Genomic DNA, 144179 nt, shown 5'->3' with positions numbered 1-144179 from the left:
CACTTGTTCCCCATGTGACCTTGGACAAGTCACTTAATTTCCCTGGGCCTCAATTTCATCATGTGTAAAATCAGAGTGTTGGACTTTGTTATGATTCAGTTGTGTCTGACTCTTTGTGAACCTATTTGGCATTTTCATGGCAGAGATACTGGATTACTTTGCCGTTACCTTCTCCAGCTCATTTTATAGATGAGGAAACTGAGGCTAAGTGACTTGCCCAGGGTCATATAGTTAGTAAGTGTCTGAGGCCAGATTTGAACTCAGGAAGATGAGTCTTCCTGACTCTAGGCCTGGCACTGAATCCACTGTGCCACCTAGCTCCTGGGATTAGACTAGATGGCTTCTATTATCCCTTCTAACCAGGGACAGACTAGCAAATGTTTAATAATTAGCTCTCCGAAAAAAAAGCATTTGACAAACTTTTAGGTTTAATTTGTATTATTGACATTTTTCTCCATCACTTTCTTAAGTCTACAAAATCAACAAAATGATGACCAAAACCCCGATTTGTAGCATTTGCCAATTTCTAAAGTGTAGGTGCTAATACTGAAAATTTAGCAACCAGCTCTTATAAGCAGATTGGAGCTGGCTCTAACTAGCACACTCCCTGCTTCCAGCTCCCGAGTTACTGATTCTGTGATGTTTGAACTAGAATGTCCCAACCAGAAGCATCCATAGAAGACAAGAAGGGATAGAGGGGATGTTAAGAGTTTCTCTTGTGTTATAGACAAATATATCACAGAAGGAATGGTGGATTTGGTTTCTGAAGACCTGGGTCTGAATCCTGTTTTCACCACTTGCTACCTGAGTGAACTGAGACAAGTCAGGTAGGTTCTCTGAGCCTTATTCTCTTCTGTAAAATGATAGGGATGAACTAATTGGTCATTAAGGTACCATCTACCTCTTAAATCTTGTGATCCTATTTAAGTCCCTTTAAGTGGAGGGTAGCATGCCTTGTATTGACAGAGATGAGGCTAGAACTCTATCTCCTGACTGTTAGGGTAGAGTTCTTTCCACTGTCTCTGATTATTATGAGTGGAAATCATTGGTGTTATTGTTGTATGGGTGGAGAACTGGAAAAGATTATCGCATTCCACCACTTTGTAAACTTTATGACTACATGATGGGAACATTGCCCCATGAGGAAAGGGGTTAGGATCAGCCACAAGACCTGGAGGATCATGACATATGAATTGGATACAGTAAAAGCCAGCTTTGCTCTCAGCAAGGCACCTGAAGCCAGGGCTTGGTCCAGAGTAGGCAATGGCTTTCAGTCCAGACAACACTAGCCATCTGTTGTTGTGAAAAGGGCAGCTGGATGATTTGTAAACGTTGCTGAACCTCTTTGGGTCTCAGTTTCCTCTTCTGTAAAATGGAGCTGGACTAGCTTTTAACTCTAAAGGTCCTTTCTAGCTTTAAATCTGATGACCAGGAGGGAGAGAATATGGCTCCCATTTATTTATATATCAAGAACTACAAACTTCTCTGATCCTGGCTTATAGGAATTCACCCCTCCACCTGTCCTCTAAATTTTTTAAATGTTTGGTGGAGAAGTTTGAACAGCTAGATCAAATTGGCATAGGGTGACCGTGTGGAGAGAGAGCAGTGGGTTCCCTTGGTTCCCTAGGGGAGGAAGTATGGTATAAGTGGAAAATAGGCTGATTTTGGAGTCAGAAGACCTGAGTTCTAGCAATAACAATAGTAATGGCTAGCATTTATACAGTGCTTATATAGGCTTGCAAAGCACTTTACAAATATAATTTCATTTAATCCTCAAAACAACTGGGAGGTAGGTGCTATTATTATCCTTATTCTACAGATGAGGAAACTGAGGCAGACAACAATTAAGTGACTTGCCCAGGGTCATACAGCTAGTAAGTGTCTGAGACCAGATTTGAACTCAGGAAGAGGAGTCTTCCTGACTTCAGGCCTGGCACTATGTCATCACCTAGCTACTGGTGTAGGATTAGATGGCATCTATCGTCCTTTCCATCCAGAGATGTACTGGTAAATGTTTAAGAGCTAGCTCTCTGAAAAAAAAGTGTGACAGACTTCTAGGTTTAATCTACATTATTATTAACATTTTCTCCATCGCTTTCTTAAGTCTAGGCAATCAAAATCTTAGCCGAAGCCCTGATTTGTAGTACTTGCCAATTTCTGAATGTAGATGCTTGCACTTAAAAATATTTAACGATCAGCTTTCACAAATCAGGGTGGAGTTGGTTCTAGCTAGCACAGCGCCTGCTTCTGGCTTCAGAGCTATGGTTCTGTGATGATCTGAGGATGGATTTGAAACTCAGGTCTTCCAGATTTCGGTCTCAGTGCTCTACCCACTGAGCCACCTAGCTTGCTTAAATCTCAGATCTGTCTTTTACTACTCCTGTGACCTTGGACAAGACACTACATCTCTTTAGGCCTCAATTTTCTCATCTGAAAAATGGATTATTGAGACTAAATTATCTCAATGTTTCTTTCCAGCCCTAAATCTATGTGTGTATGATTCTTGGATCCAGCAGGAAGTGTTAATGCAAGCAGGATACACATTGTTCAGGTGGTTGGGAGAAAGAAGTGGTAAATGGTTATGAGTCACCATGCGTCTACTTTGAGTTAGAGAAAGATGAGCTTATGAAGTACGAGGAAGGAGAGTCCCCACATCCCCTAAGAGCACCCATGTGCATGATATGTGGAGACTATAGGGGCTCTGGGCTAAAGAATAATGCAGGTATTTTTTAGGTCAGTTGTAGAGTTGTTCCCTGGAAAAGTTAATGAGTATGATCTGCTGGAGGCCAAATTGTGGAGGACATTAAAGAGGACTGTTAGGAGCTTGGGAGAGCTACAGGAAGCAGATGCTGTGGATGACTGTGTCAAAATGGCTATCCCCTATGGAGAGTTTCAGTAGAAAGGTGGAGAACAGAGATGATGGCAGGGAATGGAAGATGCCTGAGGGCAATGAGAGGCTAGAGGCGTAAGAGGCAATCAGTGCCACAGACAGAAGGGCTGTAAAAGGGAGCACAGAGGTAGAGGAGGAAACTCTAACCATTCTTAGCTGAGGTGCCACCCAGGGAAGTCCTGTAAGTCACTGAGAACGTCCAGGTCTCAAGGGGAAAGTTGCTAATTTGGGAATACCGTTACTATTTTAGAGATTCAGATGTGAATTTTACCTGTTTACATTTACTTGTAAATATTTTGAGCCTTGTGAACCTGTGTCCTGAGAAGATCTAGTACTTAAAATGATCAGATCATCTGGAGAGGGACAACAAGTGAGAAATCCCCCATAGTGTACCTAATCTCTTGGTGTTGGGTGGGAACCTAACAACCTGAGGATTTGCATCAATAAGCTTGAAGTTTATAAAATGCTTTCCCATAACAACTGTGTGAGTTAGCACGCACACTACCCCCACTTAATACATGAGGAAGCTCCTAGAAGTGACTTGTCCATGGTTTCACCCATCTCTTGATTGCCATCAATGCTGGGAGCAACTGTGATGCACTGGCCAAGGTGCTGAACTTATAGTCCAGGGACCTGAATTCAAATCCCGGTGTTAACAGCTTACTTTCTGAGTGGCTATGGGTAAGTTGTTTAATCTCTTTGAGCCTATGTGTCGTCATCTGTAAAATAAGAGGGTTGGACTAGATTAGATGAGCTCTAAGGATCGTTCTAGCTCAATGATCCTATGGTCTTCTGGCCTTTTATGTTATAGTACAGTGTTTTCAGAGGAAACTCTCTAGCAGAATGACTTTGGGATTCAGTGGCTGTTCTTGGCTTCTGAGGGGTGTTTTTCCCCCGAGATTCCAAGAGTCTTCAAGCATTAAGGCCATTGTACTCTCTTTCTTTGATGCTCTGGCATGTCTGTCCATATCATCAAAGCTGAGAGACTGTTTCAAGCCTCTGCTCTCCTCCCCTTGCAATTTGCATTCTAAAATCCCATTTAATTTCCCACTAGTCATGTCTTGATGTTTCTCCTAGCCTCTTGAAGTATTGAACTTGACTGCCAGGCCGCAGTTAAATATGCTCGCATGACACATCAGGATAATGGCCTGATGTGGGTAGGAAGTCATGCAGTTAATGCTTTGAAAAGTATCAAGTGCTGCACAGCCACTGAGGCAAAAGATCTTCCTAGTATCCTGGTGAGGGAAATGTTATTCTTATTTTGCCACTGAGGAAACTAAGGCCAATTTGTGGAAAGCTGCATTAGATCTCAAAGGTCCTTTCTAACTCTAAAACATGACACCTCCCCCCATCAACGTAAATGACAGAATTAGAAAGAAGCATTAGCTTGGGGGGAAGGGGACAGAATCATAGAATGACAGACCTGGGGGGGACCTTAGAACATGCAGTGGTAGAGCTGAAAAAGCACCTTAAAATATTAAATATAGAATACTGGAACCCTGATAGAGACCTTGAAACCTAGGACAGAAAATATGAGGTGCAGGTACTCTAGATAGAGGTTGACAAACTATGATCCAAAGGCCAAATGTGGCTGCCTGTTTTGTGTGGCCTGAAAACCAAGAATGATTTTATATTTTAAAATGCATTTTTGTATGGCCCATGGGTCATAGTTTGCTGATCTCAACTCTAGAACATAATCTCTGATCTGGAAGAGATTTTGAAATGTAGATTTTCAGAACTGAAAGGGACAGCAGAGTCCATGTAATCTAATCTTATTTTTTTTTTTTTTGGTCAGGGCAATTGGGGTTAAGTGACTTGCCCAAGATTGCACAGCTGGTACATGTGTCAAGTGTCTGAGGCCGGATTTGAACTCAGGTCCTCCTGACTTCCGGGTCGGTGCTCTACTCACTAGGCCACCTAGCTGCCCCGAATCTAACCTTATTTTACAGATGAGGAAACTGAGATCTAGGGAAGTTAAGTGACTTGCCTAAGATAGGAAAGGTAGTAAAGATCAGAGGTGGGATTTCAACTTAGGACATTGGACTCCAAAGCCACGGCTTTGTGGCCAGTATTAACACTTTACCATGCTGTTTCCTGTGAACATAGAGTGTTGGAGTTGAAAGTAGAGTCAAAATTAAGAGGGACAGCTAGGGCTTTGCCAGGTACTGACATCTGGAGGAAGGAAGTGTCTACTTTGTCTGCCTTGAAGAGCTTTCTGATGATCCACTCTCTCCCTCCACCCTTGGGTTGCCATTCCTCAAGTTTCTGTGGCCTTTTCAATCTTCTCTTATGATGCTCCTTCTCACTGATATGCACTGCTCTTGAAACGCCTGGCTTTAGAAACTTTGTTATATGGGCTGGCCAGGAATAGTATAGAATCAGTGAGAAGAGCAGTAGGCTAATTAATAGTGATGGCATTGTCAGCCTGCTGCCATCCTCCTGCTACCCCCATAGGAAACTCAGTCAGATTCCCTCCTCAGTCTTTATCATCCTCTGTGCCTTCTGAAACAAACAGACCAACACACCTCCCTTTTTATTCTCAATTTCTTCCTCTCACACTCTTCTCTATCATCTGGTGTTTGCTGAAACCTAGTTTTTTCCTCTTGAAGACTCCATATTTCTTGGTTCCCTTATCCAAGACTATATGCATGTTTTATTTACCCCCCACCCCTTGCCACGTACTTGGTCATAAAACTCTTTGTTTCCCACTTTTACATTCTCCCTCTCTTTAAAGTTTATTTTGTCCTATCTAGATACTTGTACAAAGCTTTTGGTCACTCTTCCCTCCTACACGATAAAGTTAGAATCTTGTTCATCGTCTTCATCACAATTTTTATCTCCTTCTTATATTGTAATTTTTAAGTTCCTCAACCTTCTCAACTCCTGTCATATCTATCTTTAGTCTACTGCAATGAAGCACAGAAGTAGTCATACCTTTGACACTTCCTAAAATGAAGGTCTGACCATATCTAACCCCCCTATTCAATAAACTCTAGTAGCTCCCAATTGCCTTCAGAATCTGACATTCGAAGCTCTTTATAACCTAGTCTCATCCTGCTTCTCTAGTCTTCTTACACTTTCCTTCTGTCCATATGCTCTGTAATCCACTGACACTGACCTCCTTCGCTGTTCCTCCCAAAGACACTCCATCTCCCAACTAAGCCATTTTCACTGGCTGTCCTTCATGCCTGGAATGCTCTCCTTTTTCATCTCTGCTTCCTGGCTTCCCTGGCTTCCTTCAAGTCTCAACTAAAGTGTAATCCTCTGTAAAAAGTCTTTCATAATCCCTTTTACTTGTAGTACCTTCTCTCTGAGGCTATACTTAATTTGTCCTGTATGTCGTGTTTGTACAAAGTTATTTGCATGTTCTCTCCTCCATTAGACTGAGTTCCCTAGAGAGCAGGGACCTTTTGCCCCCTTGGCTTTCTTTGTGTCTTAATGTAAAAGTAGGCACTTAATAAATTTGAGTTGAGTGACTGAATGACTCATCCCACTGCTCAAATGAATTTTTACCAGGTGAGGTGCTGGAATTCTTAGTTACAGTTCTTTCTGGAAGGGACCTTAGAACACAGAATGTTGTAAATTGTGGTTGGTACAATGTTTCTTTCCTTCCTTCCTTTTTCTGAAAGCATCCTGCTTGTCATTTCTGATAACACAATAGTATTCTACCACAATCATGTACCACAACTTATTTGGCCATTTCCCAATTGATAAGCATCCCCTTAATTTCCAATTCTTCGCTACAACAAAAAGAGCTGCTCTAAGTATTTTTGGAATGGTATTTCTTAAGGCCTTGTAGCCATGTAACTGGGCTAGTCTTTCATAAGGCTCTCCTCCACCAAATGTTAGGCTAGCTTTTTTTAAAAGTATTGAAATTGTCCTTGAAATTCAATTAGCCCTAAAAAACCCCACAAAAATCGCATGATTGTCTCAATAGATGCAGAAAAAGCTTCTGACAAAATACAACACCCATTCCTATTAAAAACACTGAAGAACATAAGAGCAAATGAAATGTTCCTTAAAATGATAAGTAATATTTTTCTAAAATCATCAGCAAGCTTTATTTGTAATGAGGATAACCTAGAAGCTTTCCCAATAAGATCAGGGGTGAAGCAAGGATGCCTCTTATCACCACTATTATTCGATACTGTACTAGAAATGTTAGCTGTAGTAATAAGAAAAGAAAAAGAAATGGAAGGAGATTTAGTTAGCCCGGAGGACTAAGGCTTTAACAATTGAAGTAGTTTCTTGGTAGCCTAAGGACGAAAATCCATTGCTTAAACAGTTAGATGTACCCCATCAAGTTTCTGACCAGTGGACCAGCATGGCCAACACAGAGCCAGACAGGGAAACTCTACCCAATTGAAGCAATTCTGGATTCTTGTTGAAAAAAATTTTCCCTGCTATAGCTAAGAAAACTTCCTTTTGTCACTTGTTAGATAGTCTATGTGTATCCCCTTTTATCTGTATCTGAAGCACCAGATAAGCCTGAATCAGGCCCAGCTTACCACAGAGTCAGAAGAGACTTTAGATTATAGGATATTTAGAACATAGAATGGTAGCCCTGGAAGGGCCTATAGTACATAGAATGCCAGAGCCGGAAGGGGCCTTAGAACAAAATGTGTGAGATGGAAGAGAGCCTAGACATAGACTGTTAGAACTGGAAGGGAGCTTACATCAGAGAATGTTAGAAATATCTCTTCAAATGCTTCTTTTTGGAGATAAGGGAAATGAAGTGGTCCTCATTAAAAAACTTAAAATAATGTGTGAAATGACTTTTCTCAGAGTCACAAAATTGGAGAAGGACTGAACTCCAACACAGCTTTCTGACTTCAAGTCCAGTATTCTTTCCTCAAAACCATATTGCCTCTCTCATTATAAGAATTCACTTCACTACAGATACATTTGTTAAGTGCTTACTGTGTGCCATATCCTAAGTGCTAAGTGTTGAGATCTCCAACATTATAATTAAATATGAATGCAAATCCTTGAAAAAAATGTCAACCTGACAGCTGAAATTGTTTTGATCACTGAAATCTATTTTCATCTGGAAAGATTTCTTGGTACTTGTGACTAGGAAAACACCAAGCAAGCAGAACAGCTAAAAGCCATTTATTTTGTGTGTGTTTGTGTGTGTGTGTGTGTGCGCGCGCGCACGCGTGTGTGTGTGCTTGAAACAATTGGGGTTAAGTGACTTGCCCAGGGTCACACAGCTAATAAGTGTCTGAGGCTAGATTTGAACTCAGATGCTCCTGGCCCTAGGGCTGGTACTTTATCCATTGCACCACCTAGCTGCCCCCCCAAACCATCTTAACACACGATTTTTAACTCTTCTGTGTCATAAAAATAAGCTTACCCTGCATGGTGTGGTCCTGACTTATTTATCCTTGAAGTGTCTTCATGTCATCATCTGAAGAAAGTCATTATAACCCTGCTGCTCACTCCCTGTGGGACCTTGGGAAGGAAGCAGAGATTGGGCCAATGGTTTTAAAGCCAGGCAATCCTCACAGACTATGTCAGTGGCAAAGTACCGCACAGAGAAGTGCTACATATTTTGCATAGAAATCCATAGAAGAGAATAGAAGGAAGGCCAGAAGGAATAAGACGTTCAGGGAAGCTTTGAAAGTAACATTGCATTTACTGCATATTTTAAAAGAAAAGCAAGTTGTCTGTAAGAGCAATTAGAGGTTTCACAGACAATTCTTGTCCTTTTTCTGTTTAAGTGTGTATATGAAAATAATCATTTTGGTTGATTCTTGTTAAGTTCTGAACTATAAAAAATGGGAAAAGAAGACCCACCTCCCCTTTTCCTGTAAATCATAAGTATAATCTAAGAGCAGAGCCCCTAAACTCCCTAGTCTTAGTAGTTGGACTAGGTTAAATCTTACGGAACTTTTCTCTAATAATATCAGTGTTGCTCACATATATTTAGACTACCCAGTAGTCTCTCTCTCTCTCTCTCTCTCTCTCTCTCTCTCTGTCTCTCTCTCTCTCTGTCTCTCTCTCTCTCTCTCTCTCTCTCTCTCTGTCTCTGTCTCTCTGTCTGTTTCTCTCTCTCTCTCTCCCCTCTCCCTCCCTCTTCTCTCTCCCCACCTTCTCTCTCTCAACATCTGAATCTGACTCATTTCTAACTTTCTACTAAATAATATATATTCAGTTCACTTGCAAAGAATCAATTATAAATAATTGAACATAAAGCATATTTATTGCAGAGTATGTGTAAGAGATTCTCTCTATAAGGCTCTTTTCATATGTAACAACGTAGTGCTGAAGAGGAAGAAAAAGTACTTTCATCTGTAGCAGGTGAATGACTGCTGAGTCCAGTCCTTATTTACGAGCACAATGAGAGGCTGATGCAGTTTCCCTGGGGGAGAGGCTGGGCCGCCTGCTTCTGGTAAAGTTGTGATGCCGTGTAATAGGAGTGCTTCAGACAGACTTTGGGACATGGCTGGTCCTGGTCTGTTAACCACAGGGCAAGAAGGAATCTTTTTGATGACTGGGAGCACATTCAAAAGGCAATAAATCTCTATAGTGTGAGTGTCAACCTCATCATCCAACTGAACCCGCTCTCTCCAAAGTTACCAGTGATCTCTTAGTTGACAAATCTAATGGCCTTTTCTCTGTCTTCATCCTTCTTGACTTCTCTGCAGCCTTTGACACAGTCAACAACCCTCTTCTTTCCATTCCCTCTTCCCTCTTGTCTAGAGACAATTGTTTGTCCTTTGTTCTCAAAGAGGATCATGACATCAGCAAGGTGATGCAGTGACTTGCAAGTGAATTGGCTTTAAGTGAGGGAGGGCTGTGCAAAGTCCCCAGCCTCGCTTTCTCCTCCAGAGCCATCTGGGTCCAGTGGTCCAGGACAGAGACAGTTAAGTGGTGCAGTTGGATAGAGCCTTGGGCTTGCAATCAGTAAGAAGACTTGAAATCCCATCTTAGAGACTTAAACTAGAAAGTAATTTAGCTTCTAGCTAACTCAGTTTACTCCACTGTAAAATGAGGATAATAATAGTATCTACCTCCCAGGGTTGTTGTGAAGATCAAATGAAATAATATTTGTAAAGCACTAAGCATAGTTCCTGGCACACAGTAGAAATTTAATAAATGCTTCTGTCCCCTTCTTCTCTAGGTGTCTGTAACACTACCTGTATCTCCTCCTACTTGTCTTCCCTAGTGGATTTTCATCCTGGTCATACCTGCTCCATCTTGGGCCCTCTCCCCTCCCCTCCCCTCCCTTCTCCTCTCCTCTCCTCTCTTCTCCTCTCCTCTTTTCTCTTCTCTTCTCTTCTCTTCTCTTCTCTTCTCTTCTCTTCTCTTCTCTTCTCTTCTCTTCTCTTCTCTCTTCTCTTCTCTTCTCCTATTTCATCTGTTGACTTCATCAGTTCTTGTGGATTAAATTACCATCTCTATGCTGATGATTCCCAGATCTACTTATGCAACCCTAACCTCTCTGCTGACCTCCAGTCTTGCATCTCCAACTACCTGTTGAATATCTTGAATTGAATGTCCTATAGATATCTTTAACTCAACGTGTCCAAAATGGAACTCATTATCTCTCCTTCCTCCCCCCAAACCCTCTCTTATTCTTAACTTTCTTATTACTGTTGATGTGATGCAGGTTTATAACCTAAGTGTCATCCTTAACTCCTTACTTTCTGTTCCCCCCCATACACAATTTGTTGCCAAGTTCTGCTGGTTTTATCTTCCTACTGTCTCTTGTACAATCTGTCTTCTCTCTCTTGACCACTCTGCCACCACCCTGGTGCATGCATTTATCATCTTATGCCTAGGCTGTAGCAATAACTTTTCGATTGTTTTCCCTGCCTCAAGCCTATCCTCGCTCTATTCCATCCTTCACTCGTTTGTCAAATTAATCTTCTTAAAGCATAAATCTGACCCCTATTCAATAAATTCTGGTCCTTTCTTATCACCTCCACTATCAAATATAAAATAATCTGTTGGGTATTCAAAACCCATTGTAACCTAACCTCTTTCTACCTTTCCAGCCTTCTTACTTCCCTCCACACATTCTGTAATCCAGTGACACTGGCCTCTTTGATATTCCTTGCATAATACGCTTCATTTCCCTTCTCCAGGAATTTTCACTGACTGCCTCCATTGCTGGAGCAATCTCCCTCCTCATCTCTGCTTCCTGGTTTCCTCTAAGCCACAGATAAAATTCCATCTTCTGTGAGAAGCTTTCCCAATCTCTCCTAATACTAATATCTTCCCTCTCTTGTTAATACTATCTATCTATCTATCTATCTATCTATCTATATCTATCTATCCATCCATCTATCCCTCCATCCACCTATCTATCCCTCTATCTATCCATCCATCTATGTATATATGTATGTATCTATCCATATATCTCTTTGTGTCTCTGTCTCTCTCTCTTGTTTATAGATAGTTCTTTACATGTTCTTTTCCCCTGAGACTGTGAGCTCCTTGAGAACAGGGCCTATCTTTCAGTTTTCTTTGTATCCCCAGTGCTTAGCACAGTGCCTGGCCGACAATAATAATTTAATAAATGTTTATTGACTGAGTCCTCATTCAGCTGCTGAGCCTGCATCCCCAGGGTCATTCCTTGATGGCTTTGATGTTGGACTGGCTGGTCACAACACCTGACATGGACTCTGCTTCTGGACCTCCTAGTGGTTTGCCCTCCCTTCAAAGCTCCTAAGATCATAATGACCCCCAATTTCCTTCGCCTAAAACAGGAAAGAACAAATGCATTAGCAAGGAATGGAGGCTTATATACATGGGCAACTTATGAGTCTTCAGAGGGGTATAGAGCAAGCCTGAGGCATTTCTTCTTACATCATACTTGCTCACCTGAACAACAGCTAGACTGGCAAGCCTTACCAAAGCCAGGCCCTGGCTCATTAGCGCTTTTTTGAATGCATCCCCATCCTGGTCATGTGCCAATCAGTAGGCCACTTCTTCATTACATGATTAGATTCAGTTATATAATATCTTTCCATACTCCATCTGTGGGAACAGGGTACTTTCATTACTTAGAATCATGACTTTCTGGAAGCAGGCTTCCCAGCATGCATCCAGCATGTTAATACCTGCTCACCAACCCTCTGTTACACTATAATAACCTAGTTTTTTCATCAGTGACAGAGGAATCATTACATCTGCACACTAACCCCTCAGTTATTTATAAAAGTCAAAACTATATTAACAAAAAAGTCACTCAAGTGAACATCATTTATTGCTTACCAATAGATAGTCATATTTATAAAATCTTCATGAGAATTCTCTAAATTCATATGAAAGGGATCCTTGATGAAAGCGTAAGGAGAGACTTTTTACAAATAAGCCTTTACACATAAAGAATCCTTTACATATTTATTTTCACACCATTGATGGAAAGGTGTTGAGAATAAATGACTGTGCTGTGTTTATTGCGTATTACTATTATTATGTATTGTGTATTGTTTTTACAGCTATATGACGGTGGACAAGTCACCTAACCTCTGTCTGCCTCAGTTTCTTCAACTGTAAAATTGGGATCATAATAACACTTACGTTACAGGGTTGTTGTGAAGATCAAATGAGATATTTAAAAAAAAAAAGTGTTCAGTATATTTCCTGGTACATAGTAGGTGCTACATAAAGACGTACTCCTTTCCTTTCCCCTTCTGTATTGATTAAAAAAAAAGAATTTGACTTGATAGAGCAAAACATACCCTTAAAATATATCATTAAAATGTCTCCTCCAACATAGAGCCCCTCGTGTACATGCTAAGAAAATTCCTCGATAAATTATTTCACAGAGATAACTTCATTTCATTATTATAGTCAGTCGAGGTATAGGATTGGGAGATGCATGTTTGACAAAGCCTGCCACTGTCATGGAAGTTATCTTTTACAAGATCCAAATGGAAGAATGAATGATTCCCTGAAGATAGCAAGACTCTTCAGATCCTATCTGTGGGTTTCATTGTGCTGGCCAATAATATTAAGTCCTAGAATCTTAAGGATATTCTCATTTATGATTATGAAAATAAACTCCCCTAATGATCCATATAGGAAAAATTAAATCGATGAAAAAGGACCATTATCCTGTCCACAATATGCAATTGGATGGCCAATCCATTGAGTAAGTATATTCTTACATAGATTTGGGGCAGGCACAGCAGATGGTCAATGAGTTGGGCCTAGAACTGAATAGAAGGGAGAGAGCAGGCTGTATCTGGGAAATCACAAATTTTATTTTTAAAAAATTCCAAGATCTTCCATTTTTTCAATACAAACATTTTCTTGGCAACGTTGTATTGTGAATCTTGAGAAGCCACGGACTCTGAGGAGTCAAAATTGTGTTTGATCCATAGTTCACATAAGCAGGCTGCAAGTCAAGACAACAAGTCAACAAGCATTTATTAAGCTCCTGCTGTGTATGCCAGACACTTTGCCAAGTGCTGGCAATACAAAGAAAGACAAAAAACCAGCCCTGGTCTCTAGGAGCTCATGGTCTAATGGAGGAGACAACATGAGAACAATTAGGTACAGAGAGAATACATACTGAATGAATTAGAGATAATCAACAGAGGGAAGGCCCTAGAATTAAGAGGAATCAGGAAAAGCTTCACTAATTCAGTATCCTGGCTGTGCTTTAGTTGAAGTAGACAGAAGTCTAGCTACCAGTAAAGCAGGGGTACAAGAGCATTATTTTTAAAAATAAATGTTATTGATGTATTTTATTTATATATTACTGTCATTTCTAGACATATTCTGCACATGGCTCCCCCATCCATTATTGTTTGCCCATCGTTTTCAAAGAAGACCATGACCAAGACATGATTTGCATGACTTGATTTTTATTTGAGTGAGGGAGGGCTGTGCAAGGTCACCAGCCTCACTTTCCCCTCCAGAGCCATCTGGATCCAGTGACCAGATATTCATCAGGATGACTGGAGATGACCTAGGATGCAATGGGAGACTGTGGCCCTTTTGGGCTAAGTCCTTTCCATGTACTCAGAGTGAGGTAACGCCCATTCAGTGAATAGGCCTCTTTAAGAAGGGGGCAGCTAGGTGGCGCAGTGAGTAGAGCACTGGCCCTGGAGTCAGGAGGACCTCAGTTCAAATCTGACCTCAGACACTTGACACACTTACTAGCTGTGTGACCTTGGGCAACTTAACCCCAATTGCCCTGCCCGGAAAAAAAAAAAAAGTGAGTCAAGGGATGGCCCCTTTAATTAGAAAAAAGAAAAAAAATCAAGCTGGGAGGGAAAGACCCTCAGAGTTGCTGTCCCGAAGAGAAAGTTACCACTGACATTAAATATAGCCATTAAGTGGAGCTTGGGCAGGGACCTACTGTGTTCCAATCTAGGAGCTTCAGAGTGAACTGGATTTAAGGTTTGAATGTAACATTCAGCTCTCCCAGACTCTTGCCTCTTTGCTAATGGGAAGAAAGTATGTTTTATTAGTCATTCTCTGGACCATGGATGACTTTCCAATTACTCTGAATTTGACTTGCTTTTATTGTTCTTATGATGCTGTTTATTTCCATTTCTATCATCTCGTACAAATTTCCTCATGTTTTTCTAAACTTCTCATATTCATTTTCTAACCATACCATAGTATTCTTTTTCATTCAGATCTCGCAGTTTGCTTAGTCATTCTCATAACCACCTCTTGAGGTTATTATGAGGGGAGAATGAGATAATATACATAAAACTTTGTAAACCTCAAGGTTTACAATAATATTCTTATAACCATAATATTATCTATAACAGTAACATTATTTCCTTATATTTTCTTCCTGCATTCCCCTTGCTGTACTCAAAGAGGATGGCCGGAGAAAGATAGCGTCATAGAGAAATAACTGACTGTTCTTGACCTGATGTCTTCACTTTCTACCCTATTCAGTTTCGCTAATTAAATGTATGGTCAATTATGCAATTTACTGTGCACATTGACCTCTGAATGACTTGTCTGTGGAGGCAGAGTACTCTTTTTCTTCCTTTTTGGAAAAATTTCCTTCCCTCTCTCCATGTCTCTCTTTCCTCCTACCTTCTCCCTTCCCTTCTTTCTTCCTATTTTTCTTTGGTAGCAGAATGCAGCCAAGGAGCTATGGAAATTCTCAATACAGGAATGACACCATAATCTCATGTGACCAAGTGTGCCCAGGGAGTGTTCTCTATCCTGAAGCTTGAGTCAGCTTCTGGGAGGATAGAGTGCTGGGCTTGGGGGCAAGAAAACTCATCTTCCTGAGTTCAAATCTAGCCTCAGACATTTAGTAGCTGTGTGAACCTGGGCAAGTCACTTAATCCTGTTTGTCTCAGTTTCCTTATCTGTCAAATGGACCGGAGAAGGGAATGGCAAACCTCTCCAACAAATTTACCAAGAAAACTCCAAATGAGATCACAGAGAGTTGTATAAGACTGAAACAACTGAATAACAACAATTCTTAGGATGTTTCTCTTCAGTAAAGCTTAAATATTCCTCCCTGCAATGTCTGCTTATTGTTTCTTGTTCTGCCCTCCAGACCCAAACAGAACAAGTCCAATCTATTTCCCACATGATAGTCTTTCAAATACTTGAAGATAACTCACAAATCTCTATACCCACCCACTCCTCTTCCTCCCTAAGCTTTCTCTTTTCCAAGCTAAATAACACAGTTCCTCCAATTAGGCACAGTATGGTGCAGTTGTATTTCTGTAACAATAGTGGTCACCTTCCTCTGTACGTTTTTGGTGCCTAGAACTGAACTCATTTCCCAGATATGCTATCCCTATTAATTTCATCTAATTAGAATTGACTTAATAATTTATTTAGTATTTCATTGATCTTTTGGATCCTGACTCTGTTATTCAATGTCTCAGTCATCCCTACCATCTTAATGTTATCTAGAATTTATTCTAGATATTTAATGAGCTCATCATTTAAGCCTTTATCCAAAGTTCTGTCTTAAAGAATATAAAGCCATGCAGAGATCCCTAAAATGCTGCCATAAAGACCTTTCTCCAAGTTCACATCAACTCATTAAGTACTATTTTTAGGGTGGCTATACCATCCCACCATCTATACATCATGCCATCTCCATTTATCTCCACTGGGGCCATTTATCCCTACTGGAAAATTGTACTCTGCTCCTAGAACCATGCAGGGTCTTAATAGGCAAGCTTTAGCCTTGTCTTGTTGGGATCCATGTCACAGCCTAAGGGAGTACTCCTTCCTTTCACCTTTCTAGCTCCTCCTTATGGGTTGTCTTCCTCTGTTAGAGTATAAGCTTCTTGAAGGTAAGGACTGTCTTGCTTGCTTTTATTTATATCCCCAGTGTCAAGCAGAGTTCCAGGAACATAGAATGCATCCAATAAATGCTCTCTCTCCAGTCTTTGAAACAGTTGTTAATCCACCTAATTTTATTATCGTCTAGCTCACACCTGTCCATCTTGTTTACAAGGAGAACCTGAGAGACTTTTTCAAATGTTTTGCTAAAACCTGTGATAAGGAACACAGGGGCAGCTAGGTGGGGCAATAGAGAGTCAGGAAAATCTGAGTTCAAATATGGCCTCAGACACTTATTAGTGCAAGTCAATTAACCCTGTTTGTCTCAGTTTCCTCATCCGTAAATTGAACCGGAGAAGGAAATGGCAAACCACTCTAATATCTTTGCCATGAAAACCCCAAATGGGGTCACAAAAAGTCAGACATGACTGAAAAAATGACTGAACAATGACAGAGTGTTAGGGAAAGCACCCCAAAACAGAGAACCTTCTTTAGGAACAGGCTATTTTGTTGAAGTTTCCGGAAAGAGAAAGTAGGAGACTGAAATGTAGAATTCTGCTCCCCAAGAGTAAGTTTCACACTGAGGTTTTTATACATCCATAGAGATCTAAAACTTGTCATTAAAAACAATTTACAGTTTGTAGAGGAGCCAAGCACCAGAGCAGGAGATCTTCAAAGCAAAGGAACATGAAAGGCAGTGTAGTCATCCTTCTTAGAACTATTTTACATGTTTCTTATCAGCGAGATTTTGCATAGTTAGGGAAAAGAGGCTTTTATTCTTAAAAGAACATTTTGGGGGTACTGAGGCCATCTACTGCCTTCTCAAGGTGGAGCTTACTGCTCAGTTAAGAATCAGTGCGTTTTAGTAACTTCCAGAAGATGTAAGTTTGAGTTTTGGATCTGAGACTTAAAACCCCCAGATTGTAGGCAATTCTTCCCTTCTTTCAAGCTCAGTATCCTTATCTCCTACCTACTTCATGAGCTTCTAGTGGGGAAAGCAATTTTAAAATTTGTCAATTTTAAAGTCCTACAAAATGTGAATTGTTATTATTAGCATTGGAGATGCAAGTGAAAATGATTGATGGAGAGAAGTTACAGAGGAGACAATGACTTAAAACAGGAAGAGACTTTAGAGGTCATTTATTCCAACTACCTTCTTTTACAGATGAAGAAACTGAGGCTGGGAGAGGGAAAGTAGCTTAAGATCAAGTGAGATAATATTTACAAAGCTTGTTCCTTGCCCCTGATTCCCCCTAAGTTCACATGGCTAGTAAGTACCAGAGTCAGGATTCAAATCTGGGGCTCCTAATTCTAAAACTTTTCATCTTTCCCTGAACAAGACTGCCAATGGGCACAGGTAGAGGTGTTCAGTAGGATGGACAGGGAATCACTATGTTCATAAATCATTGGATTTAGATTCAAAGCTGGATCTTAGGAGGCCATCTAGTCAAACCCCTCCAGTTTTACAGATGAGGAAACTGAGGTTCCCAGGAAAGTGTCAGGGACATTAGGTGAGCAGATAGAGTCATGTTTGGTTCTCATCAGGATGCCCAGGGAGTTACCAAGAAAGCTCATCTATTCATTGTTTGATTCATGGAGTCCCTGTACACTTCTAAGACTCATCCTGAAGATATCCTCAGCTATAGTGCAACCTATCCAGACTGATAATGAGTATGAAGTCCTTTGTGCCATGGTGATGGCCTTTGGGGAATGAGAACTGGCCTGCACTCAAGGTAGTCTTCCAAACTCTGGGGCCTGTAGTTGACTTTTCATGTGACCTTTCAAATGTTAGAAAGAGGGAACACTACTGAAGCTACTGAAGATTTGGTATTGTTTTAAAAAGTCAGTAAGGTACTGTGTAAGTACATGGGTTCAAATCCTGGCTCTGCCAATTATTTGGTGTGTGATTCCGGGTAAATTCTCTGGGCCTCAATTTCCTCATTTATAAAATGAGAGGACTGGATGAGATCAGAGGCGCCAAACTCGTGGCCTAGGTTGCAAAACTCTTAAGTGTGGCCTGAACCAGATGAAAATGTAGATGCTAATCCTAGCATGGTGTAGTAGGTTCTGAAGTTGGGAGAACTGAGTTCAAAGCCCATCTGTGACATTCACTGCGAGTGTAAACCTGTAAACCTTTACTCTTCTGAGCCCCAGTCTCTCTAAAATAGCAATGTTTGTACTGTTCACTTCACCAGATGATTGTGAGGAAAGCTGTTTGTCAATCTTGAAGGATTATGGAAATGGAATGATAATATCAATATATTATAATATATAATACAATATTATAATATATCAATATAATATATTATATATAATATATGTGTATGTATAATGCACAACATATGTTATTAATAACAATGCTATTGGTACTATTTTAGAATACATTACCATAAGGGACTCTATTTCGCTTGGGTGTTTAAAGAGGTGGAATAAGGTCTTGAAATGGTAGCGAGTCTTCTGGGAGTCTGGGTAGGTCTTTATCATTGTTTTGATGTCAGATTTACTCAACCCAAGGGACTTCTGGGGAGACCAGGATTAAAAGGGCTGGGAGTCAGGAAATCTGGATTCTAGATGCAGCTCTGACACTAACTGGCTTTTTGATTTGGGGCAAATCACTTCAACCCTTTGGTCATTGACTTGCTTTTCTGTAAAATAAGAAGGCTGTCTAAATAATTGGTAAGGGACATTTGGCTCTAATACAATATCATTTCTGGGGTAGTAACCCATTCTCTAGATCTTTTTTCCCACCCCCAACCATCAAGACTTGCCTGCCCCCTGTGTCCCTCTACTAAGGCATTTGAAGTTGAATCAATGAAAATAATCAGTAAATGAATCAATAATGGTTGCTAATGGGTTAATTTATTAGTTCCTTTAATCAGTAAATAAGGACCAAATGTATGGTTCAGGAAGTACATAAAGCATGTTAAAGCTGAAAAGGTCTTTATAATATAGGAAGTTAGAACACATACAACAGGGTCCCATGTGACTCTGGAACCCTTGGCTGCTTCTGGGACATTATGGGTACTCATAGTTACATGATATGGCTCAAGCCCCCATCTAGCACATTTTCTATCAGCATACCAGAAACTATAGTTCCAATAGCAAAGTTTTTAAATTAAGATGGAAAGCCAATTCAATAATGAGGGAAAATAATTCTCCACATTGTATTCCCTGCCCTCCTCTACCCTGCCCCCCTCCTCCCACTGCTGCACACGCAAAGGGGCATAATCTTTTACAGCAGAATTATCAAACATGCACCTGCTTGTGGCCTGCCAAGTACTGTCAAACCGGATTGAAATGTAATTGGGAAATATTTAACAAAGTAAATAGATAATATTATATTTTAAAACTTGATCAACATGTAGACCATAGAGATCTTTACATAGGAATTAGCAGCCCTTGTTTCTACTTGACTTTGATACCACTGTCCTGTGGCTTCTCACTCTGGTCAGTGGTCATCTTGTGCTCACATCTTTCAGGGTTTTCTGCCCCAGAAATGGGTTGCTACTTTACTCTCTTCCAAAGCCACCATTTACTACCCCTCTGCTGAGCTAATGCTATCATCTGTTAGACCTGTCATCTGCTACTGGGGTTTCTCAGCAAATATTGCTTTTTTGTGATACTGACTGCTAATATGCCTGGTGCTGATCAGCACAGTTTCAGTTCTTTTGTCAGTCAGGCCTATTACATCATGCCTAGCTACATATAAAGGGGCTTTTAAAGTAGCTGTCAGAACCCTTTTTCCCTTCTTCACATTGATTCTCTCCTCTTATTGCCTCCCTTTTAGGAAAGCCTTTAGCCTTAGAGCCCCATGGTTTAGGGCAAGTGAACGCCTTTTTTAAAAATTTTAATTGATATTTTCTGTTTCTTACATCATCATAATATCCCATGTATCCCTCCTCTTCCCCTCCTCTGAGAGCCATTCCATATGGTAGACTCTTTTTAGAGAAGAAAAAAAGTTAGCATAACTGATTGGTGCTTTGAAAAAGTCTGAAAACCTGTGCAATGTGAAGCACCTGTGGACCTCTAGGTTGGGAATGTCTTTTTATCTCTTTGTTCAAGTCCCACTTGATCTTTATAATATTGTTACATTTATTTTTGGTGTGTTGTCACTCTTTCCATTTACATTGTGTATATTGTTTTCTTGACTCTGCTTACTTCACCCTGCATCGATTCACATAGATGTTTCTGTACTTCTCTGCATTCATCACATACATCATTGCTTATAGCACAATAATATTCCATTACATGCATATACCATAATTTGTTTAGCCATTCTTCAATTGATGGGCATCTACTTTGTTTCTTATTCTTAGCTGTCACATTTTTCTTAATGATGGCTTACTTGGGGGAATAAGTCCAAAATGGAGCCACTGGATCAAAGAGTATGGATATTTCTATCACTTTATTTGCATAATTCCAAATTGCCTTACAAAATGGTTATACCACTTCACAGCTCCACCAACAATGTATTAATATCTTTACACAACCCCAGGTAACATTGACTGTTGCCATTTTGGGGGGGGCATTTTTGCTAATTTATGGGATATGAGGTGAAACCTCAGGGCTGTTGAGATGTGTATTTCTCTTATTAGTAGTTATTTGGGACATTTTTTCATATGGTTGTGAATACTTTGCTATCCTTTTTGGAACTATTTGTTTATATCCTTTGACCATTTACCTATTGGGGAATGGTTATTAGTCTTTAAATATGTGTGCACACACACATATAATTTATATATTTTGATACCAAACTTATACCAGAGAAATTTGATACAAAGACATTTTCCCCCATTCAACTACTTCCTTTCTTAATCTAGATATATTAATGTTGTCTGTGCAAGAAGCTTTTCAGTTTTACGTAATCACAGTTATCTATTTTATCATTTGTAATTGCCTCTATCTCTTATTTGGTTAAGAATACAGCTCTTATCCATAGCTATGAGAAGTACATGATCTGTTTCTCTTCTAAATTTTTTATAATATGATCTTTAATATTAAGGTCACATATCTATTTAGAATATGTTGTGATGTGTGGCGTAAATTATTGGTCTAAGCCTAATTTCTACCTGACTTCTTTCCAGGTTTTTTTTTCCTAGCAATTCTTTTATCAATGAGGAAATTTTCCCAAAGTAACATTTTATACTTTACCAAATTACTGTTTCTGAATCTCCTTTGTCTAATCTGTTACAATGATCCATTTTTTTAACCAATACCAGATGGTTTTGATGATTGTTGCTTTATAATATAGACTGAGGTCTGGAAGTGTTATTCACCCTTCATTCTTATTTCTTTTCATCATTTCCCTTGATATTCTAGATCTTTTGTTTTTCCAAATGAATTTTGTTTTTATCTATCTATCTATCTATCCATTCATTCATTTGCTTATTTTAGCAAACTTGGTAAAATATCCCCTTGTTAATTTGATTGGTATAGCATTAAAAGTGTAAATTAATTTTGGTAGTATTGTCATTTTTATTATATTGGCATGACCTAACCATGAGCACTGAATGTATTCCTCCAGCTATTTAAATTGTTCTTTATTTCTTTGAGTAGCACTTTGTGATTGAATCTATGAGTCTTTTCTGTACTTTAGGAGGTTGATCCCTGGATATTTTATACATTTCATAGTTATTTGTAATGGGACTTCCACTTCTATTATTGCTTCTTGTTTTTTGTTATTATATAGAAATGCTGTTAAATTTTGATGATTTCTTTTGTAGTTTGAAACTTTGCTGAGGCTGTTATTGTTATTTGTCCTTTGTTTTCAAAGAGGACCAATGACATCACAGGGTGATGTTTTGACTTACGAATTGGATATAATTGAGGCAGAGTTATACAAAGTTGTCAGCCTCACCTTCTCTTCCTGAGTCATTGAAGTCCAGTGGAAGGACAAAGGTCAAGATGACTGGCAATGGGCCAGAATGCAGTAGATGATCTTGGCATCTTTGATGTCTGACCAGGCTCTAAGTACTCCATAGCACCTGATTCAGCCACCTTCATGACCATTGGAACAAATCGTTCCCATCTGCCCATTCTGCTAGGGGAAGTCTTCACATGTGTGGGGTAGACATCCCCATCCCCAACTCACTGACATGTTTGAGGCCTGTCAGTTACTGTCAACTGCCAGTCTACTGAGATGGTATTGAGATGGTATGACAGTTGCACATGCTACAGCTTCTTGGAACCCCATGTAAGAGTTGGGTGATAGGTGGACATCAAAGGTGGATAGGCAGCCCTGAAAAAGTTTGGCAAGCCCTCTTAACAGATGTGTTGGTCCTTCTTGAACACCCCATACACTGAAGGTATTAATTGTCCGAGTTAATATCTTTGCTTATTCCCTGTGGTTTTCCAAGTAAATCATCGTATAATCAGCAAACTGATAGTTTTATCTTCTCTTTACCTGTCATTATTCATTTAATTCCTTTCTATTGTCTTATTGTTATTGCTAGCATTTCTAGAATTGTATTAAGTGGGGAGAGTGAGCATCTTTGCTTTTTTCCCATATTTATTGTAAAAGATTCTAATGTATCCCCACTATATATAATGCTTGCTTTTGGTTTTGCTATGCCCATCCATATGTGTGTGTGTATGTGAGTGTGTGTGTGTTTGTGTTTGTGTGTGTGTGTGTGTGTGTGTGTGTTAAAGAGGATTGTACTTTGTCAAAGGCTTTTTCTGCATTTATTGAGATGATTGTGTGACTTGGGATGTTTCATTTTTTAATACAATTATGTTTATTGTTTTCCTAATGTTGACCTAAATTTACATCTCTGATATAAATTCCACTTGATCTTAATGAATGATTTCTTGGATAAATTGCTTAAATCTACCTGATATGATTTTCTTTAATAGCTTTGAATCAATGTTCATTAATTATATTGGCCTATAATTTTCTTCCCATGTTTTATCTTTCCTTGGTTTGGGTACCGAGATAATATTTGTCTCATAAAAGGATTCTGGTAGGGTGCTTTCTCAAATTTTGAGAATACTTTGTGAAGGGTACTAACTATTCTTTAGAAGTTTGATAGAATTTTGTGAATCTATCAAATTCTCACTTTCTTTCTTCCTTCCTTCCTCCCTTCCTTCCTTGCTTTCTTCCTTCCTTCCTTCCTTCCTTCCTTCCTTCCTTCCTTCCTTCCATTCTTTCATTCCTTTACATCTAGATCTATTTCCTTTTCTGAGATCAGGTTATTTAAGATCCTCTCTACCTGGTCTTCTGATAGTTTCAATATTTTATATTTTTGATGGTTTTCCTCTATTTCTTTTCTCTTCTCAGTTTTGTTAGCACATATCCATGCATAATATCTTCTGATTATTCTTTTATTTCTTCCGGGTTTGCTGTGATTTCACTTTGCTTATTTGCCATTTTATTGATTTGTTTTTCTGCTCTCTTCCTTTTAAATCAGACTACCCAAGGATTTATCTTTGTTTTTATTTATCACCTCTATCATTTTATTTGTTTCCAAATTATCTATTTCCCTCTGATTTTTAATATTTTTGTGCTTATTTTGGGTTTATTAGTTGATTTTCTGATTTTTTAGTACATATTCAGTTAATCTCTCTTTTTCTATTTTGTTAATGTATGATTATAACAATTTGATTTTCTCCTTGAGGAGTGCTTTAAATGCATTTCAGAAATTTTGGTATGTTGCCTCATCATTATCATTTTTAAAAACATGCATTCTTTGTTTCTATTATTTGTTGTTTCACCCACTAATCATTAAGATTTCATTATTAAGTCTCCTTTTGGGTCTGTATCTTCTGTTTGTGGTTCCTGAACCAATTTCTATTCTTATCGCATTATGGTCTGTAAAGGATGCATTAACGATTTCTCCTTTTTACATTTGTTTGCAATACCTCTGTGACCTAGTACATGGTCAGTCTGCAAAGTTCCATGTAGTTCAGAGAAGTATGTATGTTTTTTGCTGTCCCATTTAGAAGATGCCACAAAACTTTTAACTCCAGTTTCTCCAGAAATTTGTTCAGTTCAATTTTTCTCCTTTATCTTCCTGTTAGACTTATTTAAAATTGATAGAGGGATATTGAAGTCTCCTTACTGTCTACATCTTCTTGAAGCTCAGATAATGTTTCTTTTATGAATTTTTATGCTAAGGCATTTGGAGCATATAAATTTATTACTGATATTTGTTTATTGTCTATTGTTCCTTTCAGCATAATGAAGTTTTATTGTTTGTCTCTTTTTTATTTTTTTGAATGTTTGTTTTTTCTTTGTCTGATAGCAAGATGGCAAGTCCTAATTTTTTGAATTCATTTGATGTATAGTAAATTTCTCCCCCATCCCTTCAGTTTTATTTTGTTTATGTCTTTTTTTAAAAACATGTTTCTTATGAACAACAGATTATAGAGTTTTGTTTTCTTATCTAATATGTAATTCTTTTTCATTTTATTGAGCTATCTAATCCATTTACATTTAAAGTTATTGGAATTAACTTTATATTTATTCATGTGTTGAGCTGACTTTATTTTTAAGTTATGATTCCCCCAATTTTCTGCTATAAACAAAGTGTTAAGTTCCTTCAATTATTTTACTTTAATCTTTAAGGCAACCCTGTTCCCACTGGTACTCTTCTTCCTGCCACCCCCATCCCTTGTTCTCATGATACCCCTTTCTCTTTTAGGGTTTGGTGTATTTGTTCCTCTTCCCTGATTTTATCAGGTGTTATTTTTCTTCTCCCTCATTTTTCCTGTCAGTTAGTAAAATAGATTCCCTTTTCCTCTCCTACTCTTCATCTAGTCTTGTTCATTAATTTTTTAAGTTTCAATTTTGATGCCCCTTTCCAAAAAGGATTTCTCTCACTCTCTTTATTATCCATCTTTTTTCTGTATTTACTTTATACCCTTGTTCTTTGATTCATGACCCCTATAATCATCTGGTCTCTCTCTTTTCTCTGTATTCTTTATATAATCAAAGCTTCCAAGGTATCCATTGTATGCTGTGCCTTCTAGGTGCTCTTTGCCACTAACATGTAGACCTTCCTCTGTGGAGTCCCCTTTTCTGTTGCACCTCACTCTTAGAACAATGCCCTTTATTACAGATGTCAGAGAGGGCACTGTATCATTGCGGCCCCTTCCACACTGATCTATACCCTCTTTTGTTGACCTTTTTTCCTTCCTACATTTGCTTAGAAATCTCTTCTCTGTATCCATGCTCTCACACTCTTCCAGGTGCCAGATGCCCCCAGGGTTTCCACCTCCCCTCCTCCCAGGGCAAGTAGAATTTTCAGTCACCAAATCACCCGGGCCTCAATCAGTGTAACTACTCTCTTCGCTTATAGGAACATTCATCAATGAGACCGCCTCCTACCTCCAAAGTAAGACCTCCTCCCTTTCCTCCCCTTTTTGAATCTTTACCCCCTCTTCCTCAGCTACTTCCTTATAAGCTTTTATCTTTCTGAGACCACAGAGGTCATCTTTCCTTCACTGATAGCCCTTGATTTAACCCCAGCGCATCATTTACTCCTCATCATCCCCCATCCCTTCTTCCTCTTTCATGTACCATGTAGTAATGTAATCCCACAAAAGAGGCATTTAATTCTAGGCATGGTGTCTCCAACTACTGTCCATAATTCCCCCTGTCTACTTCTTTACTATTACCTCTACCAGTTTTCCATTTTCACTTCTGTCTCCTTGTGTACCCTTTGAAAGATGACTCTAACTGGTCATTCTGTTGCTGTTGCTTTCAGCATTTATTCACTCCTATTGCAATTCTATTGTTTGGAGTTTTAGAGAAGCAAACAACACCTTAAGTTTTGGTTTCCTTCCTCCCTCCCTCCCTCCCTCCCTCCCTGCCTCCCTTCCTTCCTTCCTTCCTTCCTTCCTTCCTTCCTTCCTTCCTTCCTTCCTTCCTTCCTTCCTTCCTTCCTTCCTTCCTTCCTTCCTTCCTTCCTTCCTGTCAAAATAGATTTATTGGAATATCTTTAGTCACAGCTGAAAGTAGCAGCATTGAAAACATTAGTTTCTCCATAGATATATGGAAACCATTTCCAAAACCTATTTTTTACATGAGAAAAATTGTACATTTTGTAATCAATAACTGAATGGTTACCATCTCTTTTTATATAATGTTTCATCTCTCTGCATATGCTTCTTCCCTCCCACTCTATCCCCAAATTTGATACAATAAATCCCCACCTCTCTAGTTTATAGTAGGGGATTATGTCAAATTATAAATATCATGAGCAATGTTTAACTATATATATAAATATAATAATGTATTGGCAGGTATCTGGTTTCAAACTAGGTTCCTAGAACATGGCAGAGTAGATGTTTCTGTTTTAAAAATAAGTGAATAAATATATGTTTTTGTGAAGGGGAGGAGACTAATCAGTAACTCGTTACTGTTCCAATTTGAACTGGATATTTGGTTCTTTTTGCTCCTTGAGGAAAAAAAGCTTTAAAAAGTTATATCCTATTTCATTAAATTATGCAGCAATCTTCTTCTTTTTACATTGTCCCCGAATTGTTTTGATGGAGATCTCTGGTCATCATATCAAGCCCAGTATTTCAGGACAGTAAGAATGATCATCACCAGCCAAAGGATACCAGCAATCAGAGCCATGATTGCCTTCATTTTGCATCCGAGCCACCACATTTGTCTTCAAAGCTGTTTAGATCTGTTGCTAAAAGCTGTTGCATTGTCTGATGAGCTTTCTAATTTGTCTTGTAGCTCCTCCAGTCTCTCTCCTCTTTCAATCACTTTTGTAATATTCTCTTGTATGACATCAATTATTTCATGTACCTGAATCTGCACATGTCTAATTTTATCATTCTGAGCTCCAAATTTTGTTCCAGATGAGCCCCTTAGGAAAAAATCCTCTTCTTCATCCGATTCTTTTTCTAAAAGCTTTCTCCTTTCGCTTTTCATGGAACCCGTGACATCACCATCATTCGGATAGCACTTGAATTTAGGAGGCATCTTTATTACTTGAAAAGTTGTTTTCTTTTCCCCAACTTTAAACAGGCAGATATGCCATCTGGGCATCAGCCAAGAGGTTTCTGGCTGCCCCTCAGAGTGAGGCTAGGATAGATTGGATAGACTGGACCGGACTGATCTGGAAGTAGGAGTGGGGAGTGAAGGGGAGGAAAGAGGAAGGAAGAAGAAAGGGGAGTAGAGGAAGGGGAAATGGCCGTGGGCATGGACCGTGTCAGCTGCTTTGCTCCTTTGCTGCCTGATGGTATCCTTGGTTTTCTTTCTAAAAATGTTTCAAACTCTTTTTTGTTCTTGAATCCATATTTTGTTCTGTATGATTAAGCTCAGATTTGCAGGATAGGTCGCCTTGGGATATATCCAGAGGTCCAATGCCTTTTGGAACACATTATTCTATTCCCTCATCATTTTTTCTAGTAGGTACAGAATAGTCTTGTGTTATTCAAATGTCTTTTCCTTTTTATGTGAAGATCTTCCTCCTGATGGCTGGCAGAACTTGTTGTTTCTGAATTGAATTGTTAAATTTAACCATTATGTATCTTCAAGTTTGCAATCTTGCTGTGGTTTTTGAGGCAATCTGTGAATTCTTTCAATTGGGATTTCATTTTCTATGATCAGAAGTTCCTGGCAATTCTCTTCTATCATTTCCTTCATTATGACATTAAGGTTTTTTGTCCTGTAGCATTCTTCTGGGAAACTTATGACCCTTAGATTGTCTCTATGCATCCTGTCTTTGAGATCCCTAAATTTTGCTTAGGTAGTGAGCATATTTTCTTTTAAATGTTTTTATTGGGATTTCTTGAGTCAAAGTCAAAATGGTAGAGTAGAGAAAGCTGAGCTCTCCCAACATTCACCTCCAAACAACTTTAAAATAATGCCTCAAATTGAATTCTGGAGGGGCAGCTAGGTGGCGCAGTGAGTAGAGCACTGGCCCTGGAGTCAGAAGGACCTGAGTTCAAATCCAGCCTCAGACACTTGAAACACTTTACTAGCTGTGTGACCTTGGGCAAGTCACTTAACCCCAATTGCCCGGCCTTCCCCCCTGCAAAAAAAAAAAAATTGAATTCTGGAGTGGCAGAACCAACAAAAGGCTAAAGTGAGACATTATTTCAGTCCAAGACAACATAGGAGGCCAGAAAGAGAGATCTGTGACATGGTGGAGCTGGCCTGGAGCCCACGTGGATGAAACATTAGTGGTGGGACTGGGTGGGGGTGACAGAAGCAGGAGTAACTTTAGGAACTCTGGATGGTGAGGGAACCTGGCATCTGGTCAGAAAGAGATTACAGGGTATCCCTATGCTAGCACTGGATGCAGGACCAAACAGTATTTGGCAGCTACATTGCCTCTATCCACTTCTGGGTCATAGTTCAAGGGTAGAAAGGAATACTTTCAGTCAAGAGGGAGTGGAAGCCCTGAAGGGCAGAATTACTTCCAGCCCCAAGGATCAGGGTCCCCAAGGAATAGTATCATTTCTGGTCCCAAGGGAGGAGAGGCCTTGAGGAGCAGTATGGATTGAAATTCCAAGGGATTATGGGCCCTTCCTGGCTAAGGACCAGATTTCAGACCAAGAGAGAAGTGTCCACACCTCTTCCCAGATCACACCACCTTGGAAGCACTAACAACTTCCAACCCCTCCAGAACTAGGTCTGAAAACAACAGTGTGAAAAAAGATTGAAGCCTGAGACAGAGGCCCTTGGTGCCACCCCCCAATTGTTTTACTGGTCCTCACACTAACATTCCTGACAAGTGGTCATCAGGCCTCTTTATGAAGACCTCCAAGGAGAGGGGATCCACTACCTGCACAGGTGGGGAGTGAAGGGGAGGAAGGAGGAAGGAATATCAAAGAGTGATATCCCTCTCCTCCCCACCCCCACTCCTTTCCACACAAAACACGCCTAGGTCTATCAGTTGATCATCACACATCATTGACTTGAGAGTTTTTATTCATCCTGCTTGACCTGCTCCGGACTCTTTCCAGCTTATTCTTGTTCTTCTTCTTATATCATGGTGCCTAGGACTGAACACGAATCTCCAGATGACGTCTGATAAGGGCAGAATACAGTAGTATTATAACTTCCCTGTTTCTGGAAGCTTATGCATAGATGGCATTAACTTTTTTGGGTACCGTAAGACCCTACTGACTCATGTTGAGCATGTAGTCCCCTAAAACCTCAGATCCTTTTCAGAACAACTGCTGTCTATCCATGCCTCCCCTATTTTATACTTGCAGAGTTGATCTTTTTAGTAGACAAGCATAAGCCTTTGTATTTATCCCTATTCAAATTCATCGTATTAGATTCAGTCCAATGCTCTAGCCTGTCAAGATCCTTTTGAATCATGACTCTATCATCTGGCATGTTAATTCTTCTCATCTTTGTGTCATTGGCAACTTTGATGGGCATGTCCTCAATGCCTTTATCCAAGTCATTGAAAAGATGTTAGAAAGCAGAAGATCAAGCACAGATCCCTAGGGCATCCCTTTGGAGACCTTGTGCCATTCTGACATTGAGTCATGAACACAACTATGATTTGAGTTCAGCCATCCAAGCTCTTTTTAAATCCATCCCATTGTACTAAGAGGTGAGTCTAACATGGAGTCTTTTGAATAAAGCCACACTGGCTGGCTCTTTATAATTACCACTGAGTTAAAGCTCAGGTTACTACAGCTTCAAGACTTGAGTTCAAATCCAGACAGACTCTTACTAGCTGTGTGACCCTGGGTAAATCATTTGACCTCAGTTTCCTCATATGTAAAATGGAGATGATAATAGCAATTTTTATGAGGATCAAATGAGATAATATTTTAAAATCCCTTTGCAAACATTATTGTTGTTGAGTTGTTCTTTTAGTTGTATCCAACTCTTTGTGACCTGATTTGGGGTTTTCTTGGCAAAGATACTGGAATGGTTTGCCATTTCCTTCTCTGGCTCATTTGACAGATGAGGAAACTGAGGCAAACAGGGTCAAGTGACTTGCCCAGGGTCACACAGCTGGTAAGTGTCTGAGGCCAGATTCAAACTCAGGAAGACTTCTCTAGGCTTGGCACTCTATCCACTTCACCACTTAACTGCCCCTAAACCTTAGAGTACTTATATAAATGGTAGCTGTTATAAATAATTTTATTATTATTTCTTCTGCCTTATTGCTAAGTAAATAGCCATATTCAAGATTCAATTGTGTCTTTGTTGTAACCAGCTGGTTTTTTACAAATGGAAGAGCATCAGTGGGGGATCAAGAGCTAGAGTGGAGAGTAAGGGTGTATATTGCCCCACAGAAAGGATACCTGAGGATTCTGAGAGAGTTTGAGTGTAGTCATGTGGTGGTGACTCTTTTCTGGGAATTTAGATCTGGCAGTGTGAGAGAGAAGTTTGGAGAGAGTGCACCACCCAGAGAGCAAGTACTGTCAAAACTCCCTATGTGAGAGGCAAAATGTGGGTGGCCACCCCAGACATCTCTTATCCATATCCCAATTAATAAAAAGTTTTGAGATGTGAAGGCACATTCCTTCCTATCCCACTTCAGAAATAATGAATATACAGCATCTTTAGGCAATAGGGACCAAATGGACAGATTCTGAATTCAGACACATCCCCAGAAAGCCATTTCCTTCTTTACCCGATTGATTGATAGATGTAGAGAATATAAAATCCTTCTTGTATTCTCTAGAGAATACAAGATCTTTCTGGAGTCCACAGAGAAATGTGCTTATTGTTTATTGATTATAAAAAGCATTTGGTTGGGTAGATCAAAATGTTGCCTTAGAGGTGCTAGTCCAACAAACCACCTCCTATACTTAGGTCAAAATCATAGGATTCTTTGACAGACATAGCAGGAGAGATAACCTTGGTCAGTGTCACTCTGATTATAAAATTATAAAGTGAAGCATAAAACAGGTTCTTTAGGGCAGGCACTGTTTTATTGGTTTTTGCTTTTGTCTTTGTCTTTTGTATTGCCAGTGCCTAGCACAGTGTCTGGCTTGTAGAAAGCATTTAATGAATGTTTGTTGATAGATTGACTACCCATCCTTGTATGTTGTTGCAAATGGAGTGAAGATAAGGATTATGGGAGTTAATCAGGTTGATGAACTTGGGAATTAGTATGCTTATAAAACTAGGAATATGCCGTATAAATGTATTCAAATATATTATAAAAGTCTAATAACCATAGTTCATGATGAAGAAATATTAATATGTATGCTGAAGCTCACACATATAAGATCACCCCAAATTGTGATGGAGAGAAAGACTGGGAGCTAGATCCTAAACTCTCATGTCTCTTCCCTGCATAGAAACTTTCAATGACTTCTCATTGACTTGGGGATAAAATACAAACTCCTCAGCGTGTTGTTTAAAGCTCTTCATGATATGGTTCTAGTCAGCCATTCCAGGCTTGTTTCCCATGATTCCCTTTCATATGTTGCAGGTTTCAGTCAAATAGGCTTACCTCCTGCTCTCTGACCTCCTCGTTCCATCTTCTGGGCCTCTATCTCTCTCTCCTCTAGCCTCCTTCCACGTCTTAGAATCCTTAGCTTCATTCAAGGTAAAATTCACCTGTCACCTCCTAAGGTAAGCCATCCTCTTGGTTGTAATTCTCTGTCCATGTACATGCTCATCTGTTGACATGTTTATCTCTCCTGTGAGAGACAGTGAGTAAAATGGAGTAAGAATGTCAGTCTTGGAGTTAGAAAGCCCCGATCTTGTCTCTGATAACTCTTAATACTCTTGTCTCTGATAACTTTTAATACTCTAATCTCAGAGCATGTGCCAATGTATTTTGGTACAGAGAGTTTCCTATACTAATCATCTCACTGAATCTGGCTCTTTCTCTTCCCTTTCTATAAAAAGAAAATAAAACCAACTTCTTGTAGAGTGTAAGTTCCTTGAGGGCAGGGAAGGTTTTGGGGTTATCTTTGTTTTCTCAGAACTTCTTATGCTGCCTTAAACACACAGTATTAGGCATTTAATAAATTCCTGTTGAACAGGATTGTATGACAATTGACAAGTAATTTCTCCTCTCTAGGTCTCATCTCTAAGTAGGGATAGTTATAACTTTGCTACTTACCTCACAGGCTTGTTATATATGAGTAAGGTGCTTTGTAGACTTTAGAGGGTTATGGAAGCGTGAGCTCTTTTCTGTTAGGACTGCATCGATGGGAATAGGCCGAATCTTTTTCATATAGTGATTAATAAAGTCTTTGAGACCTGAAGGCTGAGAGGTTTTCTCCATGGACCTCTTTAGAAAAAATATTCCTTCCCCACCTCTTTTCAGAAACACCACAGTTCGGCTTTCTTTGGCAGTGGGATCAAACGAACAGACCTCAAATGCCGGTGCATTCCCAGAGAGCTATCCGTTTCTCATCTCCGTGAGGCCTTTTATCTTTGGTGGGTCTTGTGTGCTCTAGCGGTAATGTCTCTGGTCTTTAAGAGGTGTGCATAGTTATAAGTACCTAGAGGCTTCTTTGGAACTTTTGGCTTTATTCAGGTCGTATCTGAAGTAGGGTTTCAGCTCAGTGCAAGGAGAATTTGTAAGTGGGGAGACACACACACACACACACACACACAGAGACAGATAGAGATAGATAGATAGACAGATAGAGACAGAGAGAGAGAGAGAGAGAGAGACAGAGAGAGAGAGAGAGAGAGAGAGAGAGAGAGAGAGACAGAGACAGAGAGAGAGAGAGACAGAGAAAGAGAGACAGAGAGAGACAAAGAGAGAGAGACACAGAGAGAGACACACACACACACAAAGAGACAGAGAGACAGAGAGATAGAGAGAGAGACACAGAAAGAGAGACAGAGAGCAACAGAGAGACAGATAGAGAGAGACAGAGAGACACAGAGAGACAGAGACAGAGAGGAGAGAAGAGAGAGGAGGGGGAGAGAAAGGAGAGACAGATATAGACAGAGACAGAGAGGAAGAAAGGAGAGGCAGAGAGGAGAGAGAGAGAGGACAAAGAGAGGAGGAGGGGAGAGAAAGGAGAGAGACAGAGACAGAGCTGAAGAGAGAAAAGAAAGAGATAGAGATGGAGACAGAAAGAGAGAGACAGAGAGAGAGAATGTAGAATGTTGGTGCTAGAGAGGATCTTAGAATATTAACTATTACAGATATAAGGGACCTCGAATGAATGAATAGTATAGGTACTTACTATGAGCAAAAGGGCTGGGGATACCAATAGAAGGCACTGTTTGTGCTCTCACATTCCAAAGGGAGAAGACCACAGAACACATAGAAGGTTTCAGCTACAAGTCAGATGGAAAGGTCCCATGATGCTTAGGGTACAGCCACAGAGCAGATGGTAACACCTTTTCTTTAATGCCACTTTCATTGACAAAATCATCTCAGTTTCTGATGTCTGCTAGGCATCTGGGTGATAAAATGGATAGGGAGCTGGAGCTAGAGTCAGAATGACCTGAGTTCAAGTCCTCACCCAGATACTTACTAGTTGTGTGATTCTGGGCAAGTCACTTAAGCTTTGTCTGCCTCAGTTTTCTCATCTGTAAAATGGGGATAATAATAGCAGCTGCCTCCCAAGATTGTGATGAGGATAAAACAAGAATATTTGTAAAGCACTTTGTGAAAGTAAAAGTACTTTATTTTTAATTATTGTTTATTATTGGTGTGATGTTGAATCACTTAATAGTGCTAAGAACTTATCTGGGCTGTCAATAGGCATGGTGAGGGTACCTTCAGGACCAGTTGCCTGACTGCATCTCCACAGTGATGCTTCCTAGGATGATGGCTATGGACCCTCCCCCGCCTGCCTGCCAGATGAGCCTTGAAGGAAGCTAAGGATTCTAATACAAGGGGGAGGGGCAGCGCATTCCATGCACGGAATCTATCTTGTGAAAGGTACTGAATAGGGAATTGGGGTAGAGGGGAGATGGAAGGCCCATTGAAGGAAAGCATCAAGCGATCCAATATGGCTGGGTCAGGACAATCCTGAAGGGGAGAGAATAATTAGCTCTTCTCTTTCTAGGGAGACAGATGCAGTGGGAAAAAAACACTGGACCAGGAGTCTTGACATCTGCCATCAACTTGTCATGTGACACTGAGTGATAAAGCTCTTTCCTCACAACAAGCCCTGGGAAAGAGGCAGGGCAAGTATTATTGTTCGCTTTTCACAGACGAGGAGACTGAGGCTCAGAGAAGGGAAATGATTTGCCCAAGGTCACATAGCTGGTGAGCGTGGGAGCCAGGTTATGAGCACAGGTGTCCAGAGGTCCTTTCCACTATGCCCTGTCAACTTTCTGTGAGTTTCCTCTTTTTGTGAAGCTGGGATAATTCCCTAAGTGTTGCCAGTGAGGCCAAGTGGTGGTATGGAGACAGCACAGGATTTCATATCAAAAGACCAGAGTTCAAATCTGCTACTTATTAGCTGTGGGACTTTGGGCAGGTCAGTTGCCCTCTCTGGGCCTCAGTTTCCCCATTTGTAAGATGCAGGGTGTTGGACTAATTTCTGAGGTTTCTTATGGTGTTGCATTGGATCATCCTCAGTATGTAACATGAGGATCAAATTAGACAAAGGATGGAGTACCTGGGTAGGGTCTCCATATTTTAATTGGGCAAATCCCTATAGAAATGGGAGGGAGGATTATATTACTTTGCAAAAACATTTCTAAAAATCTGCCATTCTTAAACATGGACTTTAAAGATGATTAACAAATGGAGTTAAGCATCTGGAGGACAAGGGCCCCAGCCTTCTTCTTACTAAGTTACCTCTATGAAACAAAGGGCCCTGTGGTAGGCATTAGGTTACAATCGTAAAAAGCTGTGATTGGACAGAAGGAGACCCAGGGCTTCAGCCCTCCCTCTCCCACGGTCACTGTGTCATCTTTGGAAAGTGACACACATCACCTTTCTGGGCCTCGGTTTCCACGTCTGTAAAATGAGGATAATTACATCGGTCGTACTCAGCTCACAGGGATGCTGTGAGGATGGAATGGGAGGCACTTCTGTGAATGTGGCTTGGAAAGTGAAGAGGTTTCTCAAAGATCCATTGATATTTTGGCTCCATTGTAGAGGGTGAGTCTTCATCAGCCTTCTGAGAAAGCATGCCAGTGGAAAGAGGGTTGGGCTTAGAGCTAAGAGTACCTGGGTAGGGTGTCCATATTGATGTTTTTGCTTAGTAGCTATGTGACCGTTGGCAGATCTCTTAACCTCTGTGATTCTCAGTTTTGTCATCTACAAGGCAGAACTAATAATGTGTTGGCAGCTAGGTGACGCCATAGTGCACAGTGATCCAGGACTGAAGTTAGGAAGACTCCTCTTCCTGAGTTCAAATCCTCCTCAGTCATCTACCAGCTGTGTGACCCTGGGCAAGTCACTTGACTCTGTTTGCCTCACTTTCCTCGTCTGTAAAATGAGCTAGAGAAGGAAATGGCAAACCACTCCAGTTGCCAAGAAAGCCTCAAAATGAAGTCACAAAGAGTCAGGACATGACCAAAAAATGACTAAACAATAACGTATTACCTTGGTGGTATTTCTCTTAGGGTCATAGTAGATGGTGTACATTGAAGTTCTTCACAAACCATATGAGACTAGAATAATGACAATTATCATTATTAATATCATTATTACTGTTTGCTTTTTCTTATTTTTTTTCAAAAGGGGATTAGATTGAAAAAGCCTGAGAACAGTAGCTGTATTGCTATGATTATTTTATATATTGAAGACCCAGAAAATAAAATTCTCACCACTTAAGTCCTGATACTGCCAAATGGGTCACCATCAGAAACAGTTATGATATGATTGCATATGTATAACCTATATCTGATTGCTTACCATCTCAGGGAGGGGGTAGGAAAAGATGGAGGGATAGAATTTGGGACTCAAAACTTTATTAAAATGTTTAAAAATTGTTTTAACATGTAATTGGGGAAAAATAAAATATATTAAATTTTAAAAAAATAAAAAAGAAACCATTATAATAACCAGTAGAAATGACATTATTTAATAAGGAGGCACTACCATATGTAAGGGCAAGCAAAGTGGGACTTTCTGCTGTTTTTTCTTTTGGAGTGCTCCTTAGCACTAAGGCAATCAAGTGCCTTTGATTGGGTCTTGTCTTTGTTTGAAGCAGGAGTCTTTGATGACCTGCTTAAGTCACAAGAAACCCTAAGTCACGAGTTTGAATCACATGGTTGTGATGCCCTCTGATCCTGAAGAAGTGTATATATAGTCTGAGGTTAGCATTTTGCTTTGGGGGCTCACTCATGGGAAGAGTGTTCATGTGATTTGGCCAGACAGGAATCTGGGTAGCCATTAAGAAGCCTCCTGGCTTTGAAAACCCAGATGTTGGTGCTTCTCTCTCTAGTAACTATGTATGTATTGCTATGGACAGACAGAAGCGCTGTCTGCTGATTTGTGTTATTTGCTCTGTTTATATAATTTCTGCTTGTAATTTCTGTTTGTGTTTTCTCTGAAGTTCAGGGTGCTAACTTTTTCCCCTGAACTAAGTGAATGATATATGAATGTTTAATTAAAATGAGTTGCAAACCCCTTAAAGTTGCTTTCCTTAGGAAAGCAGATCAAAGAACCTGTGCTAGCAGCCCTCCTGTGTGCTAGTGTTATTGGTCTTATATCCCCACAGCAGCTGCTAACAACATTGTTGTTACACCATCTCTGACTTAAGGACCATGGAACTTTTCCACCTGACTCCTAGCCTAAACCTCCTTCTTTGTATCCTTAGCACTTAGCATAATGTTTTGTATATAGTAAGCACTTAATAAATGCTTTTAATTAATTAATTCATTCAGTGTTCATTCATTCATTCTGTGTTTTTCAGGCTATCAGAAAAAGTGGATAAAATGAAACCTTTTTGAAATTAAAAAAATTCAGGATATAATTTCATCTTCTGTAGACTCACTGAAAGCATCAAGCACGTGTGGGACAACTCAAGGAGCAGATGGGATGATAGGGAGGACAAGTACCTTGTCCTGTTTCCCACATAGTTTTACTTTCTTCTGCTTAGATCTCTGTACTTTGAAAGCTTTTCCTTCTTTGTCAGTTTGGAGATTCATGAGAATTCTTTATGGTGACATCTATTAAAAAAGTTGTTCTAAAATATTAATGGATCCATTTTATGCCCAGGGATTGTGGCTAACAGCTCTGTTTGGGATGATGCTTTGGTTTTTATTGCCTTCTCAAGAGTATTTTGGGGTTTATATTTGTAGCATGAGGCTTGTCATCTGCTAGTTATTCTAGCCACCTGGTTGTGTCTCTTCAAGTATCTGCTACATCCTACATTTTTGCACCCTTCAGTGATAATGCTGCAATTTACACCTTTTCATTGCATTATGTATTGATCAATATGTCCAGGTTCCGTAAGAACAAGCTTTCTGTAATTTCTAGTGGTAATGACCTGGTCCTGCTTTGTTGTCATAACCCCACCTCCTTGTCCCATTCCCATAAACACATCTGCATGACTCAACCATTTGCATATCATGTCTCTGTTGACTTACTGCTGATTGAGTTTACATGGAGGCAGCTATGGAGAGCCTTTTGCTTTTGGTCATGGATCCTATTAACTATTTCGATAGTCTTTATCTGGAGTGAAATAATTCTGGTTATATTTGACAAATCCAATGATGTGCATTTGTTTTCAGCCTTTACTATTGTTTTGTGAAATAAAATCTGTTTTAGAAGTATTTCTGTAAAACTTTGACCTATTTATCACTTAGTACAAATGACATCCTGTTTTCACTGGAGAATTTCCATGAACCGAAGTAGTGGTGTATTTCTATTTACAATTCATCCATTAAACTTGATGCCATTTGTTCCAGTCTTGGCACATAGTAGGAGCTTAATAAATGTTTATTGATTGATTGATCTGTGTACATTGTGATTAATACAATGTTTTGCTAAGGCTCCCTCTGTGACTTGAAAGTCATACCAAGTTCTACTCAGTAATTTGAATAAGGGATTCAAGGCTGGGCTCAAACTGTCTCCCAGTCATTGCTACATTTCATACCAACTGTTTTTGCTATTACTGTGTTGGTATTGTATCTTAAATTGAGTACAGTTTTCTATGTAGACATTAAATACCTTAGTATTGTTGTTGTTTGTTATGTTTTCAATTCCCAGGATCATGTCACAGGAATTACAGGTAATTCAAATTAGAATGAATTTAAGAGACCATTTGTTACAATCTCCTCATTATAAATAAGGAAACTGAGGCGAAATAAATGCCTCGTCCATGGTCACCAAAGGAGTAAAACATCAGAGCTGGGATCTGAACTCCAGATCATTAGCTTTTTAGGTGCATTTCATGAAGATCAGTGTCATTGACAATTTGGGTGTATTTCCCTAGGGACATCTCTTCATTAGCAGTTTGGTGGTTGTTTTTAAGTGGATGTGTCTTCATTAGTATTTTTCAGGGACGGTGCCTTGCTCAGAGTAGAAATTTTGAAATGTGTGATGAATGGAAAGTTTGTTGAATCTTATGGAGATGTGTTGACGTTAGCATTTCCCTTGCATTTCCGATTTTGCTTAGTGGCATCTTCAGAAGGGGAAAAATTACTTTTTATTTTAAGAAATTAAAATACTTTAGGGAGAAAAAGCATTTTGATGGTGGTATTACCAACACCTCACAAGGAACTGATTTGGTCCTGTCGAGTGCATCTGATCCCTCTTGTCACAAACTCGGTTAGAGGGCACCCATTTATCAATGCAAGTCCATAAGTGAAGTTCAGAAACTTTGCCTGGCTTGTGGATTTTGGCTAAGAAGCCAACTGCTCTGGCTTTGGGGGAGAGGGGTGCTCTGACCTATGCATGGCTCGGGGCAGTGTAGTCACCCTTTGTGGTCTCCTTCCAAGTCTGAGCCTTTGCCCAGAATTAGCAAACACTGCCACCTCTTGACTGTTCTAGGCCATGTCCCATCATGACAGAGTCTCCCAGCTGAAAGGGACCTAGGAGGTCACCAAAACTAACCTTTACCTGAATAGAAATCTCCCTGTAACAATCTAAGCAAGAGGCTTCTCTGAAGATCTCCAGTGAGTTATAGAGAGGCAGCCCAGGCCAGAAGCTTTTCTTTACATCTGGTCACAAACTTTCTCTGTATTCACCCTGACCCCAGTTCTGTCTTTTGGGATCAAGCAGAAAAAGCAGAATCCTTTTTCCTCAGGGTAGCCCTTCAAACCCTGAATGACAGCTAGCATGCACCTCTAAATCTAGGCCCCTCTACATTCTTTTAGGACAGAGTTTCCAGCTATTCTAGAACAGCTGGGGAGAATTGTTAGGTCCCTGGAAAATCCTAGGTGGAACTCCATAGGATGATAGTCAGTCAACAAGCACACATTTGTTAAACACCTACTATGTACCAGGCACTGTACTAGACTGGAGATACGAAGTAAGGCAAAAAATTCATCCCTGCTCTTAAGGAGCTCGAAGTCTAATGGGGAAGACAACATGTAAACAACTATCTACCAATGGGATATAGGCAGGATAAATCGGAGATAATCTCAGAGGGAAGGCACTAAGAAAGAATAGAAAGAAAGCTCAGCCGCCCTGGGGTGGACACATCCTCAGAGTATCATAGGTTTTAGAATTGTAAAGGCCCGTAGAGGTCATTTTGTCACAACAATAATGCTAGCTAATATTTTATTTGGTGCTTTAAGGTTTACAAAGGACTTTATAAATATGATCTCATTTGATCCATACAATAGTGTTGGTGGTAGGTGCTGTTATAATCCTAACTTTTACAGATGAGGAAACTGAGGTAGACAGCTAATAATGATAGCATTTCTATAGTGCTTCGGGTTTGCAAAGCACTTTATAAATCTCACTCCATCTTTACAATAATCTCAGTGGTAGGTGCTATATTGTTCCCATATTACAAATAAGGAAGGAGAGTCAGAGGTTAAGTGACTTGCTCATAGTCATATAGCTAATAAATGTCTGAAGCTACATTTGAACTCAGGACTCCTTGACTTTAGGTCAAGCGCTCTATTCATTGGGACACATATCTGCCTAGTACTATCTGTCATTATTTTGAGATGAGGATCCTGAGTCCATAGAGACATTTGTGTGGTGTCCCACAGAAAGTTAGTGGCAGAATCAGGATTTGAATCTAGGTCTCCTGACTCCAAGTACAGGGTTTTTAAAATTTGTTTTTGTATCTTGATAGGAAGGAAAATATTTGAGAGCGCTGAGTACTCATGGTATTATCTGTCAGTTACTTACTTGTTACTAAGGGATCTAGTCTCCAGAAAGGAGATAGATGAGATAATTAACCTGGATACCCTAAAATAGTAAAATTCATTCAGAAAAGCCATCAGGGAAAGATGATGAATTTAGTCTGGGCTGGGTTGAATCTAAGGAGTTATCCAAGTGGAGATGTTTGGCGGGGAGCTGGGGGTGTGGGTGGGACCAGAGTCCAGGATGGACAGGAAGGTTGGATACAATGATTTAGGAGTCTTTTGCATTGAAGTCGTCATTGAAGTCCAAGGCATGGATACGGGTAGGGTTTGCTCTGGTTGAACTACGTGGTCCCTAGAAGGACTGAGATCCTGTGATTCTGTGAAATTCCTGGCGAGCAGGAAAAGCTACCCCCATTCAAGGTCTAATTATAATCCTTAGATCCCTCTTCCTCCCAGAACCCAACTTCACCATAGACAGCTCTCTGCTGCCCCTTACTGGCTAAGGTCATTGCCAAGGGCTCACGGTCAGTTTTCTGAGTTTTAGCAGACAAAAACAAAACAAAACACAAAATAGACCAAATGGGGTTATTTCCCCCTTTGTTCTTTCTTCATAATATAACCCATAGCATTCATTAGAGAAGATGTCATACATGACAATTAAAGAATGCCACATTCATTAGAGACTTTTGAAATGGTGACATTTAATTATGTTAGGAATATGGGACCATCTAGTTTGAAAGCTAAAGGTTTGTAAAGAGACGTTTCAAAGGAAAATAATTTCTTTCTCTAGCAACATGGGCTTTCAATGCCACATATTCTGAATTGTATGATCTCCTTGTGTGTTAATCAGTGATGAGCACGTCAATAAATGAATATTTTCCATTTTAGCTGCTTAATTGTTTGAGTGGCTTAATTAGACTAGTTTCAAAATTTTGTTTTCTTTTTCTCTTTCATTCCATTAATTCAGCAAGCATTTCCTGGGTGCTTCTTATGTAGAAGAGGTGCAAAGATAGATCTCTAGTGCTTTCAGGTTTTCAAAGCCTTTTTTTCGTTCAATTGAGATAAATTGTGCAGAGATAAGCACCCTCATTTTACAGATGAGGAAACTGAGGTTGAGTGAGAAAAGATTACTAGAAATATAGGAATATGATTGCTCTCTCAAAGTGGGGACAGATTCTCCTCCCTTGTGGGAGGAAGGGATGCTATGGGTTCTCTTAGGCTTCTGGGATTTTGAATTTATATTCATCTCTCTGGCCAAGGAAATACCAGGGAATGTAAACAGCAGGACAGGACTTGGCTGTAGGTAGAAAAAGAAAAGAGAGGACCAGAGGAAGCCAGAGAAAGAGCCTGTTAACTGGTGATCTGGGCCTCTTGAAAAAGGAGGAAGTAACTCCCATTGCAGGGGAGGCAAAGTTCTACTTACTTTGTACTGAACAAAGGGGCTGAGGGCCCCTTCTGAGCTCTTGTTTAGATCCTTTGGTTTGAACCAACCTATTTGAGTTCTGGATTGACACATATGTCCCTTTCAAGCCTAGCTTAAAGGTCCTCAAAACTTAGAGTCAAATTGAGTGACTCTTTTGAATTGTCCTCTTTGCATGGAACTCAGTCTTGGATTCTTAACGCTCTCTGGGCACTCAGTCATTGTTGAGGGCTAGGAAGGGAACGCTAGTCACATTGGTACAGCCTTTCATTTTGCTACTCTGTACAAGGGGAATAATTCCATTTTCCTTTTCTTCCTCTCAGTTCAATTCAAGGTGACCTACATTTACGAAGGACTGATTACGTGCAAGGGCCCATGCTAGCTGTTCAGAATATAAAGACAAAAAACAAAATCGTCTCTGCCTCCTGTAAGGGGCTTACATTCCACTGGGGAGACACAACATTTGCACAGATAAGTAAATAGGAGGTAATTTGGGGGGGAGAGGGTGCTCATAACTGCAGGAATCAAGAAGGACTTTACAGAGGAGATGGTACCTGACTGAGCCTCGTAGGCAGATAAGGTTACTTGAGAGGCAGAGATGAGAAGGCATTACATTCCAAGCATGGGGCATGGCTGGGTAGCATCTTAAAGTCAACGTATCCAAACCAGAATTCATTATCTTTCCCCTTAAATCCTCCCACCTACCTACCTTCTCTAGTACTGTGGAGGACACTACCATCTTCTCAGTCCCTTGGGTTGACAACCAGGGAGTCATTCTGCGTTCCTCACTCTCTCCCCACCCTCTTCCTCCCACCATATCCAAGCTCTTGCCAAGGTCAGTCCATTTCACCTCTGTAACATCTATCCCATTTGCCCCCTTCTTTCCCCTGACACTGCCACCACCCTGGTGTAGACTTTCATTACCTCACACCTATTGCTGCAACTGCTGGTCAATCTGCCTTCCTCAAGTCTTTCCCCAATCCATCCTCTGTTCAGCCACTAAAGTCATTTTCTTAAAATGCAGTTCTGATCATGTCCCCCAATCAACAAGCTCCAGTGGCTCCCTATTGCCTCCAGGATCAGATACAAAATGCTTTGTTTGACATTCAAAGTCCTTGGTAACCTCGTCCTCTCCTACCTTTCCAGTTTTCTTACATTTTACTACCCAATCTATACTCATCGATAACAGTGACGCCTGCCTCCTGGCTGTTCCAGGAACGAGACCCTCCATCTCTTAGCTCCAGGTATTTTCTCTGGCTGTTCCCCATGCCTGGAATACTCTGCACACTGACCTCCCTAGCTTCCTTTAAGTCCCAGCTAAAATCCCATCTTCTATGGGAAGCTTTCTCCAAACCCTCTTAGTCTCTATGCTTTCCCTCTTTTAATTTTTGTTGTTTTTGAGTTGTTTCAGTCATGTCAGACTCTTTGTGACCCCATCTGGGATTTTCTTGGCAAAGGTACTGGAATGGTTTGCCATTTCCTTCTCTAGCTCATTTTGTAGATGAAGAACTGAGGCAAAACAGGGCTGAGTGACTTGCCCAAGGCTACATAGTTAATAAGTGTCTGGAGCCAGATTTGAACTCATGAAGAAGAATCTTCCTGATTCCAAACCCAGTGCCCCATCCCTTGTGTCAGCTGGCTGCCCTCTTTTAATTATTTCCTGTTTATCCTGCTTGTAGCTTGTTTTCTATTTGTTTTCATGTTGCCTTCCTCATTTGATAGTAAATTCCTTGAGGGGAGGAACAGTCTTTTGCCTCTTTTGGTATCCCTGTGCTTAGTACAGTGCCGGCACATAGGAGGTGCTTAAGAAATGTTTATTGATTGATTGAGAAGGAGGGCATGGAATATTGAATTTTGGGAACAGAGCTGTCTAATTTGACTGGAACCCAAAGGGCATGAAGGGAAGTCATGTGGAAGAATTGTGGAAAATCAGGGTGAAGCTAGACTCTGGAAGATCTCAGATGACAGGCTGAGAAATCTGTATTTATGCTAGAGGCCACAAAGGGATTTCAAGCATGGACAGACTTATGTCTGTCCAATCCAGAAGATTATTTTGGCAGGTGTGCAGGGGATGGGTTGAAGAGAGGACATACTGGATAAAGGGATTCCAATTACGAGACTATCTCAGTAGCCTGGGTGAGGGAAGTTAGACCAGGGCTGTCTGACCTTAGGTTATCTTAGGGCTGTATTAAAATAAAATAATTATTTGAGGGCTGCACCCAGAATAAAAAATACAGTACACTAATATGTCATCAATATGACAGACGAAGGAGCAAAGCACGAAAACAAACATGAAACAACAAAGCGACAACACAAAAGTATAAAGGTAGGTGAATACTGACTAGTCTGCATTGTACAGATGGAACACATCCCACAGATTTATTGAAAATTCCGTGTGATATGTTCTGTCCTTAATACTGCTTAAAAATACCAAAGAAAATTAATATCAATGAGATTATTTATTAGTGATGGAATTAAAAAATCTAATACGCATTCCATACAAATTATTATTTTATTTTTTTGCTTGTGCAAATTAACACCCACAGGCGGGCCGCATAAAATCGCACTGCAGGCCTCATGAGGCCCATGGGCTGTATTTTGGACAGCCCTGGCCTAGACTATGGTGGTGTCCATGGGAGTGGAAAGAAGGGGTCAGATTGTTCTTTTACTGGACCTGCATGAGGGGAATGGACCAAGGGGGCTGGCATGGGCCTAAGCACTGGATTTGGATGCCAGTCAGAAGAGAAGGCAACTGACAAGTCAACAAGAATTTCCCAAGTGCCTGCTATGTGCTAAACTCTGTTTCAAGTGCAGTGATGAAAGATGTGAGAGATGTTGTGAAGGCTGAAGTGATAAGCATTGACCACTGATTGATATAGGAGAATGGGAATTGGGCAAAGGAGAGGGAAGAGTCAAGGAGGGCTCAAAAGTGAGAAAGTTTGGAGGGGCATGGAGTTATGGAAAAAGATAATTGGTCCCATTTTGGAAGTAATGAGTTTAAGATGCTTGCAGCATATCTAGAAGGAGAGAGCAGTTGGTGGTACTGGATTAGAGTTCAAGGGAAGAATTAAGATCAGACAAAAAGATTTGGGATCATCTGTGCAGAAGTGATCATTGAATCTGTGGGATCTGATGAGATTACCCTCTGAGAGAGTTTAGAGACATAACCAAAGAAGGTTCAGGATTAAACCTTGGAGACCACCCAATCAGCCCTGTCCGTATGGAGGGAGAACGGAGAGAGAATGGCTGGGAGAAAGTGGGATCTATGGACTCACCTACACACTTCCCATGAGTCTCTTCCACACTTTAGCCACTTCTAGAAGTTCTAAGATTGGATGATGGCTCCATTTTGAGGATTCTCTGGAGTGGTCTCTCAATGATCTTTGATTTCCTGCATCTTTCTGGAGCAGATTCAGATTCTCTTCTACTCCTAGAACTAAAAGAAGCCTTAGAACATGGGATGTTAAGGCTGGAATCGATCTCAGAGTTGGAGGCAGTCTAAATCCTGTGGTCCATTCCAGCTCTGACATCCTCCATTCTAAGGGTCCTTTCAGCTCTGATGTTCCGCTTTCTTAGGCATAATTTAGTCCAATCCCCTCATTTTACATATAAAAAAAATGAGGTCCAGAGAAGGGAATGTGGTTTCCTCAAGGCCATATAGCTAAAGCACGTCAAAGCCAGGACTGGCAGCTGGTGGCTCTGTCTTCTGCCTTCCCATCTCCATGGTGGGGAAGTTTGAATTTACTCCAAGGTACATCAGCCAGATGTGATTGGTGCTGACTGTTCAGTTTAGTGATCAAACGGTGAAACAGAACCCACAAAAAACAGCCTCAAGAATTTCTTTTATTTAAGTAAAAACCCCAAATATAAAAATACAGTACGTTCAGTGCAGTAATTTGGTCAATGTACAGTTAATAACTCCAGAAAACAATTACTATACTAAGAGGGATGGGGTGGGGAAAGAAAGGTTTTACGAAACTTTATCCAACTAACATAAACTGAATTAATATTAAGTTAATTTGACTAACACACAGCTAATTATGAACCAATATTTTGAGCTATATATATGTCTGTCAGTATTATTAGTAAAATACTTTTATGTAGAAAAAAACACCAACTAGTGAGGGGTTAAGGAAATATTTCAGTGTTATCTACATTTTGTCACAGAGTGAAAGCACCCCAAACAGGTTTAAGACATTGCTGCATAGATTAGAAAGTGAGACTACCAGGATTGTCAGTATATTTCTTCTGGCTGTGTGAACGGTGAACTTTTTGATACATATTTGCCAAAGAATGTTTGAATTTTGGATTACTACAGGTGGTTCCTGATGGGATATGAGTCAGGTCTGGGCAAGTTTTTCTTTGTTCCTTTACTGGATCTGCATGAGAAGAATGGCCTAGTTGGGCTGGCACGAACTTGGGCACTGGATTGGGATACCAGCCAAAAGAGGAGGCAATTGATACCTTACAGCCAGTTAGCCCTGAGATAAAGAGGGACAGAGGGCCCTTTCAGGCCCTTTTCCAAAGGGGAAAACAAATGCTGGTGGTAGGTATGAAGGGTTCAGATCAAGGTCAAGGCAACAGAGCTGGGTCCTTTGGGTCTTCAGGGGGACTGAAGTGTACTTTTGTCAGGTGGTGTTTCTAAGGGAAAGGACATACGATAGTGGCTGCCATTTAGATAGCATTTGAAGATTCAATCTCTGTTTGAATTCCTTTTCTGGTGTCTCGCTGTAGTGTTCAGGTGACTCAGAATTCACAAAGGTTTTGTCAGTGGAATATGTGCTTCTTACTAAACAGGAAGTATTGATCATGTGACTGTGTATCTGTAGTATAAGGACCAGACTACTTAAATTCAGAAAGGTACCTCACCAGGTTGGGCACAAGTTAACGAACTTTTCAGCTATAGCAACTCTCAAAGACTGTGGGAGGTTGCAATGTGCATTGTTTTGTGGGGGAGTACCAATGAGAACAAAATCACAGATCCTTTAAATGTTCAAGGTTGCAAGTTAGGAGACAGACAAAAGGTGGTCCTGAACCCTTTTATGTGGTGAGGCATTTCCCATCTCTGACATCCAGTCTGTGAGGAAAAATTCATCTGTATTACAAAGCTTGGGAGAGGAGTTCAGAGGACACTTCAATGCCACAGTACTAAGTTTAGTAGAGTGATGTTGGGAGCTGTGCCTGGCTTTGTCCTGGGAATGATGTGATATTGATGGGGTATAGTCAACTCCAAGTTGAATACATCAATAGTGTGAGGTGGCAGTCCCAATAGCTAATGTGACCCAGTGCTGCATTGTGTAGACTATTACATAGGCATAATTCCAGAGGCAGAAAATTCAGAACGCACAACCAGAGTATTGTGTCCAGTTTGAGGCATGACATGACTAATTAGAACATAGTCAGGGGAGGGGGATCAGGTTGGTGAGGTGCTTAGGGGCCATGCCTTACAGGAATTAGGTGAAGGTACTGGGGGATGATCAGTCTGCAGGAAAGAAAATTTAGGCATATTCCTTAGGGAAAACACAAGCTAGCTGTTTGCAAGTGTTTGAAGGACTACCAGGATGAAGGATAAGAATTAGTGTGTTTGGATTCAGAGGGCAGAATGAGGAAAAATTAGGCAGGATTATAATTAGGTGGAAGTTGCAGGGGCAGCTTTTACCTCAGTATAAGAACTTTTTAACCCTTGGAGCTTTCCAAAAATAGAATGAGTTGCTTTGGGAGGTAGTGAGTTTTCCTTCCCTGGGGGTGGTCTTTGAGCAAAGACCATCTGACCACTTTTCTGGGATGTTGTAGCAGGAATGGGGTTGGGATATATGATTTCTGAGATCTCTTCCAACTCTGAGATTGTGTGCGTGCGTGCGTGTGTGTGTGTGTGTGTGTGTGTGTGTGTGTGTGTGTATTTGGAAGAGGATCTAAGAGAACAAGGGTGAATACATACTTGATTGAAGGATGCATTTCTAAGAGATAAGAATGTGTGTGTGTGTGTGTGTGTGTGTGTGTGTGTGTGTGTGTGTGAGAGAGAGAGAGAAGAGAGAGAGAGAGAGAGAGATTTGTGAGATCTTCTGGGGCTTCACTGAAAGGAAATAGCCTAGCTAGCTGGATAGATCACATCCAGAGGCCTCAGGTCACCAAGTTTACTTCTTTGTAAACATGGAACCCAAACCAGACTGACCCATAAGATACTATTCATTAAGGAAGCTCCTTAGAATTTTAACCACTTTAGCCTCCAAAGTCTGAAGATGGTCACTGTGGTTAGCAGATTTAAGGAACTGGGTATGGTGTGTGGGGGAAAGTCCTTCTTATATTGTTGATTCAGAGGGAGTAAGGATAACCTACGGAGATTTACTAGCAAATTTGAAGCAAAGCAAATGCGTTGACTTGGCTTCCCTTAGACATCTTCTCTCCCAAAGCACTGTGTGTTACCGAGCTGTCAGCTCTTGCTTAGTTGGCAAGGCAAACCATATAGAAGTGGGAAATTTGCTCTCTCACATGGTATCTGCCATCAGGTAGATGGTGGTGACGTCCTTGTCAGAATGGCCATGTTTTTCACATAATCCTAGGTTACAGGGCTGGAAGAGACCTTAGAGATTGTCTTGGTCTGATCGGCCATACTCGGACACGCTGTACCTTGACCCTGACATAGTGATGTCATTTTGGTCCTCTTTGAGCACCGAAGGACAACAACCAGTCCACCCACTTCATTTTACAAAAGAGGAAATTGAAGCCCAGAGAAGTGACTTTTTCACATTCACGAGTAGTGATTAGCAGAGGCACAATTTGAACTTGGGTCCAAATCCAGGGTTTTTTCCATTACATCCCACTGCCTCTCCAGAGGTGTGGATAAATGGAGTATGAGGTGTATGATTATACTCTGCTATTTTTCTACATCTTCCAAATTCAAGTGAATTCAACAATCCATTATTGAGTATCTATTATGTGCAAGAAATTACAAAGTGGCTAAGCCTATCCTTATAGTTTCTCTCAGGTGACCTTGGGGATTTGGACATTTTCCTGCAAAGGGTCTGGTTTCTGGGATCCAAACAAAAAGGGTTTTGTTGATCCCTAGTATGAGAATTCAGCCTTCTGTGCCAGTTGTGGCTGGCTTTTGACAACCACTGTCCTTCACAGCCCCCAGTCAGTGGTGACTTTAATATATTAGCTCGTGGCTAGGCTCAGTGCCATATAGCTCGGCTAACATTTTGAACCTGGGCCCCCAGTCATTTAAGAAGTCATAGTCAATGTCCGAATCTGATGAGTCTGTGACGAGGCTGCTGAGTGACTCCGCAATGGACTCGGCTCCTTCATAGCCGTAGATGTGGAGTGTGTCATACGGGGGCCCACCGCCATCGTGGTCTGCCTCGTCCTTCTTCACCTCAATCATGACAGCCATCTCCCCTGTTACTGCCTGGGGGTGAGCAGGCCTGGGAGGTTTTTGGATCTGAGCATAGAGAGAAGGCCGTGAATCTAGGGCAGGCCTGGGTGGCTTCCCTCCTGGTGGCTTCCCGCCGCTCTTGCAGGCTGAGTTGAGCACAGATACATCATAGCTGTTGGTATCCATCTCCCCACCTCCTTCCTCATCATAGGTGACCAGCTGCTCATGAATTTCTGCTACATTCTTGCCTTGGGCTCTGTCCTGTTTCTTCAACCGTCGGCGGAGGAGGACTAGCACAACGAGCACTGCAAGTAAAACATTTATGTCAGTTCTTTCTGAACACACAGTCAGTCAATCAATCAATCAAATCTATAAAACACCTATTATGTACCAAGAACTGTGCTAAACACTGGGGATATAAAAAGAGGCCAAAGACAGTTCCTTCCCTCAAGGAGCTTACAATCTAATGGTAGTGTACATTCATAATTATGTCACACAATGGCAGAAGTGGAAGCATCCTTAAATTGTGTGAGCAAAGAATGTTTCAATATCCTGTTATTTATGTTTTAGAGGTCTTTCTAGTTCTAACACCCTGTGTTCTGTGTTTTAAGGTTCCTGCCAATTCTAATAATAATAGCTAATGTTTACATAGTGTTTTAAGGTTTACAAAGAGTCTTAGAACTGGAAACAACCCTAGAGACAATCTACATCAATCTCCTCATGAGAAAACTGAGGCCCAAAGGCATGACTTGTAGGGAGTCTCACAACAAGTCAGTGGCAAAGCCTGCTCTAGAACCAATATTTTGTACTACATCCCAATCTGGTATTCTATTATGCAATGGCATCTGGCTCAGTTGGGTTGCCTTGTCAGTCCTCTTGAAGAGATAGCTAAAGACTAGTCAGACCACCACTACACTGACCAGCTTCTCCCCTCAGACCTCAGTGGAGACAATCCTGCAGCCTAGACTGAAAAGCTTTGGGAAGAGCAATAATCCATTGCCCTCTGCTACCATCCTCTGCCATCACAAGCAACCTTTGTGGAGCTGCAGCCTGGCAGCTGCTCCCACAGATGCTACAGCATCAGCTGCTGAATCCCCCCCCCCCCAAAAAAAAATTTTGTCACCAAAGTCACTGATGCTATCAAATGGGATAGAAAGAAAAGTAAAAGATAGTCCCTGCCCTCAAGGAGATCACAGTCTAATGGGAGAGGCCACTTGCAAACAATTATGTTCAAACAAGATATATCCGGGATAAATAGGAAATAATTATCAAAGAGGAGACACTGGATTTAAGAGGGATTGGGAAAGGCCTCCCAGAGAAGATAGGATTTTAGCTGGGACTTAAAGGAAGCTGGGGGGCAGAGGTGAGGAGGGAAGGAGTTCTAGGCATGATGGATCACCAGCAAAAATATCCAGAGCTGGCATTTTGAATTTTGTTTGTTGCATTGGCTGGGAGTTAGATGACCTAGGTTTCAATCCTTCCTCTGCCACTTACAAGCTACATGACTTTGGGCAGATTGTTTCATGTTCCTGGCCCTTCTCTCCTCTGTAAAATGGGCATGATAATCCCTGCTTCTTGGTGGTATAGTAGAAAGAACACTGGACTAAGCCTATTACACCACAAAGAATGAAGAATGTTAGATGTGGAATGGGCTTTTGAGATCATCTAATTTGTCTATTTCATTTTAAAGATGAGAGAATTAAGGCCTGAGGAGGGGAAGTAAATTATGAAAGGTCACAAAGTAAGCCAGTGGCAGAGCCAAGTCAAGAGTGTGCATCTCTTGATTCCCACTCCAAGGCTTTAAAAATCATGTCATGCACTTATTCTTGGTTACTCAAAACCCCGCCCCTCCCCACCTTCTACCCAAATAAGGTCCTACTTTACAATGTCAAGACTCTCACACTTACCCACAACGGTGAGGATGACCAGAAAGATGGTCACAAGGAACTGGATGCTCACTCCAACCTGCATGGCTGGCTCTTCACAGAACGTGGGCTCCCCGTGCTCATTGCATTTGCAGACTGTGATGACGAGGGTGGTGGTGCCTGTTAAGCTGGGTTTCCCATTGTCGGCGATGATCACGGGAAGGTAGTGAACCTTGGCTCTCTCCCTATCAAACTGACCATATTTCACTGTGATGTTGGCTGAATTGTCTGAAAGGGAAAGTAGGTCTGGGTAAAGTCACTGGGCCTGATACAACTGCTAATATCCTGGGAGTCTGGCACAATGTTGTTGTGGGCTCATAGCATCTTATACAAGGTTCTAAGAGGAGTTAGGGATCCTCCCGTCCAACCCTTTATTTTACAGAAGAGAAAACTGAGGGAGGCCTAAAGAAGCTAATTCACTTGCCTAAGGTTATACAGGTAGTAAATGACTGGGACAGAACTGGGATTCAAATGAGATAATATTTGTAAAGTGCTTAGCATAGTGCCTGACATATAGTAGGCTCTTAATAAATGCTTGTTCTCTTCCCTTCCCTTGCCTTCCCTTGCCTTCCCTTCCCTTTTTTCATTCCTTTCCCTTGCCTTCCCTTGCCTTCCCTTCCCTTGCCTTCCCTTCCCTTTTTTCATTCCTTTCCCTTGCCTTCCCTTGCCTTCCCTTCCCTTCCCTTCCCTTCCCTTCCCTTCCCTTCCCTTCCCTTCCCTTCCCTTCCCTTCCCTTCCCTTCCCTTGCCTTCCCTTCCCTTTTTTCATTCCTTTCCCTTGCCTTCCCTTGCCTTCCCTTCCCTTTTTTCATTCCTTTCCCTTGCCTTCCCTTGCCTTCCCTTCCCTTTTTTCATTCCTTTCCCTTCCCTTGCCTTCCCTTCCCTTTTTTCATTCCTTTCCCTTGCCTTCCCTTTCCTTGCCTTGCCTTGCTTTGCCTTCCCTTCCCTTCCGATCCCATCCCTTCCCTTCCATCCCCTTCCCTTTCCTTTTCTTCCCTTCCTTTCCCTTTTCTTCCCTTTTTCTGTTCCCTTTTCCATCCTTCCCTTTCTTATCTTTCCCTTTCCTTCCTTCCCTTATATTTCCCTTCCCTATCTTTCCCTTTCATTCTCTTCTCTATTCTTCTTTCCTTCTCTTCTCTATTCTTCTTTCCTTCTCTTCTCTATCCTCCCCTTCCCTGTCCTTCTCTATCATTCCCTTCCCTGTCTTTCTCTCCCTGTTCTTCCCTTCTTTTCCGTTTTCTATCCTTCCTTTCTCATCCCCAACCCAAATCCTTCTATTACAGATTCAGCATTCTTTCAGTTACACTTTTTTGAGTTTTCAGCCTCTAAAATTATGCCTGGGTTACCATGTTGGTTTCCTAACTGTATGTAATTCACTTTCCCTATTTGTAAATGGGGGAGTTGGACTAAATGATCTCTAAGTGTTCTGAAAGACCTGAGTTCAAGTCCTGCCTCGGACACTAGCTATATGACCCTGGATAAATCACTTAATCTCTCCCAACCTTAGTTTCCTCATCTGTAAAATAGCCATAATGATAGCATTACTCCATAGGGTTATTACGACGATTAAATGAGATAACATATGTAAAGCCCTTTGAAATCCTTAAAACACTATATAAATGCTAGATGTTATTATCTCTAAAGTTTCTTCTAGTTGTAAATCCTGAGGTTATAAAAGAACTTGGCCTGATAATCTTGGCTGTACTTTCTCTTTTTAAATTGAGTTTGAAAACTGTGGTAGCCGGCAAAGATCATGAGACTTGGAATTCGGAGACCTGGGTTCCAATTGCATGACATTGTGCAAATAACTTAACCTTTCTCCATTATATTTTCCTTCTCTGTAAAATGGGAGTAATAATACTTCTAGTACCTAGCAAGTCAAGTCGACATGTATTTCAATGCGTGCTGTGTGCCAGGCACTTTGCTGCGCGCCAAGGATACAAAGAGAGGCAAAAGAGAGCGCTCTTAAGAAGCTCACTGTCCAAAGGGGAAGGCCACAGGCAAAGAGTTCTGTGTAAACAGGCTAAAGACAGGATACATTAGTGATAACAAACAGAAGGAATGCATTAGCATGAAGGAGGATCAGGGAAGATTTCTTGTAAAAGGGAGGACTCTAGTTGGGAATGGAAGCCAGGGGATCTAAGAGGTAGAGATGAGGAGAGAGGATTCCAGGCACGGGGGACAGACAGGGAAAATACCCAGAGATGGAAGATGGGATGTCTTATGCAGGGACGACCAAGGAGGCCAATGTTACCACGTGGAGCAGAGGAAGGTGGAAGACAATGGAAAAGGTAAGAAGGGGGTGGGAAATGGAGGTCTTTAAATGACAGAGTATTTTACATTCAGTCTTAGATGTAATAGGAAGCCACTGGAAAATATTAAATAGGAAGGGGATGTATGATCCTACCTGTGCTTTGGGAAGATTGATTTGACTGCTGAGCGGAGTAGGGAGAGACTTGAGGCAGGAAGACCAGCCAGAAGACAGAGTTGATGGAATTGTTGGAAGGGATGGGAAATTCTTCATAAAATTTGAAGTGCCGTAGAAGTGTGACATTATGATAAGCATCATTAAAATAAGACCTCCCATAGAGATACAATACCTCGATTTTCTGTCAGGGTGAAATTGCTGTCCTCTTTACTCAGGGAGTATTTAAACTTCACATCCGGTGGTGTTACATCCTTGTCTGTGGCCAAGATCCTTGTGACTAACTGTGGTGATTGAAAAGAAGGAAATGGGAAGTCAGTCCTACATACAACAGGGTGGTGAACTGGGTGCAGAAACATTGTTTCTCAGTAAGGGGAAATGAAGAATCTATGGACACAGCTTCAGCTATTAGAATAGGCAAGAATTGCCACATCCATATGACACCACGTATCTCTCTGGGAATTCCTGTGCACTGAAACGAGTAAACCCCCAGGCAAATTTTAGGATTTGTTGCTGTTGTTCAGTCATTTCAGTAGTGTTTGACTCTTCGTGACCTTATTTTGGGTTTTCTTGGCAGAGATACTGAAGTGGTTTGCCATTTCCTTCTCCAGCTCATTTGACAGATGAGGAAACTAAGGCAAATGGGGTGAAATGACTTGCCCAGGGTCACACAGGGTAAGTGTCTGAAGCCAAATTTGAACTCAGGTCTTCCTCACTCCAGGCCTGGCACTCTATCCACTGGACCATCTAGTTGCCCTAATTTTAGGATTACAAATCCCATTTAGAAGAAAGTGATTTTCTTGAGGAAAGGGGAGAACCCTTGGGGGATGGGGTGGGCAATAAGACTATTGTAGTAGCTCTTCAAAGCGCTGAGGGAACCTTACTCTGAAAGTTCTACATTCAGAGAAAGTCTTCCACTTTACCCATAATCCTCTTGTAGACAAACAAATTTGCATCTAAAGATGAGGTCACATGGCCAGACCAGGCATTTAATGGACCTCTGGGGGCAAGCTCTGAAGGAAGAAGAAAGTTCATAACGAAGTCTCTTCAACTATTACCCTTAAAGGCATGTGGGTTTCTATGCCTTGAGAGGAACTCTGAGAAGAAACCAGTCACCACAGCCACTCTGTCTTCAGGGTTGAGCAATTTACAGTAAGAGAATATCGTGTTGCTTCTGGGGCTTTTTCAGAATTTTTATCTTTTTAATAAATGTCAAATTTGTACCTGAGCCTGGTGGCTACCTTAGAAATAGAAGTAATTCTAGACACCCTGAAAATAAATATGTCACAAAAGCAAATAAAGGGTGAAAACAACCAGGAGCTATCTATTCTTCTGAACTGTAGGATTACTGTCATCAGCCAAGAGTGCCATGTGTCTTGGGTGTGTAGACATGGGGGCTGTCCACTGTCCATTCACCTCAGTTTATGGGATGTCAGAGTTGGGAGAGATCTTAGAACATTTCACTCAACTCATTCTCGAATGAATGAATGAAAAGCATTTACTATGTGCCAGGTATCATGCTAAGTGCTAGGGATACAAATGTAAGAGGGCGATAGTTGCTGCCCTCAAGGGGCTTACATTCTAAGGGGGGGTGCGCAGAAGAGACAACACATAGGGGAGTTTTGGCCAGGGAAAGGAGTTACTGTCTTTGAAGTCACAGAGGATCAAGAAAGCTGCCTCTTTCCAGAGGCAATGGTAGCGGTGATTTGACTGTACTTCGCCCAGATGGAAGTATGTGTGTGAGGTGGGAGGTAGGGGTGGAAATGGGGAAAAGGTGAAGAGAGGGTAGTTGTAGCAGGAATAAAAGTAGTCAGGGTGAAAATGAGGGGTCAGGGGTCCCAGAGAGTGTCAAGTTGAACAGCTCAGTTCTTCCTAGGCATGGTCTCTGGAAAGGACCTTAGAACCTAGAATTTAGACCTGGAGAGGACCTCAGAACTTAGAATATTAGAATGTTGAAGTTGGAACATAAATGTCAGAGCTAGGAAGGACCCTAGGACATAGACAGAATGCCAGACCTAGCCAGGACTTCAGAGACGACTAGTCTAACTCTCTCATTTTGTATGTAAAGTTGGGGTGCTTGAGATTGACAAGCTGGAGTGAGTATAGCATCCCAGTATATCCTTGAGGAGCAAAGCTAGCTGTGGCAGAGAAGGGAGATATTAAGGAAACTCTCCAGATATCTTGAAGCAGAAAACTCAGACTGAGGGAAGTCCCAAAAAAAGGCCTGATCTTTTCCCAACACTTCCTTCTGGTGGAGCTCTGTCCATATAAAGTATAATATATCAGTCCTATAATATAATGTCAATCCTATAATAAAATCTCACGTTTCATTACCCAAATGTTTCCAGTAAGCTGAAGTTTGCCTCAACCACAAAAATGCCAGGGGTTCGCTAGAGGTAGATATAAGTGTAAAGTTAGGCAGAAAACCCAATTTCTCCCTAAACATTAGAAATTTGATTAAATAGGAGCTCTGAGTGATTGTGATTGAACTCATAACTCTTCACCTAAAGTAAATGCCTTCAAACCGAAGAGGAGGGAGGAGTGTGGACCTTAGGGGGAATTACTTTGTGCCCCAGGCCAAAAACAAACTAATTATTCTAGCTGGGAGCTACATAGAGATAAGAAAATGGAATCCCCTAGTCACAGAACACTGGATTGAAGTCAGGAGATCTGAGTTTTGATCCTTGGTCTTCTGCTAACTATCTGTGTGACCTGGGGCCAGTCTTTGACCTCCTTTGGGCATCAGTATGCTTGGCTGTGGATTGAAAGAGAAGAGAGATTCTCAGAAGTTCCTTTTAAATTCCATCTTGCCTAACGGGATCCTACTTCCTGACTTGAGTGTAAACATACCCAGGGGATTGCTTCCCCTCCCCCCAAGCCTGTGGCTCCCCCAGGATGGTGATGGCTAGGGAACACAGGATTTCCAGGGTACTCACTGTTCCAGGGGCAGCGTTCTCACACACTTTGGCATCATTGGGGTGTGCAATCTCTGGGGCATTATCGTTCTCATCCAGGATCTCAATGTGAACCTGAACAATGGATTCTTGGCCTGTGAATTTCCCTGGGGATAGGAAATAATGATTTTACCCTTAAATCATACCTCTTTCATTGGTACTTGTGACTGTACGACCCAAGGGAGTCAGACCTAGGAAATGACAAAGCCACAGGAGTGCCATCATCATAGGGCTCGTAGCTTTGTCAGGATGGTTGGTGCCTCAAAGATCTGAGATTCATTGACACAAGAGCCCATTACTCATCCCTTCTTCTGCCATCACCAAGACCGGGTAGAGCAGTGGAAAGAGTTCCAGACTGGGAAACCAGGAGACCTGATTTCTAGCCGTCACTCCATCATTAACCAGCTTTGTGACCTTTCACAAGTTAACTCCTCTTGTGAGGTCTCAGTTGCCTTATCTCTAACTTCTCATCTGAAACTAAGGCTTAGTGAGATACAATTTCTTATCCAAAGTCCCACAGTTAGTAATTACTGCATCTTGGACTGGAACCCAGGTCTTCGGACACCAAGGCCAACATTCTTACCACACAATAATGAGCAAAAAACAAGCATGCAATAAATACTTGTTGGTTGCTTGTCTCTACCATCTTGCTTGTCCCTATCTTCATCGGCTTCTGTTGGCTTTTCTCCTCTCCTTATCAAAAAGACAGGCAAATGTTTTCTTAAGTCTTCCCTCCCAGCCTTTGTCAGAGAGAGGTGAACAGAGAAAAAAAAAAGAGGGAGCCCCAGAAGGGACACCTCCCATTGGCAGCTCACCACGAGGATCCATCTCTTTGGCTTCAACGGTCAGATTATACCAGGGGTAGATTTCACGGTCCAGTTCCTTAACATTGGAGATGTAACCCTGCTTGGTGATTCTGAAAAATTGTCCTCTATCGCTGGTTGTCCGGATATAGTATCTACATTATGGGAGAAAAGACATCTCCTGGCAAACCTTCCAATACCCACTACATGCTTTCATTGAGTTTGCTGCCTTGTACATGAGGAATCTGAGACTAAAAGAAGGTAAGTGACTTTTTCAAGGTCATATAGCTACTAATTAAGCAGGGACAAGTCAGGCTGGCCTTGGATGTTAGTGACATTTGAGATTATGTGATCTTGTGTGGGGACTATAATTATTCTGGCTATGCGGGGGGAGGGGGGCAGGAATAGTGTATTAGAAAGAGCTCTGGGTTGTTGGTCACAAGATGTGTCATGGTACTAACTCTCTGTGACCCTGGGCTTGTCTTTCCTCCATCCAGGGCCTCAGTTCTCTTTGCTCATTAAGTTACTTACAGGTTGTTTTACCACGGGCACAGTTACTTCCAGAAGGCAAGCTGTTTTAGAGTATTAATATATAAGTATTAATAATACTTATACTACCCAGTTCACAGGGTTGTTCCGAGAAAAACACTTTGTAAACCTTTGTTGTTGCTATTTTTTGGTCATATTTGATGCTTCATAACCCCATTTGGGGTTTTCTTGGCAAAGATACTGGGGTGGTTTGCCATTTTCTTCTCCAGCTCATTTTATAGTTGAGGAAACTGAGGCAAACAAGGTAAAGTGACTTGTCCAGGGTCACACAGCTAGTAAGTTTCTGAGGCCAGATTTGAACTTGGAGGAAATAAGTCTTCCTGATTCTAGGCCCAGTGCTTTGTCTACAGCTGCCACCTAAACCTTTAGGTACCATAGAAGTGTGAGCCAGGGTGTTCTGGTAAATGTTTAACAAATGTCCCCTTGTGACACACTTTTATGTTTAATTTGCATTATTAATAGTTTCTTAAGTCTAGGCAATCAATAGGACAATACATCAAGCCCTGATTTGTAGAGTTTTTTGATTTATGAAATAAGTGTTCACACTAAAAATTTAATAATCTCCTTATGAGACGGATTCAGCACACTCCTGAGTGTGAGTTTTCATTATTATTTGATTCCTGAAGGGTTGGGATATAGGCAGAAAGTTGGCAGCATAGGGTGCGTCTGTTGTATGGGGAAAATAGTGAGGGGTCCTGGGAAATGAGGAGCGAGCCTGAGGTCTCCGGATGATGAGGGTTAGGATGTCCTAAGGTGGGAAAAAAGGGAAAATGGGTCAAAGGAGAGAGCATTAGACTTGGGACCGGATCTAGGTTTGATTCCCAGCTCCGCCACTGATGGCTTGTGCGGCCTCAGTTTTGTCATTTATAAAATGAGGGGGTTGGACCAGATGGCCTCTAGGGCCCCCTTCGGTTCCCACATTCCATGTTTTATGTTTACATTTGGCATTTTAAATCTTTCACTTCTGCCTTCTAGCCTATCTTTCTAGGATTACATATTATTGCCCCTCACATGCTTTATATTCTAACCAAACTGGCCTCCTCGCTGCTTCCTGGACTACACGTTCCATGTCCTGCCTCCCTGACTTTGCACAGGCTGTGTCCCTTGCCTAAGAATGCTCTCCTTCCTCACTTCCACCTCTTGGAACCACTTGATTTCTTCAAGGTTCAGCACAAGATTCACTTCCTTCCAGAGGCTTTTCTTGATTCCTCCAGGTGTTAGTACTGGTCCTCAATCCTTCCCTGTCATTGTATATTTATTTTGACAATATCCTGTATTTACTTATCTGTTGACCTATTTTACCTCCCTGGTGGAAGGTAAGCTACTCGAGGGCAAGAACCATCTTACTTTATTTAGTCTTTGTACTTTCTAGCATGTAGGAGAGTGCCTGGCACCAAGTTGCTACTTAAGAAATGTTTGGTGGATCTATACATTGAACATTCCTTCTATCTCTAACATCCTGTGAGTCTGTTGGAAGGGGGCAAACAAGGGACCGGATTTGGGTATCCCCCACCTCCCCAAAGCCATAGAAACCAGTTCCTTCTTACTCAATGTTCCGTTGAGCTGCATCAGGGTCCTTGGCTAACACTGAGCCAATTGGGGACTTCTTTTGGTTTTCCATCAGCACGAAGTGGTAGAAATGTTGGGAGAAGACTGGAGGCTCATCCACATCAGTGACATTAATGTGAACAACAGCTAGGTTCTTTGAGGGGACATTTTTCAGGTATCGGAGGTTAATTGTTGGGTCCGTTGCCTCGATAGTGAAGCTATATTCTTTGATGTGCTCGTAATCCAGGGGCTAGGAAAGAGAAGGGAACACTTGGAAAGAGCCATGAACTTGGAGTTGGGAGGTCTGGGTTGTAGACAGGGGGCAAGTTGCCTTTTTTTTTTTCTGGGTCTATCTTCTTATCTGTAAAATGGAGACAGTAATAATCTCTGCTCTGCCTACCTCTCCAATAAGAATGCTAGGAGACTGAATTATTATTATTGTTATGTATGTGAAATCCACTCAAATGAATTTGAATTCTCATTGATCCATGGAGATAAAGACCTAAAGCTTAGGTCAATGCAGTCAGCATTGCTTGCATAAAATAGGAGCCCCTCCCCTCCATTCTGTTTTGGTTGTGATTGCTTTTGCTCCAGGAATCCTACTCATCCCTCCAGGTTTGGGCCATAATCTGCCTTCTGCCGGAAGCCTTCCTAGATCACCCAGGCCCAGACATTGCTCTCCCAGAAAAGAAAGGCTCTACACCCCTCGTAGGCATTTTGCAACTGTTGGTTTGTATTGTTAGGCAGGAAGTCAGAGGGATAGGATCTGTCCACACTCAGATGGGGAATGAAGAGTGTTCTTAGCACGTACATTCATTCTGTCTCCTCAACTAGTTTCTGTCCTTCCTGAGGGCTTAGAATAGGTCTTAGGCTTCCCTATCAAGGGTGTTGGTTGCTGAGTGGTGGACTGATGTACCTCCAGCAGAGTGGGTTACATTTATGGGATTTAGGGTCAGGATTACTAAAGGGAAGGAAACAAATTGACCCCTTGCCCTGCTCTGCCGCAGACACTTAGTTCTTTAGTCTGGAGTTGGTGGGGCTGTTATGGAACCATTTCTAAATCCATAAGAAAAAACACAGAATTTCAGATTTGGAATGGATGTCATCCCCCTGATAGTAATAGCTAGTATTTACACAGTGCTTTAAAGTTTGCAAAGCACTTTATAAATATGACCTTATTTTATCCTCACAACAACCATGGGAGGTAGGTTCTATTATTATTAACTCATTTTATAAATGAGGAAACTGAGGCAAGGGTCAGGTGCCCTCCCTGCTTCACCTCCATATGCTCCATGTACCTTCTTGGGCTTGATGATGCCTTGATTCCTGGAAGCATCGAGCTCAATGAGGAAGGTGTCCCTATATTCTCCCTGGACGATGCTGTACTTGGTCATTCGGTTCTGGGGCTCATCAGGGTCTTCGACTGTCAGGGACCCCAGGGGGCTTCCCACTCGGATATCTTCAGGAACCACAAATCTGTAATTTGCTGCTCCACAAAAGAAACATTAGGGAGAGTTTGGTTAATGAGCTGTGCCTCTTAATTTGCATTAATTAGATAGACCATTACTTTGCAGGGAATCTGGGTGAATTATATCCCAGGCAACAAAGTCACATAGCTTTAATGGTACAAGTGATCCCTGTTTACAGGTTCCCCAGCCCTCTTTTCTTGTACCGTAAAGTACTGGGCAAAATTTATGCATATCTCCTGCCCTGGCTTGTTTTCTTTATTAATAAGATCTGTATGGACAATAGCACCAGCATTCTAACTAGTCCACTGTATCATCCTTGGTATTCCTCAGGTCTTGTAACTAAGAAAAGAAGCTTCTTGAGGTCTAGGATCATTTTATTTTTGTCTTTGTATACCTAGAGCTTAGCATAGTGCCTATCACATAGTAGGTACTTAAAGAATGCTTGTGGATTAATTGATACCTAGAACCTAGGCATTGTGCTAGGCATTTGGGATATAAAATCAGAAATTAAAAAGTCCCTGGAAACCATAATCTAGCCACAGCCTCTTGTTCAGGTTCCCATGGGACCAACAACATTTATTTAAAAGAGTGTTGAGGCAGTAGTATATGATGACTCAGTTGGTGACCAGGGTTAGGGCTGGTCTTAGGTTTAGGCTGTAGATTGGATTAGGATGTGGTCCAGGGCTGAACCAAATGGAGGTTAAGTGACTTGCCAGCTAGAAAATATGAGGCTGGATTTGAATGCAGGTGTTCCTGACTCCAGGCCTAGTGCTCTATCCACTGAGCCACTGGCCTGGTCCAGGGCTAAGGATTAGAGCTCATCTTAGACTCTAGTCTGAGATGGGAGTTTGGGACAACTCACCTTCCCTCTGTGGTCAGGAGAAAACACAGCCTCAGGGGAAGATAGGAGCTCATTAGGACTAGAATATGGATGATCTCTGAGAGCTAAAAAGCCAGATTGGTTAAAACCTCTTAGTTTGGGCTAAGGCCTTAGCTCAGGGTGTCCCATCTGAGTACAATACACGATATCCAATATTTGGCCTCCCCCCTTCCCATCTGCCTCCTCCCATCCCCCTCCCCCGCAACCAGCCTCGTTTCTCTAAATGTCAACTCACTTTCAGTGAAGATTGGGAAGTTGTCATTGATGTCACTCACAGTGATGACCACTGTGGCTGTGCTGGACTCCCCTTGGAGCCCTGGACCATCTCTGGCTTCCACCACAATCTCATACTTTGACTGCGTTTCTCGATCCAGGTTATTTACAGCCGTAAAAATGGTGCCTGGATGGGGTGAGGAAGAGGGAGAGGAGAAAGGTGCAGGAGGAATATGAGTTAAGCAGTGACTCCCATTCCTTTTAATACCAAAATACATCTTTAGGACATTAGTCAAATACTTCCTGCCCCACTACCTGTACTACCTTTCTCCCCACTCCCCTTTAGCTTCTTTTTATGTGTTTTCTTCTATTAGAATGTAAGCTCCTTGAAGGCAGGGGCTATCTTTCCTTATATTTGTACATGTATAATGACTAGTCTATAATAAAAACTTACTAAGTGTTTGTTAATTGACTTTATATGAGTCTTTCCCAAACTAGCCAGTGTTTTCTGAGTTCTCTTTTCTTCACTGTGCCACCCTGGAGATACCATTTCTTTCTGTGGGCCTCACTTCCCTCTAAACAGACGGGAATCTCTAAAGTCTCCCAAGTCCCTTTCATCTCTGGCATTTTATGTTCCAAAGTCTTTCCGTATATTAATATTGCATGTTCCAAGTTCTTCCATTCCATAGAGTAAGGTAGGTCACTTTTAGCTCCTGTATTTTATGTTCCCTGTTTCAATCTACCTTTTAAGGTCCCTTCCAGTTCTAGCATTCTATGATACTTTGGAGAACATATCAGTCAGTCAGTCAGTAAACAATTATTAAGTACCTATTATATGTCAAGCATGAGGGATACAAAAAAGGCAAAAGACAGTGTCATTATAACAATCTTTCTGTAAAGGCAACAGAGATGACCGGTAATGGGAATGGATTTTTTAGCAGACCAAACTGACTTAGCCATATAAAAGTGGCTTGGAAACCATCCTCCAGGAGAAGCTTCCTTTAAACACTAACAATGCTGTCACTGCTCAAATCACATGCAGATTACTCTGGAGTGATTTTGGCTAGTAATGTGTGTCTGGAGGCTGATCCCATGTCCTGGCCCAAGGTATGTTCTTTGCAAGTCATTAGGAGCTATATTGGCCACCTCAAATCTCCATACTCCACGGATCTGTGATTTTGTCCATGTTGGGACCTAGCATCTTTCTAAGGACTCTTGGTTCTAATGTTCTGGAACTGTGGTTACTTACTCCGTTGCCACAGATCCCAATCCCTCCATGCCTTAGTAGTTGGCTCATTTAGTCTTTGGGTGATGAACCTTTCTGAATTGAAGAGGCATCCAAGGACAAAGGACAGTCTCACCACTCGTGTGTCTTAGGCTCTGAAGGTCATTTCCAGATCAGTGTCCTGGGTAGTGGTAGTATTGGTAGAATTGCCATGTCATCTCCTAGGGAGGCTTCTTTGAAGAGGAGCCTTGTAGAAGCTCCTTGAGGGCAGGGGACTGTTCATTTTCTTTTTTTCCCTAACTCCTATTACTATGACTGGTATATAGTGGGCACTTAATATATTTTTTTTGAATATACAACATATTCTTTTGAATACTTGTTGTTGGATGAATAACCTCCTGCCTGTTTGTAAAAACCAAACAAACCAAACCAAACCAAACCGAAAAAAGCAACAAAACCATGACTACTTTTTGGTCACCTGGAAGTTCTAACTGGGTACACGTATGCCATCTTAGGCATGAGAATAATTGGAAGGGAGGGCAGTTAATAGTCATACAAACCAGAACTGTCAATGGTGAAATACTCTCTGCCATGAACTATATTGTAGGAAACCGAGGCATGGCCCAACACGGTAGGGTCATCTGCATCCACAGCTGTGACTCTGGTGACTGAAGTTCCTACAGGGAAAGTCATCCAATAGATTAGAATAACTTTGGTCAGACCCTTGTGCTAATAACTATCATAGCAACAATGACAAAAATTATGGTAGCTTCCATTCCTATAGTGCCTTAAGGCTTGCACAGTACTTTATGTATTTACTGTGAGACTGTAACCTTTTCTGATAAGGCTCTGGGGAGCCACCTGCAAGGGAATCTAAATCACTGAAGACCCTGGGAGTTGTATTTCTCTAATGGCTGGGTAGGGGAGAGAAGGAAAGCTAACTAGATTAACTAACTAAAGTAAACTCAGGATGAGAGGCCATGATTTCCCTCCTACTAGAATCTCTTGAGGGGGAGAGGAGGGAAATGATGGGGCTTTCACTTGGTATTGAGACCACATTGGCCATGGTGGTGACAAATTCATTCTCCGTCCTCAAACCTAAGACTCCCAGGGAGACCATGGGAGGTGAAAATTAAAGAGACAAATGTCAAGGTAAAAGACTACTCTTTTAAAAAAATTATGTGCATTCACTTAGGTTTCTGGTACACAGAAAGAAAAACAAACCCAGAGGGAGTATTGGAGAACCCCCTCCTTCTCACCATCCTCCTGCCTCACTTCAGAAGCGCACATTCCCAGTTGTCTCTATCAAAGCCTGCATTTGACTCATCCAATCTTATTTCTCAAAATATCCATGTGGTTGTTTTTACCTTTCATTTTTCTTGTATTCCTTTGTCAGTGGTATGAGGGTGCAGGACAGCCCTGGAAGCCACTTAGGAGAGAATGACCTTTCTTAGCATAGGACAGAGACCTCACACTACAGCCCATTGTTGGAGAGTTATCTCTCTCTAACTGTGGCCATCATCACAAGCCATTCATATTTCATAACTATAATTTGAAGGACAGGATTACTAGGAACCTGGGGCTTCTACATCTGTTGGATTGGTTCACAAGCCTAAACCTATTGTGCCTCCTAGTGGTCACATGTACATGTTCTCACTTGATTTGGAGATCATCCCTAGCCCTTTCCAGACCTCCTGGGGGAAACTGTGGAGGATTATTTCTCAGTCTTTGGCCAGGGTTAGGTCTCAGTCTGAGGCTATGGTTAGAGTTTTGTGGCCATGTTAGGATCAGGGCTCAGTTAGGGGCTTGGTCTGTGGCCAGGATTAGGGTTTAGTCTACGGTCCAAGTTAGGGCTTAGTCTGTTCCAGGGTAGGGCTCTGTCTGGGAGTGTGAGACCGAAAGTTTTCATGTTTGTGAAGATACAGGTGAGGAAGGAGGGTGGCCTTGGCTCTATTCCCACTATGCTATCAACAGCTACAGCTGAAGAGCCCAGATGGCTGGTGATGTCCAGGCCAGTCCTGGCAGGACAGGGACTTTGCAGGGTAAGAGATGCCCAATGTTTGTTGGAATGGCAGCTGAGTGCTGTCTCCCTGGCACGTACCAACAGCTGACATCTCTGGCACTGAGCCATTGAGAACTCTCTGTGCAAACACGGGGGCGTTATCATTCACGTCATGAACTTTGATGGTAAAGTTGGAGGGTGGCTCCAGGTTCTCGTTGGTATCTTTGTCCACAATGTATGCAGTGAGGTAATATTCCGATTTCTTCTCCCGGTCCAGCCTCTCAAAAGCATACACGTCTCCAGTCTGTTCACTGACTCCAAAGAGTTTGCCTTTGCCAGCCTCGGGCCCTTTGAGAACATACCTGGCATTTTTGCTGTTCACACTTGATGTGATCTAAGGGAAAAAAATTGAGGGCACTTAAAATTGATGGGAAGGGGATCCTCTCTCCCTCTGTGCAACGTGAACAATCCTTTGCTCATGGCATCTTCTATAACTGAAAATTTCCCCTCCTTTGTCTCCCCCTTCATTCCCCTCCACTTGGTAGAGTTAAAAGAAGTCTTGACATACTCAGAAAAACTGAGTTTGACCCCTCAACTCTGCTACTTAACTAACTGTGACCTTGGTCCAGTCATTTATCTTTTTTTGGGCCTCAATTTCCTCATTTGTAACATAAGGAGTTGATGTCTTCCAGCTCTAAATCCTATGACATCCCTATGATAATTACTTTTCATCATTCAAAACTCAGCTCACATACCACCTGCTTTCCCTGATCTAATCCTCCACAGATGAAAGTACTTTTTTCCTCCCTTCTCAATTCCCAGAGCCAGGGAGATATTCACAATCTTTTTTGGAACCCAATCACCTTCCCCTTCCCCATCCCCACCCTCACCCCCACCTCCTTTCTCATCCTTCTCCCCATCCCCACCCTTTCCCCTCCTCTTCCTCCTTCCCCTCCCCATCCCTCCAGGAAAGGATGGACAGATAAAATATGGACACTTATTCTTGAAACAGAAAATGTGTCAGGTTGACTGATTGTTCTTATTAAAGATGTAGAGTCAATAGAGCTTTTTAATTAGAATATGCAAATTGGGTCTGGAGTCATAAAATAAATAGCCAGAATACCACTAATGAAAAGGCACATTTACAGCAAAGGCTTGGGGAATACATGCTCTTGGCAGTGATGGGACCTAAATTCCCCATCTCTCACCCCACAAAGAGAGGCCATTGTGGATATGAGCAAACAACAGGCACTCAACCAATGTTCAGTAAATTGGCTTGAAGGATTATTATACAGGAGAGGAAATAGACCTATTCTACTTGGCCCTAGAGTGTGGAGCTAGGAGAATGGGTGGAAATCTCAGGGAGGCGAATTTCAGCTTGATAGAAAGAAACACTTCCAATCAATCAGATATCATAGAACAAAATGACACAATCCTTGCTCTTAAGGAGCTTATAATCCAATAGGAGGATGTGATGTATACAGGAAAAAGTTTAATATAATATAGGGTGGTCTAGAGGATAGAATGTGGAACTCTGGGCCCAGCAGATACTAATTTGAATTTCACCTCTGACAAGTTCCACTTGAGTGACCTTGGGCAAGTCATTTAACTGAAGGGGTTGGACTAGATCAGGGATGGGGAACCTGTGGCCTCAAGGGCACATGTGGCCCTCTAGGTCCTCAAGTTTGACCCTTTGACTGAATCCAAACTTCCCATTAATTAAAAGACTTGTTCTGTAAAACTTGGACTCAGTCAAAAGGCCACACCCAAGGACCTAGAAGGGCCTCAAAGAGGCAAGTTCCACACCCCCAGACTAGATCTTGTGTCCTGGATCCCCTTGACACTCTGGTGAAGCCTATGGTCCCTTTTTCAGAATAATATTTCTAATTTCACAAAACAAAATACCTACAATTTAAAAGGAAACCAATTATAATGAAACAGTTATTAGAATATTAAAAAGAAAAAGTTTATGGATGACATCTACCCCACATGATATCTGAGGCCTTTTTTTAGTTCTACATCTGTAAAGTTGTGATGCTATCACAGGGCAAAGGAAAGAGCCAGAAAAAGTACCATGGGAGTACTGGGGCGGGGTGGGGAGGGAAGGAACAGGCATTTATTTAAGCATCTTACTATGTGCCAGGCACTGAGCTAAGTGCATTTACAAATACCATCTCTGATGTCTAGGGGAAAACGGAGAAGGCTTCCTGGAGGTGATGGCACCAGAGCTGGGCCTTGAAGGCCAGTGTATCCTATTGTCCAGAAAATCCATGCAACGAGTTAGATGTGCTCTAACGTTTAGTGATCTGCTGTTTTGTTGATCTAATGGGTCCACCCTGGCTGGCTGCAGACACAGATTAGAAAGCCCTTCCTCATGTGGTATGAGTCACTCATGGCACTAATTGCATTCTACCTCATCCTGCTGTGCCCCCTTCACCCCTTCCCTAGCTTTGGGAACAGTGTAAGAACTGAGAGAAAGAATTTGACCACTGGGCCTTTTGTTGGACAGGAGCCAAGCTCCCTGAGGAGGAAGGGGCCACAGTAATAACAACCATCCATTAGATTAGTGAAAGTGCAATATAAGTTAACAGTGTGATGCTCCCTGTCCTCTCCCCCTGCCCCTCTTCCCCCCCCACCCCGCTCCCTCCAGCCCAGGGTTAAAAGAGATAGTGTCCAGCATGAGGGAGGTGACAACCTTGTGTTTTTTGTTTCAGTCAGATCACTACAGAAGTAACATGTACTGTTCTAGTTTCCTTGCAAAGGGCAGTTAGGTGGTGCCATAGTGCATAGAGCACGGGGCCTGAAGTTAGGAAGACTCATCTTTCTGAGTTGAAATCCGGCCACAGACACTTACTAGCTAGGTGACCCTGGGCAAATCACTTAACCCTGTTTGCCTCAGTTTCCTCATCAGTAAAATGAGCTGGAGAAGGAAATGGCAAACCACGCCAGTATCTGTGCCAAGAACACCCCAAATGGGGTCATGGAGAGTCGGACATGACTGAACAACAACAAAAAGATTCCTTATATTAGGGAGGACACAGACAAGCTATACTAGAGCAAAATAGAAAAAAGGGTACTAGGCCACTGTGGCACCATGGACAGAACATTAGCTCTCTGGTCAGAGGACCTGGATTCAAATCCTACCATCTCTTTGAGCTTGTACCAATCACAAACTTCATGAGCAAAAGGAGCAAGCATATCCGGATGTCTTACTAGGTCACTTTCAGCTCTAAATTAATGATTCCTTCACTTTACAGAATAGGAAACTGAGGCCAGTGAAGGAAGATAACTTATCCAAGGTCACACGGCACATATATAGCTTCCCCAAAGCCATTCTTCCTCAAAACTTAAGGGAAGGGGATTTTTCTTTTTCTATATCTAGCACCCTTAATGTTTGTTGGATAATGTTAAAGTATCAGAGTCAGAATCTGAACCCACATTTTTAATTTTGAATGTAGTTCTCTTCTTTTTCCTCCAGATTGCCTCCTGCACTGCTGCTCACACCAAGTTGTGTGTGGCATAGTGATCTTCCTGTTTCTCTTCTCTGCTTATTCAAGGTTTATTCATTTACTTCAAAGCCCGCCTCCTCCATGAAGCCTTCCCAGACCAGTTCAACCCAAGATAAGGGTGCCTAGCAAAGGCCTTCCTACAACGCTTAGAGATGCATACACTGCTGTAGAAATTATGGCTTGCATCCTAATGGTTCCATGTGTGTTATTCTTGTCTCCCTTAATTGTAACCCTCTTGAGAGCAGGAAACTCTGTAACATTCAATTGGGTAAGTAATTACTGCTCTTGGAAACTTTGTGACATAAGAGCATTGGAGTCGATCACTTCCCACTTTCAACGATAATTTGCAGTGATTGTTTCCATCTTTCCCAGAAGGTCTAGGGCAGCACAGATTGAATAGCAGAGACCCTGAGAAAGCTGTTTGCCTCACTGCAGGAGGTCTTAGGGACAGTCAGCCTCTGAAGGAGAGAGCCCTTTACCTTGCCCACATGATGAGGGAGATTGCCAGGCATCTCCTCCTGGATGTGCATTTGGTTCCAAATCCAGTCTCTCTTAAAGCGTGGGTGAACATCCTGGACCCCTGAGAGGGGGCGCCCCTGGGAGAAACCCTGTGCCTCTGCAGAGGCTCTTATCACACTTCTGCAGGCTGCAGCCAGGAAAATGATGAGGATCGGCTTCTCCATCTTCCTGGGACCTGCTCAAGTCTACAGAAAAACGTAAGGACAGATTAAAAAATAATAATAAGCATGTACATAGTGCTTTAAGGTTTGCAAAGGACTTTACGAATGTCATGTCATTTGATTCTTACAACAATTGTGAGAGGTAGGCTCTGTTATCCCCATTTTATGGATGGTGAAATTGAGGCACAGATAGGTTAAGTGACTTGCCCAGAGTCACACAGCTACAAACTGTCTGAAGCTGGAATTTGAATTTGTCTTCCTGAATCCATGCCCAGTGCACTATCCACTGCACCACTTTGCTTCCTTAGTATACTCCTACTGAGCCATCTACTTGACTAAAAAGTCCCATTAATTAAATTAATATTAAATTGAAAATTTTAAATGAAAATATTAAGTAACCACTATAGCTGAGGGGCATTGGACTTGGTTCTGAGGGGGAAAAAGCTATATATTTCTTCCCCTCCCTGCACTAGGCTGCAAGCTTTTTGAGAGCAGGGGCCTATGTCACATCTATGCTAAAAGAATGAGACATATGACATATGCCAAGTTGAGGTCCAGACAAAGTGGGATGAAAAATTTGAGCAAGGAGAGGATATTTTGGCCTGAATAGTTCAGAAAATGTTGAAGGCAGAGATTGTTTTGTTGTTGTTATTTTAAATATCTCCAGGCATAGCACAATACCATGTATGTAGTAGGCACTTATAAGTGCTTGTTATTTGTTGAGGGGAAGATTCACAGATGAGGCATTTGAGAGGACCCTGAAGCAAGCGAGAGAATACAACTGATGGAGATGGTGGGGAAACCCATGCCAGGCATGGAGAGAGGCTTGAGCAAAAAAATGGAGGCAGGAGAGGAAAGGAAGACAGTGGTGGACGGAGAGTAGTCTAGGAGACCATTTAAAGGGTACTAGTGTGAGGTAAGATTGGGAAGGTGGATCACAGATGGATTGTGGACTCTCAATGCCAAGACAAGTTTATACTTTAATTGGGAGGCAACTGGAAGCCACCACTTATATGTAATTATACATAACTGCATATTATATATAATTATAGAAAATTTTTGAATGGAGGAATTACACAGAAGGAGATCTTGGGCTATTAAGTGAAGGATGGATTGGAGAAGAGAGAAGCTAGGAGCAAAGAGACCAGTTGGAAGTCTATTATTAAATTCTAGGTGAAATGAGAAAAAGGCTTGAATTAGAGTCACGTCAGTAGGAGTAGATGGGGGAGGGACAGATGTAGGAGACACTGTGTGAGTAGTTACCACAGGGCTTGGGAAGAGAAGGCAGAGTCAAAGATCATTCCAAGGTTACCAACTTGAGTGATTGGAACAGAGGTTCCAATAATAGAAATAGAGAAGTTAGAAGGAGGAAGGGGTGGTAATAGAGGAAAGTGATGGTTTCAGTTTTAGATTTGAGGGAACAAAATTAGGCATGAAGAGCTTCTTTCATTCCTTTTTTTAGGGGGGAAGGCAGGGCAATTTGGGTTAAGTGGCTTGCCCAAGGTCACACAGCTAGTAAGTGTGTCAAATGCCTGAGGCTGGATTTGAACTCAGGTCCTCCTGACTCCAGGGCTGGTGCTTTACTCACTGTGCCACTCAGCTGCCCCTTTCCTTCAGTTTTTGCATGAGTTTAGGCTGATTATGGGAACTTGGCTGTTTTTCTGGGCCTCAGTCTTCTCTGTTGTAAAATAAGAGGCTCATGATGTCCAAGCAGCTTCCCAGCCCTAATAGTCTATATTCTAGAGTCCCTTAACATCTTTTGGCTCTCACTTCCTACCTCTTCCTCTTCACTGAGGGGTAAATGATTTACTTTTTCTTATACTGTGAATTTCTACTAAAATGTGGCCCAGATTTTGCTTGTCTCTTCTCTTTCCTTATGCCTTCCATTTTCCCTCCCCCTTTCTACCAGAATTGAAGGAGTTAAATTCATTTTCTATTAATTCTAATAAGAGGCTCCATCTAGGGAACTGACCTTGCACGTATTGAAAAATGGTCAGCAAAGGCCCGTGACCCAGGAATGTGGAGAAGGAAGATGAAGAGGTGGCTGCTTTTGCTTGCTGAGGGAACTCATCCTTGGGACTTATCTAGTGAGTGGAGGTGGTGGCTCTGAGGGCTTTCTGTTACATCATCAATCCTCCCCTCAATGTGGTGATATGCCACCGTAGTTCTCCCATATCCCCATCCATAAATGCTTTCAGAAAAGAGTCTCTGCTCATTCATACAAAGGTTTTCACAGTGGCTAATGTCCCTCTCAGAAGTGTTTGAATTTAAACGGGGGACATCATATCATTAGTTAAAGGAATGGTTTTTTAATGGTGGAATTTTAGGTATCTCCAAAAATTGGTCAGGAGAATTTTTGGTGGGGAGGGAGGTCTTTCTCAGTGTCCTTCACATTACCCAGTACAGACACTACCTGTGCAGGCCTCTGATGGGAATCTTAAATAAAGAGCGATATAATTCTAATTTCTAGAGACTGTGACTCCCCATAATCCAAATGGCCCTTTGAGAAACAAACACAACCCACTTTGGAGTCTGGGTAGTTCCCACTCCTGGGTTCACTCTATTTCCTCTCTTAGCATCCATCGTAAAGGATAGGCAATGAGGTAGACACCACCACTGCCAATTGGGTATTGGGCACTTGGTAGCTCTGGCATAAGTCTGAACTTCCTTAATTGGGACTCAGTTCTCCAAAAGGGTCACAGGAGTTTTTTTTTTAAAAGATTATAGGATCACAGGACTTAGATCTAGGAGTGACCTTAGACATCACCAAGTCTAACCACCTCGTTTTATGTATGAGATCAATTTCATACATGATGACCCCAAATCCAGCATTCTTTTGGTTATAACAGAGACCAGAGAGACAAATTTTGGATTGTCTGTAGATAATCATCTGAATGATTACCCAAAGAAGAGGAGAAACTGGTTCACAGCTTTGGCTTCCTTGCTCTTCTTGGCTCTGGGCATTTTCTCTGGCCATCTTCCCTCCCTGGAATGCTTTCCCACCTCCACTCTTGACTACTAACCTCCCTGCCTTCTTTTAAGTCCCAACCAAAGTCCTACCTTCTACCGGAAGCCTTCCCTACCTCCTCTTAATCCCAGTGCCTTCCCTCTCTTAATTATTTCTAATTTATCATCTACGTAGTTATTTGCTTGTGGTCTCCCCCATTAGATCATGAAGGCAGAGACCATCTTTTACTTCTTTTTGTATCTGTATTGCTTAGCGCAGTGCCTGACACATAGTAGGTGCTTAATAAATATTTATTGGGCATTGATTTACAGCTAGAAGGGACCTTAGAGGCTATCTCATCCAACCTCCTTATTTTATAGTTGAGGAAACTGAGGCCCAAGAGAGGTTTAGTGACTTGCCTAGGGTCACATAGTAAGCATCAGAGGTGGATTTGAACCCAGGTTTTTCTGGCTCCAAATCCAGCATTCTATCCATTATACCATGGTGATTAGGGCTCGGGGTAGGATGCTTATTAGTTCAATTTGAATAATATGTATTAAGTTGGAGTTACTTGAGGGCAAGAACTGTCTTTTGTCTTTTTTGTATCCCTAGCCTTAGACCTGTGATTGGCACATAATAAGCACTTGTTCATTTGTTGTCGTTCAGTTGTTTCAGTCATGTCTGACTCTTCATGACCCCATTTTTGGGATTTTCCAGGAAAAGGTACTGGAGTGGTTTGCCATTTCCTTTTCCAGCTCATTTTACGAGGAGGAAATTGAGGTAAACAGGGTTAAGTGACTTGCTCGAGGTAACACAATGAATAAGTATCTGAGGCCAGATTTGAATTCAGGTAGATGAGTCTTCCTGACTCCAGGCCCAGCACTCTACCTACTATGCCACCCAGCTGCCTTGGGTTTGGATTAGATGACTTTCAAGGTCCTTCAGTCTCTTGAGAGTCTATGAAATAAGATTGAGACTGACTGGCCACCCGCTCCATCCCCTTACCTTTCAGCAACCCTCTCCCAAACCAACGGGCACTCAGCTGGCTTGAGGAGGATATTTTCCTCCATTACGTGATTCCTAAAGAAGCATATTCTACATCCCTCCTTGGTCACTCAGCTCTCAGCTCAATAATCATAGTAACATATCACATTTGTATAGTAATTTATAGATCGCAAAGGCATATATTATTTCATTCGATCTTCATTGGAGCCCAGTGAAGCAGGCAGGGATTTATTCTCTCCATTTCAAAATAATATTTTACTTTTCCCAATTATATGTTAAAACAATTTTTAAAACATTTGTTTGAAGTTTTGAGCTCCAGATCTATCCCTCCCTCCCTCTTGCTCCCTGAGATGGTGAGTAATCTGACATAGGTTATACAAGTGCAATCATGTAAAACATTTCTATATTAGTCATTTTGTATAAGAAGACTTGAATACAAATAAGAATGAAAGAAGGAAAGTGAAAAAGAGCATGCTTCAGTCTGTATTCAGACAGTATCAGTTCTTTCTCTGGAGCAGGTAGAAGTTCTTCGGGATTGTGTTGGATCATTGCCTTGCTGATGTTTTCTCCATTTTATGATTAAGAGGTAGCCTCTAATTCGAGTTGTGACCCTGGGCCTTTGTAGCTCTGTGGTCCTCCGTTTCAAGATTGGTCAAATGAATGGGTTATACTATATGGTTTCAGAATGTCAGAACATTGGAGATAGAAGGGAACTTAGGACATTAAACATCTCTTCTGGCAATAAGGTTCTGTGTTCTGTGGTGCCTTCTAGCTCTGACATTCTATCTTCTAAGGTCCTTTCCAGCTCCGAAATTCTGTGTTTTAAGGCCCCTTTCTGCTTTGACATTTTCTGTTCTATGTTTCTCTCTGACTCTGACATTCTTTGTTCTAAGACTCCTTCTAACTCTGACATTTTATCTTCAAATATTGTATGCCTTCAAGGTCCCTCCCTGCTCTGACATTCTATCCTCTAAGGGCCCTTCTAACTCTGAAATTTTATGTGCTAAGGGCCCTCCAAGCTCTAATGTTCTAAGAACAGCTGGATTAATGGATCTTGCTACCCCACAGAGTCATCAAAATGGTTGCCTTGGCTTCCTTAGCTCAAGCATTGAGTCTTGTCCTAAACAGTCTAGATCAGGGGTGGGGAACCTGCGGCCTCGGGGCCACATGTGGCCCTTTAGGTCTTCAAGTGCAGCCCTTTGAATCCAAGGATTTGTTCTGTGACATTTGGAGTCAGTTGAAGGGCTGCCCTTGAGGACCTAGAGGGCCACATGTGGTCTTGAGGCCACAGGTTCCCCACCCCTGGTCTAGATGAATTTATTGACCCAGGGTATAGCCACTGAAGGCTCCTGAATTGTGTTGAAGGAAGATCACCTGGCAAACCTCTGCATCTGCCTGGCAGGCAATGGTTATCATTGTAAAAGTCCCCCGAGCAATAGGTATAGGTCTTTCCTACCTTGGCTGGCTGGTCTGTGTGAGAGTCAGTGGAGCACCAGCACTGTTCCAAAGAAAAGTGGGTCCAAGTGGGAGGAAGTTCTGAGAGAGGGCAAAGAGCTGAAGCAGGAGATTGCAAACCTTTTGCTAGCTGAGGGAATTCTGTGAACTCTAGTAATGCTATTACATTTGAATGGCGCCACACTGGCCTCAGGAAAAGCTGACCATGCCAACGGTTTTCTGAGAAATGGAGAAATAACAGGGGAGCAATGGGGCCACAGGGACCATTGGCTTTTCTTCCCCTGGGAGTGAGCTGTGTCTTGGGCCTGGGTCTGAGAGTCAGGAGACCTGGGTTATAGTCCAGACTCTGCTTCTAACTTTCTGTGGGATCTTGGGCAAGATAATTGCCTTAAAGGAGCCTTCATTTCCCTATCTGTAAGATGGAAGTGTTGGACTAGATCTCTAAGAACCGTCCTAGCTCTCAGTCCACTCTCTAAATGGATAAAGCTCCAAGATAATGACTTACATTTACATAATACTTCATGGTCAAAAAGTGCTTTATAGACAAGTCATTTCATTCTCATCACAACCCCTGGGAGGTATGTAGCACGACTACTGTCGAACCTTATTTTAAAGAGAAACTGACAATCAAGTAGGTTAAAACCCAGGGCATGGAGTGGAGATGCTGTTAGAACTCAGGTGTCCTGATTCCAGATCCAATGGTCTTGCCAATATATCATGCTATGTCAGTGAATAGAACACTGAGCCTTGAGTCAGAAAGATCTGAGTTCAAACCATGCCTCACATACTTCCTAGCTGTGTGACTCTGGGCAAATCACTTAATTTCTATCTGCTTTGGTTTCCACATGTGTAAAATGGGGATCTTAAAAGCATTGATCTGCCAGGGTTGTTGTAAGGATAAAATCAGATAATATTTTAATCACACTGAAAACCTTGAAGTGCTATTATTGTGGTTACGATTATCATTATTCTGTCATGGCAAGCGGTGGTAGGGGGAGGAGAAGATTTTAGGGGACAATAAGGAAGTTCCAATCTCAGCTCAGATATCCCCTCTGGGTCCAATGTTCTTTCTGCTATAGACTTAAGAATCACGAAATTAGAGAATTTGAGATGTGAAAGGCACCTCAGTGGACCTCGAGTCTCCCTCACACCCAGCAAATGACTGTCCAACCTCCACCTCAAGATGTCAAATGAGGAGGGTCTCTAGAGAATCTTTGGGCTTTGAGCCACTTTCTGCTAGGTGTGGGGTAGGTGGAGGGATTGAGGAGAAAAGAGAAAGAAAAATGGAAGTGAAACTGAAAATGTCATGTAAGAGAGTTCATAGCCCCTGAGAGACGCCAGTGAGGCCTGCTCGCCTTGTGAAGTTCTGGTGACTTTCCCACTGTGAGAAGGACCTTCTCTTTTCCCTCTCTGGCACTGTCCCCCATTCCCAGGGGATTTTAGGCAGCAGCACAGAAGGGCTCACATTTCAGAACTGTTTTAAGGTTTAAGAATTACAAATTATTCTCCTCATAACTCTTTGAGATATATCTTAATTTTCCTGTGGGGCAGCTAGGTGGCTCAGAGGATAGAGTGCTGGGCCTGGAGTCAGTAGGACGTATCTTGCTGAGTTAAGATCTGGCCCCAGACATTTCCTAGCTGTGTGACCTTGGGCAAGTCACTTAACTCTGTTTGCCTCAGTTCCTCATTTATAAAATGAGATGGAGAAGGAAACTGGCAAATCACTCCAGTATCTTTGCAAAGAAAATCCCGAACAGGGTCACAAAGAATCAGACACAAGGGAAATAACTGAACAATATAATTCCCCTGTATGTGTTCTCATCCCCAATTAGAATGTCGGTTTCTTGAGGGCAGGGACTCTTGTTTGCTTATATTTGTAACCCTAGGACTTAGTATAGAGCCCAGCACATCGCATGCACTTAACAAATGCTTTTTGAAATTCATTTTTTCATTCATAGGTACTGCATTGAGTATGCTATAAATATGATACAACGAATATTATATTCCTTTTACTCCTTTAATATTAGCTAAATTAACTTATATTATAATTTATATATAAATGCATATATTCCCATATATTTTATACACATAAAATATATGATATAGTATATATAAAATATATTGTATATATGCATATATAATATATAATTATATATTTATAAATTATATATAATTCAATTATAATTAAAATTATACTCCTTTAATAATAATAGTAATAATAAGAGTTACTACAGCAATTGGGTGCTCAGTGGGTAGAACACTGGGCTTGGAGTCAGGAAGACTTGATTTCAAATCCAGCCTCAGACCCTTAACTAGCTGTGTGACCCTGGGCAAGTCATTTAACCTCAGTTTCTTCATCTGTAAAATGGGCCTAAAAATAACACCTCCCTCTCAGGGTTGTTGTGAGGATCAAATGAGAGAATAATTGTAAAGCATTTAGCATAGTGCCTGGCATATACTAACACATAAATATTAGCTATTATTATATGGCACTTTAAGGTTTGCAGAGCACTTTGGTCATCAACCTTGGGAGGTGTGTGCTGTTGTTGTCATTTTATAGATGAGGCGAAGAGGGTTAAGTGACTTGCCCAGGGTCACACAGCTAGTAAGTGTCTGAGGCTGGATTTGAACTCAGGTCTTCCTGACTCCAGGTCCAACATTCTATCTACTGTGCCCCCTAGCAGCTATGGATCACAAACCGAGCACAGCTCCCTCCATCTTGTGTTAAGTATAAGCTTACTAATTAAAGGACCTTCCTTGCCACACTCCCCTCCCCAATGGCTCCTCCACCAGAACATCCTGTGTGATAATGTCTATTCAGGCAGATGTCAAAGATTCTTTGGGTTTGGGAATCAGCTTCATCATTCTGGTTAAGGCACCTTCACTAATCAGCCAGCTCTTGCAACATCCCCTCCCCATCCCCCTTTGCCTGAAGCCTTCCTCTTCCTTTGTGATTTGTCCTTTTGTTCCTTCAGGGAGTCTTTGCCCAAGTGGATGGGGGTGGGGGCCCCCTTGCTGGAGAACTCAATAAACCCCAAGACAAATTTAATATTCTGGAGTCTCTATCATCCACAGAGCAAAAGGAGGAAACTGAGGACAGGAAAAAGAAGTGATTTGTCGAGTAAGCAGTAGGCTAAGGATTTGAACCCAGGATTTCTGACTTCAAGCCAAAGTCTACAGAGATGGGTCCCACCATGGATCCCTGGGAAGAGTCAACTGAGAGCTTAGCAGCCATGACTGGGATAGAGAATTTCCAATTCCAATTCCCATTCTAATTCCTTCTCTACCCACCAATATCTCACACTCAGCACATCCAGATCTGAGCTCGGACCTTTCCCCCTAAACCTGCCCCTCCTTTCAGCTTCCTTTTGTCCATCTGTTGATAATTCCTAATCACTCAGATTCGGAAACCTCAGAATCAGCTTTGACTGATCTGACCACTTCCTCAAGCCCTCTCCCACTTCCTCCTACACCGGTGCCCCCCACCCCCCAGCATTGCCAAATCGTGTCATTTTTGACACATCTCTGGGATCCGATTCTTCCTTTTGGCTCACGTAGCCACCACCCCAGCTCAGATCCTTGTGAGAAATAATTCATTTGGACCCCTACTCTCTTTCAATCAGTATTAACCAGTTTGCTATGATTCCATAGGGGTAATGATTAGAAGTTCTATATATTAGGCCCCAGAGCTGTGAGCTGCAGATTATAAGTTCACTTGCTTAATCATAGGAAACTAACTAGAAGTTTTCCACCCTTGTTTTTCCTTGTCACCAAGCCCAATGTGGCAGAGGTGACTCAATTACATGCAAAGTTGTCTAACTTATTTTTGTACCTCTGGACCATTCTCTCTTGTCCAATATGAGCAGTTGGCTGTCTTATGCCCCTCTTATGACCACTTAGTCAGTGGAGATGCCCCATGCCTTGTCCAACCTGAGACCCCCCTGCTGACATACCATTTCTAACTGATGCATCATTTTTGGCTCATAAAACAAGGTCTCTCAACCAATGGGATTCTGTCCTTTGTACAGTTCCTTTAGAGTGTATCAAATGTATCAAATCTGGTATCAAGCCTTATAAAAGTAAGGCCCTGGAAGAACGGTGCATCTCAGATCATGAGGAAGATCTGAGGTCCACTTCATTAGAGGAGACCAAGACCCTTTAATAAAGTGTCACTGGCTCAGAGCTGTGCTGTAGTCTCTTTTATCGTGGGTTGGATAATTTTGATCTCCACATCCTCATGGCTTATGGTCATTGTAATGGCTTTCTAATTAATTGGTCTCCCTGCCTTCGGTCCTTTCCCTCTCCACACAGCTGTCCCCAGATCAGTCTTCCTAAGATAGATCTGACTGTGTCACTTTCCATCTCAGTAAGTACCCGTGGCTCCCTAGGACCTCCAGGTTCAAATGTATGTGCCTCTCTCCATCATTTTCAAGCCTTTCATAACTCTGGCCCTAACCTCCTTTCCCACCTGTATTATACATTCCTCCACTTCACTCACTGTGTTCTAGGCAAATTCTGCTCCTCACTATTCCTCAAGGCTCATGATATCTTTCCTGATCCTCCAAATTTCTAGTACCTCCCACCATTGCCTTGTACACATTTGGTACCTACCACTATATGTGTATGTGGTCCCTGAGAGACCATAAACTCCTTGAGGGCAGGGATTGTATTTCCTTTTGTCTTTGCATATAGTAGGTGCCTAATAAATGCTTGTTGTTTGGATGATTGATTACCCAGGAAGGTGAGTTGAGGAAGGGCTCAGTTTCTGAGTCCTATGGGGGTGAAGGATGTGGTTCATAAAGATGGTCCAGCCTTACACATAGCGGTTACCAATGAAGTGTAATTTGGGGAATGGGATGGACACGCCTTGAGATTCCACGTCTGTCTTTTCTGCTACATTTGTGCATACAAGAAAAGGACTCCCTCACCACTGTTATCTTTAAATACAGGGGGCAGCGAGATGTTCTACACAAAGGGAAAGTCCTTTGAGAGGTCTGTTGTTTATCAACAAACAGTGATAATGACAGTTTATATCCATGTTACTTTTACAGCTTTTACAAAGTGTTTTCTTCATGGTCCTGGGAAGTAGGAAGTGGCATTTTTGTTACTGCTATTTTATAGATGAGAAAACAAATATAGAGAGGTTATAGCGTCATAGCTGGAAGGGACTATAGAGGTCATTGTGTATACTGTATTTAGAGGCAGCTAGTGGCTCAGAGGATAGAACTGGTCCTGGAGTCAGGGATAGACCTGAGTTCAAATCTGGCCTCAGATACTTGCTAGCTGTGTGACCCTGGGCAAGTCATTCAACTTCTGCCTGCCTCAGTTTCCACAAATGTAAAATAGGAATCATAATAGCATCTGCCTCCCAGGATCATTGTGAGGATAAAATGAGTTAATATTTGTAAAAAGCACTTAGCACAGTGGCCAGCACATAGTTGTACCCTCTTGTTTTATAGTTGAGGACATTGAGATCCAAAGAGGCTCATATAGCTAGTATGTATCTGAATCAGGATTTGAACCTAGGTCTTTCTGTCTCCAAGTCCAGCACTTGATTCCCTAACTCAGCCTGTCTTTCTTGCCCATGTTCACATAGTTAATAAATGTTCCAAGATCTGGTTTTCAACCTCAGTTCAGATTTAAATCCAGAACACTTTCCATTGTGATCCACTGCCTGCCAATTATCAACACATTTAAATTTCACCTCTGCCGACCCGTTTATTTTCAAGGGATATGTTCATTTAACCTCATCCTCATCAGGGACTATTAGCACATCTCTCCTGGCACCTAACAGGCTTATTGCTTGACTGCCTGACGAACAACCTATCAAGCAATTCAACTTGTGATTCCTGAGCACCATTTTCACTTTGATAACTTCACAAATTTGATGTGCTAATAGCCCCTGATGTAGACAAGAGACAGCAGTTAGATCAGGAAATGATTCCCTGATTACTGTTGGGCATTAGCCGGAGGAAGGATTTTGACTTTGACCAAATATAGAAAATCTTTCACATGTTCATTTCAAAAATGCCTTTGTCCATTCAGTCCTTTGTGTCCTAACCCTGGGGCTAAAACAGAAGAGAAATGAATTTAATCTGATGTGGACATCTTTGCCCATTTCCTGCTTCTGTTTCACAGTTAGCTCTGATTGAGTCTCTCTGCATATACATATCCCACCCACAGTTTGGTCTCCATATCAGCAAACTTAGAAAAGAGAGTCTGTCAATAAACATTTTTTTGAGCACCTACTAAGTGCCAGGCACTGTGCTAAATGCTGTTGATACAAAAAGAGGCAAAAGACAGCTCTGTCCTCCAGCAGCTCACAGTAGGTTAAATGAATATTCTACATGAATTTCTCTTTGGTTTTTGTCTCGCCTGGTTCTTAACTATGAATGAAGAAGAAAGGCAGTTTGAAGATTGATGCCTTTTAGAGAAGAAGATCACATGGGTCTTCAGTAAAGGGATCATGACCTCTGTTGAAGCTTGGAGCTTTGGCATTAATATAAGAAACTTCTCTGGTGGAAGGCAAGCCAGCCTGATGGGAAATTCACTGCCCCTTCATTTTACCCCTTCTCTTTCTTTTACTTTGCCATGGTCATTCATCCTTTTCCCCATCTGTGGGGATGCTATTCCTTCTTCATCTCTAGTTCTTTCCTTCATACTAGTTGGTCTCACTGCCTCTGAGAAGTCCCCCTGACCATCCGAGCCCATGGTGATCTGCCTGTTCTCAAATCAGTGGTGTACAGATGTCAGAGCTGAAAGGCACCTTAAAGGGTGGAGAATGTTAGAGCCAGGAAAGGTCTTAGAACATAGAATGTTAAAATAGAGAATATAGAACGTTAGAGCTAGGAGGGAACCTAGAATATAAAATGTTAGACAAGAAAACCAAGAATGTTAGAGCTGGGAAGGGCCTTAGAACACACAATGCTAAAATAGAGAATATAGAATGTTAGAGCTGAGAGGAACCTAGAACACAGGTAGAATCCTACTCTCTCTCTTTCTCATCCCTTTTCCTCTCTCTTTCAACTCTCTTCCTCTCTCTCTTTTTCTCTCTTTGTCCCCAAATTAACTTCTATTATAATTCTCTCAGCACGTGTTTTATCTCCTCAGTGGAAAGCAGTTTCCTTGTGGGCAGGAGTTATTTAAATTTAATTTTTGTTTTCCTGATTCAGTGCCTTGTGCATAGTAGGTGTTTAATTGAAGTGAATTGAGTAAATATTATTCCAGGGTAAGAGGATTATAGTGTTTAGAGCTGGAATGGACTTAAGAGATCATCTAAAGTCCCTTTATTTTACAGATGAGGAAACTGAGGCACTCCAAAGTGACACTTGCCTAGGCTCAGGCTGGTCATATGACAGAACTGGACTTCCTGCCCTAATCCTCTGACCCCCAATTCTCTGGCACCCTATTGCCTCCCAACCCAAGAATCCTCAAATCTCAGTCTGCAGGACCCTAACAGGCCATCTATGTCTACATCCTTTGCTATGCAAGAATTCCTTTGTCAGTTTCCCCAACAAATGCTCATTTAGCCTCTGCTTGGATACCTTCAGTGAAGGGCAGTTTACTGCTCCATAAAGCAGCCCACTCCATCTTCCACAAATTCTAATCACTGCCAAATTCTTCTTTGCCTTGGTCTGAAATCTACGTCCCTATAACTTTCCCCCATTCACCCCAATTTCTCGTAGATCCCAAATCTTGCCTTTATATCACACTGACTCCGTACTCCCACAAAGACAAAAGCAAACAGATACACACCGATCGTGAGTACACACTCTCTTCTCTACTGGAGTTAAGCGACAGCAATGTTCTAATCAACCCAGCGGCTGCCCCTTCCATCTTAATTAAAGGCAAGAAGCAGATTGTTGGAAGCTGATGATTGAAACTAAAGCATGAAGAAAAAGAAGTTTCCCAGGGAGAAGGGTCAGTACTTGGATGGAGGGGCGGGAATTAATTTTGGCAGAACTGAAAGAATGATACCAGGTGGGAATATGTACACACCCCACTGTCCTCCCCAGCCCTCCCAGCCCAGCTGTGTGTAACCTCTTCCCATTGGCCTCTGGACTCTCCCCATGGAGATCCCCTCAGAGAACCCCCATGGAGCTGGGGTTTCCAGGTTCAAGAGTTACAAGGCCAACAGGAAGAGATAATAGAACATATTTTTGTTGTGGTCCTGTGGTGGTGAGAGGGGAAGGGCCTCGGCCACTCCCCACTGCCCACTCCCTCTAGTCTCTGATGAGTAATTATGCTTGTAATCGCCCCCGATCCTACAACACTCAGAGATTTACAAAGCATGTTCCTTTCAACAAGCCTGTGAGGTAGGTGGTGCACATATAATTAGCCCTGTTTGATGGGGAGACTGAGGCTCAGAAATGGGAAAGGAATCATCCCAAGTCAATGGTAGAGTCAGAAACAGATCCTTTACTTTCAAGAGAATCCTGTTTCCAAAAGATTCTTCTGATGGCGCCATGTGGGCAGAGGAGGCTTTCATTTTGTGAACCTTAAAACTTCACATAAATGGAAGTCATTATTGTGATTATTATAAATATTCCTCCCCATTATGGGTGGGTGCTGAGCTCTAGGACTGAATTATTAGGTATTTAGGGAGATGACTTTACTTTTCCAGGCCACTGAGGGGCAGATTTCTCATCTTCCTTCCTCTTCTTCTTTACTGATAGAATCCTAGAATTAGTTTTAACTTACATTGGAGTAGGCATCCCTTCTTCGACATCCCTACCAAGTGGTCATCCAGCCTATTCTTAAAGATGTCTGGTGATGGGGAATTCATTATCTTCTGAAGCTGTTCTACTTTGGATCAACTCTGATACTGAGTCTAATTGGGTCAGAGCTATAACTAGGGTGGTATAAGAGTGACATTGCCCTAGGGCACCAAAATCTAGAGGGTGCAGACAGCATTCACACTCCTTCAGCATCATAGAAACAACCCAACTTAACATCTAGTCACAAGAATAATCAGTTTCAAAAATTCATTTCTTGATTGTTCTCTCTCCTTCCTCCCCTTGAAGGTGGTAGGGGATACAGTCTCAGAAGTAGTGGTTTCCCCAGAAGCAACATCGGGCTATTCTAAGGGTCTTTTGCCTGGGGGGCCCTTTACCCCAGGGTCTTTGTTTTCTTGTTTTGGACCGGTGTACTGGAGTCTCTATCCTTATCTGGTCTTATGACATGGATCTCTTCCCTAGCCTCTCATAAAAAATGGATTTGCAAGTATGCTTCTTATCCCTCTCTTGCCCCAGATGTGTTCAGAGGCAGCTGCTGTCCCTAGAGTCAGGAAGACCTGGGTTAAAACTGGCCTCAGACACTTATTAACTATGTGACCCCAGGCAAGTCACGTAACTTCTGTCTGCCTCAGTTTTTTCAAATGTAAAATGGGGATAATAATAGCAAGGTAAACCTTGAAGAGTTGTTGTAAGGATTCAATCAGATTTTATACATAGTGCTTAGCATAGTGCCTGGCACATAGTAGGTGATATATATATATATATATATATATATATATATATATATATATATATATAATCTGTGTGTATAGACACACACATATAATATAGTAGGTATTTTATATGTGTGTGTATAGTAGGTTATATATATATATGTATGTGTACACACACACACACACACACACACACACGCACACACTTATTCCCTTCTTTTTCCTGGATGACAAAGTTTTTAGCTATATTTCTGGACCTAATTTTTAGAAAGAAAGTTTCTTCTCGTGCCACATCCAAATTTGCTTTCCCATAGCTTCTCTTCAGATCACCACTACCCTAAACAAGTCCGTTATCTTCCCAGGTGGACCACCTGAAACAAATTTCTGAGGTGATAATTTGTGGGACAGCTCCCCATTGGAAAGAGGGAGATTCCTCATTGTGATTTCCTTACACTATAGAAACCAGGTTTGGGCCAACTTGTAGGTCCTTTCTATTATTTTTTTCTGGGACTAATCAAAACAAGTTTAATCCTTCCTCCCTGAAAGTCCTGAAGATACTTGCAGATGGTTATTATGGCCCCCCGAAGTATCTCTCTTCTTCCTTCAGCTGATTTTATGGCATGATCCTGGCACTCTCCCCTCTGGTCACTTTCTAGTTTGTGAATGCTTCTCCCTAAATGGGGCAGAGCTGAACACAGGACTTTTACACTTTGCCCTGGTTAAGTCACATTTGGAGAATTTTTGCTCTTCTGTGACTCTCAATTATCCATTTTGCAGATCATTCGTAGAGCTGGCTTAGTCCAGGTGTTAGCTTCCCCCTTTCCTCTTTGCTCACATGGTTGCTCCTCTTCACTCGGCTGAGAGGACTAAACTACATGATTAAAGTTTTTCCTTCCTTCCTTCCTTTCTTTCTTTCTTTCTTTCTTTCTTTCTTTCTTTCTTTCTTTCTTTCTTTCTTTCTTTCTTTCTTTCTTTCTTTCTTTCTCTTTCTTTCTTTCTTTCTTTCTTTCTCTCTTTCTTTCTTTCTTTCTTTCTTCCTTTCTCTCTTTCTTTCTTTCTTTCTTTCTTCCTTTCTCTCTTTCTTTCTTTCTTTCTTTCTTTCTTCCTTTCTCTCTTTCTTTCTTTCTTTCTTTCTTTCTTTCTTTCTTTAGTTCTTTCTTTCTTCCTTTCTCTCTCTCTTTCTTTCTTTCTTTCTTTCTTTCTTTCTTTCTTTCTTCCTTCCTTCCTTCCTTCCTTCCTTCCTTCCTTCCTTCCTAGATCAAGGTACCTAGTTTTTTTTTCTCCCTTAGATCAAGGTTCCTGTGACTCTTCTACAAATCTATTACTAGTGTGCCATCATATTCTGTGGTCCCTGATTCATTGGGAGTCTGTGGCCTCCCACTGAATCAGTGGCCACAGAATGGGCCCTGTTTTGGCCAGTCTATCAGAAGTGGACCAGTTGAGGGCTTGGTCCTTTTCCTTCAGAAGCTGGGAAGGAATCCATCTAATCTAATTTTGGTTCCTCATGCTTAGACTGTTCAGTTATGCAAGGGCGGGAGAGTCAGGAAAGGTGTGCAAAGTAAGAACAAATCATTTCACTATTCAGCTTCCATCCATCCATATCCTATAATGGAGAGCACTGGATTTGAAGTCCAGCAATCTGGGTTCAGATCCTAACCCTGTCACTTGCTCAGTGACTGTGGGCAAGTCAATGCACCTCTCTGAGCTGAATGCTGTCTCTCTTGCCCAGAATGCTCTTTTTTTTAAACTTCTGCCTTGATTCCTTCAAAGCTCAACTCAGGCACTACCTCCTTCCAGAGTAGGGGCTCTTAAGTTTTTTTGTAGACTCCTTTGGTGGTCTAGTGAAGCCTGTGGACCCCTTCTCAGAATGATGGCTTTAAACTCATAAAATAAGACACATAGGATTACAAAGGAAATTAATTATATGGGAAATAGAGATGTGATTTTTTTTCCCATTCAAGTTCATGGACCCCCTGAAACAGGGATCAATAGATCCCAGATTAAGAACTCCTATACTAGAGGCCTTCCCTGATTTGCCTCCCCCGTGTCTCAGCTGCTAGAACTCCCTTAAATTACTGAGTATTTTACTTAGCATATATTGTACTTCTACTTGGGTGAATAGATGTTGTTTATCCTGAAAGAATGTAAGTTCCTTGAGGTCAGGCACTGTTTCATTTTTGTCTATCTCTCTGGTGCCTAGCACAGTGTTAGGCACATGGTAAGCACTTAATGAATACTTGTTGATTGATGGATTAATTGACATAAGATGGGGTTGTTAACACATGCATTGCTTCCTTCACAAAGATGTCAGAGTACTACAGAATTGTGTTTCTATTATTAACAATACTAGCCTAGGCTTAGCTCAAGGACTGTCTTCTCCATGAAGACTTCTTTGATACCTTTAGGCCCCAGTCATCTTTCTCTTTGTTCAACTTCTATAGAACTGAGAGTGGTGATAAGTAATTTTGAGAGTTCACCTGTTTATGGCACTTTATAGTTTACAAAATGCTTTCCTTACAAATAGCTCATGAAACATTTAAGAGTTTACATTGTATGTAGCAGGGGAACCAAGACATTGAACAACTAAAGATTCTTTTCAGTGGCTTGCTATTGCCTTGGGGATAAAATACAAGCTCCTCAACCTGACATTTAAAACTCTCCACAATTTGGTTCCCTGTGCCTTTCTAGACTTATTTCATGTTACTCCATCTTTGTGCACTCTTGTTTCAGCCAAACTGTGAGTTTCTGAACTCACCATTCCATCACCAGCCACCATGCTTATGCATAGACTGTCCCCTATGCCTGGAATGCACTCTCTTCACTTCCATCTCTGAATATCTTTTAGAACCCTTCCATCCTCCCTCCCTCCCTGCCCCCCTCTCATTCCCTCCCTCCCTTCATTTTTTTCCTTCCTTCCTTCTTTCCTTCCTTCCTTCCTTCCTTCCTTCCTTCCTTCCTTCCTTCCTTCCTTCCTTCCTTCCTTCCATCTTCCTGTTCCTAAGTGTAGTGGTATATCCATCGTCTAACCCTGCCTATCTCTTCTCTGACCTTGCCTCCCCATTTGTTAGTGTTCTCTTTCCCCTGAATATACTTTGTATTTGCATAAAATGTGGAAGCATTGTACTCTCCAGTGGAACATAAACTCTTTGAAGGTAGGGGCTATTTTTCGAATACACCCAATGCCTAAGACATTACCTCCACATAGTAAGCATCTAATTAATCTTTGTTGAAATGAATTGAACTGAAATGATGCAAGACAGCATATACTTAAAAGCAGAGTCTTAAATGCAACTTTATATATAGATTCATAGAATCATGGAATCTCATTGTTGGGGAACACTCATGGACTTGGTCCCATCCATGTGGAACTTGATCCTCAATAGATTTATGATATTATTGATGTGGGGTACTCCTTCTAGTGATGGAGATAATGGCCTGTCCTTGACTGTCTATCCTGTGAATCCCTTGTCCGTGTCTTCTGGTTAATCCACCACAGTGAGTATGCCCAACATCTCGGAGACTTTCCTGCAGTTCCCCTGACATTATATGGATGCTAGTCTACACTTGAATCCTTTAAAATTCTCTGTTGAATAACTATCCAGGCTGGTCTTGAAAATCTTTAGCCCAAAGGAGCCAATTCCACTTTTGGACAGCTCTAATTTTCTTAATTCAATACTCTAATGGGTCCTTGGCCTCCTCTATGTGAACACTCCTTCTAATGACAGATTGTTGAGCATGGTGGATGCAGCACTAGACATTAGTCTTGGCATAGTCAGGAAGATCTGGATTCCAGTCCCACCTAAGGCATTTACTAGCTGTGTTCTTGTTATTCAATCATGTCTGACTCTTCATGACCCTATAGACCATGCTATTCATGGGGTTTTCTAGATAAAGAAACTGGAGTGGTTTGCCATTTCCTTCTCCAAGTGGGTTAAGACATATGGAAGTTGAGTGATCCACCCAGGGTCACATAGCTAGTGTCTGAGCCTGGATTTGAACTCAGGTTTTCCTGACTTCAGGCCCATCTACTGAGCCACCAGCTGCCTCTTACTAACTGTGTGATCCTAGGCAAATCGCTTAACCTCTCTGTGACTTGTTTTTCTTCTCTGTAAAATGAAGGGACTAGACTAGATAGCCTCCAATGTCTCTTTCAGATCTAAATCTGTGATCATATCATCCTATGCCAATTTCAACACATCCATGCTGGCCCAACCTGTGCAGCTTAGATCCACGTCTTCCTGTAAGTTTGTCCCAGGTGATTCACTCAATACACTGGAGCCCTTTCTCTAGTTCTCGTGCCACCATGAGCTGTCCACTGATCAGCCTCAGGTGTGTTATGGACTGGCCCATATTTTTCCAGTGACACATTTCTCTGCTGACATCCTTCACCCTGACTTTCTTACTCATGCCCACTGTGTACTTCCACACTGCCTTTTAGTTGATCCTCAATTTCAATTCTTCAGAGATTCTAGTGTTCCCTGTCATGGACAAACACTGCAAATGGACCGAGAACTGGGTTCAGGACCCAACAGGAGCCCTCCTAGTCTACATAGCTGCAGATGGTAGTTACAGTAAGATGCTTGTTGAATGAATTAGTGGGATAGGGTTGCAGTGCCTCTGGGAAATCATAAAGTGCTTTTTAATGACCCCAAGTTTCTCCCTGAGACAAGGGCCTGTCTTTTTAAAGTTTTCCAATGATGCCCTGTGGCTGTAGATCATGGAATTTCCTTACAAAGTGACTAAATCAAACTTTCTGCACTTCATACAATTAGTTGAAATGGTGCAAATCTAAGCCTTCTTTCACATGACCAGTTGTTATAAGGATCATATGCTGTAGGTTATAGAAAGTGGTAGATGACCACTTAACAATCCTGGTTGCCCTCCTCTGAATGTATTCTAGCTTGCCAATATCTTCCTAAAATGTCCCCATTTTTAAAAAAGGAAAGAGGGTAGAGTCTTCAAACCTGGTCATCTAGGTTTACAACTTGGGCATCACCCTGAATTTCTCACTCTTCCTCACCCTCCATATCCAATCAGTCACCATCTTGATTCTACCTCTATAATATCTCTCACATCCATCCTCTTCTCTCCACTCACATGGCCACTGCTCCAGTTTAGGCTCTTATCGCCTCTCACCTGGAGTATCTCAGTAGTGCCTTAATGGGTCCCCCTACCTCAAGTCTCTTCCTTCTGTAGTCCCTCCTCCATGCAGCTGCACAAGTGATTTTCCTAAAGCACAAGTCTGACTGTGTCACTCCCCTGATCAATGAACTCCAGTGGTTCCTCCCTATCATCCCTAGGATTAAACATAGATTCCTTTGTTTGGCATTTAAAGGAAGGAAGCAAGCATTTACTGGGCGCCAGACATGGTGCTAAGTGGTCTACAAATATTATCTCATTTGATCTTCATAATAACCCTGGGAGGAGAAATTGAAGCAAACACAGGTTAAGTGACTTGACTGGGGTCACACAGCTAGTCTTATGCAGAGACCAGATTTGAACTCAGGTCTTTCTGACTCCAGGCCAAGTGTTCTATTCAATGTGCCACCTAAGTGCCCTTCATGACCCGGCTTCAACGTATCTTTCCAGCCTAATTATACATTACTTTCCTTCACCTATCCTCAAGTCTAGCAACTGGCCTGAGTGGGACTTCCTAACTCACCACATTCCACCTCCCAGCCTTTTTGCTTTGTCTAAGTTTTTCCCCTATGCCCATTCCTTACTTCCACTTCTTAGAATCCATAGCTTCCTTTAAAGCTTGACTCAAATACCACTTCCTACATTAGATCTTTCCTGATTCTCCCAGCTGCCAGTATCTCCCTTCTAAAATGATCATGGATTTATTCCATACACACACCCACACCCACCCACACCCACACCCACATATATATATAATTTTGTATACATTGTCTCCCCTGATAGAGTGCAAACTCCTTCAGGCCAAGGATTGTCTCATTTTGTCTTTGTATGCCCCGCATCTAGCACATCAGTGTCTAATAAATGATTGCTGGCTGAATATTTATTGGTAAGCTTGATTTTGTTTCCTGGAAAAATTCTAGACTTATTGTTAAGGAAATGGTTTGTAAGTACTTGGAAAAGTGTGGAGTGATTATCATGGGTTCAACAAGAATAAGTCATTTCCACTTGACCTCATTCCTATTTTTGGGTTGGATTGTTGTGTTGCCAAGTTCAGGGAATGCTACAGACATTGCATGCCTAGATTTTACATGGCATTTGACAGTCTTTCATGGTATACTTGTTTTCTTGATGGAGAGATGTTGGCTCCATGATAGCACAATTAAGTAGATTTGAAACTGATTGATCAACCAGACCCAAGGAGTGGTGATTAATACTAGGATATCAACCTGAATGGGGGGTCTCTATTGGATTGCTCCTGGGATCTGTCCTTGACTCTATTCTGTTCAATATTTTTGTCAATGACTTGGATGAAGGGGAGGGAAAAGGGTAGGATAGGAGAAGGAGTATTTTATAGCTCTAGGTCGAAGTCAGTGTTCCTGGGAACAATGGACCTTGAGATAAGGGCCCATCTTTATTAAGTACAGATAGTCTTCTGATGATGCCCTATGGCTGCAAATAGTGGGATTTCCATGTTGTTGTTATTCAGTCATGTCCAACTCTGTGACCCCATTTGGGATTTTCTTGGCAAAGATACTGCCGTGGTTTGCCATTTCCTTCTCCATCTCATTTTACAGATGAGGAAACTGAGGCAAACAGAGGTTAAGTGGCTTGCCCAGGGTCATCCAGCTAGGAAGTCTCTGAGGCTGAATTTGACCTCAGGTCTTCCTTGCTCCAATGCTTTTCCCACTGAGCCATCTTGCTGGGTTTTCTTACAAAGTGACCAAATCAAACTTTCTGCATCTTATACAATTACTCTGGGTAGAACCAGTCTAAACCCTCTTTCACATGACCAGTCCTTGAAGGCAGCTAATGTGTTCTTCTCCAGCAACTTGAACCAATTTTCGCAACAGTCATTCACATTTTTCACTCTTTAGGCAAAGAAGTGCATGTATTATAGTGGAAAGGGAACTGGGAGAACCACAAGAGTAATGGGTTCAAACACTATGACCATGACCAAATTACTTAGTGTCTCTGAGCCCCAGTTTTCTCATCCATGAAGTATGAATAATCAAAAAAATGTCTGTAGCATCTACCTACTAAGATGAAGCTTAATAGGGATAAATGTCCTATACTTGAGCTGTAAAAAATCAACTTCAAAAGTACAAGTATGAAAGAAGTATGGCAAGATAGCATTCTATGGGAAAAATCCAGTGGTTTTAGTGGACTTCAGAGTCAAGACGAGTCAACAGTGTGATACGGGAGCCAAAAAAAGTCAGTGCTGTCCTAATCCTCGGAAAGAGAGGTGCGGTATCCATTACTGGGGAGGTGAAGATCCTTTTGTCTTCTGCCCCAGTTGGCCCATATTTGAAGAATTGCATTTAGACCTGGACAGCACGTTTTTGGAAGATATTGAAAAAGACGACCGTGTCTTGGGGGGGGTGGCCAGGATTCTGAGGGAAGCAGAAGTCTTGTCATATGGGATCCACTGAAGGAACTGGGGATCCCGGATAAGAAAATAATATAGTGGACAGTCAAGTATCTGCAAGGTCATTGTGTAGTAAATAAATTAATTTTATTCTGCTTTGCCCCAAAATGGGAGAACAAGGAGCAACGGATGGAATGAGGGGCTTGGATGAGATTATCTCTAAGTTCCCATTTTAGTAAATTCTATGATTCTATGAATTATAAAGAGGTAGGTTTCTCTTTTAATACAAGGAAGGACTTCCTTACACTTTGGACCCAAAGTAGAATGGGCTGCCTCGGGAAATAGTGAGATTTCTGTCACTTGAATTCTTTAAGGGGATGACTATTTTGGGGGGCTGTCGGGGGACATAGAGGGAATTCTTATTCAGGTGTGGTTTGGATCTCTGATGTAATGGCAGCTATGTGGTGCCATTGCAGTGTCTAGAGTGCCCGTCTTAGAGTCAGGAAGACTCATTCATCTTCTTGAGTTCAAATCTGGCCTCAGACACGTACTAGCTGTGTGACCCTGGGCAAGTCGCTTAACCCTGTTTGCCTCAGTTCCTCATCTGTCAAATGAACTGGAGGAGGAAATGGCAAACCACTCCAACATCTTTACCAAGAAAACCCCAAATGGAGTCACAAAGAGTTGGACACAACTGAAAAAATGACTCAACAACAACAGCTCTGAAGTCCCTTCCAAGTCTGAGACTTTGCGATTCTATGATTGATTTTGCCAGTGTAGGCAGAGGGGCAGGGCTTTTCTCCTCTCAGATTGCCTTTCATCTATCTACAATTTTTATCTTGTAGGCACTTAGTTGTTTTCATGTGGCTTCCCCCATTAGAGTGTAAGTTCTATTACGGCAGGCTTTTTTTTGCCCTTCATTGTATTTTCATTGCTTAGCACAGTGCCTGGCACATAGTAAGTGCTTATAATGCTTGTCCACTGACTGATTTGGCCGTGGCTCTCTTTTGTTACTGGAAAAAGAAGAGGGAAACTCCAATATTTGGACACCAGCAGTGGGCAAGGAAAACAACCAACTGATAAAATGGATTTTTATTTGACTCTTGCTGCCTCGACCAGCTTTTCCACCTGAGAATCATCTCTCATCTCCTAGTCTGTCTCAGCAAAGGGCCATGAGTCACTGGGGCTTCTAAGTTTAAAACTAAACATGCCTCCTCCTGCTTTCCTGTTTTTCACATCCTGCTTTTGTTTCAGTAAAACAATCGTCCAGGTTGGTCCCGCCTGGCTCTTCTAAACTTAACCCTCTCAAGGAAACTCCCTGACAGCCCAAACAAAGCAACCCAGAGACCAGACGGTCTCTTGTAAGTAGGCAACCGTGGTTATCGGTCTTAAAAAAGAGTCCTCTGTTCTTGTTCGAGAGGATACTTAATTCAGAACACAGTGGCTTCGGCAGTCCTGAGTACGCCCTGGTGAACCAAAAGTAGGCCGAAAGTTTTCTAGTTAGAACACAGAGAGAAACTGGGAAGGAAGGCAAGAAAGAGGAAAAGTTGGGGAAGCAATATGGCGGAGAAGAGGAGGAGAGGAAGAAAGGAAAGAGGAGGTAGAAGAAATCTCAGTAACAATTCTTTAATTCCTTTTTATATTTTCTCTTATTATTCCACCTCATTTAATTCCGCATTATTCCAGAAGCGAATCATTGGATAGTGTTAGGCTTGGAGTCAGGAAGACCTGAGTTCAAATCTGGTCTTAGACACTTACTGGCTGTGTGACCCTAGCCTCTGTTTCATGACCCAAGTGAAGAATAGTACATGACTGAAATGCCTGAACAACAGAGCCTCTGTTTCTTCATCTGTATAATGGAGATAATGGTAGCACTTACTTCACAGGGTTATAGTAACGAACTAGAAAATACATGTAAAGCCTATTGCAAATAAAGTGCCAATTAAAAGTTAGCTTTTATTATTATTTCCCTTCCCTATGTAATAATAAGGGACAGCTAGGTGGCTCAGTGGATAGAGCCTGGGCCTGGGGTCAGGAAGATCTGAGTTCAAATCTGACCTCAGACACTGCCTAGCTGTAGGACCCTGGCCGAGTCACTTTAACCTCTGTTTGCCTTAACCCACTGGAGAAGGAAATGGTAAACTACTCCGGGATGTTTGCCAAGAAAACCCCACGGATAGTATGATCCATGATGTCACAGAGAGTTGGAATCTACTGAACAACAATACAGTAATAATTAATAATAATAATAATGATGATGATGATGATGATGATAGCTATCATTTGTATAGTATGTGCTATGTGCTAGACCCTGTGCTAAGCACTTTACACATATCTCATTTGATTCTCACCACAGCCCTGAGAGATAGGTACTATTACTAGCCTCCTTTTACAGTTGAGGAAACTGAGGTAAACACAGGTTAAGTGACTTGTCTAAGGTCATCCAGCTAGCAAGTATCTGAGGCTAGATTTTGAATTCAGGTCTTCCTGACTCCAGGCCCAGCTCCCCATCCACTGTGCTAACTATCACCATACCATCTTCGAGTTTGACTTCCTAGTGGATGGAGTGTTGGGCTTGGACCCAGGAGATCTGAATTTGATTCCTCCCCCCAGATACTTGATAGCTGTGTGATCATGGGCAGGTCACAGCCTCTGTTTTCTCTTCTGCAAAATGGCAGTAAGACCTTTGTGGCTCATTGCAAGGAAGGGATTCCACAAACTTTAAAGCTCTATTTTCAATTAATCATTATTATCAGTGACTTTTCATTTCACCCTGACCTAACCCATTCCCTCTTACTTAGTCCTATTCTGTCCCATCCTCCCCTGCTCTATTTCATTCTCTCTCATAGGACCAGAGGATTAAAAATTGAATGGGCCCCTTCAGCACTGTCCCCAGCCCAGGGCCCAGGGCGCTGCTCCTTCTCCCAGGGTGCTCTGAGCTCCACATCTTTTCCCCTGATCCCCGTCCCACCAGAACTGCTGTCCTTTCCAAGCCCTCCTCCTCGCTACCTCTCCTTTAGATAGGATTTTAGCACTGCAAGGGGCCTGGCGTCTCGTCTGTCTAACGCCACTAATCCGGCTTTCACCGGTATTCCACTTTAAGGCTTACAAAGCACATTCCTTCTGATACTCTGTGAGGTAGGCAGGACAAGGGTTATTTTACAGAGAGGGAGAGGAAGAGGTGATGACAGGCTGGTCATATGGTATGAACGTGGAGAGCCGGAGTCCCCTGCTGATACCCTTCTGATGTCAGGAGAAAGTGAGGAAGGTTTGCAGCACAGTGGGCGGAGCCCCTGTGGGCAGCTGTTAGGGGGGCAGGGGCTAGAGTCCCACAGGATGAGGAGGCATAGAATCGTGAGGGGTGGGGCGGGGGGAGGGGAGGGGAGACTCCTAAATCGATGAGTTCACAGATCCATTTGAGAGAGGAGAGAAATTGTAGATTTGAGACCCTCATTCACACTAAGGCTCACTGCCTGAGAAGAACTTAATACCCATTCCCACGGCCTCCATTTGGGCTTTCAAAAGAAGGTGCTATGTCAACCTGTATCGAATTGTTTGCCTTCTCAATAAGGGAAGGAGCGAGGGAGGGGGTGGAGAGTGGGAAAGAATTTTGGACCCCCAAAATTAAAAAAATAAATTTTAAAAATTCTTTTTACGTGGAATTGGGAAAAAATAAAATATTAAAATTTTTAAGAAGAGGGTGCCCAGGGAGGCGATGATCAGGATAGCTGACCTTTACATAGCTCTCTATAGCCTACAGAGTACTTCCCTCACAACAACCTTAGAGGGTAGTGATTTAGAATTACTGTTCCTATTTCCACAGATGAGGAAACTGAGGCTCTGACAAATGATAGTCACATAGCTAACGAGTAACAAGGCTCGGGCTTCTTGACAACAAATCCAATATGTTTTTATACTACTCCATGCCTCTTTGGTCCTACAGATGGAACCTCTAAGGATAGAATTTCAGACGTGTTAGTAACAGCTAATAATAAAATATTAACATTTATATTGTACTTACTACGTGCCAGACGTTATGCAAAGCCCTTTGTGTTAATTATTTCATTTAATCCTCACAACAACCTTAGGAGGTAGGTGCTGTTCTTAACCTCATTTTACAGAAGAAGAAACTGAACCAAACAGGTGAAGTGACTTGCTCAGGGTCACACAGCTGGAAAATGTCGGAGACTGGATTTGAACTCTGCTCTTCCTGACACCAGGGTGGGCTCTCTATCTGTTGTACCACATAACATTAGTAGATAGGTGGGAGGTATTATTTTCCTGAGCGCAGAGAGTGGGGTGCAATGGTCTTTTCACCTGTTTCCCACAATTTACCCCATGCACCTTACTGCATGTATATATTCTTGGCCCAAGGACATTAGCTCTCTGAAGGGTTTTGATTCATTTGTATCATCAGATGTTTGGACGATGGTGAAGCGAATCTCAGAGATTACAGATCTAGAGTCAAAGGGACCTGGGAATCCATCGAATGCAATCCACTCATGGCTCCTCAGATGAGGAAAATGGAGGCCCAGAGCAGTAAATGCACCCAGGTAGTAAAAGCCAGAGATGGGGCTTGATGGGTCTTCTGACCTCAGAGTCAATGCTCTTTGTCCTACTTTATGTTGTCTCCTCTTATGTGGGAGATGAGCAAACTGAAGCTCAGAAAGAGTAAGTCATTTGGCCAAAGCCATTCAGTGACCGTGACGAAGCTGGGACCAAAACCTAGGACTCCTGACACTCGGGCCACCAGTGTTCCACCATTTCACAGGGCTTTTACCTTCCTTTAAATGGCAAAGAGCTCCTCAGAAAACTTTAATTTTTCTCTGATTTTATATCTTCTTTTACCTTTTAAACACACACACACACACATACACACACACACACACACACAAACAACAACAACAAAAGCCACAGCCCATAGAAAAATGCCCCCGAATGACCAGAACTGCCCATTCATGCTCTGAGTATCTCCATTGTGGGCACATGACTGGTTGTCTCATTTCCTATTGTTGGGTCATACAGTTACAGATTCATAGACTGGTAGAGTTGGGAGAAACCATAGAGAACATTCAGTCCAACTTTTTCCTTCATTTTACAGATGAGGACCAGAGTGAGGAAGTGACTTTGCCATGACCACACAGTGAATTGGTGGTAGGGCTGGGATTCTGATTTAGACCCTTCCATGTCTGGCCCAGAGCTCTTGTCTTTACGTCATACTTTTCCCCCATTGAACTTGGTGAAAACTGGCTACAAGGCAGTTCCTGAGGAGGAAGCTATTACCTCCAGGTAATAGCCAAAAATCTTTCACTATGAGACAAACTTTGGGGACATTTGGTGCCCAAATCCCCTGTGGGAGTCCTGCAAGGCTGGCTGTGGGGAGGACTGGTCCTTAAGTGTCCAGGGCAGGTTGGGCACAGTCCTGAGGCTAGTCTATGTAGCAGGTGACTGGTCTGGGGCTTTTTATTTTTTAATTTTTTTGAGGGGGGAAGGCAGGGCAGTTGGGGTTAAATGACTTGCCCAAAGTCACACAGCTAGTAAGTGTGTCAAGTGTCTGAGTCTTTATTTGAACTCAGGTCCTCCTGACTCTAGGACTTTTTATCTTATTTCTCTTTTTGATTCCCCAAAGTATCTCTCACTACATTTAACTGGATCCTTTTGACTTCAAGGATGGAGAAAATTCCAAAGGAAGGACCTAGTCCACAGAACTGTAACTCAGTCTCATGACTTGGAAAATGAGTAGAAACCAGAAAGAATTTGGCAGAGACTGTTTTAGAGATGGTTTGGAGGGGATGGTCTCCTGTCTTGCCATGGATTCCTTTATTTCATCCTTCTAATTCAGTCTCTAAGCTATTAAGTGGATAAGCCAGACAGGGTGGGGGAGAGAGACTCAAAACAGTTTAGGATGGAAGAGGCAAAGAGACAGGATACTACTGCTTGGAAGCAGTCCAATAGCGTGGAAAAGAAAGTGGGCTGGCCATCAGCCTTGGGTTTGAGTCCTTTGTTTCCCGGGGGACCTTCTCTTCTAAAATGGGGGAAGTGTCCAAGACGGTCTCTGAGAGCCCTTCCTGCTATAAGGTTCCCTTTTAGGCCAGATCTTCTTTGTCTCTAATGTCACGGAAGCACAGATTTACAGCTAGAAAGGACCTCAGCGGTGACTTAGTCCAAGTCTCCTATTAGGCAGAGGAGGAAACTGAGTCAGAGCATCTAAATGAGTTACCTAAGGACACATAGAGCAAGTAACAGAGCTAAAATAAGAATCTAGATCTTCCAACTCCAAATCCAGGCTTCTTTCTCCACTGCACCCCTCTTATGTTCCTTTCCATTTCTGAAATTTTAAAGTTCTTCATAAGGAAAAGGCACTGGGGATTACACACTGGACAAGTCAATGATTCAATGACTTTATATATATAGGTGTATGTATATCTATATTATACCTATCTATGTGTACACACATAGATAGGTATAATATACCTATCTATGTACACACACACACACACAAACCCCCCCCCCCCACGTTCCAGATCTGTGATTTTATCTATGTTGGGAACTCTTGGTACAGAAATCCCCCTACAATGATTGAAAGAGCTTGGGGCACCGAGAGGGTATGTTATTTGCCTGTGGATGCACAGCTAGTATGGTCAATATGCGTTGGGGTAGCAATTGGCCTCATTTCTTCCTTACTTCCAAGGGTGGACCTCTATCTCCTATGCCTTGCTTCCCAAACATGCATATATGTATGTTTATATGTATACATTTTACTTTCCCTACTGGCCTAAAGCTCCTAATAAACTCTACCCCAATTTCCGTCAGTCCTCCCCTTTCCCCTGCATCAGGATACAGGAAATCAAGAAAGTTGTTTATCCCCCTAAGGGAGTAGTGGTCTCTTACCTTAGCTTTGACCCCGGAAATGGGGCTGAGTGTCCCTGGGTCCTTTGCTTTCTGCCCAACCTAGGAGAAAGGCTCAGTGGAGAACACACAGCCGCTTGGCTTCGGTGTCCCTGTCCTGAGTGGGTCACTGGGTGTGTGCAGCCTCCCTCCTCCCTCCAGCTTTTCCAGCTCAGCTTCCTACCCGGCATGGTTTCCTGTTATTGTTCCTCTGAGGGTCAGGCCTGGAGAGGAAAACTCCAGATACACGGAGGCTGCATTGTGAGGGGCACTGCTGCCCTGGACCTGCCCAAGGACTGCCCCTGGGATATTGTAAATCTGATTGCCTCTGTTGATTTTATGTCTGTCCTGTTAATTTTATACGGGTAAACAGCTTTGGGGCTGGGCCCCAGGCGGGTATTCTGGGACTCTGTTCAGAAATGCCTAGGTGGGTCACCCAGCATTCTGAAGGCATAGGGTCCCAACTGCTTTGGAGCAAAGCTGGAGTTTATCCAAATCCTCTAGAATAGGAGTGGGCCAAGGGTCAGAGTGTCCTGGGCTGTAGACTCATCGTGGGAGGCCAAGATCCTATAAGGTGTTTAGGTGAAGTGACTTGCTTGGTTCAAGTGTCAGTTGGAACTTGAATCCAGGTCTTTTAACTGTGAATTCAAGGCCCTTTCCACCGCATCCACCGAGTTCCATCTTTGTAATTGAATTATTTGGGTACTCTGCTCTAGATTTCTAATAAGAGGTCACAAGGTAGATTTAGGGTTTACAGGGCTTGGAATCAAGAGTCAATAGCTCAGTTTTCAATCGACTCTTCTGCCCTTAATGAAAATAATTTCCCTTCTCTAGGCTTAATTTCCCATATATGCAAAATGAGCTAGAAGCACAATGGGAGAGTGGCTAGAGCAGTAGCCCAGGAGCCAAGAGTTTTAGATTGTAATGTTGGCTCTGCCACCAATTGGGTTTGTGGCCTCAGGCAAATCACTGTCCCTGTCTGGGCCTCAGTTTCCCTCTTCTTTAAAATGAGGTGGTTGGGCTATATTATCTCTGAGATCCAGTTTTAAAAACTCTAAATATAACATAACACTTTTTTTTCTAAATTTTTTTTGCTTTGAATTTAATGAACACCAAAAAATTAAAGAGAACTTTTCCATATTGAAAGCAGAACAGAAGATTATACATGAAACTATGAATCTATTTTATACAGCTTACCTTTAAAAATGTATAAATTCAATGCTGCTTTCAAAGGCATCCCGATTGTTTCCTTCTCAACTCCATTTCTGTTTTTTTTTCTGTGAAATTTTAAATGCATTTCAAAGACTTTTCCTTTTCCTTCTTTTTGGAGGGGAATACTATTGCTAACTCCTTTCTTTTCCCCCATAACCTCCTTTCCTATCCCCAAGGCGAAAGCACAATATTTGTAACAAATAAGCAGAGTTAAACAACATAAATCCACACATTTGCCGTGTCCAGAAATGCATGCTTCATTCTGTTCTTGGCTTCGGGAGTTGGGCAGCATGCTTCATTAGCAGGCCTTTGGAGCTGTGGTTGGGTCATTGATTTAAGTTCTTAAGTCTTTCATTTTACGGTGCTGTTGCTGTTCTCCGGGTGACTTTTGGGGGATGGTTCTGAACTGCTGTCCAAAACGGCTGGATTAATTCACAACCCACAGGGCTTGTCTTTCGAAGGCCCTCCAACAACTGTCGTCTTTGCCAATCTGATAGGCGTGTAGCAGAACCTCAGAGTCGCTTTAGTTTGCATTTCTTGGGCTGCTAGGAAGTGCACGGAGCACCAGACCTACAGTCAGGAAGACTCATCTTCCTGAGTTCAGATTTGACCTCAGACACTTAGCTGTGTGATCTTGGGCAAGTCACTTACCCTTGTTTGCCTCAGTTTACTCATCTGTAAAATGAGCTGCAGAAGGAAATGGCAAACCACTCCAGTATCTCTGACTGAACAACAACAAAATGCTACTATGTGTTAGATACTGTGCCAGGTGACAGTGATACAAAGATATATAAACAGAGTAGATTCTGCCCTTAAGGAGCCCCCATTTCATCGGATAGTAGCCATGGGATTTCTATGGGGTAAATATTATCCCCATTTAGCAGAAGAGAAAACCGAGGCTCAGAAATATTGACATCTGCCCTTCTTCCCTTGCAGGGTTATAAATCTTTAAATGAATTGAATATAAGTCCTTATAAATCCTTAAGTTAATTATAAGTTATTAGTCCTTAAATGAAATTGATCAGCAATGGTGATTTGATCAGCTCTTATGGGTTCAATTATTATCTCTCTTCAGGGGATTCCCAGTTCTCTCTATCTAGCTCTTGTCTCTCCTAAACTCTGAGCCTGTTTAAAAAAAAAGACACCAATGAAAAAAACAAGATAAAGTAGCCATGTGACAATTTTGCTTCTGAGCTTGTTTCCTCACATGTCAGATGAGTGCAATACTACTCCATACCTCACAGGCTGCTGTGAGGAAGCTGCTTTGTAAGCTTCAAAATGCCATGTAAATCAGAATTAAATTTCTTCTTTTGGAGACAGGTATGATGTACTGGAGAGATCATGGAGTCCAGAGTCAGCAGACCTGATTTCCAGAACCATAACAAGGGTGGAACGATGGGGCTTTATTCCAGGGTGCCAGCATTTAGAAGGAATCCCTAACACTCGAACTGTATCTGCAGCTAGAGACAACAGAGCTTGGCACCAAGTCAGCAGGAATGGTTAGTTAAAACAGGAAGCTTCCTAAACTTGCCTGCCACACCCAGCTGAGTTCTAACTCTTCTAAGTCTTAAGATGGGGAAGCTAGAACCAAGGGATGATGAAGTCCGGAGCTGTGATGCTGAGGAATAAATGGCCTTTCCTGGTATAATGAGATGGATGAATTGTGTGGCCCTTTTTTTGGAAGGGGTGGCTGACTATCTTGCCCTGAGTTGTTTCTCTGCTTTGGGGTATGGGGAGTTTCAACTGAAGGGTTGATCTGTAAGTCTAGAATGACTGACGAAATTCCTTGAGAAGGTAAAATTCACCATAGGGTAGGGGCTTGCTTGATTCTAATCTTTTCCTTTTGGAGGGGGCAAATCAGGAATAGATCAACTCCTGGGAAAGATGGCATCCCACTGGAGAGGCAAGGGGTGGCATACTGACTATTTATGAATTAGGGTATGATTCTTCACATTTTTTCCCCAGGTTAAATGAAGTTTCGGCAATATTAGGAACTTAAAACTTCTTTTCCCTTTTTTTTTTTTTTTTGGAGGGGGAAGACAGGACAATTTGGGTTAAGTGACTTGCCCAAGGTCACACAGCTAGTAAGTATGTCAAGTGTCTGAGGCTGGATTTGAACTCAGATCCTCCTGACAGGGTCGGTGCTCTACTCACTGCACCACCTAGCTGCCCCATTTTAAAAATTAAATTTTTTTTTTTTTTGGTGAGGCAATTGGGGTTAAGTGACTTGCCCAGGGTCACGCAGCTAGTATGTGTCAAGTGTCTAAGGCCAGATTTGAACTGGCTTTACTTTTTCTATTTAGTCCTAGATAGGAGTCAGATTGTGATGTTCCCAGGGGATGTCTTGGGTAGGGGAAAAAACAGTCAAATTCTGATTTTCTCTCAGGAAATTCTGGGTGTCAGCATGAGCTAATAAGATTGTCCTAAGAAGCCTCTCAAGAGTGAAGCCTGCTGGTGTGTGCATAGAGCATCCGTTCTCAGCCATGAATTACATGTGTATAATGAGGATTGAATCCCTGGGGAGTGTGAGCAGAGCTGCCCTGCCTGCTTCTGGCTTCTGGCCCTTTTCTTCATTAGCACTGCTCAACCACATGTGCTAGTGCTTTGGGGCGCATGGATACCCAGACCCAGGCTCGGACATACATACATGTAGACACACACATGGTACTAGCCAGTTGTTGCAATGTGCTTTCAGATGTCATAGGTCCTTTGAATTGCTGGTTGTCATTGAAGGTTGCTTTCTGTATTACAGCATTTTGAGAAAGATAAGAATAGTAGCTGGGAGAGGCAGCGCGAGTCCGGCCGAAGGCGGAGAGCGAGTGAGCGAACGAGCGCGGGGCTGCGGGCCGAGTCGGTGCACGTTTCCAGGATTCAGCGTGGGTAACGTGGAGAAGGGCAAGAAGATCTTTGTGCAGAAGTGCGCCCAGTGCCACACGGTGGAGAAGGGGGGCAAGCACAAGATCAGCCCCAACTTCCACGGGGTCATAGGCTGCAAGACCGGCCAGGCCCTGGGCTTCTCCTACACAGACGCCAACAAAAACAAAGGTATCGTCTGGGGAGAGGACACCCTGATGGAGTACCTGGAGAACCCCAAGAAGTACATCCCCGGAGCCAAGATGATCTTCGCGGGTATCAAGAAGAAGGGAGAGAGGGCAGACTTGATAGCCTACCTGAAACAGGCCACCAATGAGTGATGGCTGCCTGCCGCCTATTTATTATGAAAAGGAGAGGTCTCCGGAGATTTCTTGTCTTTTTTACATGTATCATAACAACCCTATTTAAATTGTTTTCAAACAGAGAATTTTGATCATGAATGGATGTTTAAAAATCTTGTTCAGCAGTCCTAATAAAGGAATGGTCATGATTACAGCCACAACCAAAAAAAAAAAAAGAATAGTAGCTGGGATTTATATGGTGCCTTAAGGTTTGTAAAGTACTTTACACACGTTTTATAGAGCTAACATTTATCTAGCACTTACTACATGTGCCTGGCACTGTGCTAAGGGCTTTACAATGATCATCTCACTTTATCCTTACAACCACCCTGAGAAGTAGGTGCTATTATTATCCACATCTTCCAGAGAGAAAGCACTTGCTGAAGATCATGTGGCCAGTGAGTGTTTGAGGGAGGATTTGAACTGAGGTCTTCATGAATCAGAGTTCATTAAATTCCAAAATTGGACCTTTTTTGGATGCCCAGCTTGTGATTTGACTCTCCAGTGGTGATTCACTCACTGGGGGCTTTGGGACATTGTGTGGCTTAAAGCAAAACAGAAACAAAATGATTCCCATTGACCACCACGTTGTAGGTAGCAAGGTGGTACAGTGGTTAGAGCACTGGGAGGGGAGTCGGGAAAATCAGAGTTCAGATCTGGGCTCTGACACCTGCTAGCTGGTTGACCTTGGGCAAGTCACTTAACCTCTGTTTGCCTCAGTTTTTTTCACTTGTAAAATGGGGACAATAATATAGCACCTACCTCCCAGGGTTGTTGTAAGGATCAAATGAGACAATAATTGTAAAGCACTTGGCACACAGTAGGAGCTTTATAAATGTGCACATGCATACAAATCTTGAGTCTCATTTATGGGATTCTCAGCACATTCTGCTAGAGGAGAGAGCATAGAAATGATATAGTCCAGTTCTCTCCTTTTATATGGGTGAGAACACTGGCTGAGCGGGTTCTCCTTTCCAGGCTGATGCTCTCTCTGTTGGACCCGCCTTAATCTTCTTTTGTCAGTAAGACCTGGAGGAAGAAAGTCACAGGAGGCTGTGAGCCATCACTGGGTACCCTCCCCCACCCCTGGCATCCATTGTTGCCTCCTCTCTGGGACAGTAATCAGGGCTGCGCTGCTTCAGGCTCTGCTTCCTGCCCTCCTTCAGAGCTCCTTGCTCTGTGTGTGTGTGTGTGTGTGTGTGTGTGTGTGTGTGTGTGAGAGAGAGAGAGAGAGAGAGAGAGAGAGAGAGACAGAGACAGAGACGGAGACAGAGACAGACACACACACACACACACAGAGAGAGAGAGAGAGAGAGAGAGAGAGAGAGAGAGAGAGAGAGACTGACAGAGAGACAGAGAGACAGAGAGATGGAGGGAGGGAAAGAGGCAGAGGGAGGAAGAGAGAGACAGAGACAGAAAGAGAGAGACACAGAGGCAGACAGAAGCAGAGACAGAAAGAGAGAGAGAGAGAGAGAGAGGGTATTCATATGCCTGAGTATGTAGAATCAGCAATATCTGAGTTCACATCCAGCCTCAGATACTTACTAGCTGTGTGATTCTAGGCAAGTTGTATAACCCCTATTGGCCTCAGTTTCCTCATCTGTAAAATAGAGATAATAACACTTGCTTGTGTGTGTGTGTGTGTGTGATAAATTCATTTGATCCTCATAAGACCCCTGGGAGGTACATGCTGTTATTCTCATTTTTATAGACAAAGAAGCTGAGGTTAAGTGACTTACCCAGGATCACACAGTTAGTAAGTGTCTGAAACTCATCTGAACTCAGATCTTCCTGACTATAGGCCCGTCACTTTATCGCCTATCCCCCAGAGCTGCCCCTAAATGAGGAAGAAGTTTGGTATGGTAGAAAAAGTACTGAACTCAAGAGTCAGAAGACCTGACTTCAAATCCTGACTCACTTAGCAATTGTGTCACCTCGGGCAAGCTTCTCTTTGGCTTCAGTTTCTTACTCTGTAAAATGAGAGGTTTGTACTAGACAGTGTCAAAGGTCCCATCCATCTCTGAATTATTTGATTAATTAACAAGCATTTATTCAGAGCTTAACAGGTGCCAGCCCCGGTGATAAGTGCTTAGAGATACAGAGAAAAATATAAAACAGTTCCTTCTCTAAACATCTTCCTTTCTGATGGGGGTGGGGGAACAACCTATACTCACCTCTAATAAGTACATACATAATATATATGAGATGAATACGGGATAGTTTTGGGAAGGTGTTGAACACTGGCGGTGGGATCTCTCTTCAGGGGACTTTTCATGTAAGAGGCAGCAATTGAGTTGAGTCTCGAAGGAAACCAGTGATCCCAAGAGGTGGAGATGAGAAGGGAGTAGAGACGGTTTCATTTCTTAAAAAAAATTCTCTTTTGCTAGAGCTGCCCAAAAATTGTACCCATTGGTCCGATGACCAATAGATGGTACCCCGGCCAAGCCCCTGGGCTGATGTGGTTCAGAATCGTGGCTTGTGATTAGCATCATGGTGGAACGTTAAGTCTTGCCCAAACATTAGAACAGAGACTGGTAGAGTTGGAAGGGGTCAAGTGAATAGAATGTTACTAAAGCTCATTTTACATGAGAAGAAAGTGAGGGTCAGAGAAGGGCCAGGGACTTCTCCAAGGTCACAAAGATGGATCATAGGATCACATGGGGATGATAATAGCACCCACCTCCCAGGGTCATTCTGAGGATAGAATGATATATAATATTTGAAAAAGTGCTTAGCACAGTGCCTGGCCCTGCAGAAATGTGCATTCCCTTCCTGTTCTAACATTTTACAACCTAAGACCCCTTCCAGCTCAGACATTCAATATTTGAAAATTCCTTCTAGTGCTCATTTTTCATGTTCTAAATTCTCTTCCCATAACTTTGTATGTTCTAAGTTCCCTCATGGCTCTGAGCTCCTTCTCAGCTCCCATGGTCTATTTTCGTGTCTTTGAACAATATTGTCAGGGTTTTCCCAAGGCAGGAGGGCATATTGAAAAGTGCACTGGCATTGGAAGATCTAAGAGTAAGTTCCTTCTCAGATGCCTCCTACCCTTGTGACCTTGGTCAAATCTGTAACTTTTCTTGGCCTCAGTTTCCTCATCTGTAAAATAAAGGAATTGAATTAGGCAGCTCCAGAAGTTTCTTCTAGCTAGGTCTAGATTTATGGTATGTACTGGGGCAGATAGATAGCATAGTGAATAGTGTCAGGCCTGGAGAAAGGAAGCTCTGAGTTCAAATCTGGCCTCAGACACGTAGTAGCTGTGTGACCCTGGGCAAGTCACCTCACCCTGTTTGCCTCAGTTTCCTCATCTGTAAAATGAGCTGGAGAAGAAAATGTCAAACCAATCTAGTATCTCTCCCAAGAAAACCCTGAATAAGGTCAGGAAGAGTCAGATACGACTGAAACAACTCAACAGTACACACAGAATGATGGGTTTAAAAGTGGCAAAAGGACCCATGTGACTATATTACTACACATGCTAGTACAGCCCCCTCTCTCTTCCTCTGTAAAAGCATCCCAGGCCATCAATGGGTGTTTCAGCTAGAAGAATATCACAGTGGCCACAAGCCTCCAGCGTTTAAATTGGCAGTACTGCGGCGAGACCATTCTTGCCAACACTTTTTTCTCTTAAAAAGACTTATTTCTAAAAAGAAACTGAATTCATGTAATAATATTAACAATGATCCATTCAGGCCCCAGGGATTTCCTTGCTGACTTCCTCCAGAGGCATAAAGCATCCTTGCAGATGCGGTCTCACTTGGCATCTGCAACCTCTGGTAAAGCAGGAATTCCATCACACGTCTTCCTCTTCCCTCAAACGGTTTTACTCATGTTTCAGTAAAAGTGCACGTGTGATGTAATCACCGAAGAATGTTAGAGGTGGAAGGACCCTTGGAGATGATCAGACCAAGCCTTTCATTTTACAGAGGAAGAAGTCGAACCCCAGAGGGGGGAAAGTGGCACACAGTACACCCGGGACTCCCGGGCCATGAGGTCTCCTTACCCTTGTGGAGCACATGTTCCATTTCATGGTCAAACCAGCTCTCACACCACTTCTGGGAGGCTTGTCCTTAAAGGACATCTTGTTTAGTTAAATCTAGCAGTGGAGGAACCTTGCTGGGGACTTCCTGTCCCTCGAGGCTCCACATTCCTTAAGGCCTTGGCCCGAGGGTCCCAGGGAGAACAATGGGGCTGGCCCTCTCAGGCAGGAAGGTAGGTCATTGAGAGTGTTCCTGCCTCATAATTAGACAAACAGACATTCCTTCAGCCTGGGGTCCTGGGACTGGATTTGACTGCGTTCCTGTGTCTCCTATTTTATGGGGATGATCTCTAAGAATCCTTCCAGAGCCAAATCCTGTGGCCTTCTGATGGAGTATGTTCTATGGTGCATGATTTCCTTGGATTCTTGTCTTTTCTTCTGTAGACTCATGAGATAGTTTGGCTTATCTTAGTAGTGGTGGTAGTAGTAGTAGTAGTAGTAAAAACATAAAAATTATCATCAGCAGCAGTAAGCATTTACTAAGCACTTACTATGTGCCAGCTACTGTGCTATGCAATGGGAATACAAAGACAGACGTAAATATGGTCCTTCCATTGAACAAACCCTCCACTAAAGTCCTCTTACAATGCCTCATCACAGCATGGAGGTGATCCTGGGTTCTCAAAGGCTGTGGCAAGGGAGCGCAAACTCTGTCTAGTCTTACTGAACAGGAAAAGATTTTCTTCAGTAACAACTGGCATTGGTTGCGATTATTTTATTGTAATTAATAAACATTTATTAAGCACTCGCTATGTCCAATGTGCTGTGCTAAGCACTGGGGACACACAAGGGGCAAAGACAGTACTTGTCCTTAAGGAGATTGCATTCTAAAGGAGGAGACAACACCAAACAAATATATACAAGAACAGACCAAAGGGGGAGGGCTCAGCATTAGAACTTTGCCTACTACGGGAATGGCTTTTCATTCGTGGCAGCTCATGAAATCAGTGACTAATGTACGGCAGGGCTCTGAGCTGTGTCATTTGAGGAGGTATCTATACTATGAAATCACGGGTTCAAATCCAGGCTCTGCTCCCTATTATCTGTGTGTGACCTGGGCCATTACTGTCTCTGATCTTAAAGGTGCCTTTGGGAGATGAACCGAACTGCAACTGACGAGCCCCTTGCTCCAGCAGGGAGCCCATCGGGTTGAATGCTCTTCCCATTTCCCAAGTCAGAAAACTGAAGCTTAGAGGGGAAATGGCCAAGGCCATGTGGTCAGTAAGCAGAGGCGCTGGGCCTAGAAAGCCTGTGTTCTGGTTCTAGGTCTACGGTGCTTTCCCTTACATCACATGTCCCTTCTTGGCTGCCACCCTTGGTTCTCCCTCTGCCAGGGTCCTCTGCCCTCGGGACAGATGAGAAAGGGGTTGCTGGCTATACTGTGTCCATCGTTGTTATCCCTAACTAAGCACATGTTCTGTTTGTTTTTTTAGTTGTGGGGAATCGGGGCACAGATGGGGTAAAAATAACAACCCTGGGGAAAGCCAGAATGGAATCAGGATTTGACCCTGAGTCCTCTGAGCTTTCTGGCTCTGCTGGCTTAGCTTTGTTCTTGTTTTTAAAGAGTGAGAGTTCCCTGTACCCTCCACTCATTTTTTGCCCCTCGTCTCCTTTCTCCTAAGTGTCTTCTTCTTCTTCTTCTTCTTCTTCTTCTTCTTCTTCTTCTTCTTCTTCTTCTTCTTCTTCTTCTTCTTCTTCTTCTTCTTCTTCTTCGCAGTTTCTAGACCACTGGTCTCCAAATTTTTAAAATTGCTCATTCTATAGGTCAAGTAGCTTTGAGCACTGCCCCCAATATATTTACATTCATTTATAAATTAAATACATGTATGCAGTGACACAGTCTGACCCACTCAAAATGAAAGCCTGGTGAGATTCTTACTCTGTGGTCATTGCCTCAGCACACAGAGCCCACCTTGCTTGGAGGGCCTGCCAGAGACTGGAGGTGACGATGGGAAGGCATGTGGATGTTCTGAGGGTGGGAGGAAAGGATTTTCCTTATGTGACCTTCAAAGCTGCTGCTATCAGCCAGTCAGTCAGTAAACATTTATTAAGTGCCTACTATGTGCCAGGAACTGTGCTAAGCATTGGGGATACACAAAGAGGCAAAAGGCAGTCTCTCCCTCAAGTAGCTCACAATATAATGGGATGGGGGCCTGGGTAGAGGTTGAATTGTAAGTGCCCAACATCTGGGGCAAAAGGTGGGAGCGTGGAGGAGCTTCCCCAACAGTGGGCGCAGGGGGAGTATTGGGAGATAATGGGAGAAGATTGGAGATAAGCTCCATCACTGACTGTTTCAGAGAGGATGGCATTTGATCCATCTTCTCATTTGCTGATGAGTTGGTCATATACTTCTTAAGATCATGCCACCGTTTTCTACTGAAGGCATTGAGTGTTAGAATTGGAAAGGGACTTTGCAATATAGAATATAGCAAGTGAGATCTGGCTAGAATCTTAGAGAAGATCTATTTCAATATGCTTATTTTACAGATGGGGAAACTGAGGTCCAGGGAGAGAGAGTCAGTATGCTACGATGGAAGAACATTGGACTGGCAATCAGGAACCCTGGGTTCTAGCTCCAGTTCTTTTTCAGCTGTGCTTCTGATTTTCTGGACTTCATGACCATGCCACCATTTCAGCCTTGCCCTTGGGAACTTCCTCAGCACCTGACCTCTCCTCTCTCTACAATATCCATCCATTAGGCCAGCCCTCTTCCCCCACTGGTGAGTTTCTCCTGCAGACGATCCCAGGCTGGCCAACCTCCATTCCCCTCCTGGGTGTGCTTCTGCGGCAGCTGGTGGCACAGTTGATGAAGACCTGAGTTTAAATCCAGTCTTAGACTCTTATTAGCTGTGTGACCCTGGGCAAGTCACTTAACCTCTGTCTGCCTCAATTTTGTCAACTGTAAAATGGGGATTATGGTACATTTACTATGCTAATTATTATATTAATATTATTTTAGTATATTCATTTATTATATGTAATAATAGCATAAAACCTCCCTGTATTATTGTGAGAATCCGATAATATTTGTAAAGCACTTAACATATTGCTTGGCACACAGTGGGTACTATATAAATGCTTACATAGTAGGTACTGTAGAAATACTTACTGTCTTTTCTTCTCTCCCCACCTCCTTTCCCCTTCTCCACATCCCCCATCCCCAGATATTTAGCTTTTTATGTGTTGTCTTCTTCCATTAGATTATAAGCTCCTTGAGGGCAAGGACCGTCTTTTTGTTCAGATTTGTTTTCCCAGTGTTTAGCACAGGACCTGGCTCATAGTAAGCCCTCCTTCCCTACTAATTCTGCTACTGAATTTTTATGTGATATTGGCCAAACCACTTCACCTCGTCTGGGCTTAATTTGTTCATCTGTCAAATGGAGAACATTGGGCTGTATAATGCCTTAGCTCCTCCTTGGTTCCTTCTCAGGGAGGTGGCTGGTGGGGGACCTATTGTTTTCTCCTATTTTCCCCACAGACTCTTTTCCTTCTGTTTATTATTCTAGTGGCTTTTTCCCACCTGCCTATATCCCATAGGATGGCCTTAAGAAGAATGCATTCGCCCCCCCACCCCCCGCCTTTCTTTTCCTCTCCCTATTCCCACCTGACTCCCCCCAATACAGGGAAGAAGGAAGTAAGCATCTTTCCAGTACAGTAGGATACTGTGGACTACAGAAGAACTACAGAAAGGCTCTCTCATAGCATTTAGAACTGCAAGTGACCCTAGAGACCGATCCCCCTATTTCTCAGATGGGGAGACTAAAGCTAAAGCCTGAAAGGACTTGCTGCAGTTGTGTGGATGACCACGTCAGTGACTCCAATCCAGTCCTAAGATTCTAATCTTCTCCATCTCCTTTCTTGAGCAGGGCAATGACCTCTGTTTTAACTGCCCTGTTTTTGTTTCTCGCCAAAGGATTTCCTCCCGTGCAACAAATCCCAGAACTTGGGTCTCAATGACAGGAAACACATTGTGGAACCTGAAGACTGGGACGTGGGGGAGCCCCCAGTCCTTCGTGGCACAGCTTCCTCTCCTCGGGACTCCTTTTTTGTGACTGGGGGTGGGGAGAAGATCAGAAAAGGCTGCAGAAAGGCCTGAAGAATTGGAGCGGGGGGAGGACAAATGTGAGCACCTATTATCCCCCAATACTCTTCCCCCCCTCACTTTTGGGGTTGCTCTAATGCAGGTGTGGCGAATATGTGAAAGCTGTCCCAGGGGGCAGTCTAGGTCTGAATTCAGTGGAACAGTCAAGGGAGGCTTCCTGGAGGAAAGGATTCTTGGGTTGGGACTTGATGGATGGTAAGACACATACGGGCCATGGAGAGAAGAGGAGGGTAGAGAGTGAACTCTAGCAAGCAGCATGGCATAGGAGAAAGACTACTGAATTTGGAGCCATGGGACCTGAGTTTGAATGCCACCTGCATGCAAAATGCTTAAATGTCACTTTCCTCATCTGTAAAATTGAGGGGTTGGATTTGTTTGCCCCTCCCCCCCCAAGTCCTTTCTGGCAGCGAGGTGGTGCGGTGGACAGAGCACCGGGCCTGGAGTCAGGAAGACCTGAGTTCAAATCTAGTCTCATAGAAGTACTAGCTGTGTGACCCTGGGCAAGTCATTTCACCCTGTCTGCCTCACTTTTTCTTATCTGTACAATGAGCTGGAGAAGGAAATGGCAGACCACTCCAGCATCTCTGCCAAGAAAATCCCAAATGGGGTCAAGAAGAGTCAGACACGACTGAACAACAAGAAGTTCTTTCTAGATCCTATTAGAAAGTTGGGGGAGGGGACACAATATGAATGTATGTACTGAAAAGAGCACTGAGTTTTGAGTCACCAAACCTTTTCCTTAAAAGCAAAATTTGGGGCCCCCTAATACTGTGAAATGTCTTGAATGGAAAGAGTGGCATGAAAAAAATGCCTCAGGAATAGGTCATATCCCAGCTAATGATAACCAAAGGCAAACATCCTGGGTTAATTCATGTATTTATCTTTCTATTCATACTTTTGATTCTCAGAGATGATGTTATTTATGGATATTCAAGGAGATTTACAGAATATTAGTCAGAATAACCACAGAAGTTGTCTTATCAATAAGATGATAGATCTAAAACTGGAAAGGGCCTCAGAGGCCCTCTAGCCCAACTCCTTTATTTACAGATGAAGAAATAGAGACCCAGGAAGGCTGAGTTGCCCAAGGTCCCACAGATAGTTGGCATTGGAGACAGGATTTGAACCCAGGTCCTTTGACTCCAGAGCTTCTTTATACTGTAAAGGCAAACACAATGTAGGGGGAAAAGTACTGGATATGGAATTTCAGGACATGAGTTCATGTACCTGGGTTCAGGTACATGGCTCTGTACCTATCTGTCTGGGTGACTTTGGGTAGATTGCATCACCTGTCCAGGCTTTTTTTTTCTTTCTGTAAAATAAGAAGGCAGGACCTGATAACCTCTAAGATTCCCCACAGGTCTATATCCTATGAACCCTGAGAGCTAGAGGTCACACAGCAAGTAAATGGCAGAGTTGGGAGATTTGGAGTTAAGGCTCCCACCTGTGCCCACCAGGACAGTAAAGCAAGCAGCCCCTGGGCCATAGGGATGCCGTTGGGAGGCTGCCTGTCTTGAGCTTCTGATAAGTAATGTCACTAAAAGGGCCTGTCATCCCTATTCCCTTAGGGAATGTATCACCGTTGATGAATGTTCTCTGCCAGGGCTGTGTTTTGTCTCTCTGCCCAAATATGAACATTCTCAATGGCCTTTCTTCAGCAAACATTATGATTTAGGGCAAGAGAGCTGAATTATACTAGTTTCCCCTTAAATAAAGGAACTCAATCTGTTCAGCCTGCGTTTTTGCTCCCGACATCGATCTGGCATAAATTCAGAGGAGTCTCAGATCATAAATACGTTTATTGCCAATAAGAGTTAGTGTAAATTACTGGGAGGCTGGTGGCAGCTGTCGTCAATTTCTCTTTACTCCAATTTCCTCTCCTGTCCCACTCAGGATCCCTTTTGATGGACTTGTCAATTACTATTATTATTAATTATTATTATTATAATTAAAAACTCCAGTTTCTACTGCACTTTGAGGTTTACAAAGCACTTTCCTTACAACAAACCCACGAGGTATGGTGTGAGTTATCGTCCCCAGTTTGTTGCTGTTTAGTCATTTTCAGTCGTGTCCAACTCTTACCCCGTTAGGGGTTTTCTTGGCAAAGATACTTGAGCGGTTTGCCATTTCCTCCTCTGGCTCATTTTACAGATGAGGAAACTGAGGCAAACAGGGCAAAATGACTTGCCCAGGGTCACACAGCTGGTAAGTGACCGAGGCCAGATTTGAACTCAGGAAGATGAGTCTTCCTGACTCCAGGCCTGGCACTCTATCCATGGTATCAGGAGGAAACTGAAACCCAGAGAGGAGACTCCATTTGCCCAGGGTCACCCAGCTAGTTGGCATCATAGCTGGGATTTGAACATGGTTGGACTCCAAGACCAGACCATTGTTCTATGTAGCTTCCCTTAGTATCTAGTGGTGTTGGTAATGGGCCGAGGCAAATAGCTTCCATTTATTTATCACTTCATATCCAATGATCTCATTGAAGTCTCATGACGTCCCTGTGGGTCAATTATTACACCCATTTTATGTGCGTAGGTAGGTGGTGTTGTGGCCAGAGTGTTGGGTTTGGAGCCAGGAAGACCTGAGTTTGAATCCTGTATCTGACTCTGGTTTTATGATCCTGGGCGAGTCAATTAACCTTTCTCAGCCTCAGTTTCCTCATCTGTAATTGCAGATAATAACAGCCCCTGCTTCACAGGATGGCCCTAAGGATTGCAAATCTTAAAGCATTATCAAAATGTGAACTATTATTATTATGAGTTTATAGACAGGAAGTTTTATTTTTTTATTGAAGCCTTTTGTTTCTGCATTGTGATCTTTTCTGGGTGTAGGTCCCTCTCTGTCTAGCACTGAGTCATCCCTTGGGACAAAGAGAAGCAATTAAGCCAGAACAAGCTATCCTGTGACCTCCATGCGCTGAGGTGATCTCCGTGGGTAGGCTTGCTGTGGGCAAGAGAGCCTCTGAACTTCCTAGAATCTCTTCTTGCTTTTCTTCCTCTTCGGATTCATGAATAACTGAGTAGGAACGGGGTCTTAGACATCGTCTAGTCTAAGCCCCCAAGTCTGTAGGCAAGAGAAGTAACTTGTTAAAGGCAACCATTAGCAGAGATGCCTGGGATCTAATCTAGGTCTTCTGAGTCTCCTTACGGTGCACCTCTCCCTGCCCCACCTTCCCCTTTCCCTGTTTCTTTTATCCTCGCTGCTTTCCTGCCTTCTTCTTTCACATAATAACAGAATTTCAGAGTTGGAAGGGCCCTTAGCAGTCATTTAGTCCAAATGATATTTTAAACAGAATTCACCTCAACATAACTTTGTTTTGCCTTTGTTTGGGGGCCTCCAATGAGGCAATTCATTCTGCTTTGGGATAGATCTGATTATTCCAAAGTTCTTCCTGACATCAAGCCTAAAATTTGCCTCTTTGCAATGTCCACAACTCATACTCATGTCTTCTAGAGCCAATGAATCTCTCTTCAAGGTGAGAGATCCCTTTAACTATTTGAAGATAGCCACAGTTTCTCTCTTCTAGGTTGTCTCCATCCTGGTTGTCCTCCGGATACTATTCCTATTTATCCTCTTCTCCTCCTCCTCCTCCTCCTCTCCTTCTTCTCTTCCTTCTTTTCCTCCTCCTCCTCCTCCTCCTCCATCATTTTCCACCCTACCACTGCCCATTATAAGTAGTGAGATTGTGGTGCTCGTCTGATATTATAATTATGGTGTAGGTATGATGCAGGATAGTACTTCCTGTCATGATGGGGCTGGTTATGGGGGCCCTCTCCTGCCTCAGACTTTCACAACCTACAACAAAGAATGTCAGCCTAACAAAGAATGTTAGACTAGAGGGTATCATACATTGTCAAGTCCTTGTAGCCGTATCATTCTAAGCTTAGTCCAATACCTGGTACATAGTAAACACTTAATAAATGCTGGTTGACTTGACTTGTTGACTGAGTTCTAAGTTCTTTCCAGTTCTGACATTCTATGTTCTAATACTCTATGTTGTAAAGTTTCTTTCAGCTGTAACAGTTTGTTCTCTGTTCTAACATCCCTTTCATTTATAACTATATTTATAATTATTCTCAGGCCCCTTCCAACTCTAATGTTCTATGTTCTAAAATTCCTTCCAGTTTTAACATTCTATGTTCCAGAGCAGTGGTGTCAAACTCATCTAGAAATTTCCTGCCAGCTGTATGTTGACTTAGAAAACCACAAATTAACATTATCTATGTTGTGTTCCATTTTTTATTTTGTTAATCATTTCTTAATTATGTTTTAATCTGATTCAGGAGTTTTGCTGAGTTTAACATCTATGTTTTAAGATCCCACCTAGACCTGACAGCCATGTTTTATGTTCTAAGGTCCCTTCCAGCTCTAACTTTCTACGTCCTAAGATCTCATCTAGATCTAACAGCCTACATTTTTGTTCTCAGGTCTTATCCAGATCTAACTTTCTATGTTCTAAGGCAGGGTAGGGGAACCTGTGGCTTAAAGGCCACATGTGGCCCTCTAGGTCCTCAGGTGTGGCCCTTTGAATCCAAACTTCACAGAACAAATGCCCTTCATAAAAGAATTTGTTCTGTAAAACTTGGGACTCAGTCAAAAGGCTGCATCCAAGGACCTAGAAGGCCACATGTGGCCTTCAGGCCACAGGTTCCCCACCCCTGTTCTAAGGTCTCACCTAGATCTAACATATAGATCTATTTTTGGTATTAAAGTCTCCTCCAGTTCTAACATTTTATGTTCTTAGCTCTGATGTTTTAGCTCTAATGTTCTATGTTGTAAGGTCCTTTTAGCTCTAACTTTTTATGTTACAAGGTCCCACCTGGATCTAACAGCCTAAATTTTTGTTCTAAGGTCCCTTCCAGCTCTAAGGCTTTTTCTAGCTCGAACTTCCTGTGTTCTAAGGACCATCTTAATCTAATATCCTATGTTCTCTGTTCTAAGATCCCTTCTAATTCTTGTGGTCAGTGATTCTATGAGTCTATAGAAAAGAAAATCACAGCAAGCTAAAAATATGTGGCTTTATACTGTATGAAGTGGGAGCAGAAACAATGCACACACAATAAACCAGTTTTTCATACTGTGTTAGCTACTTAATTACCAATTAATAGGAAATACAAATAAATAATAGTTCTCTGCATCTGCTCACCAATAGGTGATGAAGAGAAACCAAATACTCATTTGAAAAGCAATGTATTTTCTTCCAAAGCTATTTTTTCCCAGGCTATAAATGTCATAGACAAATGAATATATTTTACTAAGAGGCCAACATATCGGGGATGCAGGCCTGTCTGCTGGGTGGATGAATTACCAGGCCCTATTGCCAACTTGCTGCTGTTCAGTTTATAGCTGATTGTGTTCTGCCCCCACCTTCTGCCCTACAGTATTAACATCTCAGAACAAATAGTCATCTCAGATGCTCATTAGTAAGGAATAATTGTAATCTTCCTGTTCTGCAGGTAGATCGATGCCAGTAGCGAGTCTGGGAAAAGAATCATTCTTCAAACACCAGGGTATGGCCAGAGTCAAGTCTGGGCCCAGGTGGATGGTAGAACCCTCTCTCAGAGGGAGCATTGACCATCTCTTGACTATTATCGAGGTGGCCACGGGGACGGGGTTATCTAGTCCTGTCTCTGCCACTCATGCTTTGTGAACTTGTGTTCATCTGAATCCTTTGCCTAGGCCTCAGTTTTCCTATCTGCAAAATGGGGGGTGGGGTGGGGATTTCCAAGGTCACTTCCAGCACTAGCATTCTCCATTGTATGTTTGAGCTTGCTATGCCCTAAGAATGTAGGATACATCACGTAAAAGGGACCTTAGGACACAGTTTTTCTGTTTTTAACATTCAAAAATTCCTGCCAGCTCTAACATTCCATTTTCTATGGTCTCTTTATTTAATCATTCTTTATTCTAAGGTTTGTGATCTAGCTTTGTATTTTCTAGGCTTTAGAATTCTGTATCTGAAGGTTCATTCTTTCACAGAGCTGAACTGCTGGTCTTCATTATAATCTCTAGTTACTTATCATCCTATAAGATCATTTTAACTCTGAAACTCATACCTCTTCAGTACCCCCTACTCTCAGGCCCCTTCCTCCTTCTGACTGGAGATGATGGAGTGTGGACTTTGGAGAGCTCCACCCAGATCCTCCCTTTAAAGAAGGTGCCCAGAGTAGCTGTCTCATCACTTCCTACTTGGCACACTCCTCTTGATTTCATCTCCCCTCCTCCTCTCCCCCCACCCCACCCCACCTTTGCCTCACACCTCCACCTTTCAGCTTCTTTTTATGGGTTGTCTTCCTTGAAGGTAGCAATTGTTTTTGCCTTTCTTTACATTCTCAGCACTTATCACAGCGCCTGGTATATAGTAGGTGCTTAATAAATGCATAATGATTGACTGATGACCCCTGCCTCTAGCTTAGCATCAAACCTATTTCCTTGCTTCCTTGTTGGCTGAAGGTGATTGCTAGAGCTCCTGATCTTCATCATTCTAAACGCTTTTGTGGTGGCTACATTGATGGGAACTCTGGATACTTCCTTCCCCTTTCCCAAATAGTTGGGAGAGAAGAGGGAAAAGGTACATTATGAAGCCTACTTCCCTACTGTGAAGTACTTAGACAGTGTGGTTGGAATATAGGACATCTCTCCCATACCTCTAAAATGAGTTCTTTTTGAAAAGGAAAAACAATATATAGGTGGATCCTGAAGAATTTCATAGATAATGGGTTGTACTCAGGTTAAAATCTACTATAGCCTATGTTCTCTGGGTAAAAAAGAGGCTAGATTTTCAGCCTGAGTTCTGTAACATCTCTCAAATCTGTCCCCTACTGTCCACTCACACCACAAGCGCAGGCGCTCCTCACCACTCACCTAGACAATTGCTGTACCTTCCTGATTGATCTCCCTGCATCCAGTCTCTTCCTGGTCCAATCCATCCTCCACACAGCTGCCAGATTGATATTCCTAAAACACCGGTCTGACCATATCCCTCCCATACTTAAGAAGCTTACCATTGTCTTTAGGCTAAGAATGCAAGCTTTTCTCTTTGGCATTTAAAACCCTTAATAATCTGGCTTCAGCCTATCTTTCCAGGCTGATTATATATTATTCCCCCTCATCAAATAAGATAATATTTGTAGAGTGCTTAGCACAGTGCCTGGAATGTAGTAGGTGCTTAAGAAATACTTGTTCCTTTCCCCTTCCCCCCCCCAATCAGGTACTCTGGGCAATCAGGATGACCTATTTGCTCTTCCCCACACATAACATTCCATCTCTAGCCTTTAATACAGTGGTCAGCACACGGTAGGTGCTTAATAAATGTTTATTTCTTGCTGATCTTTTGTTGCCATGCCTCAGTACGGATTGCCCCTATCTCACCTTTTCCTCCTTGCCTTTGCTTCTTAGAATCCCTTCCTCTCTTCAAGGTTCTGTTCAAATCCATCTTCTTCAAGTAGTTTTTCCTGACTCCCCTGATGATAGGGCCAACCCTTCTCTTTCTAGTCACATTACATTTCTTCTTACTTTTCTGTGGATATGTTTTGTTTCTCCCCACCCAACACCAAGAGAATGTGAACTTCTTGGGGACAGGGACTGTCTCACTTCTGTACTTATAGCCACAGTCCCCTCACAGTGATTGACATAGAATAACAGCAATATTAATTATTATTAATTATAATTAATATTAATTAGTTATTAATATTACTAGCTTATATATATATATATATCACTTTAGGGTTTGCAAAAATACCTTCTCATTTGATCCTCACGATAACCCTTAGAGATAGGTGTTGTTATCATCCTCATTTTAACTGTTGAGGAAACTAGGATGGGGTGAAGTGGCCTGTTTGAAGACTTCCAGTCAATGGAAAGCCACCAGCTCCTGTTTCTTGGGAAAAAGCAGAATAAACTACATGGTGGCCCTTCAGATGCTCGGAGCCCACAATGCTGAGTGACTACCGGGGTGAGGAACCTGCGGCCTTGAGGCCACATGTTGCCTTGTAGGTCCTTGGGTGCAGCCTTTTGACTGAGTCCAAGTTTTACAGAACAAATCCCTATATTAAAGGGATTTGTTCTGTGAAGTTTGGATTCAGTCAACAGGCCACACTTGAGGACCTAAAGGGCCCCATGTGGTCTCGAGGCCTCAGGTTCTCCACCCCTGGACTACCTGAATGAATAAATCTCATCAAAACAGGTTGGATGATGACAACCCTTATTCATGCAGTATTTTGCAAAACGCTCTCATCACAACAGCTCTGTGAGGTAGGCAGTACGGAGGTGATTATCCTCATTTTGCAGGTGAGGAGATTGAGGCATAGAGACATTAGGTGACTTGCCCAGGGTCCTACACGTAGCCAGGAGCAGAGCCAGGGTTTAACTTCGAGTCTCTTGACTCCAACACTAGTACGCTTTCCCTGACACCTTGTTGAATGAATGCAAAGCTCTGTTGGTGGCAGTGGTTTATTAAGACGTGGTTAAGACACAGTCTCTGCCATCAAGGAGTTTATCTGGGGGAGGTGGGGGAGGGTTTGGGACGGGTGGAGGGAAGCAGCCTTGCCAGACCTCATCATGATCTTTTTATTTTGGAATATCAGAAGGCACATATTACTGGTAGTGAGTTCTTCATCTCAAGAGGTCTTCAAGCAAAGGGCACTTGTGGATGTTGTAGGAGGAGTACTCGATCCAAGCTTGGGTTGAACTACATAATTCTGAGTCTTTCCAAGGCTGAAATTCTTCACTTCTGAGAAACCAACTTTAAGGGCCACAGATGTTCAGAGTTGGTAGAAGTCTTTTAAAACCGAGGTGGTTGGGGGTGGGTCAAGGCAGATTCCTGAAGGAGTAGCTTTTGATCTAGTCCTAAAACGTAGCTCAGAAAGAACTCAAGCGTGACTTTGTATCCTTCCCAAAGAAGGAATCATCTGACAAGCAGAGTAGTGACACGGCTGGTAAAAAAAGTCTTGTGCCAGGTGCTATGGAGAGAGGAAGGATGTGCATATTCTACAGGAAGAGGGCACCTTGGAGGAAATGCCACACTGGAAATAGCCATAGCTCTTGCCCTGTGCTTTGGAGATAAGGGAGAGGACTCTAAGATCTTTGGGTTGCCTGCCAAACATCTGCACAGGTCCCACCCCCCTCCTCCCCAACCCGTTTTTCTTGGCCGGTCAAGGTGGAGAAACAAATCCCCACGACAGCTGCATGATTCTGCCAGCTGGAATAGAGCCTGCATCATCGGGAGGATCAAATGAGATGTCACACACACACACACACACACACACACACACACATGTTCTAGGAAAGAAAAGTTCTAGGCTATTACTACCAGTAAAAATAATAATGATAGTCAATAAATGACAATGCCTAATAACCCTTTAAAATTTACAAAGCATTATGTTGTCGTTCATTCGTTTTTTAGTCATGTCCGACTCTCTGTGACCCCACTTGGGGTTCTCTTGGCAAAGATAATGGAGTGGTTTTCCATTTCCTCCTCCAGCTCATTTGACAGATGAGGAAACTGAGGCAAACAGGGTCAGTGACTTGCCCAAGGTCATATAGCTAGTAAGGTTCTGAGGCCAGATTTGAACTCAGGAAGAGGAGTCTTCCTGACTCCAGGCCCAGCACTCTATCTACTGTGCCACCTAGCTGCTGAAATCATTAATACATATATATATAGAGATAGATATGTGTATATATACACATACATATATGTGTATACACACATACTATACATATGATGTATATATATGCATGTATGTATATATACATTTATATAAGGATTTGAAATTTTTAAAATGCTATTAACCATTGTTATTCATTATTATTAGTATTTTTTTGGGGGGAGGGGGAAGGGCAGGGCAATTGGGGTTAAGTGACTCGCCCAAGGTCACACAGCTAGTAAGTGTGTCAAGTGTCTGAGGCTGGATTTGAACTCAGGTCCTCCTGACTCCAGGGCCTGTGCTCTACTCACTGTGCCATTATTATTAGCTTTGGTAATTGTAGTAATATTCCCAGAACATTTAAAAATCCAATCACTCTTTTGCTTGCATGACCCCTTCCTTAGGGATGTGTTTATATCTTTACCTATTTAGTCTTGTATCTCTCCCTTCCCTTCACTCCTCCCCCCAAGTAGAACACAAGTTCTTTGAGGGCAGAGACTGTTCGATTTTTGTCCTTGTATCACCAACTATCACCCAGTCTAGTGCTTGGCACAGTAGAGCGGCCTGTTTGTTCAACTGAACTGAATGGAGACATTAGCCAGCAAGCATTTATTAAATGCCATGCTAAATGTTGAGGCTATAAAGAAAGACAAAAACCATGGTTCCTGCCATCAGGTTGCTTACTTTCTAATGGCCTGGGACTTATAGAGTTATAGAATATCAGAGCCTGAAGGGATATTAGAGTATAAACTATTAGAAATGGAAGAAACTTTAGAATTTCAGAGGCAGAGAGGACCTTAATACGTGGAATGTCAGAACACGGGGTGGCAGAGGCAGAGGCAGAGGGAACCTTAGAACATGGAATGGTAGAACCGGAAGGGACCGTAATATCAACCTACTCCAATTTCTTCATTTTCCAGAAGAGGACACCAAGCCTCATATAGGGAAGATGATTTGCCTGAGGGCATAGCTTCCGTATTCCTTGAGCTGGGCCTTGAATAGGATGCGTGAGTTCTCTCTGTTATACTTTGCTCCCTCCTCAGTTCCTTCCTGGGGGTTTGGCTCTCTGTGAGAGAGAAGTCCTGAACTGGGAGAGGCCCCAGCTGGATGTTATGAAGGTGGCTACACAGCTGGCTAGTTTGTAGATACAGGGGAGTGCCTGGCATGGTGTTCCAGGGCTTCTGCCAGGGCACACATGGAGACCCTTGAAGCCAAAGAGGCTGACTCCACTTGAGCCCATGTTGGGGCCAGGTGGGTGCTAAACCAGTCATTTCTTCCCTCTTCTCCCTTAAGTGCTTGTTTCTGCAGAGTCTGGGCCTGGCATGAATCCACTGTGTGCTGAGTTTAACGAGTTCATTTCCCCCTTGGGATGAAGAGAGCTTTTGTTCTCCTGCGTGGATAAGATATTAATTCTGAATTTTCCTCTTTGCTGCATTCTCATTAAGATTATTAAAAGGACCCATCCAATTTCTGCCTGGGAGGGAGATCATAGAATGTCAGAGAAGGAAGGAACCAGGGGGATTATCCAGTCCAACCCCTTTGTTTGACCTATCAGGAAACTGAGGTCCACAGACGGAAAATGACTAGATTTCATTTAACAATGAAAGGGCCTGTTGTTTGTAGGGTCTTGGGGGAGATAAAGCTTATATGACATTTAACTCCTGAACTCATAGAATCTGCAGTCTTGTAGGGGACACAGTGTACACAAAGATAGGTAGCTATCTGATTAGGTGAGGCATGGAAATCAGCTTTGCAACTTTAAATATAAATGATCAGTCATAATTACTCTTTGCATCCATGCTGTGGGCAGTGAAGAGTTAGTCTATAGTGATCTAGTGCAAAAATCTCTGGACTAAGAGTCAAGAGACTTGAGTTTGAGTGTTACCACGCGAGTCTAAGCCAATCACTTCCTCGGGCAGAACCAGGAGATAGGATGAGTTGCCTAAATAAGTGGCGGGTTCCCTCTTTGTGGATGTTATGTCATTGTTGGGATCCTATTCCTATATGGGTTGAATTGGATGGTAGCTGAAGACCCTTAAATTTCACATTTTGTTCCTCTGTGATCTTCTGGTCCTCACTTTATGCCCTAAGGGCAGTAAGAAGTAGTTCAATCTGATCCTATGAGGATTTAGTAAACAGATACTATGCTCAAACGCACAAAAGTGGGTGCTAGGGATATAAAGACAAAATGAAAAACAAAACAGTCCCTAGGGGCAGCTAGGTGGTGCTGTGGCTAGAGCTCTAGGCCTGGAATCAGGGAGATCTGAACTCAAACCTGGCCTCAGATCCTTTCTAGCTGTTGTGACCTTAGGTGAGTAACTTAACCTCTGTTTGCCTCTTATTCATTAACTGTAAAATGGGAAAATAGAGGGCTTTTTTCTAAGTTTAACTATGAATAGGAAGCTGAGCTTAGAGTTTAGCAAAGGACAATATGACAGAGTCAAAAAATAGAGAATTAGAAGTGTTCTAGTCCAGGGGTGGGGAACCTGTGGCCTCAAGGCCACATGTGGCCCTCTAGGTCCTCAAGTGTAGCCCTTTCACTAAATCCAAACTTCACAGAGCAAATACCCTTAATAAAAGGATTTGTTCTGTAATAATAGTACCTACCTCCTAGGATTGTTGTGAGGGTGATGTGAGATAGGCATTTAATAAATGGTTATGTCCTTCCTTCCCGTGTGTGTGTGTGTGTGTGTGTGTGTGTGTGTGTGTGTGTGTGTATGTGTGTGTATAGCATGTTAGCAGAGAAGTCTTTTAATGCAGGGGTAGAGATCATCAAATCCTACATTTAAGCTAGCAGAGGCCTTAGAGTTCATCTATTCTTACCTGATTATTTTAAAGATGAAGGAAGTTGTTTAAGAGGTTAAGTGACTTCCCCAAGGTTCCTCAGAGTACATAACTCATGCTTTTTGCACCACTCTGGAGGGGGAATCAGAAAAAGCTTTACAAGAGCTAATTTTGAAGGAAACTAGGGATTCTAAGAGGTGAGGAAGGAGTATGTTGCTAGTGTGGGGGGCAGCCTGTGAACAGGCAGAAAGGCAGGAGAATGTTGAGATCAGGGAAGAATAAGCAGGTCAATTTGGCTAGAAAATCAAATGTGTGAAGGCGTAGATTGTGAACTAAGCCTGGAAAGAGAGTCTAGAGTCAGATTGTGAAGGACTCTATAGGCCAAGTTGGGTAGTTTGTATTTTATCCTAGAGAGAAGGAGAACTGCTAAGAGATTTTGAATAGGAAAGTGAGATGGTCATATTGGTGCTTTAGGAAGGTTATTTTAGCTACATATGTTGGATGGGTTGGAGAGAGGAGAGGTGGAAAGTCTAGAGTTCAATCAGGAGTCTGTTGCAGTAGTATAGATGAAAGATGATAAAGGCCCAAATGAGGGTCAATCAGTCAGTCAGCTAACATTTATTAAGGACTCAAATGTTCTAAGTATTGTGTTAAGTGCTGGGAATACAAACACAAGTTTAAAGAAAGACAGTCTCTGCTCTAGAGGTGGAGTGGACAAAAGGGAATGGAGAGAAGATATGTGTTGGAGGTAGCTTTCATAAGACTTGTTAACTGATTGGGTATGGGAAGTGAGAGTGAGAGGGAAGGGTCAAAGATGGCACTGAAAATATAAACCTGGGCTCCCCTGATGGCAGGGCCATGAATAAAAATAGGGGAGTTTAGAGGAGGTAGGTTTATAGAGGAAGTCAGTTTTGTTTTGGTTATGTTGAGTTTGAGATTCCTACAAGATATTATTCAGCGTGAGAATGGAGCTCAGGAGAGACAGAGAGGAAATGGCCATATAGATCTGGGAGTCATCTACATAGAGACAATTGTACTCATGGGAATGAGTTCCTGAGGTCACAAAGAGAGATAATGTAGAGAGAAAAGGGTCCCAAGATAAACGTGTTTAGGGAGGTGCAGCATGTATGATGAAGATGAGCAAGAGGGAGCAGACAGGTAGGAGGAGAGCCAAGAGAGAACAATGCCATGAAGCCCCAGGGAGAAGAGCATATCCAGGAGGTGGTGCTGGCCAATGATGACAAATACTTTAGAGAGCTCAAGAAGGATGAAGACCCAGGAAAGGCCATTTGGTTTAGTAATTAAAAGATAACTTAGCAACCTTGCAGAAGATAGTTTCAGTTGAGTGGTGAGGTTGAAAGCCAGATGGCAAAGAGCTGCAAAGGGAACAGGAGACAGGAAGTGGGACCAAGGAGTATAGAGGGATTTTTCGATGAGTTTAGCTGTGAAAAGGAAGCTGAGCTAAGAGTTTAGCAAAGGACAATATGATGGAATCAAAGAATAGAGAATTAGCTATGTTCTAGTCCAGGGGTGGGGAACTTGCAGTCTTGAGGCCACACGTGGCCCTCTAGGTCCTCAAATGAGATATTTTGACAGAATCCCTTTCATAAAACTATTTGTTCTGTAAAACTTGGACTCAGCCAAAAGGCCACACCCAAGGACCTAGAAGGCCATGAGTGGCCTTGAGGCCCCAAGTTTCTCGCCCTTGTTCTAGTCAGTCAGTCCACAAGAATTTATTAAGTGCCTACTATAAGAATTCTTGCCTTCAGGAAGCTCGCCTTCTAACGGATGAGGAAACGTGCAAACCATTAATGCACATACAAGATTATATAGAGAGTAAATGGAAAATAATCTCAGAGTGAAAGTCCCAGGAAAGGAGAAGGTGGGGACTGAGAGAGGCTTCTTGCAGAAGGTGAGAATCGAGCTGGATTTTGAAAGAAGTCAGGGAAGTTTAGAGGCAGAGAAAAGATGAGGGAGTACTCAGGTATGTGGAGGATGGATTGGAGTAGGCAGAGATGAGACCAATTAGAAGGGGAGACCAGTCAGAAGATTATTGCAATAGTACAGGCAAGGGGTGATGAAGGCTTGTACCAGAGGGATGGTTGTGTGAGTAGAGAGAAGGAGTTCTACTGTGAGGATAGAAATGACAAGATTTGAGAAGAGATTGGATATGTGGGGTGTATCTGAGATGAAGATAATGCCAAGGTTGGGAGCCTGAGTGACTAGGAAGATGGCAGTATCTTTAACAGTAATAGGAATGTTGGAAAGAGAGGAGGTTTTGGGGAAAAGATAATGAGTTTTGTTTTGGATGTGTTGAGTTTGAGATGCCTATGGGAATCTAAATCAAGATTTCTGAAAGGTAGTTGGTGATGTGAAATTGGATCTCAGGAGAGAGATTAGGGCTGCATACACAGATCTGGATATCATCTGCATAGAGATGACAGTCCATGGTATTTAATGAGATCATCAAATAAAATTTTATAGAGGAGTAGGAGTGGAAGGGGGAATTATTAATTTGAGGTCCACAGACTGCCAGGGATCCATGTGTAGAATTCAGGGGGTCTGTGGATTTGGATGGACAAAAAAATACATCTTCATTTTCACTAACCTTAAATTGAAATTTAGAATTTCCTTCAATTACCAAATAGAAAAGAATATTATATTCTAAGAAGATGTTCATAGGGTTCATCAGACTGCCTAAGGCATTCATGTCACAGAAAAGGTTAAGAAGTCCTGGTATAGAAGGAAAAGAGAAGACACCTGGGACTCAGGACAGAGCCTTGGGCATGACCTGGGTAAAGAACAAGAAAAGGAGGCAGAGAAGGTATGGCCAGACAAATCATTCCTGGTACTAAATAGCTACTTTTTCACTTTTTAAACCAGCCCACCTTGCATTATCAGCTCTTGCCTCCTGACCAGATGCCCTTAAGTCCTATTTCTGCTCCTGCCAGTCCTCCTGGAGCCTCTCTAAATAGTGGTTCTCTGCTTGGGCTTATGCCATGGTAATTGGCACACTCCTGCCCCACCGCCTTATTTTTTAGTTATTAGCATATTACCCTGCTCCCCCATCCCCCTGCTTTCCCCATCCCAGTGATTCTGAATCCCCAGCAGACTATGCACAGACCCTATTCCCTATCCCTAGCTGCCCTCTTCTTTTCTCCCCTCCTCCTTCCCCACCCTCTCAGCTGAGAGCCTTGCCTCATACTTCACTGAAAAAATTGAGGTTATTACCCCAAAAGATCCCACTTGTTCATTCTTCTACATTTTATATCACATGGACATCTGCCCCCTCTAACTGCTCCTCTTCTGTCTCACATGAAGAATAAAGGATATGGGTGTTTAGGGAGCAGTACCTTGGCATGAGGGCTTTTTGAGATCTTTTCAGGACTGCTCATCCACCTTTGGGAAACACCTGATTCACCTCTCACCTGTGGCTCTAAGAAGCTGTAGCATGTGCAGTGGCCACACCCTGGTGAAACGTCTCAACAAATGGGCTGAACCAGCTGATTGGCCTCAGACCTGTTGGTGAGATAGGGGGATGTCTATACCAAACATGTGAAGACTTCCTCTGGCGGGACAGGTGGATGAGAACAATTTGTTCCAATGGCCAGGATGGTAGCCGAAGCAGGTGCTGTGGAGCGCTTAGAACTTGGTCAGCCATCAAAGGCACCAAGGTCATTCACTACATCCTGGGCTGTCACCAGGAGTCTTGACTTTTGTCCTACTGCTGAACTTTGATGACCCTGGGAGAGAGAGTGAGGCTGATGACTTTGTGCAACTCTGCCTCACTTAAATCCAATTCCCACCCAAGGCAAGACATCACCCCGTGATGTCATCGGCCCTCTTCAAAAACAAAGGACAAAAACAACATGAAGAATAACCTTGAGACCTAAAGGACAGAACAAACAAAAATGGCTCATAGGGAGTTGAAGTCCAAATTGAAGAGGAGGGATTGTAAGGGAACGCCTAGATTGGCTTGATAAGTTCAACTCACCAGGTTCATACAATATAGATACTAACATGCTAATAATACAATGCTAATAACATAATAATAACTAATAGAAGAGATTGCAGAACTGGTCAGTGTGATCTCCGAAACTTCATGGGGAATGGGGAAGGTACCATAGGCCTGGGAGCAGGCAAATGTGCTCTTTTTCCAAAAAAAATTGGAGAGCCTAGAACAGAGGTAGGGAACCCGTGGCCTTGAGGCCACATGTGGCAGTCTAGGTCCTCAAGTCAAAGGGCTGCACTTGAGGACCTAGAGGGCCACATATGGCCTTGAGGCCGCAGGTTTTCCACCCCTGGCTTAGAACCTGAAAGTTATACACTATTGAGCTTGACTTTTTTGATGTTTGGAAAAAACTCAAACAAACCTAGAATATGCTATTAAAGGAGGGTTAGTGAACATGTAGAAAAGAAAGTCATGATCATAACGAGCTTCATCAAGAACAGGTCATGACAGAAAATTCATTTCCTTCCTCCTCTCCCCCCGCCCCCAACCAAAATCAAGGTTACTGGGTTTGTAGGTTAGGGAATATTATAGATATAATTTACCTAAATTTTTGCAAAGCATTTGACAGATCCTCTCATGCTATTCTCATGGACAAGATGGGAGATGTCAGCTACATAACAGCGCAATTAGGTGGGCTCAAGGCTGGTTAAATAAATCAATAAACATTTACTAAGTGTCTACTATGTGCCAGGGACTGTGCTAAGTTCTGGGGATACAAAAAAGAGGCAAAAGAAAGTTCTTGACCTCAAGGAATTTACAATATACTGGGAGAGAAAGTGGGCAAAGAAACATATACAAGACAAGTTATATATAGGATAAATAAGAGATAAGCGTATGGTGCTACCCTCTATGGTAATAGAGAGGGTAGGAAGGGAGGAGGGTGTGGGGGAAAGATAATGAGTTCTGTTTTGAATATACTGAGTTTAAGATATCTACTGGACATCCAGTTTGAGATGTTTGAAAGCATATGGAGATGTGAGATTGGAGGTCAGCAGAGGGTTTGGAGCAGGATAGGTAGATATGAGTATTGTCAGTGTAGGGAAATGCTGATATCCCCAAAGCTGCCATTAATGGATCAGTGTCACCTTGAAGGGTATCTCTACTGGTGCATTCCACAGGATGTTCTCTGGGTTCTACGCAGGTTGGTATTTTTACCAGCGACTTTATGAGGTCATGGAAGGCATGCTTGACAAATTTGTAGGTGATATAAGGCTAGGAGGAACATACTGGCATTATGGAGGTAGGTTCCAAAATGATATTGACACTTTGGGACCTTGGGCCAAACTAAAGATAATGAAATTTCATAGGGGTAAATATAAAGTCTTGTGCTTGGGTTACCTGCCCCTCCCCACCGACCCAGCTTCTTGAATACCAAATGGGAGAGATATGGCTAGATTACATTCTTAGTGAAAAAAATCTTGGAGTAAGCTCAACAAAAGTCACCAGCGAGATATGGCAGCCAAAAAGCGCTCCTTGTCCTTCAAGTATAACAAAGGAACAAGGGTGCTACTAAGTGTGGGATCAGAGGAAGAAGAAGCTGGTCATGGTTGGGGACTCCCTATTGAAAGGATTCTGAGTTAGCTATTTGCTGACCTGGTAACAGGAAGGTTTGCTGTCTTCCTAGGGCATTCATCTGAGAGGCAACTGAGAACCTTCCAAAATTTGGTGAAGAACCAATGACTGCTACTTACTTTGGGTGAACTGTGTGGCAACAAAATTTGGGCAAGAAACTGAAGGCTGTAGGCCATAGGGGCATGGGTAGTGTTTTAATCACTCCTATTCATAAGAGGCAAAGGATTCAGAAAAGTGAACAGTGGGTTAAGAAGGTGGCATCTGAGAATGAGATTTGGATTTCTGGACTATGGCTTAAAATGTAGGTTCCTGGTCAAGAATTGAGTCTATCTCATGAAGAATAGTAAGAAAGTGTTTTTTGGAAGCTTGAAAATCTAGTCAAATTTGGAGAAATTTGGGAAAAAATTTGGAAAAATTTTGGAAATACAAATTTTGGAAAAAAAATGTCATTTAACCAACCCCAAATAATATAACAAAATACTGTATCCCAGGGGCGTCATTCCAATAGAAAGAAATGGGGCCACTAAACCATACAAAGGATCTCTGTTTCCAAATATTGACTTAGACAACCACATATGAACATCTATGTTCTATTGCATTTTTATTTAATTTGCTAAGCGTTTCCTAATTATATTTTAATCTGAGTTCTGTCATGCTCTGGAGTGTGGGCCTTGTATTTGATACTTCTTCCCTATACTCTGAGACCTTCACCTAGTTAGAATGCCTCTTTGAAAAACAGAATCAACCAATCAAGATATGAGCTACCAGTGAACGCATCCTAGATACCTTTATTGAACCAATTAGAGGGGTGAATTACGTGCAAGTAAGTCTTTAAGTAAAGTTAACAGCATTTTATAGATCAAGGATCTATAACGCTCCTTTCAGCTTTGAATTCTATGAGCTCATGATATGTTAGGCATTGTACTAAGCACTAGGGATACAAAGAAAGGCAAAAAACCCAAACCAAACCAAACCAAAAATTACTACCAAATAAAACCCAGTCAAAGAACTAGTAGGGGAGATAATATGCAAACAATTATGTGTATAATGGATATATGCAGGATAGCTTGTGTATATACAGGGTAAATTAGAATTAAATTTGGAAGGAGTGAACTGCTTCTAGCCATTGGATGAAATCAGATGATAACATACAGAAAATATATTGGGATTGGTGAAAAGAATTAGGTACACTTGCAGGCAGAGGGCAGCCAGGGTAGGGAAAGACAGTATTGAATTCTCTAGCCTCTTCCTTCTCCTTGACCAGGGGATGACCCTGTGAACTTTGAATTGTATTTCCCATGGGTATTTATAACAATGTCCCCAGATGTGGCTGATGGCAGCTTCTGCATTAGGGGGTCAGTGATGCACTGAGGACAAATGTCATACCAAGCAAAGGCAGTTTCAACCGGCACCAACTCCGAGTACGTTGGAGATCTATGCCTATGAATTTCCTCTTTGCTGAACCTGCCTTCTGAGCTGGAGCTCACTTTTCCCTGTAATCTACATGGACTTGGGAGACAATGTCTCAGACGTGTGTGTGTGGAGAATGTTTTTGTACCAACTATTCTTACAATACCATATTAATAAATCCCCCTTTCCAAAAGCTGAAAAGAAGTTTGGCTGGCTGGTAATCTGAGGTGGGCGTATTGAATGGAGGCCTAGAGCTCCCATGGAAGAAGACCCACCTGTTAGTGCTAGGCAGTAGCCCAGAGGTTGGCTCTAAGTGCTTCCTGAGATCCTTTAAGGCTTGGGTGAGTTGGAAGTGTTCGCCTCCCAAAACGTGCTCTATCACTGACTTTTCTAGTGTTGCTAATTAATTTGTTATTATTGTAATTGTTATGATTTCCTTTGCATAGCCTTTTTCAGGACTGAGCACCTAGTTGTCTCTCAATAAGGACTTGTTGACTTGAATAATGATGGCATTAAGATACATTAATTAAGAATGATTAACAATCCAATCCTGGTTGTAACTCTGAGGTGGTGGGTCATCTGACTCTTAGCCCTGGTTACTTTCTTGTGCATCTTTTGTGGCCCAGAGAGAGCATCCTATAACCCTCCCTCCTCCCCTCCTCTGCCCTCCCCCATTGGTTGGGAAAACCAAAGGTTTCAGAGTGAAGGGGTGCCCACCTATCTAGTTGTTATAGACCAGGCTCTATACACTAACTGGGCTGTTGAGCAAAGGATTTGGACTCTGTGGTTCTGGGTTCAAATTCCAGCTCTGCCTCTTACTACTCATGAGATCATGGTCAAATCACTCCACTTGTTTGGGTCTCTGGTTTTTTTTTTCCTCCCCTCTGTAACATAAGAGGGATGAAATGTGGAGATTGGACTCAAAGATCTATAATGCTGCTTTCAGCTTTGAATTCTATGAGCTCATGATTCTTTAGAGGAGATCCCTGCTTTAGGTAGGGGCAGGGGAGATGATGTCTGACATTGCTTCCTCCACTTAAATTCTAGGATTCTGTGACTAGATGACTGACCACAGGTGACAAATGGGTCAGGGCATTCTAGGCCTAAGCTGAGTAGGCAGCTCCCTGTGCTATGTGGCCGGAGGGGATAAAGGCATGTTCAAAGATACTGTCCTTTCCTGCTTTTTCAGTTATTTCAGTCATGTCCAACTCTTTGTGACTCCCTTTGGGGTTTTCTTAGCAAAGATACTGGAGTGGTTTGCTATCTCCAGCTCATTTTACAGGTAAGGAAACTGAGGCAGAGTAAAGTGACTTGCCCAGGGTCACACAGGTAGTAAGGGTCTGAGGCCGGATTTGAACTCAGAAAGACAAGTCTTCCTGGTTCCCAGTCTAGTGTTCTATCCATTGCACCGCCTATCTACCTTTTACTGGGCCTGAAATGTCACTATTAGATCACGTCTAAATGAAGTTAATGGCAAAGATGGAGTGAGAGATTAGTGTTCCATTGGGTAAATCACTTTCCTTCATTTGTAAAATTAAGGGGTTGGGCCAGATGGCTGCTAATAATCGGTGATCCTTGATCTGGGGCAGAGGATGCTTTTGCTCAGGGGTGGTAGACCTAGATGGGCCTGGGCAAGCAAGGTAGGCCATGATGGTCCTAGACCCTTGGGGGCTTCTAGGCCACACACAGACCTTCAAGCTCCATGCCACGGCCTGTCCTCTTGTCCCTTTAAATGGGTTGGACCGTTTGAAAGTGGAGGCTTGCTGTTTATTTGTTTTTTTTTAATTTATTTTTTATTTTTAGTTTACAGCATTCAGTTCCACAAGTTTTTGAGCTCCCAATTTTCTCCCTGGAGGCTTGTTTTAAAGTGGATGGCTATGTTGAGGTTTCCTGTCAGTGACAGCCCACACTGGCCTGTAGCTAGGGCCTCCAGGAGACAGAATTTAGAGCACGGGCCTCTGCAGAAAGAGCTGATTAAATCCTTGGCCTCAGTGATTCGGTAGAGGGCAGCATTACATTATATTAGCTCCTGTGCCTTCAGATGCAGGCGGGGAGGCTTCATTTCTTCTCTTGTGAGGAATTCTCATCTAATCTCAGGGAAAGAGTAATATGAAGAGGCAGGCAGAGTTGCCCCATTTTGCTGAACCCTATTTGTATGACCTTGTTGGCATAATGAAGTCACTCCCTACAAGAAGAGATGCAGCATACTTAGCTATATGCTATAAAACAAAAACAAAAACAACCCCATTTTTGGGGGGAGGGGAGGAAATCAGATTTGTGATTTCATTGGCACAGGGAAATCACAATCTCTACTGAGAAAATTCCCCTCTATCAATGCAAATCTGTAACTGCTTTGCAATTTACAGTCTTATTGTGTTGTTTTCTGTGGCATTGAGAGGTTAAATGCTCTTCCCTGATGTAGGTCGGGAAGAGTCAGAGGTGGGGCTGAAAACAATTAACAGTATGTAATAAAGCATCCACTGCTTGGTTGCACTTCCTCTGCCCTGAATGGAACAGTTTCTAGGTGAGCACATAGAACATTCTGAACCTCAGAGTCCTAGAAAAAACCTGATACGATTTGCTTAAGGCCCTGTGGCCACTCCTGCTCTGAGTGGTCAAAAGAGTATAGTCGACACAGCATTCAGCTGTGTAGATTATCAGGGACCTCATGAGTCTGCACACATCCCACCCCCCCCCCCCCCCATTCAGCCTACTCAAGGCAAGGACTAGAGAACTGAAGCTCTTACAGCTGATACTTTTCAGTTTGGTTCCTTGTAAGCCACAGGGTTCTCTAATTACTCATTGCCATTGCTAACTCATCATCAAGCAGAGATGTGGGCAGGGGCAGCTCAGACACAGAAACAAAAATCCGTCCTACTTTCATCATCTTGTCTTCTCTGCGAGGGTGTGTTAGAACCAGCTCATATGGCCTTTCAAGAGCTCATTGTTAAATTTTCAGTGTGAGCATTCACACCTTGAAAATGGCAAACAGTCCTAATCAGGGCTCGATTTGTTGTTTTGTTGCTTTTCTAGACTTAAGAAAGTGATGGAGAAAATGTGAATAATGTAAAATAAATTTAAATGCATGTCACATGCATGTGTATTTTTTTGCTGGTTGATAAACATCTATTTATCTGGGCAGCTAGGTGGTGTAGTGGATAGAGTGCTGGGCCTGGAGTCAAGAAGACTTATCTTCCTGAGTTCAAATCTGACCTCAGACACTTACTAGCTGTGTGACCTCAGGCAAGTCACTTAACCTTGTTTGCCTCAGTTTCCTCATCTGTAAAATGGAGAAGGAAATGACAAACCTCTCTTGTATCGTTACCTAGAAACCCCCAAAAGGGGTCATGAAGAGTCAGATATGACTGAAGAATGACTGAACAACAATAAACATCTGGCAGTATGCTCTTCCTTCTCTTATGCCTGAGCTTGGGAACTTTCATTGGTGACATCTCTCTCTCTCTGCCGCACCCCATCATTTCCGTTCACATATTTTCTCTTAGTCTCTTCACCTTAAACTATAACCATGATTCTCTGTACAGTGGAGGTGGGAAATCTGAGAAAAAGGGGGTATGGCATTAAAAATGGGAAGGAGGATTATGGTTTTGGTAATGATAACGATGATGATGATGATGGTGATGGTGAAGATGATGGTGGGAGTTTTAAGTAATAATGACGGCAATGGTTATAGTAATGATGGTGATTATGTTTGTGATGAAATTTTTATGGTGAAGATGATAGTGATGGTTTTAAGTAACAAGGAGGGTGATGGTGGTTTACTTTTATGATGAAATGATTATGGTGAAGATGATGGCAGTGATGATGATTATGGTGAAGATGGTGGCAGTGGCAGATTTTAAAACAAAATCCTGGCCATGGAATGACCTGGAATGATCCCTGGAAATTCCGAATAGAAAAAAAAAACTTACTTTCAGGCCTCGTACTGTTAATGTGGGACATTGTTACTGGGACGTCCATAGAAACTATTAAGCACACTTCTCCTTTTTGTTTGGGGCAATTTAAAGGTGGACCTTCCCAGCTTTGAGGTTCTGAATCTGAGGTTCATGCACAGAGCAGTCATCATCTGGCCCCTCTCCATTGTGTCTAGGACATGGGTGGTACATATCTTTCTTTATAAAACATAGATGGAAGAGGCATTTTTAATTCAGTCTGACACCTCCTAAACAGGGAAGCTGCAAAGATGAGTTGTCATGAACCACCAACTCGATGCCAGGAATCTTTGGCGGATGAGCAGTGCATTTTACATTGGCTCTGAAGTTTGGTGGCTCCATTCTCAGCCCTCATGCTTCAGCCATTAACTCACTTCTTACTCAACCTTGGACAAGTTATTTAACTTTTTGGGGCCCTGGGTACCTCCTTGGGGAGAATATTTCTTGCATGAATTATCTCATTAGCTTGTTGTCTGGTCATTTTTCAGCTGTGTCTGGCTCTTTGTAACCCCATTTGGGGTTTTCTTGGCAAAGATACTGGAGCGGTTTACCATTTCTTTCTCCAGCTCATTTTACAGATGAGGAAACTGAGGCAAACAGGGTGAAATGACTTGCCCAGGATCACACAGCTAGTAAGTATCTGAGGCCAGACTTGAACTGAGGGAAAAGAGTCTTCCTGACTCTAATCCTGGCACTCTATCCTCAATGCCGCCTAGCTAAGGTTGGTGCCTCCTCAAACATCCCTTTAAGGAGGGCCCCCAGACTAGCCATGCCTAATTCTTTCCATTCTGCACTCTGGACTTTCTCTACCATGACTTCTACATCAGAGCCTTTGTGTTCCCCATTTTTAGACTCCTTTTATGTATTGTCTTCCCCTGTTAGAATATAAGCTCCTTGAGGGTAGAGACTCTCTTTCTTTGCTTGTATTTGTGTTCACTGTGTTTAGCATAATGCTTGACACACAATAAGCACTTAATAAATCCTAGTTGCCCCCATTGAGTATTATGGTTATTATTTTAGGAGGGTGGACAGAAGCTCCTAGTGAGTGCCAATGCACTCAGATCTGTCCCAGGCTCACTCCTAGAGGCTCTGACATTTGGGAATGGAAAATGACCCCAGGATGAGATACATGATTTAATTCTCTCTCTTGGGCCCCACCTTTAAATCTCTGTCACAAAATCCTCCTGGGGTAATATGAGATTAATTTCTAGATGGAGATGGGTGATTTATCACTGAGCTGCTGGCAAGGTACCATGATCCCTGGGTAGGATGATAGATCTCTTCTGTCCCTCTGTGCCCGGCCAGCAGTGAGACCAGAGTTAGCCAGGCCAGCAGTACTCAGATGCTGAATCCCAATCTATGACAGAGTGCCCGCCCCACTGCCCTTGGGGACCTGGGCACAATAGGTGGGAGCTCTTAGCTCTGTATCACAGAATCCCCAAATATCAGACATTGAAGGGACCTCAGAGGCCACCTACTCCAACTCATACATGAATATAAATCCCTTCTACAACATAACCTACAAGTGGTCAGTTGGCATGTGCTTGACCTTCCATGAGGGATAACTCCCTACTTCCAAAGACAGCTCATTTTACTTTGGAATAACTTTAGTTGGTACAGTATTTTTCCAGTGATTTCTCTGGCCCCATTGTCTGAGAGCCAGATCTGTTATATTTCACTCCTCCTCTAGGGTTCTCTGGTGCCCTTAAAAGTGATTTTAGGATATCTCATCTCTGCCATAAGCTCAAGTCCCCACCAATTATGTTCCCCTAATTTTTAGGGACCCCCCCAATATCCTGTGTAACAACTCAGTTCCTATGGCCTGGTCTCCCTTTCTCCACTGCCCTCCCCTCCCAATTCCAAGTCCAAAGCTATGTTTCTCTTCCAGAATTCACACAATGGAAGTACCCTGTTCCCCTGTAGCCTTGTCTTCTGATGGAACGGTTCCACCCAGAACATCCATTCTAAGGAGGAGGCCTGAGTCCAGCCATGTGTTCATTTCTTTCCAGGCTGCATTTCTGACTCTCCCTCAGACTTTTTCTACTACAGACCTCACTGGGTACCTTTATCTCTCTCTTCTCTCCCCATTTATCAGTTTCCTTTTATAGGTTGTCTCTCCCCATTAGAATGTAAGTTCCTTTAGGCCAGGGGCTGTGTTGTTTTCTTGTTTCTGTATCACCAAGTCTTAGTACGGTGCCTGGCACATGGCAAACGCTTAATCTCAATCTCTCTCTCTCTCTCTCTCTCTCTCTCTCTCTGTCTCTCCTCTCTCTGTCTCTCTATCTCTGTCTCTGCCTCTATCTCTCTCTGTCTCTCTCTCTGAATCTGTGTCTCTGTCTCTGCGTCTCTGTCTCTCTCTGTCTCTTTCTCCCTCTCTCCCCCGCCCCATTCATTGAACACACATCAAACTGTCTTCCTTCTTTCCAAAATGCCACATTGTGTCCCAGGACCCCATTCAGAAGCAGAATAATTGGATAAACATCCATCTGCTTTTTTCTTCCTCAGCCGAAGGACAAAAATAAGACCAGAAGATTTAGAACTGGCAAGGGCCTTAGAGATTATCTAGTCCAACTCCAAACTATTACAAAGGAGGAAACTGAGGCCTAGAGAGGGAATTGAATATCACACAGCTAATAAGCGGGAGGGCTGGGATTCAAACCTGTGTCCTCTGACCCAAAACTCATTGCTCTTTCAGATAAACCATGCTGCCCAAATGTCCTTAAGTCAATACATCACTGTGAAAACCAGACATTAATTCTCCCCACACACTCTGCCTGCTGGATATTCAGTCTTCAGTCAAAACAGAAAGAACCATAATTGTATATTGGCTGAACCCAAGCCAGTGGCAGCTCAGGCGTTTCAGCACAGATAGGCATATATGATGTCAACTGAAATTCTGACATTTTTTCACGGTGGGAAAAAGAGATCCTTGCCACTCTCTCTAGGTTGTACAAATGTCGATCATTTATATTTTAAATCTGGAACAATTTGGAGAGATGAGATGCAGCAGGCACTAGTACTGGGACAAGATGCTTATTTAGGGTGGCTGGTTTCCTCTGGAAATAAGAGAAGCCCCATGTGGAACCTAGATCTGCCACTTTATAAGCATAGAGGGCATTGCTAGAACCAAAGAATCATAGAACGTGGAATACTAGGCTAAAGAACATACACTGTCCTAAGTGGATGGGGTATTAGAACATAGACGGTGGAACTTAGACTATCAGGACCTTAGACTGTTGGAGCTGGAAGGAACCAGTTAGATCAGTTGGTCCAACTTCCTCATTTTAAGATGGAGAGACTGAAGCTTAAGGAGATCAAATAACAATGAAAGATGGAAAAATCAGGACCGGAATCTGCATATTCTGATTGTTTCTTTATTTACCTGCAGTGGGCCAGGGAAGGGAAAGGAAATGTCAGTTCAGCTATTTGATCCATGTGAAGCATAAAGAGCCAGCCAAATATCTCCCTTATTCCAGGATAGTCCACTCAACTGAACACCAGAGTGGAGGGTCACTGTGAGGGGTGATCTGTGACCCTGTAATATCATATTTTCTTCAGTCGCAGGTATGGCGGCAAACATCATCCTTTCCTTATCTAAGTCTTCCCTCAAATTCTGACTGCTGCCTGAAATCCCACCGTTAAAGCTTTCCCTTTATCCCTGTTAATGGGAGGTGTTAAACTCCAAGCTATCAATCAATGGCATTTCAGTATGAGAAGGGTTTGGGTCAAAGTAAGAAGAGATGGGAGGGATTGGGAAGGGCAGAAACTGATGGAGGAAGTAGATGCTGATGTTGTGAAGTCCATATTTGAAGATTCCCAAATTTTCTTTGAATCAACCCTGTCCATAGGGGTCCCTCACTGGGGCCTGAAACTTTGCCTTTAATTATAGGTTGTTGTTGTGTTTGTCCTTCGTTTTCGAAGAGGACCATGATGACATCAGGGAAATGATGACATGACTTGCTGTTCACTTGGATTTGAGTGAGGGAGGGCTGCTTTCATTAAATAGCATGAAACAAAGGCAGTATGATATGGTGTACCTAATACTGAACTGAAGACCTGGATTTCAGTCCCAGCTCTGGCATGGGGGCAAACCAGAGGCAGCTAGGTAGCCCAATGGATAGGGCATTGGGCCTACAATCAGAAAGACCTGAGTTCAAATGCGGCCTGAGATCCTTACTAGCTGTGTGACCTTGAACCAGTCACTTAACCTCTATCTGCTTCAGCTTCCTTAACTATAAAATAAGAACAATAATAGACTCCACCTTGCAGGATTGCTGTGAAGATCAAAAGAGATCATATTTATACAGTGCTTAGTCCAGTGCCTGGCCCATAATGGGTGCATAATAAATGCTTATACTCTTCCCTTTCCCTCTTTTTGGGGGTCTTGGTTGTCCCCTGCTATTTAAAAAAAGAGAGACTATACTAGGTGATCTGATTCCCAAGGTCTCTTCTAGCTCAATTTTCTATGCTCACATAAAGGGAGAGAACGAAATGGGTAGAAATGCTCCTTCAAGTATGTTGCCAGGGACCATTTGTCACTGAAGGATGGGGATGGGGGACTTGTTTGGAAATGGGGAGTGATACCCCGGTGCCGCCCTTCCCTCCTCAACCTCCTCCTCCCAAGCCTTAAGGTCATAGATCTAGAACTGGAGGGGGTCCTAGAGGCAATCGTGCCTACTTCCCCTCATTCTGCAGATGAGGAAGCTGAGGCACAGGGAAGGAGAGTGACTTGCCCCAGTTCCATAACTAGAAAGCCTCTGAGATAGGATTTGAACCCGGTTCCTCCCGACTCCAAATCCAGTGCCCTATCCAATGGGTCATTCTGCCTTCCACCTTGGTCGAGGCTGGTAAACTTGGGTCTGGGGCATTTTCAACATTTTTCTCAGCCTCCCATACTCAAAAAGGACTTGGCTGCCCCCTACTGATTTCTATGCTGAATTTCATCTTTATCAGAATCCCACAAATGGAGAAAAATAGAAAAAAAAACCCAACCCAAAATCATCACAGGCATTAGAGCTGGAAGAGAGAGACCTCAGAGGTCATTTCATCCAACCCCTTTAATTGAAGGAAAATGAAGGTCAGAGCTAGAAAATGATGTGGCTAAAGTCACATGAATAATAGTAGTCAGGATTCAAAGCCAGGTCCTTTACCTATAGAGGTAATTCTCTTGAATCGCTGCTCCATGAACCCACTCAGGCTTCTTCCCAGTCCAGATCAGGCCAATGATGGGACCACTCTCTGGACCAGCTTCCTTCGTGCTGCTCTGGTGATGAAAACAAGAATGTGGGAGGCAGAATGTGCTTTGGGGAACTTGGGAGGGAGTCAAAAGGAACAGATATTCATTATAATACTCATTACACGGGGAATCAGGAGGTGGTATTTGTTTTGCTGAGGAAAACTCAGGGTCTTGCAGTGCATATGAACCCCAGGAAAAGCTGGGGGCCAGAGTTTCCCAGAGAAACACAAAAGGACGGGGAAGTTGTAAACATCACCTGACAAGCCCTCATGGTGGGGAACAGTGGGGCCATTGAAGACCCCATGGAAGTTCTGTATGCCTGGGTTGGAACTATTTATTTGGGAAACAAGAGGGAGCCCCTTTCTCATCTTCTCATGCGTGACCTTGGCAGCTAATGGGATTCTTTCTCCTCCCCTTTCTCTGTTCTGTTGCTGGGTCCTCATGGATGATCCCTCATCATTCCCCTCTATCCCACCCCCTCCTCCTCTTCAGCTTTAGGTCTTAGCTAACAGGAATGGAAACCAGAGGCTAGTTGTTTGATAAGGCTCTTGGACTGGCTGGTGACTCCATGTTCTGTCTCCTGTCCTTTCCCTCTCCTCCCCCAACCTCATTCTCAAACCTTTGTCTTTACTCATACTATATGTCCTTGTTTAACTTTTTTTTAGCCTAGCTGAGTTTTTCTTATCCTTCAAGGCCCATATTGATGAAGACTTTCCTGATTAGAATCATAAGATCATGGACACACAGAGCATCAGCCCTTGGAGGAATCTTGGGCTATAGAATGTTAGCCATCATCTCTATGCTGATGATTTTGAAATTTACCCTAGCCTCTCTGCTGACCTCCACTCCCACATTTTTAACTGCCCAGACATTTTGAACTGGATGTCCTGTAGACATCTTAAATTCAACATGTCCAAAATTGAACACCTTATCTTTTCCCCCAAACCCTCCCCTCTTCCTTACTTCCCTATCATTATCTAGAGTGCCACCATGTTCCCAGTCACTCAGGCTCAAGTTCAAGATGTCATGCTTGATCCTCACTCTTTCTCACACCCCATATCCAATCTGTCGTCAAGGCCTGTTGCTTTTCTGCCTTTGAAGCATCTCTTGAGAATTCCCCCTTCTCTCCTCTGCCACTGCCACTGCCCTGATCCAGGCCCTCATCACCTCATGTACTTTTGTAAATAGTTTGTTAACTGGTCTCCCTGTCTCAAGCCTTTTCCATTCCAGACCATGCTTCTATTTCTGTCAAAATGATCTTCCTAAAGTGCTGGTCTGATCATATCACCGCGCCCCCTCCCACCCCCGCCACCGTCCTGCACTCAATAACTTCCAATGACTTCCTATCACCTCCAGGACCAAATATAAAATTCTCTGTTTAGCGTTCGAAGCTCTGCATAACCTGCCTCTCCACTCACATTTCCAGTCTTCTTATACCTTATAAACCCCCACAGATCTCAGATGTAGTGATACTAGCCTCCTGCTTGTTCTTTGAACAAGACACTTCATCCCTTGACTCTGGACATTTCCATTGGCTGTCCCCCTTGTCTGAAATGCTCTCCCTCCTCCTCTCTGCCTCCCGGCTTCCTTCAAGTCCCAGCTAAAACCTTCTACCAGAAACCTTTCCTGATCCCCCTTCACTCTAGTGCCTCCCCTCTGTCATTATCTCCAATTTATCTTTATAGCTTGCTTGCACATAGTCGTTTGCGCATTGTTTCCCGCATTAGACTATGAGCTCTTTGAGACAAGGGACTGTTTTTACCTCTCTTTGTATCCTTAGCACTTAGCACAGTGCCTGGCACATAGTAGGTGCTTAATAAATGTTTATTGATTAACAGTGATCACAGAATATAGCTTTCTAGCTAGAGAGGGGATATTGCATGGACAGAACCAGCCTTGGAGTTTGCCTCGTGAGTACACCCAAATGGAAGAATTTGGGGGATCAGACCTAGAGAAAGAAGTAGATTTCCTCAGCAGGGTGTTTCTTTGGAGAAAGGAGAGGATTGGATTGCCCATGTGGTCTCTGTAGTAAGGGCAACGATCATGTGTAAAGCCAAGTCACTAGGGGAGTAGGGGAGAGAATCTTGCTACACCTTGCGATTACAGGGAGTTATTCAGAAAATGAATGGAAAGGGAGATGTCTATCTAGCAGCTCCAGAGTATATTTGTCTTCCAGGATAAGTCTAATCAATTCACAGAGGGCGCTATGAATTTGGTAGGGGCCTGGAGATGGGAAATAGGAGGAGGGGATATTTTCAATGGATTGCTTCACTGGCAGCCCCAAGTGTGGTTCCCTTACGAGGGGAGGTTGTGGGTTTTTTGAATGCTTTACATATTTCCTATATTTTCTTGTGGGCTTTGGTCCATCCTTTGGGTAACTTTGAACTGGATGGCCCATAGACTTCTGTTTATAGGCTCCTGTGAGTCATTTTTGTTTTCTGCATTTTCTATAGAGTAAAATCAAGACTATTTTCTATCATTATACATTTGAATACTTATATGAGGTTTGGGGCCTCCTCTTACCCATATTTATAGAAGCCTAGACATAAGCTATATTGGAAGATTTTCCTAGGATAAAGTATGAGTGGCTGTAACCAATGAAAAGAAAGAATGGATTTTGAGTTCCATCTTTAGGATTGAAGTTGGCTGGCAAGAGCCCAGAGTTTTGGAGTATGTGTATTTTATCCTAGAGGCAAATAGGAGGCAGTGGTGATTTCTCTCTGTGTGGGAGGGGAAGAGGGAAAGAGGGGAGGAAGAAGGGAGGGATGCCATGGTACTTAGAAAATCTTTTCCAGTTTTCAAATTGCATAGTTTTTAGAAGGGTGATGAAATAATTAGTTTATGAAAATGGTTTAGCTATTACTTTGGCAAAGGTGATCTAAAACAACTAATTCAACTAAACTGGTTCTTCTAGAGGGTATTCTGGCTCACCTAAAATATGACTTGTCAGTGTGCAATGGCAGGCCAATTCAAAGGTTAGACCCAATCCTAACTTCTCCCATCCTATGGTGCCCAGAGGTGCTCTCAGACCAAGGAGAGGAGTGGTGAGGAGAGAGCTCTTTCCAAGCAGGGTGCTGGAGGTCTATCAGAGGTAACCAGTCCCTCAGCATTCTGGGTAGGAGGAAGGTTGGGGAAAGGGGAGAGAGAACTGCTGGACAGATGTTTGTGTCTTTCCAAATGAGCTTGGCTCTGAAACCCTCAAGTCATGGAGGGCATCCAAGTGTCTCCATGATTAGCTGTGTTCAGGTTGCTTCTGAGCAGAATATGGAGTGTGCTCTAACTTGGACCCAAGTCAGAGGCTCATCATAACATTTCATTCAGAGGGAGAGACAGGAGAGCTAGGTTCTAAACAGTAATCCTGGCTCATGTTTCCAATAGCATTTTAAAATCTTAATTTTTACAAAGTATTTTCCTTGCAATAGCCCTGTGAGGTAGGCAGTTTGAAAGTATTAATTAATTCTATTGTATAATAATGATAATGATAATAGCTAACATTTATATAGCTCTTTAAGGTTTGTGAAACATTTTACATATCTAATTTGATCCTCACAACAACCCTGGGAGGTAGGTGGTGAAGTGGATGGAGCACTGTGCCTAGTCAGGAAGATGTGAGTTCAGATTTTACCTAAGACACTCACTAGCAGTGTGACTCTGGGCAAGTCAGTTGACTTCTGTTTGCCTCAGTTTCTTCATCTGTTAAAAGGGGATAATAATAGCACCTACCTTCCAGGGTTGTGAGGAAAAAAATGAGGTAATATTTGTAAAGTGCTTGGCACAGTGTCTGGCACATTGTAGGCCCTATAGAAATGCTATTGTGATGCCAACTGGAGCTGGTGAGATCCTTTAATGGGGGTAAGATTGGTACTTATATTGGTTGGTTGTTGTTCTTTCTTCTTGAAGAGGACCGAAATGACATCACTATGCTTGAGTCAAGACTCAATGTGTCTGACTGTGGCTGATCAGGCCAATACAAGCTCAGAATGCTCTACCACAGGTTGGGCACAAATAGACCATGTGAACGTCTGGGGTAGATGCTCCAAATTTGCACATCCTGCATTTCCTTCGAACTGTTTCAATTCTGCTTTGCTCATAGAGCACAGCATCTTCTATGATGTGGGCACGCCATACTGAACGGTCCTGTGCCAATGTCTCCCATGTCACACAATCAATTCCAAAGTTCTTGAGAGACTCCTTGAGAGTGTCCTTGTATTGGTTCTTCTGACCACCATGTGAACGCTTGCCCTGTGTGAGTTCTCTATAAAATAGTCTTTTTGGCAAGCATACGTTTTGCATTCGAACAACATGGCCAGTCCATCAGAGTTGCGCCCTCTGAAGCAGAGTTTGAATGCTTGGCAGTTTAGTTGGAGTAAGGACCTCACTATCTGGTACCTCATCCTGCCCAGTGATCTTCAGAATCTTCCTAAAACAATTCAAATAGCATTTATATACCAGAAAAGACAGTGAGAAAATCTGGGTGGGATTAAGGAGTGGTAAATAGCCTATGGGGGGCCCAGGTGCAGACAATAAAAGGTGTTAAGTGGTCAAGCAGCAGTGAAAGGACAG

The 144179-nt window shown here is 42.4% G+C and overlaps 2 protein-coding genes and 1 pseudogene across 3 annotated transcripts; 1 reads left to right on the top strand and 2 right to left on the bottom strand.

Annotated features, from left to right (window-relative positions):
- Positions 1–26639: 26639 nt before the first annotated feature.
- On the bottom strand, positions 26640–27065 carry LOC118840705 (annotated as a pseudogene).
- An 18392-nt stretch (positions 27066–45457) lies between these two features.
- CDH5 (cadherin 5) lies at positions 45458–98575 on the bottom strand. Of its 2 annotated transcripts, none has more exons than XM_036750158.1 (12): positions 98438–98575; positions 68987–69211; positions 65098–65392; positions 63557–63673; positions 61794–61958; positions 60508–60695; positions 59209–59459; positions 57125–57267; positions 56292–56416; positions 53531–53639; positions 50914–51159; positions 45458–49311 (listed from the first exon to the last, which is right to left on the bottom strand). In XM_036750158.1, exons 2-12 carry the CDS (start codon positions 69188–69190, stop codon positions 48782–48784), a joined length of 2373 nt encoding a protein of 790 aa, XP_036606053.1. In that variant the 5' UTR covers positions 69191–69211; positions 98438–98575; the 3' UTR covers positions 45458–48781. The 2 variants fall into 2 exon arrangements, with proteins under 2 accessions (XP_036606053.1, XP_036606054.1); XM_036750159.1 differs by lacking the exon at positions 98438–98575 and adding an exon at positions 74596–74672.
- A 2278-nt stretch (positions 98576–100853) lies between these two features.
- LOC118842637 (cytochrome c, somatic-like) lies at positions 100854–102850 on the top strand. Its single transcript, XM_036750050.1, has 2 exons — positions 100854–100912; positions 102399–102850. Exons 1-2 carry the CDS (start codon positions 100854–100856, stop codon positions 102838–102840), a joined length of 501 nt encoding a protein of 166 aa, XP_036605945.1. The 3' UTR covers positions 102841–102850.
- The last annotated feature ends 41329 nt before the right edge of the window (positions 102851–144179 follow it).

This window comes from Trichosurus vulpecula, chromosome 3, assembly GCF_011100635.1.
Source record: "Trichosurus vulpecula isolate mTriVul1 chromosome 3, mTriVul1.pri, whole genome shotgun sequence".
In the NCBI taxonomy this organism is placed as follows: Eukaryota; Metazoa; Chordata; class Mammalia; order Diprotodontia; family Phalangeridae; genus Trichosurus; species Trichosurus vulpecula.
This window is presented reverse-complemented; position numbering and strand designations above follow the sequence as displayed.

What these genes read in the sequence shown, in the direction of transcription:
- LOC118842637 (XM_036750050.1), top strand. Translation starts at nt 100,854, where the DNA reads ATGTCAGATGAGTGCAATACTACTCCATACCTCACAGGCTGCTGTGAG. An exon ending in TGCTGTGAGGAAGCTGCTTT is followed by an intron (nt 100,913 to 102,398) that starts GTAAGCTTCAAA and finishes TCTGTATTACAG; the next exon opens with CATTTTGAGAAAGATAAGAA.
- CDH5 (XM_036750158.1), bottom strand. Translation starts at nt 69,190, where the DNA reads ATGGAGAAGCCGATCCTCATCATTTTCCTGGCTGCAGCCTGCAGAAGT. An exon ending in GCATCATCAAGCCCAAGAAG is followed by an intron (nt 59,460 to 60,507) that starts GTACATGGAGCA and finishes TCTCTTTCCTAG; the next exon opens with CCCCTGGATTACGAGCACAT. An exon ending in GGTCATCCTCACCGTTGTGG is followed by an intron (nt 49,312 to 50,913) that starts GTAAGTGTGAGA and finishes TTTTACTTGCAG; the next exon opens with TGCTCGTTGTGCTAGTCCTC.